At 51.1% G+C, this 142,573-nt stretch overlaps 4 protein-coding genes across 4 annotated transcripts; all 4 read right to left on the bottom strand.

Moving 5' to 3' along the window:
- Positions 1–61,832: 61,832 nt before the first annotated feature.
- Positions 61,833–63,721, bottom strand: ADRA2B (adrenoceptor alpha 2B). The gene has a single exon (XM_056122675.1). The coding sequence runs from the start codon at positions 63,295–63,297 to the stop codon at positions 61,924–61,926; it is 1,374 nt and encodes a 457-aa protein (XP_055978650.1). The 5' UTR covers positions 63,298–63,721; the 3' UTR covers positions 61,833–61,923.
- Positions 63,722–66,875: 3,154 nt separating this feature from the next.
- ASTL (astacin like metalloendopeptidase) lies at positions 66,876–78,099 on the bottom strand. The gene is made up of 10 exons (XM_056129094.1): positions 78,054–78,099; positions 77,125–77,250; positions 75,716–75,777; positions 74,226–74,316; positions 73,176–73,293; positions 72,049–72,230; positions 69,494–69,575; positions 69,280–69,419; positions 67,099–67,211; positions 66,876–66,908 (listed from the first exon to the last, which is right to left on the bottom strand). The coding sequence occupies exons 1-10, from the start codon at positions 78,097–78,099 to the stop codon at positions 66,876–66,878; spliced, it is 993 nt and encodes a 330-aa protein (XP_055985069.1).
- A 5,544-nt stretch (positions 78,100–83,643) lies between these two features.
- On the bottom strand, positions 83,644–85,025 carry DUSP2 (dual specificity phosphatase 2). Its single transcript, XM_056122767.1, has 4 exons — positions 84,638–85,025; positions 84,426–84,547; positions 84,041–84,257; positions 83,644–83,951 (listed from the first exon to the last, which is right to left on the bottom strand). Exons 1-4 carry the CDS (start codon positions 85,023–85,025, stop codon positions 83,737–83,739), a joined length of 942 nt encoding a protein of 313 aa, XP_055978742.1. The 3' UTR covers positions 83,644–83,736.
- A 26,204-nt stretch (positions 85,026–111,229) lies between these two features.
- Positions 111,230–133,088, bottom strand: STARD7 (StAR related lipid transfer domain containing 7). The gene is made up of 8 exons (XM_056122712.1): positions 132,769–133,088; positions 124,978–125,186; positions 124,470–124,519; positions 123,261–123,371; positions 123,099–123,181; positions 121,850–121,949; positions 115,176–115,260; positions 111,230–113,297 (listed from the first exon to the last, which is right to left on the bottom strand). The coding sequence occupies exons 1-8, from the start codon at positions 133,071–133,073 to the stop codon at positions 113,113–113,115; spliced, it is 1,128 nt and encodes a 375-aa protein (XP_055978687.1). The 5' UTR covers positions 133,074–133,088; the 3' UTR covers positions 111,230–113,112.
- Positions 133,089–142,573: the final 9,485 nt, after the last annotated feature.

The raw sequence follows: 142,573 nt of genomic DNA, 5'->3' as shown, positions 1-142,573 counted from the left end.
AGGTGAGCTGAGGACAGAGAAGGGTGCTGCTCTCTTTACACAAAACGTTTCTGGGCCAGCCTGAGAGTCTGGGGGATTCTCTGGCATGCAACCATCAGCCACTCTCTACCCTATTGGGCCCAAGAGCTATTGTTGGGTGGCGTGATCATTGACTTTAGGGACCCTAGAAGCAACGCTGGGCTGAAGAAGTTTATGGTCAGAAGTTCAAGAGGGTTCCAAGGATCAGGAATGGCCTTCCTTTATAACCCGTCACTCCAAACACTTCTCCCAAATGCCTAGGATTTTGAACAAATGTCTTGGTTTCTTTATGGCTCTGATGGGTAATGTTCTATAATGAACAGTCAGCTGCACAGCCGCTCTCCAGCTTTGTGGGCAAAGAACATGTAATCTCACTTTTACCCCAGGTGGTTTATTTAGTGCTGGTCTTTACCTGCCTCTGGAGTGTAAAATCAAGCAAGAGGCAAGTGCATGGATTTGAGTGCTTCCAGCTGCAAAAAAAAAAAAAAAAAAAAAAAAAAAAAAGGAGACCTAACTCAAAGGGGTTTAAAAAATAAGATGGTTTCACATACAAAGGAACCCCCCCCCCCCCCGGGGCCGGAGTGATAGTACAGCGGATAGGGTGTTTGCCTTGCACACAGCTGACTCTGGCTGACTCTCGTTCAATTCCCAGCATCTCATATGGTTCCCCGAGCACTGCCAGGAGTAATTCCTGAGTGCAAAGCCAGGAGTAACTCCGGTGTGACCCAAAACACACACACACACACACACACAAAAAAAAAAAAAACAGAAAGAAAAAAAAAAACAAAGGAACCCCCAAGCAGAACAGCCTCAGGGCTGGTTAGTGCTGCAGTGACATATACAGAGACCCAGTTTCCTTTCATCTTCCTATTCTGCCCTCTTCAGTGGGCCAGCTCAGCTCTTAGGCCAGCTTCCCTATGATGACATGAGGGCTGCCCAGTTCCAGGTATCATACCCACCAATGCGTGATAAAATGCAGCAGAAGATACCACTTCTTCTGGATACATTTTCTTGTTGAAGAGGATGTATCCCAGAGTCCCACTACTAGCCTTTCTATCATATTTTACTAGCCAGAGTTATATTATGCAAGCAATTTTTTAACCATAGTGCCAATATTATCATTTTGTACTTGCAGTGCTGCTTACACACTACTGCTGCCAGAATCCCAAGATTTCTTTACCGTTATCCCATGGTCCCTTTTCCCATCACCTTAGCATTCTTAGGTCATAGTTCTTTTGGACATAGCTCAGGCTTTTTTCACATTGGGGACTGCCAAATCCTTTCCTTTGTTTCTTTCCACTCTGCATATGAGCAAACAGGCTAGTGTTTGCCTTTTTCTTTCTAATACTTTTCACTTAGCATGTATCTCTCCATTTTCATTCAAGTTTCAGAAAACTGAAAATATTCATCTTTTCTCAGAGCTGAGTGGTTATGCATATGTATGCATTGTGGTCATGCGTTGTGCATATATAACACAATTTCTTTATCCACTCATATGTTGTTGGACACTTTAGTTGTTTCCCCATCTTGGCACTGTAAATAGGCTGCAATGAAGATACATATTCATGTGTTTTGGATTCATGTTTTTGTGTTCTAGGGGTAGATGCCCAGGACTGGAATCACAGGGCCACATGGCAACTATTATCAAACTTTTTAGATATTGACAAACAATTTTCCAACCAACCAGACTGAACCAACCAGCAGTTCTCCAAAATAGCAGTGAATGAGAGTTTTATTTCCAGCTCTTGGAGTTTCTGGACTTTTTGATATAGAACATTCTCACCAGTATGTGCCCTATCTCCATCAGTCTCCAGAAGGCCCCAAAAAAGCCAAGACTGGCCTGAGTGGCATGGATTATACTAGTGGCAAGGGTCCAGATGCTCCAGCAGATGGTTCTGTGGCATCTCCTGATTCAGCACACAGAAGTTCTTCCCATTCAGAGATGGGTGGAGAGAGGATGGAGTTATAATCCTGCTTTTCTCCAATCACTGTCTGACCCTGAGTGAGTAGGTCCTCTTGTCAGCCACCACCTGGCAGACATTTTCTCTAAATCTTGCAACACAACCTGGTTTGCCTTGTGGCAATGTACACAGTCTGAAAACAAAACATGGAGGCTGGAGCTATAGTACAGTGGGTAGGGCGTTTGCCTTGCACGCGGCCAACCAAGGTTCGATTCCCAGCATCCCATATGGTCCCCTGAGCACTGCCAGTAGTAATTCCTGAGTGCATGAGCCAGGAGTAACCCCTGTGCATCGCCGAGTGTGAGCCAAAAAGCCAAAAAAAAAAAAATGAAAAGGGATCATGACTGTACAACAGTTTTGGTAGCACCTCTGATCTCATTAAATGCTTCCACTATGATTAAGGGTAACTTTGTAACCTGTTCTCAGAAAAAAATGAGAAAGAAGGAAGATTCCATTGGTGTCCTTCTGGGAAAGAGTATTCTCTAGATGGTAAATCCTCTCCCATTTTATCTCAACTTTCTCCCCTCTTTCCATTCTGTTCCACTTGAGTATGTGATGGCTGGAGCTATAGTAGTCATTCTGCAACAATGAGGCAAATACAAAAAATGTGCCCAACTTCCCAATCTCACGTTTTAAGTTTATATGATTCTGTATCATTCCTGGGTTTATAATCTTTCCTGACTGTGCAACAAAACCACTTGCATTTGTAATGTGAGTGAAATAAACTCCTATTCTATAAAGCCCCCCCTTAGTTGACTTTACTTGCAATTGAACATATTCTTACACAAAAATTAGTGTCTTTATCGGTTAAGTATGACTATCAGTTACCATTAACCTGTGAGATCTCATCCTCTGTGTTGAGAGAAGCCACTAAGAATATCTACTGGCACACTGAGAAGGACCAGGTTCTGCTGAGCTCCCATCTGTTCTTGCAGACTGAAGAGGAAACTGAACACTGAGCAAAGTGTGAGAAAAGAGAGTCCCTGAACTTTTTCCTTTCATACCAGGAAATGGGCTGAAGCGGTAGCACAGCGGTAGGGTGTTTGCCTTGCACGTCGTGGCCAGCCGGCCAAACTGGGTTGATTCCTCTGCCACTCTCAGAGAGCCTGGCAAGCTACTGAGAGTATCTTGCCCGCACAGCAAAGCCTGGCAAGCTACCCATGACATATTTGATATGCCAAAAGCAGTAACAACAAGTCTCACAATGGAGACATTACTGGGCCCACTTGAGCAAATCGATGAACAACGGGAGAACAATGCAGTGCAGTGCTACCAGGAAACACTGTGACCAGACTGCCGTACGATGCAAGTGAGACATAACCATCACGTACAACAAAAACACAGAATAAGAACTGACAACAGTGTCTGAAGCAAACAAGGTCTTTCGTTCTCAAATAATGCAAAGTCAGAACACCATGGTGGTCAAACCTTTGGAGCTGAGGTTAGGTGATGAGGGACAGTGGTCCTTTCAGCTTTCTACTTTGCCAAGCTCAGCTGTTGCCTCTGCCCTCCTGGGTGATGGTTATGGGTCAGTAATGCTCCTGTGGATGGAACTTTGTGCCCAGAAGGAAGAAGGGAAGGTGAAGGGCAAAGGTGAAAGGAACCCAGGAAGTGTTTTGAGAAGAATCCAATCACTGATCATACCAGGTTATATGGCCCATGCTTGGTTTTGAAGAAGATGAAAGGGAGAATTACCATTGGGTAGACAAAAATCCACATGGGTCACCAAGTTTGGGTTAAGACTTTTTGTTGCCCTTTGTAACTTGACTATTCTGTTAATTCCTGGAGACTCATATGCCTGTCTTGAAGGGAGGAAAGAGTGCTTGGAGGTGTCCTCAGAAGATGGGGGTACTAGTTTGACCCCTAAAGTTGTTTTGGGGATGAGAAATGAAGCTTGTTCAAAGTTCTTTTAGTTTCAAGTGAGATTCATTCAGTTCATCTATGAGGAGAAAGGTGGTAGACCTTTAGCTTGAGGAAGTGCAGCACATCTCAGACCCAGTGGGCAGGAAAGGGGTGCTCCGACCTCAGGGAGGACTGAACTCCATGGTAAAGCCATTCAGAATTGAATGAGAAGCTCCATATTCTTATGTTAAAGTCCTTGGAGAGCATCTGATGTCCAGCTGATGCTCATGTCCATCTTTGGTCCCATCAGTTCAGTTAACAGATTAGAACAGTGCATGGAGAAGAGTAGTTGGTGGGCCTCACTAGCACACCTAAAACATCATCTCTAGAAGAGAGAAAATAATAGAGGCAGGAAGTTTCTCTTAGGTATCCAAGGGATAATGGTGCAGGGAACAGGGGGTGTTCTGTTGTGACCTTCTGCCTAAAAAAGTCTTGGCAGGAAGCTACTTGAGAGAGACTTTAGGTGTTTTATGCATCCTTATCATTCAACTACCACAGTCATCATTATTTTTTTATTAATTTTTTATTTTATAAAGCAGCTAACAATATTTGATTACATTTAATATTCAAACACCAATCCCACCACCATTATACCTTCCCACCACTATATTTCAGGTGTTTCCATCCTGAACCCCAATCCCTGCCCCAAAGCAGAATTGAAATAATATAATATTTCCCTCTAAGGTTGGTTGCCTCCTACTTTGAATCCCATCAAATGTGGTGTGGTACTCTTGGACTAAGGGTAGAGTATGTCTTATGAAGTGTCGTCTGGCCACAAATGCAACTGCATGGTCCAGGGAAAGGTTCACTCGTGGGTGAGGCTCATCCCAAGCATGTGGAGAGCAGCCGTGAGCAGGGTAGTGGTTGGGTTCTGGAGGTTTTCAGCTGCCAGGGCTGGGTCCCTTGGGGTGGGAAGGGACTCCTTGAGTGAAATAGCCTGGTGTGTGGTCCAACGGCATGATTATGGAGAGTATCATGTTGCTCCCTTCCGGGAGAGAGGACATTTGATCTTGATGGTGGCCGATGATGAAATTATCTGGCGCTAGTGAGAGGTGGTTTATGGGTGTGACTACTGAGTCTCTGGAGACAAGGCACAGGGGCAGGGAGGTGGGGGGAGGCGGACTATGGGCAGAGGATCTCTGTTCCCGGTCCCATTGAACCCAGAGTTCTCAGTCACAGAGTCCCATATACCTGGGTTTTCTGGGGATTCAGATTCCTCACTCCTGATCACTCCAAAATTTTGCTTTGTAAATAGTTGACATTTTCCATTTAAATAATTTGGCCAATAAAGGAAATTGGTTGACTCATGTAATTGAGAAGTCAGATCCTGAGAGGACCTCGGGTATGGTTTGATCCAGAGGTTCAAGATGGCACCATTTCCTTATCATTCTCTGCAAGCCAGTGTCATTTCAGGCTTCTGCTTCCCCCAGAGCAAAAGCAGCTGTAGCTGTTTCAACACTTATAGCTAGAATAAAGCTCTATCCCAAAGGGAGCTGTTTTACTATCTCAGTGAAGTCCTGAGATTTTTTTCTAATAGGCCTGACTTTTGTCACATGCATCCTCCTGAATCAATTCCCAGTGGGTATGGTGGTAAGGCAGGCAGAGCCAAGAGCAGTGTTGGCTCAGTCAAATAACTTCCTTCCTTCTCCCTTCAGAATGAAATCACCTTCCTTGGAGTCATTTAAACAACTATCAGGGCATTATATGGAAGGAAAGGGGCGGAGAATTGTTCATGTGTCCCCATGTTAGCCATCTCCAAAATCTGGCCAGTTTGAATAGTACCAGTTAACCAATATACTGTTATGTGGGAGGCAGAGGGACCGTACCCAAAGATGTGACTCTCCCAAACCTGAGACAATGTTAGGTTATGTGGCAAGGGGGTTATGGATTGCAAAGAAGTAAGGTTGCTAACTTACCTCCACTACCCAGCCGCCGCCACACTCCAGGACGCTTTCTGGATCCGCGTGGCAGCTCCGGCCGAGACTCACCCACGACTGAAGACCCACAGAACAAGATAAGCAGAACTCTCTGAGACCTTGGACTACAGGCTCAACGGACCAAGGGACAGAGATTCTCTGCTTGCTCCCACCAACCACAGATGACAAAGGGATTCTAATCAGGAGCCCCACCCTACCCTGCCCTGAGACCCAGGGATCGGATTGCGCACAGAAGACCCATCCTACCCCTACCGGGACCAGATAAATACCCCACTAGCAGACCTCCACTACCGACACTACTTCCACTACCCAGTCACCGCCACACTCCAGGATGCTTTCTGGACCTGCGTGGCCACTTTGTGGCCGCACGACACATCATAAGACACAAATACCCATCTTCCGGAATTGCCGTACCATATTTGATAGGGTTCAAATATGGTAACACCTACGAGGGCAATTAGAGGTCGCCCCAAAAGCCTCTATCCCTCTCGGAAAGACTGGCAAGCTACCGAGAGTATTCCACCCGCATGAAAGAGCCTGGCAAGCTATCCGTTGTGTATTCGATATGCCAAAACCAGTAACTACAATGGGTCTCGTTCACCTGACCCTGAAGGCTTCACGACATGGCAGCACTGAGAAGGATGAGAAAGGAGAGGCCGATAAAACCTCAAGGCCGAACTAGGCTGCCACAACGAAGGAAGACAAAAATGATCATCTGTACTTTCAATGCACGTACGCTAGCATCAGATGCATCCATCGAGGACCTGATGGTACAAGCGCAAATGATCAAGTACGACATCATTGGTCTGACCGAGACAAGAAGGCACGAATCTCACCATGCTGTTTTTGACACTGGAGAAGAATTGTTCCTCGGAACATGCGATAAAAGAGGTGTTGGAGGCGTCGGTGTCCTTGTCAACACAAACTTGGCCAAGAGCATTGATTCATTCGAATGCCTAACAACCCGAATCGGACGTTTACATTTGAATAGATGTGACTCACTGCCTGCAGTTTCTATCTTCGTTGTCTACGCACCAACATCTCATTATGATGAAAGAGAAATCGAGAAGTTCTACATGGAGCTGGAGAAGTTCTATAAAGAAGACCACACCTTCTACAAGATCATTGTGGGTGATTTTAATGCCAAGATAGGACCGAGAAGATCAGCTGAAGAACTTCACATTGGGACCCATGGCCTAGAATGGAATGAACAGGGTGAGAGACTGTCTGAGTTCATCATGTTGACCAAGACCATCCATGGTAACTCACAGTTCCAGAAGGCAGAATCTAAACGTTGGACATGGGAGTATCCCGGTGGACGATTCCACAACGAAATAGACCACATCATATTCAATCGACGGTTTTGCCTGACCGATGTTGCTGTTGTCCCAAAATTCCAAACGGGATCAAACCACCGTCTCCTTCGTGCAAAATTCTACTTCACAGAGCGGGGAGAAAGGGCTGCAAAATTTAAAAATAGAACTCCCAGAACGACCACCAACTGGGAGTTCTTTGGCACTATTGCGGCAACATGGGAAGATGCCATTGTTGACAACATTGACGAGGAATGCGATCGACTGGTTCAGCACCTCCATGATTGTGCAAGGAACGCCGAGAGAGAGATAGCCACAAAAAAACGCCTGTGTTCGAAAACTCTTGAGCTTATTCGCCAATGTGGTTTGGCGCATGCCTCAGGCAACCGCAAGCTAACATCCGAGCTCACAAAGCAGTGCAGAGATGCGATCAAGGAAGACCTCAAAGAGAGAAGAGCAGAAGTGCTGGTAGATGCGGCAGAAGCCAGGAAAAGCATTCGTAATGCCCACCTGTCCTTCGCCAACTACAAGACCAAGATGACTGCCCTCTGACATCCTGATGGATCCATCACATCCTCCAGAATGGCAATGGAGAAGATTATCCATGACTTCTACTCAAATCTCTTTGATAGCCATGTCCACTTGCCAACATACCAAATTCCACAGGATGGATATGTCGTTCCCAACATTCTCCCTTCCGAAATCCGACACGCCATTTCGTCAGTAAAGAAACGAACAGTACCCAGCCCAGACAAGGTCAGACCTGAACACCTGAAGAACCTGCCATCAGTACTCATCAATACACTGGCTCAGCTCTTCACACACTACCTGTCTGAATGCAAGGTTCCGTCCCAATGGAAAACCAGCAGGACCATACTACTGTTCAAGAAGGGAGACATCCATGACATTGGCAACTATCGCCCGATCTGCCTATTGTCTGTCATCTACAAGTTGTTCACTCGAGTCATCCTAAATAGGATTGGAAGAACACTAGATGAAGGACAACCATGCAAGCAAGCTGGGTTCCGCAAAGGATTCAGCACCATCGACCACATCCACACAATAACCAAGCTCATTGAGGTTTCTCGGGAGTTCAAGATGCCGCTCTGTTTAACGTTCATTGATTTAAAGAAGGCCTTTGATTCTGTTGAGACGGAAGCGGTCATTGAAGCCCTAGCCAATCAGGGCATTCAAGCCCAATACATCAAGATCCTCCCTGAGCTGTATTGCGGATTCACTACCAGGATCTCACCATTCTACAAAGAAGTGATCGTTGATGTCAAGAGAGGGGTGCGGCAGGGTGATACCATTTCACCGAAACTCTTCAGTGCCACCCTCGAGAACATCATTCGACGACTGGAATGGGAAGGAATGGGAGTGAAGATAGATGGCCGGCAACTACACCACCTCCGCTTTGCTGATGACATTGTTTTAATAACACCAAACATCAGCCAAGCGGCACAAATGCTGGCCGACTTTGACCGTGAGTGTGGAAAGGTAGGACTACAGCTGAATCTTACAAAGACAATGTTTATGAGAAACAGCCTTGTTCCTGATGCCCCATTCGCTCTCAATGGAACGACCATCTCCGAATACAATAGCTATGTGTACCTAGGTCGAGAAGTCAACATGACAAATGACCTGGCACCCGAGCTGCGCAGGAGGAAGAGAGCGGCTTGGAACGCCTTCAAGAACTTCGAAGAAATAGCTAAGAGGACAAAGAACCTCCGGCTCCGGGCACATCTCTTTGATTCCACTGTTCTTCCTGCATTAACATATGCCTCAGAGACCTGGGCCCTACACAAAATGGATGAGAATGCTATTCAGGTCTCCCAAAGAAGAATTGAAAGAGCTATGCTTGGAATATCACGTTTCACTCAAATGAGAGAAAGAATCCGGAGTTCCGACATCCATCGACGATCAAGAATCAGGGACGCTGTCTCGTTTGCCAAGGTCAAAAATCAGATGGGCTGGTCACGTAATGAGATTTAAAGACGACCACTAGACTAGAGCTGTTACCGACTGGATTCCACGGGATGTCAAAAGACTGCGTGGCCGCCCACCTACCAGATGGTCAGACTTCTTCATCAAGATCATGAATGATCGGTTTGAGGCTCTTCATGTTCCCAGAGTGAACAGATGCCATTGGGCTACACTAGCACGCGACGGGGACAAATGAAGATGTTACTGGCGCCCGCTCGAGCAAATCGATGACTAACGGGAAGTTAAGTGATTAAGTGATTAAGGTTGCTAATCAAATGAGTTTAAAATAAAAATATTTTTCTGATTGTTCAGGTGTGCTCAAGGTAATCACAAGTATCCCTAACATGTGGTAGAAGGATGCAGAAGACTTTGTAGCAAAGTAACATGATACAGGGCTCAGTGGGCCATTGTGGGTTTTGGAGATGGAGGAGGCCACAAGTAAAGAAATGCAGGCAGCTCATGTCAGCTGAGAAGGGTGGAACACACCACCTATCACCTCAAGAAAAGAATACATTCCTGATTTCAACCCAGCGACACTGTGCCAGACTTCTGACTTCCCAGACCTGAAAAATAATGAATTAGTATTGTTTTAAGTTATGGGTTCCATGAGCAAAAGGAAACTGGCATGAGACATTTCCAGGGACGCCTTCCACATGGCAGTTTTGATGAAGCACATAGCAGTGCCATACTTGGCACGGGAATACAATGTGAGATGGATGTGCAGAACTTACATTTTTAGAGACCACATAAAAATTAGGTTAAAAAGAGTGGTAAAATTAGTCTCAAGGGGCTGGAGTGGTAGTACAGTGGGTAGGGTGTTGCCTTATTCACAGCTGACATGGATTTGATCCCCAGCATCCCATATGGTCCCCCAAGTCCCATAAAAAGTAATTCCTGAATGCAGAGCTATGAGTGACCCTTGAGTATTGTGGCCCCAAAACAAAAAAAAACTTGTTTTAAAAGTATATTTAACCCAATATATGAAAATACTATACTTTCACTAGAACGATCAATTATTGTAAGTTATAAGATCGCTTAATAAACAATTCATAGAATTCATTGATAGAATTATCTCTCGATTTTTCCTCCTAAGCCTATATTTTTCACATTCCACCTGTGGCTAATGGCTGCTGTGGTGGACAGCACAGACCTCGTAGCTACCTCCAGCTGTTAGTGTAGCTGCAGAATGAGTGTAGCTAGATGAGAGGGATGATGACACCACCAGCCTTTGTGTCCTGTGACTGTCTGTGTGCTAGATGTGGAGAGTCACATTATTTCCTCGTCTGGGAGTCTCAGGGAACATGAGGTTACATGATCATCTCGATGCAAATCGGAGGCCAGAGAGGGGACCAGTTGCAGAAGGAGCAGATCCTTGAGAAAGCTGATATTTGCCAGCTTTATAGAGGGATAGGACAGTGTCTTGGGGGCAAGGCAGAGTCCCAAGGGAACATGCATCAGCAAGGAAGGCAAACATCAGAGCCTCTGTCCAAAACATGCTGTCTCTGAAAAACCAGGTGAGCCTGGAGCCCAGAGCCAACTTTAGAGACAGGGCAAGAGAGCTTTGTGTTTGGAAAGTGAACTGAATTGGTGGCTTGAACTTTGGATGAAAATAATCAGAAACTCCTGGACTAATGAGATGAGCTGCAAAAAATAAAATAAAATAAAATAAAATGGGGTTTGTCCAAACAGAGACAGTGGGAAACAGGCCAGACATGGTAAGCCTGCACTGCATCTATGCCGGACCATGGGCACAGCTCAGGGATGGACTGATGGTTAGGATTGAGAGGATGAGGCGAAGGGAGTCACCACCTTGTATAAAAGTAAAAAAAAATGCTGGAAGTAAGAGTCTCTCTGGCTGGGACTTCAAGAACCAAGGGAAGTTCCTTTGGGGAGCTTTCCAAAGCTCTGGGTGAGCCTTTCTGGCCAGGGTGAGGAGATCCTACATCATCGTGTAGACCCTGGATGCCCTAGAGGAAGGAGCTGACTGGCAGTCGGGTCAAGTGGGCACAGACCAGGCCTCCCAGAGCCCATGCCCTTGCCCACCCCCATGTGGACATAATTTTTGAACATTCACTCTCTCCTCTCTCCTCTCCCCACCCCACTCTCTCTCTTTCAAGACTTGCATTCTATCACATTCCTAGCCCCTAACCTTTAACTCTTTGCTCAGCCCTATACAAGTTCCAACCACTTACAGCAGCCAAGCAAATGTCGTTCACCTTGGCCCGTGGTGACATTCCTCTGTATGAGGAGTGCAAGATGCAAGAGATGCAGCTAAACCTTCCACCAACTTCTCTGATCTCTCAGTCAACCTCATGAGAATCACTTTGTGGCGCAGAGAAGCGAGGGACACCCCTGTGGTATAACAACCAGAACAGTGGTTTGGCTGCCATAACAACAAACAGCCCCACAATCTCACAACGTCACACAATCATTTCTTTCTTGCTCCCCTTAGGTGTCTCCTGAGTTGGCCGGGACTTTCCTCCCTCTCCCCATCTGTCACTCAGGGTTCAGACATCATTACGTCTCTGAGTTCTGGAGTATCCAAGATGGTCTCCAACTCCCTGCCACCCTGCCAGGCAGACAGCTGGATGGTGGCGGGGCGGGGGGCTGGCTCTTTTCTGCTTTGGTATTAAAATGCCCAACCAGAAAGGAGTGGAGATGTTGGGGGCACTTCTGGGGGAGCCATGCTATTAGGAAAAGGAAGCAAGATTTCCCACGGTAGTATCTAAGATGGCGTCCATGCTCTCACCTTGATATCTTGCAGGAAACCTGTGGGAGGTATGGAATGATATGCAAATTCAAGGAGTGTCAATTCCCTAATACCCAGAGTCTCATAAACGGCCTCCTTAGCCTGTCCTTGGGCACAACATGTTCTCAAACAAAGAGGCCTAGTCCAGGGGCGCTGACCCTGCCTTCCAGCCTTCCAACCTTCCAGTCTGCACTCTAGCATTTACTAACTCCACCAGCCTTCAGCCTCAACTTGGGCAGAATCTGGAGGCCAATCCTCCCTCTCCCCAGGAGCCTGCCCCAACCCTTGCTGGCAGCAGCTCAGTAGCAATCTTGCTTAATCCGTTAATTAGCTGCTGCTATCTGAGCAGTTTGTTAATTGAGCACTCAGCCCCCAACTTTAATTGCTTGCCTGCCTCTGCCTCCATTTCATCCAAGTTCCCTCCACATCCTGGGCCCTTAGTTCCCAGTCTCTGGGGTTCCAATTCCTGCCTGGTCAGTCAATTGATGTGCAGACTAAAGCTCTGCAGAGTTAGTCACGAAGACAGTCCCTGCAGGAGAGTTGGGGAGTTACCCCGCAGCCGGCAGGAGACACCTCACTCCACCCAGCCTCTGTGGGAGGCTGAAGGCTGTTAAAGAAATTGGCCCTAGAATTAATGGAGGGGAGCTGGGCCCGTGGGAGGACCGGCAGTGTGGGAAGCAGATTTCCCCTTCCACAAAAGCCCAATTCCTCATCCCTCCTCATGGCAGAGCCTCTCCAAGATGCTGGCTGCCTGTGACAGCCTGGGCAAGGCCTCAGGGGGGTCTGTGCCAGGTGGCTTGAAGGTCTCTGCCAAGGCTAACACCTTTTTTTTTTAATTGAATCACCATGGGATACAGTTACAAAGCTTTCATGTTTGAGTTTCAGCCACACAATGATCGAACACCCATCACTCCACCACTGCACATTTCTCACCACCAATGTTCCCAGTATCCTCCTGCCTACCCTACCCCACCCCACCCCCTGCCTCTATAGCAGACAATTTCCTTCTTTCTCTACTTTTGGGAATTATGGTTTAGAATACAGATACTGAGAGGCCATTGTGTTTGGTCCTTTATCTACTTTCTGCACACATCTCGAACATGAACAATCCCTCCAACCATCATTGACTTAGTGGTTTCTTCTCTATCCCAGCTGCCTTCTCCCCAGGTTTGTGAGGCAGGCTGCCAACCATGGAGCAATCTTTCTGGCCCTTGTCTCTATTGTCCTTGAGTGTTAGTCTCATATTATGTTACTTTATATTGCACAAATGAGTACTGTCATTCTATGCCTGTCCCTCTCCTTCTGACTCATTTCACTTAGCATGATACTCTCCATGTTCATCCACTTATAAGCAAATTTCATAACTTCATCTTTCCTAACAGCTGCATACTATTTCATTGTATAGATGTACCACAGTTTCTTTAACCAGTCATCTGTTCTTGGGCACTCAGGTTGTTTCCAGATTCTGGCTACTGTGAACAGTGCTGCAATGAACATACAGGTGCAGATAGAGATTGTATCAACGATCTTTTCAGACCCCGATGCACTGAAAGTAGAAGCGAATCAAACACACACAAGCAGAAATCAAATCAAACACCAGGAAATTAAACAGCTCACTACTGAACAACCAGTGGCTTAGAAAGGAAATCAAAGAGGAAATCAAAAGATTACTGAAACAAATGAGATTGAAGACATAAGTTACCAGAACTTATGGGACATGGAAAAATCTGTGTTAAGAGGAAATTTTATAGCTTTACAAGCATTCCTCAGGAAGGAAGAGCAAGCCCACATAAGTAACCTAACCTCACAGCTTAAGATCTTGGAAAATGACCAATAAAAGAAGCCCAAACCAGGCAGAAGGAAGGAAATAATAAAATTTAGAGCATAAGTTAACAAGATGGAAGCCCTGGCTAAACTTTTACAGAGATTTCTGGTCCCAGTCTGAGCCTGGAGCCCCCCGCATTCACCTCTCACTCCCTGGCATATCACCAGATTGGCAAGGTACGGAATTTGGATAGAGTATGACCTCAGAATAAAAAAGGCTAATTTCAGGGGGATGGGGGGAATGATCCCATTTTTCTAATGAACCTCAATAGGTGTGGTAGAGATCTCTAAATGTTTATAAAGAACATTTTTCACAGGACTGGTAAAATCTATGACTCCAATGGATAGTTATTTTTGGAGAAGGGGATTGAGAGAGTGAGAAGACATACATCTTATCTTGACCACGTGAGTTCTCCCGAGAAAGCGAGATAGGGAACATATACTCCTAGTGGCACCAGGAGGCCATATGAGATGCTGGGGATTGAACTCGGTCTAGCTGCGTGCTAGACCCACTGTACTATCTCTTTGGCCCCTATAGGGTATTTTCAAGCATGCAGATTTGGGGCAGGAAATCTCTCTCCATCTGCTTCTTCTCTACCTGTTATTCTGTCTCTTTACAAAAGTGGTTCTGCACTTTCATTCACCTATCATGGGTCCAACCCACTAACACCCATAATTCTAATTTCTGAGGGAACATTTTTATTAGCTTATTGGTCAGGACAGGACAGGTTACACTGTAGGTACACCAATAGGTACCAAATCTCAATGGCTTGAGAAATAAAATCTGTTTCTTGCACAGGTAATGTGTCTGTGCTCATCACAAAGCAACATCATCCAACCTAAGGGAACTCTATCTCCATAACAATGCCAAGGCCCTCACACACAAGGAAAGAGAGCATTGCCTCCACACAGGGGCTCTTATCACACACATCACCTGCACTCACACAAAGCAAGTCAATGGTCAGCCCTGGATGAAGTGGATGGAAAAGACACTCATCAAGAGTCTGGGGCAAAAGCAAATTGAATATCTGTGAGATGTCCACCCCTTCAATGGTCCCCAAGATCCTGGCTCACTCTCCTTTCTCCTGGCTCTTTCCTTAAGGAAGTCCCAGTAAACGGCTGCTGGTGGTTCACTTCCTTCCGCAGCAGCTGCCATTTCTAGCTGCTGGCAGCTGGGTCCTGTGTGGTTCGAGGGTAGAAAGCATTAAAACAGGGGGGGGGGGGCTGGAGTCCAACCAATTCCTGGACACTCCCTGGGAAACCCAGGCACTCCAGGCCACATCCCTAGGAGGTGGGGTCCATTAACACAAACTTCTCCTCAATCCCACTTTTCCACACCTTCTGAAGTAAGAGTGGGGTGATAGTAGGGCAGAAAGTGGAGTACCATTGGCGAATTCTGCTGTTTTATCCACTCCAATGGATAGTTATTTTTGAAGTTATTTTTGGAGTGGATTTTAAGGATAAAATTGCTGTTTGCCTAGTGGTCCCTCTTCAGCTCCTTCTTCAGAAACATCTCCACAGAGTCATCGGGAAATTCAGGAAGATTTGCAGGGCAGGTGTGAACTGGGGGTCCAGAGGCCCAGACTAGTCAGCCCCCACCCCACCTACCCCTGCCTCAGTTTCCTCATCTGAACTTAAAACAGAGTCTGCCCCAAACCATCCCTTTTGGTCCCTGTGAAGACTAGCTGTGGTGTCGTGAGCAGCTGCGACTTCCAGGAACTCCTCACTGTGGGGGGCTGCCCTGTCTGGTTCTCCCCTGAGGACCCCACAGCCCCCCCTCCCCGCTGTCTCCTGAGCTCTCTCCCAGACAAGCAGTCGTCACTCCGCCAGCTCCGAGAAGAGCTTGTCTTGGAAATTTTAGACAGAATAATTTCTGCTCCCTCTCATGCCTGCCCAGAAAAATCACACAACCCACTCAGCCCCCACAGCCATTGTTTTCCTCGTCAGCCAGGGGGAAAAAAGAAAAGAAGAAAAGCACTCCCAGTCTCTGCCAAGGAGAGGGGCGCATGGGGAGGAGAGGGGGACGCTGAGGAAAGGGAGGCTGACACCTCTAATCCTAGAGAGCTCTGACTGCCCCGCCAGCACCCGTGTCGGGGAAGGGTCAGACTCCCTTAGGAGGGTCAGTGCTCAGGGCTCACCCAATGCAGTTCTCAGGGCCGCTGAAGAGAGCATCAGAAGCCCAACACAGGGTGGGAGGGGGGCGGTGGGGGGGCAAAGGGCTGGTTCCCCATGGCAGTTAGCGGCAGAAACAGGAGGGCACCCAGGGGCTGGGTCTTCTCTGTAAGGCTTTTCTCACAGGACCACCCCGGACATGGGAGCATGCGTGCTGGCTGCCTGGGGGGGATAGTGGCCACCCTCTTCCCCACCCACATGGACTGCCTGTCTTGGAGCAGAGCCCTGCATATATCTGGGCCCTTCAGAGACATGCAGCAGCAGACACCTCGGAAGGCTCAAGCCCTCCAAGACAAGCTGCCCATGAGGGCCACACCCTGGCCACACAGCCAGGACCCAGTAAGGGCTGATTTCACCCTCTCCCCAACTGGGTGGGTGATGGTGGGTTCAGGCCCTCTGAGACTGAGGCAGCCCGGGTCAGAGACAGAGGTAGGGGCAGAGATGGAGCATGAGAGGGCTGGACAGAGACACAATCCTTTGGCTCCGAAGCAGTTTCCACGCCTCCTGTTTCTCCACAGATCTGGCCTCCTGTCAAGGGGTGCTGAGAAGGAAAACCCGAAGAAGCCCAAGAACCTTCCTCAGTGGCCCTTCCTACCTTGGGGACGTGGTTCTCAGAGTCCCGGATCTGCAAGGCATAGAGTGCTGATCCCAGAGGAGGCAGGGCCCAGATAGGGCCCAGGAAACATGGGGCCTGCCACCCCCCCCCCACGGCCTCCCCACCGGCACCCTTGGGCCATGCTTGGCCTGACCACCTGTATTTTGTACCCAATGGAAAGGGATTTCATCAACATTCCCTCAGAGACAAGCCACAGCACAGATATCAGTTAGCACCCCCTCTCCAGGGCCATAAATATGCCCTGTCCTTGCACCCCATCAACTCACTGTCCCAAAGACATCATCATCCAAGGAGAGAGCACTGAGCCTGCACAACGATTTATAGTCACACTATTTAAAATAGCGAAAACTGGAATCAGCCAAAATGCCCTGCAAGTTGCAGAGAGGAAGGAATGATGCATCCATAAAATTGGACTTTTTATCACCCAACCAAGAAAAAGGGCACACTCAGAAAATTCTTTCTGAAACGACGTTAAAAGACAAGGACACACACACATATTTGTGTTTATTCAGCGAGTGATGGTGACTGAACGCCTGCCTGGGCCATGAACTGTGCTGAGAGTGTTGGGACAGACCCAGGCCCTGCCCCCAGGGAGCCGTTGAAGTGGGCAGGCTGCATCAGCAGAGGGTATCTCCTCAGGCGGGGAGGGAGATGCAGGCCAGCCCTCTTCACCCTCTGTGTCCTGGGCTACCCACCATGGAGTGAGATGAACCCACAGGAGCCATGTCCCTGGCATACGGAAGCAAGTAGAAGCAGGGCTGAGCAAGGTACCCAGGTAGGGGGCGGCCAGCCTGACAGGATGGAACTCCATCCACTTGCAGGGAACCATGGGCTTGTGGATGAGCCTGGATCAGCAGCCCCTGGATGGAAGCTGGGGGTTGCCCCTAACCTGACCAAGGAGTACATTCAGCAGCGACCCTGTAGCAGAAGCAGAGGGTTGGGGTGGATCCTGCCCCCACATGGCCCTAGGTGCCCATAGTAAGTGCTCTGTGATAGAAAGAAGAGGGTGAAGGAGGTGTGGGCATGTCTTCTGAAGGTCGGTGGCTCCACCCTGCCACGCATAGGGGCAATAGATCCATGAGGCACTGGGGCTCCGAGGGGCCGAGGCTTCCAGGACCAGGAGGAAGATCTTTCCACTTCTGGAGCATGAGGGAGGGGGAGCTCCCAGGCCGGGAAGAGCCATACAGGACTCTGTGCTGGGCAAGGGCTAGGGCTACGGGGAGAGACCTTGGGCCGGGGGCTGGGCGTGGGGGAGCCCCTCTCAGAGACAACTCATCCCAGCCCTGCAGAAGCAAAGAGACTTGCAGCTTGGGGCCGTGGGAGGCACTCAGCAAACAGAGAAGTCGGCAAGCTAAACATATTATTAGCAGCGATGGAGAAGTGCCGATTATCCGCACGGCTGTCGGAGGCAGCTTCCGGCCTCCTCGTGCCATTCACCTGCTTCCTGACACCCCAGGAGGAGGCTGTGCCTCCCTGGCTGTGAGGGGATGTACATCTGCCCCTGCTCCTATGCCCCTGTGCCTGGGGCCTTCGATTTTCAGACTGGAAACCGGGGAGGATGCAACACTACCTCCCAGGTCTTCTGGGATGCTCAAGGTGATGTCTGAGTGATGGAGATGTTTGCCATGGTAAAAGGACTGCAAGATGGCTGCTTTTTGAGCTTCCATCAAAAGCCAAGTCTCAGGGCCCATGGGAGGCTATGCAGATTGGAGTGAGGCCTGGCTTGTGGGAGGCCCAGACAGGTCCCCAAACACCTCCAGAATGCACATACATACACACACACCATGGGGATCTTCATATCAGTTTTCTTCACAAAGTGGCAGGCAGGACAAGCAAGTCGAGCAAAGCTGCAAACAGAAGCCGCTGCTGGCTGTCGCCTTCAGAGCTGGGATGACAGGCCAGGGGGCAGCCAACTCACAGCCAGGGCCAGAGGAGTGGCCACAGGGCTGGGCAGAAGGCCAGCAGCTGGGCACGGGTGCCCTGTCTTGGGATCTGAGCCTCAGCAGGGCCGCAGAGAACCAAGAGGCACATACCAAGGATTCTCACAGAAGAGCCCCTCTCTGAGACCGCAACGGGGCCTGCAGCTCCACATTGGATTGGGGGGATGTGGCCTCTGGAGCCCCAAAAGAGGAGCCATGAGCAGCATGACCAGGGGACCCACTGACTCCCACTGGGGTGCAGCGTCTGCCCCACTTGCCCTGTGTCACTCCCGTGGGTGGAGAGAGCACCCCAGCCTAAGCCCAGAGGGAGGAGCGGGAGCCACGGCCCAGCCACCAACCAGCCTCGCCTCCACTCACGCTCCCAGGGTGACAATGGAAGCGTGTAGGTGGGACGTGTGACAGGGGGAGGTGACTCACAGGACAGTGCGGGGACAGGAGCCTCTCAGGAAGGCACGTGGCAGAGAAGTGCTGTGACTCAGGGATGGCTGGGATTGGGGGGTAGGGGGGTGGTAGGGGGAGGGTGTTCCTGCAAACCACACACTCTACTGCCCAACTCCATGCAGTGGCTGACGGGCCCCAGGGAGCTGCCCCAGGGCAGGTGGTGAGTGGTCTCCAGGATCCCCAGCCCCTGCCTGGATCTGAGGTCCTCAGTACCTGCCACAGGCTCACTGCCACTGCCTGGGAGAACAGCAGGTGGCCAGGCACCAGGCCACACTCTTCCAAATACTCCCAAGTGCCTCTCCCCTGGGGCCCCTTATTTACTGGCACCCCTTCTCCACGCCTGTACAGGTCATTCATCCTCACAGATACCCCGTTTCTCTGGAACACTACAACCTGGAGAGGCACCAGACACTGAACTTCAGACTATGAGAACACAGGATCCTGCCAGTCGTTCACTCTCCCCGCTGTAGGCTCAGCCCCACCACCCACACCTTCTGCCTAGGCTGCCCCTTTCTCTGACATCCAACCTGCCACCAAATTCCTCCCAGCCTTACTGTTGCCACCAACCCCACCCCACACCACCCCAGTTCAAACCCCAGTCCCTCCCCTCCTCATCTAGGAGGCCCAGTCAGCCAATCAGTTCTGCCTGAGATGGAAATCCATTCATAGTGAGTGAGCAGGGATTTGTGTTTCTTTTTCTTCCTATCTCTCCACTTATCCATTCAGCTGCTTATACAGCTCTCCAGCCAACCACCCATCCATCTCTCTCTCCATTTACCAATATGTCTGTCCATCCATCCACCTCTCCATCACCTCATCCATCCACTCATCCATCCATCTGTCCTTTCATCTACTCACCTGTCCATCCATTCACCAATTTTTTCATCCATCTCTCCACCCAGCCATTGTCTGTCCATCTACCATGATCTGTTCATTCATTAATCACTCTATCCATGTCTCTTTATTCATCCACACATCTCTCCATCCATCCACCCATCTGTATATGTCCACCCACCCATCCACCACCCACTGGTGGTGAGCAGGGACATTCATGACTCTGTATATAGGAGTGCAGAACGGGCAGTGGGAACCATATGTGGTGCCAGGGATCGAACCATGGGGTACCAACCTTGCCTTCCAGGGTTGGCCATATATAAAGCAAGCACCTCAACCTCTGTAGCATTCTTTCTAACCCCAGTCAGGCAATTCTTTTACCTGCAGCCCAAAGAGCACTGAAACCAAGGCTCTCCTCTGTCTGTTCAGATCTTTCTCAACCACTGCCCTCTACTGCATCCTAGGTGAAACTCATTTTTGCTTTCTCTTCAGACTGGGCCCCAAGGCCTCTCTGGTATTGTGATTGATGGACCCTGAACTATCCTTCTATCCCAGATCAAAGACTTCCCTTCTCCCCCAGGTAGATCTCATGCTTACCTGTGGCTCCATCCCTGTCAGCTGCAGCCCCTGGGTGGTGAGGCCCTTTCCCCTTCCTCTGAGGCTACCCCAGCATTGCCCCAGTCATCTGTGTGAGCACAGTTCCTGCAGAGCACTGAATGAATGAGAACCCTGCTTACTCCTCCTTCTCCAGCGCTCGGTTCATAATGTTCCTGCCTAGCATGGCAGGAAGGGGGCACCTCCCAGTACCCAGGAAAAGGATGATCAAGGTCATCCGGCTGGTTGGGGCAGAGAGAGAGCTCCAGGCTGGGATTTCTGGCTCCTCTCCAGGGCTCTTTCTTGATCTGAGTGGAGGGAACCGTGTGTATTTCAGAGCCAGCATGCCAGCTGTCCAAACTGACGTGACAATATAAGAGCAGGAGCCGAGGGAGGAGATCTGTCAGGTGTGGAACAATGCTGCCTGCCAGGCACTGAGGCACAAGGAGGGGTTGGGGAGGGCCGGGGGAAGGGAGCTTGAGCTGGGAAGGGTTACTCCAAGGATGCCTCCAGTCAGCACTAAGCCTCACACTGGGCAAAGGTATGGATCTTTGGCAAAGGCCCATAGGGGAACTCAACAGGAGGAGTTTGCAGGGCCTTAGAGACTGTAGAGGGATTTGGGATATCAGGGTAAGAGAGGGGGGTACAGAAAGCAGAAGCCCAACCATCATCTCTTTTGGGTGCACTGGACCGGGCCTCTGGGTTCAGTCTGGAGCTGACAGCAAGTTTACTAAGTGCATCCCCCAGAAGCCTGGGGGGCTAGCTACTGCCAAGGGTTTTCATTTTTATTTACCAGATTTTTAAGATGTTTGAAAAATTGCTCGAGAACGTCTCTTTGTAAAAAAGAAAAAAGTACAACTTTAAAATATTCCAGACAATGCTAATGCATCTCTTAACTACCGCCTCTTCTACTGAAGAGGTTTCTATTCCCAGAGGAAACTACTTCAGCTAGTTTTCTTTCTTTTTTTTTTTTATAAAAATAAGGCTTGCATATATATGTGTGTGTATAAATATATATTTATTTATTTACACTTATACATGTTCACAGTAAAAAAAATTCAAACAACGACAAATGTCTAGATGATAAGCATCCCTTCCCTCCATTAATCCTTAGTAACTGCCCTGAGCTCTCCTCTGGGTCGTTAAGATTCATGGACAGCCATAAGATATCCATTGTTTTCTTATAAAACAGAGATCCATTATTTTTCTACACAATTGTGTTTGGATTCTGCAGTTGGCCCTGCTTTTGGGGGGGTGGCCTGAAGTTTCTCAGAGGTTTCTCTGTGGGTACCCAAAGTGACCTCACCTTGCTTAACCCTTCCCCAGGGTGAGCTACCAGGGTATTTTCCCGGAAACAAGGGACCCTCATTCCCAGCATCCTATGGCGGATAGAGTCAGAACTCAAGTTCTCTACCACAGTCAGTCCCCAGCGAGTTGGGTAGCTACCAGAGTGGGGCAGCCCTGGATGGGTTCAGTTACAGCTAGTGCCTTCAGGCAGGCAGCAGCCCACAATGCAAACATCCTGCCTCTGTCTGCTTCATGCCAGATCTCCCTGGCCCGAATGCCAGAGAAGCACTGCCACACACCGTGCACCCAGCTCCCCTCACTCAGCCCCTCCGTTCACTCCACTACCCGTGCCTCAAGGCAGTGTCACTTACGTGGCCTCCTATGTGACCAACAAGACCCCACAAAGGAGGAATAGGTTTGCCCCTACGCTACCTCAGGCAAAGCTTCCAGCTGGCTCTGTGGTTGCTCCATGACTGCTGCTTTTGCTATTGATTTTAAAAAAATAAACATACTCCCCACCAGAAATACACCTGCACAGCAATAAAATATTCAATATTTCTGGAATGTAGGTCTTCTCTCCGTGAGTGGCAGAGGCAGGAGAGGGCTTCTTTCTCCTTTGTTCTCATGAGTATTTTCGTTTTGTTCCCAGGAGGGGCCTTCAGTTAAGATGCTTTCCTGGAATGTGCCCACCTGGTCTTCTGCTCAGCATTAATGATGTTGCTTGTGAGAGCGGCCCTAGCTGGGAGCTTGGTTGATTTGTTGGAAGTGAGCTGGGGGTTCTGAGTGATGGAACTCTTCCGTCACTCAGAGAACGGAGGTCGAGAGAGGGCTGTGTCCACCAGGTCACAGAAATCCGTCCACAGAACTGGGAGCCAAAAGTGTCCCTGGCTGAGGCAGATCACAGCCTCTAGGCTGCACTGGAGTGAACTCTCCTCTGTGCAGTGGAGGGGGACACAGATGACATGTTCACTCAGACCTTCCTCTCCTGCACTTTCTCCTAAGGAAGTACTGGGAAGTGGAGTTCCATCAAAGCAAGGCACTGGGACAGAGAGACAGCACTGGGATTAAGGCTCTTGCCTTGCCTTGCCCAGGTTCAATCACCAGCACTGCTTAGGGCTCCTGAGCTCCACCAGGAGTGATCCCTGAGCCAGGAGTAAGCCCTGAGTATCATTGGTGCAGCCCAAAAATTAATCAAAAACAAAACCAAAAGCAGAAGCAAGGCACAGTCCGTAACAGGGATGAGGGTCTTCTTCAGGCTCTATCTGGGCCTGACACTCGCCACTTTCCCAAAAGTTAAGCTGCTGCTTTCCCTCCCTCTCTGACCCTCAAGAAGGGCCTGACTGACTCGGCCAAGAGTAGCATTCAGCAGAGGCCGCTTTAGACACAGTTGCCCTGGGTTAGAAGGGTAACCCCGACATTGTCTCCACCTTCTGAGTCCAAAGCTCAGAGACACCCAGACCTGCTCCCTATTGCCATCACCCTCAGAATGGCATGGAGCTGCCTCTTGCTGACCACTCCAGTCCTGGACAGGAGACATGGAGCAAGATCCCTCAGGCCTTCCACCTCTTCTCCCTCTCTCTGTCTCTCAGCTCTGGGAGCACCAGAACTGCTCCCCTTTATAATGCCCAGCCACGAAACATGGGCCCAATGACTGTCAATGCACCCCAGACCTTTTCTGACTCAGCCAGTCTCCAGCTCCTGTCTCCACTCCCAATACACACACACACACAGACACACACACACACACACACACACACACACACACTTCCCCCCACAGGTGACCCGTGGCATCCTCCTAGGGTGTTTGAACATAAATCCTATTCAACTCCATACAGAGGGGCTGCCTTCCAGTTAGGGGACCCAAATGGGAGAAGCACCAATCTTAGTCACTTTTTGGGGTCTCTGAGCAGCGAGGAAGGACTCACGTGGGCAGGAGGTGGAGCCTGAAATTCGGGAGCTTCCTGGGTATGCCCACACATCCTGGGGCTTTTCAAGACTTGACGGCTCCACCCAGGCTCTCCACTTGACCAGAGGAACTGGGGCTCCGAGCGACAAAGCAGAATTGCAGGTCAGCTCCCATCTCCAGGGGTCCCATCACCCACAGAGCTGAGGAAACCATACAGGGTGCAAGGTCATGGTCCCCTCTCTCTGCCTAGGCCTGAGAGTGGCTACTGCCCAGTGCTAAGGGGCATCGATATTTTTCCCAGAAAAGTAAGGACAAGGGAGGAAGAAGAGGGAAAGGAAAGGGAGAGGATCACACTGTCCAAGTGATGATGCAGGTGATAGTGAAGAGGAATGCACTGGGGAATGGAGTCTGAGGGATGACTGCCACTCAGAGGCCAGCATGCATGGTGCTCTAGGTGTGACTGAATTCAGGTATTGTCTTTTGTTGAGGTCCGTCATGTGATGTCATTATTTATTTATTTATTTATTTTAGCACAGTGGGTAGGGCATTTGCCTTGCACGCAGCCAACATGGCCAACCCGAGTTCGATTCCTCCACCCCTCTCGGAGAGCCCGGCAAGCTACCGAGAGTATCTCGCCCGCACGGCAAACCTGGCAAGCTACCCATGACGTACTCGATTTGCCAAACACAGTAACAAGTTTCACAATGTTACTGGGCCCGCTTGAGCAAATCAATGAACAACGGGAGGATAGTGATAGTGATAGATTTATTTATTTATTTTATGTAGGAGTATTGCTATTTATTCAGCCATTGATTAGGCTGATTGAATTGGGTATGAATTCCATCTTACTTTTTTTTCCTTTTTTTATAATTTTATTTATTGAATCACCATGAGAGCAGTAACAAAGCTTTCAGGTTTAAGTCTCAGTCATACAATGAAACACCTGTACCTTCACCAGTGCCCATTTTCCACCACCAAAAACTCCAGTATATTCCCCATCCCACACCCTCCCCCTACCTGCGGGGCAGATGATTTCCACATTACTCTCTCTCTACTTTGATTACATTCAATATTTTGACACAAGACTCACCATTATTATTTGGGATTTTACCCCAACACTCAGATCTGCTGAAAAGGCAACAGTACACAATTTGTTTTCTAGTGCTCTTTATGAATAACATATGATGTCGCGTGGCTGCAGTAGTGACTGCACAATTTTGGAATTCCAAAATTTTAACAATTAGATCTGGAGGGATTTCTGCCAAAACCTGCTAGATTCTGAGATTTGTTCCTGAGTCTCTTGGATCATGTCCATTAAGCAGCTTGGTCAGGAGCCAGAGAGGCCATTTGTGGGTGGCAACTCAGGATCTCATTGGGGTGAGGAGGAAAGGGCCAGCTCCACCCCCATCCCTCGAGGCCTCACATGTCTCATCACTGAGGGCCCAAACCTGACTGTCCAATGGCCTCTGGAGGATGGTGGCCACTGAGCTGCCAAGGGGGAGCAGGCAGAGGGACAGCACCCTTTCCCCCGCGGTGGCCCCATGACAGTAACCTACTGCAGGGTCCGGATGCATTTCTGCCAAAAGTCGCTGGGTTTTGAGATTTGTTTCTGAGTCTCTGGGATCATGGCCGTTTAAGCAGCTTGATCAGGAGCCAGAGAGGCCGTTTGTGGGCGGTGACTCAGGGGGGTCTCATTGGGGTGGGGAGGAAAGGACTGGCTCCACCCACATCCAATGAGGCCCCTTGTGTCTCATCACTCTGGGCCCAAACCTGACTGTCCAGTGGCCTCTGGAGATGGCGACCACCAGGCTGCCAAGGGGGAGCAGGCAAAGGAAAAACACCCTTTCCCCACGGGGTGGTCCAGAGCTGGTAACCCATTGTGGGGACCGGGCGCATCTCTGCTAAAAGCCGCTATGCTTGGCTCAATGCTTGTACCTGCATATACCCCATGGTACAGGGTGTCTGGAGTTGGGGGTCATATAGTACCAGGGATGGTTACCAGTTGTTTGCATGTGTCAGAAACTCCTAGATACAGAAAACAGACTGATAGTTACTAGAGGGGAAGAGAGTCAGGATTGGTGAAAAGGTGAGGGATCAATTTTATGGTGGAGGTTAAAACTAGATGGTGATCATTGTTGAGTGTTGATAGATACAAAACTGTGCATCTAAATAGTGACATCGCGGGGATATGGTGCCGCCAGCAGGTCAATCTGTACCTGCGAGGCGAGTGCATCAGCAGCCTGATGGTGCCTTCAGACTTCCAAATACCCAAAAATTGCTGCTCTGTCTTTAGCCAGATGCCAAAAACTTAGGGCAAAGTTTACCAAGAAAGTAAACGCCCAAAAGTTAGGTATGTGGGAGACACACCCACAAACCACCTCCGGCTCAGCTATATAATTGGAGGGATGGCCTCTCGGTTCCTGATCGAACACACCACCCCACACCCTTTGCTTTGTTTCCTTATCATCTATCAATGAGGGAAATTGGATAGAATTTGTCTTTCTCCTCTTCACTTATCTCACTTTGCCATGAATCTGAGCTGCCCTGCCTGAGGCTCAACAGGAACAGATGCTGTGGGCATAGGAGTGGTTACAGGAAACCAAACCAGATAGACTCTTGATTGTGCCTGGCACACAGTCGCTGTTTCTCTGATCAGGCAGCGACTGCTTACAGAGGTAGCCACAGGCCACTCGAGACCACCTCACAGAAAGGTCTGGTAACCCCTGGGGTCTGCTCCTTTTTCCCTTTTTCCTGGAAACCCATTCCCTGGAGGAAAATCTGCAGCCCAGGGCAAGGAACCGGGTCAGCTGCCTTCCAGCTGCCTCCACTGTCCCCTCCCCTGCTGCTCCTCGGGGGAGTAGCAACCGTGACTGGATGACAGTCACCAGTGGCAGCTGTCAGAGCCATCAGCTCCTTCCTTGGCGAGGGAGCAAAAGCATGTGTTCATGAGAGCCCATTAGCCTCCTTTTATTGCCGCATAATCGTTGTCATTAGAGGGATTCTTCTCTCTATTTGGGAAATAAAAGTTTTCAGTCTCCAAAGCGAGAGAGGAGCAAGCACAAGACTCAGAACTCTTCTGGTGCAGAGCAGAAGCTCAGAGCTGGAGCTCCTACATCCCCAGGCTCTTCTGGCCTTGTCATTGGAGCACTGAGGGAAACAATGACTAGTACTTCCGGGGCAGAGGACAACAGCAGAACCTGCTCATATCCCCACCCTCATGGGAGTTCTGGAAAGTTTTGGGCCCCATCAGGCCCCCTCACTTTTTTCTGGTCCCTGCTACTGTCATCATCCATCCACATCTAATCTTCCCCTTGCCTAGGCAAAACTGTATTGGAACTTTATATCTAGATAGCGAAGGTTGTACTAACCATAAAAACTCATTCGTTGAGAGTTTTCCTTCAGATATGTCAAAATGCTTATCCATCATAAGGATGAGACAGAGGGACTTGCTCTCCTTTTAGGTGACAATCAGTGATCCCTGCACCCAGGGTCCCACACCCCTCCTAAACCAGCGCAAGCACCAATGATGACAGCAAGGCCAATCCTGTAGAGGAAAGAGGGTTGGAGAGGAAAGCTGTAGGTCCACCTAGCTGCTCTAACGCCCAAGTCTCACTTTACAAAGAAACAGGGAGGCGGTCTCTGGGATCAGAGACAAGAGTATGAATAGACTGGAGACAGAACCCCACCTTGTCCTACACCAGGCAGCCTCCAGATTAGCAATTTTTTCTTTGCCTTCTCCTGTCCCCAAATACTCCACCTTTGCCTGCCAAGCAATATAGGAATACCACATTAGGATGATTTCTGGGAGGCGTTAATATGACAGATTTTAAATGGGTTATAGTCACTCACACTGTAGTATGACTATGTCTTATTGGTTTGTTCCCTTAGAGCAAAAAAACAGCAAGGGCATGAATAGGATGAGAGTTTTTAAGAAAGAGCAGGGAAAGGAGTCACTGTGCATCTATTAGTTTTATTCAGGAGAACACAGTTACATGGGCCTGAGCCGGTTGCTAGTCTCAAATATAGACACCCCACCCCCACTCCACTGAGCTGCTTCTGCTCTCCAGTGCCATCTCTGTGAAACAGCAACAACTGACTCACAAGGCCCCCCCTGCTCCAGATTGACATTCAAGTTTTTCCCTCCCAGGGAGAATTCGGGTCTCAAGAAGGGGACGATGGTCCTCCAGACCCAAGACAGGAGGCCAGGCTTGCAGTCCTCCATCCCCTGGGCCATAAAGCCCCCAGTTTGGAGCCGGCTGTCCATAAAGGCCAGACAGGCTCCAGCAGGAGTCAATCACCAAGGGACATTCCTGTCGTGTCAGCCATGCAGGAAGTGGACAGAACAGGGCCCACTGCCATCCCCGCCCTCACAGAGCCTCTTCCAAAGAGCAGGACCCCACTGCCGGAGCAACATAAACACCCCCCTCCTGTGAGCCCTGCACAGTCTCCAGAGCTCACACCCCCCCCTCTCCCCCCCCCCCCCCCGCACCTCTCTGTTCCCACCCCCACATGAACAGGACATTAGGGAAGTTGGGTAAAATGAACCTAGAATGAAGTGCATGGATTCTTAAGCATCCAGCTCAATAAATCTCTATAAAAGTAATCACCCCACAGCTATCACTCACATCAAGTTTTAAAAAGTGCTTTGCCATTTTTTAGTGCTGAAATTCATCTCAGTCCTTTGTGCCAGGGTTACCTATATTTGATGACATTTTTATTATTTTAATTTCTTTTTTGGAGTAGGCAGCTGCTCCCAAGCCATGCAGGAGCCCTGGGGGACCATCCCCATGATGCTTGACCAGTGAAGTCTGTGGTTCAAAGCAAGAGCCTGAAGCACTGGAGGATACCCAGGCACTCCCCTCCACCGCTCCCCAGTGTTATTTGTGGACTCCAGGGCTGCTGAAGAGTGGACAAGGGTTGGCTATGGGCACTGAGTGTACCTTGATTCCCTAGCTCTAAAGGATTTTTTAGCACTGTAGCACTGTCCTCCCATTGTTCATCGATTTGCTCGAGTGGACCTAGTAACGTCTCCATTGTGAGACTTGTTGTTACTGTGTTTGCCATGTCAAATATGTCACAGGTAGCTTGCCAGGCTTTGCCGTGCAGATGAGATACTCTCAGTAGCTTGCCGGGCTCTCCGAGAGGGGCAGAGGAATCAAACCCGGGTGGAAAACCAAGAAAGAAAAATTAAAATTATCTGCTATATTTGTCTGCAGGTTTATAATTTTTGATGATCTCCACTTCCTCTGGTAATCCAGACTTCCATCTGGAATTCTTTCCCTTGGACCAAAGAATTTCCTTTAATATTTCTTGTGGAGTAGGTCTCCTAGCAATGAATTTTCCAAGCTATTTGTCTAAAAATGTCTTCATTTGACCTTTATTTTTGAGTGATGTTATTATTGGATGTAGATTTCTAAGTTCACAGACTTCTATCCATTAAGTCCTTCCACTATCCCCAGGCTTCCTTGGAAGTGCGCTATGATTCTTATTGTTTTTCCTCTGAATGCAATAGGACCGTATTTGGGGAATGATTTTCACTTTGATTTTCAAGTTTGGCTACAATGAACCATCTTCATTGTATTTATCTTGCTGGAGTTTGTCAGAATTCTTTTCATTAGTCTGTGTTTGTTTGACGGCCAGAGCTGGTGGTGTTCAGAGTTTATTCAGGGCTCGCAGCTCTGGGGGTCGCCCCAGCTGGGCTCAGAGGATCATGTGGTGCCGGGGATGGAAACCAGGGCTCCCTCGCGCAAAGCATAGACTTCAGCCCTCTCATCTATCTCCCGAAACTTTAACAGGGTTCTTAAGTCTGTAAGTGGATAGCTTTCATCAATTTTAGAACAATTCAGTCATCTGGCCTCAAATAATTATTTTGCCCACATTCCCTCTCTCCTTGACTCCTACATCCTCAGTTATACAGAGGTCATACTATTTAATCCTGTTTCATAAGTTTTTGTTGTTCATTCCAAGAATTGGCAAACTTTTTCTCTTATGGGCCAGGCCATAAATATTTAAGGCTCTGCAGACCATGTGGCATCTGTCATAATAACTCACCAAAGACTCAGAAACAGTCATAGTGAAGACTTAAATAAATAAGTATTAAACTCATATTAAACTTGATTTACAACAGCATACAGTACGTCCTATTGGCTCATGTGTCTCCAGTGTGTAGACCTTTACTGAGTTGCTCCCTTACTTGATCTCCTGTGACAGTTGACGTTTTTCTACGCTTCAGTTTTGATCATTTATTTTGACCTGCTCTTGAATTAATTATTTCTTTTGATGCATCCAATCTGCCTTTTAAATAAATATCATTTAAGATACTGTTTTCTTTTTTCAGTTCCAGAGTTCCAATTTAGTTTTAATGGACTTTATTTTTTACAGAGGATCCACAGCAAAATTCAGCAAGAAGTACAGAGTTCCCATTTACTAGTTTTCCTCTACCATCAATAAGCCTCACTTTTGGATGTCTAACTTCTCTCTGGGTTTTTAGAGGATTTTGTGTTTGGGGAATAACAACCCTTTACCAAATGTCTTTTGCAAATATTCTCTCCCACTCTGTAACTTATCTTTTTCTCTAAACTATGTCTTCATAGAGCATAATAATTTTATTTTAATTAAATTTAATTTATTAAATATTTCTTCCATGGACCATAATTTTGATGGCTTATCTAAAAGCTCATTGTACAGCAAGTAGAGCACTTATCTTGCATGAAGATAAACCAGACTGGATCCATGGAACCCCATTTTGTCCCTGAATCCGGCCCAGAATGGTCCCTGAGCTCAGTCAGACGCAGTAGTAAGCCCTGAGTACAACCAGATTGGTGCCACTTCTCCATCACACACACACACACACACACACACACACACACACACACACACACAGTCTTTGCTATACCAAGATCATCTAGATTTCCCCCTATTTTACATCCTGTGAGTTTTATCAGTTTATGGTTTACATGAATATTTGATGAGTTTTGGGATGTTTTTGTGGTCATGGTAACCACACCAGCAGTGCACGGAGTCATCTGGTATGAGGGAGCTAGACCAGGTCCTCACACATGCAGTCTTAAGACCTGTTGCTAGGTTATTTGAGCTTTTTCTTGGTGGGGGGGGCGTATATCTGTCCGGTTGTTGCAACAACATTCTTGAAACATCTTTTCTGCATTGTTTCATCTTCACTCCTTTGTTAAAGACCTATTGTCTATTTTTGTGCAGGTCTGATTCTGGACTTGCTATTCAGTTCCACTGATCTATTTGACCTTTCTTTTGCCAATACTGTTCTTTGATTTCTATAGATTTATAGTCAGTCTTAATATCAAGTGATAACAGTCTTCTGCTTTTGTACCCCCTTAAGTATTGTATTAGCTGCTCTTCTTCTCTATAGAAATTTTAGAACAGTTGATAAATATCCACAAATATCTTGCTGAGATTTTAATTGTGTTTGTGTTGAATCTACAAATCAAATTGGGAAGAACAGACATTTAAATTTTTTTTTTACTTTATTTGGTTTTTATTTTTGTTCTTTAGGGTTCGATTCCTCCGCCCCTCTCAGAGAGCCCGGCAAGCTACCGAGAGTATCTCACATGCACGGCAAAGCCTGGCAAGCTACCCATGATGTATTCGATATGCCAAACACAGTAACAAGTCTCACAACGGAGACATTACTGGGCCTGCACGAGCAAATCGATGAACAATGGGAGGACAGTGCTACAGTGATTTTTGTTCTTGATCCACACCCAACAGTGCTCAGAGCTTACTCCTGGCTCTGTGCTCAGGAATTACTCCTAGCAGTGCTTGGGGAACCATATGGGGTTCCCGAGAATTGACTCTGGGTCTGCTGTCTGCAAGGCAAACACCTTTCCACTGTGCCATCTCTCTGGCCCAAGAACTGACAGCTTGACAAATGTTGACAATATTGGTGAGCACAAACTGCCAATGCACCTATTTAGCTGCTCTTTGATTTCTTCCATCAGAGTTTTGTGATTTATCTCTATAGCTCTTTTATGCAGTTTGTTGAATTTATATCTATGTATTTTATTGAATTGGGGCTGCAATATAAATGATACTTTTTGTTGTTTTGGGGTTTGTGTTTGTTTGTTTTTATGCTACACCCAACAGTGCTGAGGGCTTACTCCTGACTCTGTGCTCAGGAATCACTCCTGGCAGGACTCAGATGACCAGAAATTGAACCTGGGTCAGCTGATATAAGGCAAGCACCCTACTGACTGTACTATTCCTCTTTTCCCAGTGTTTGTTTTTTCATTAATTTTGGAGGACCTCTCCCGCAGTGCTGAGGAATTCGAGGACTACTCCTAGTCATACTCAACCCAGAATTCTTATGATTTTTAAACTCAGTGATAAAATGCTATTCGAGTCTAGAGGCACCAAGAGCTTTAAGGCAGCACCACCCCCACTTGGGATCACTGGGGTTACATTCTGTGGTACCATTCATGTGGAAGGGTCATTTGGTGCCAGGGATGGAACTTAGGGTCTCTAGACCTTGAGCTCCACCTCTTTGAGCTACCTACTTGACCTGAAATCATATTTTTAATGTCAGTGTCTACTTGTTCATTGTTGGTGTATGGGAATGCAACTGAACTTTGCACAGTGACCTTGCAACGTGCAGTCTTGCTATGATCATCAGTTTCAGGAGCTTGTGCCTTGCTTTGCTTTGGTTGATCTTTTAAGACTCACATAAACAATCATGTGATCTATGACAGTTTTACTTCTTCCTTCCTTCCCTTTTCCTGTCTGATGGATTATCTAGGACTTCTAGCATCATATTTAAAAGGAGGGGCAGGAGCGATAGTACAGTGGGTAGGGCATTTGCCTTGGACGACCCGGATTCAATCCCTAGCACCTCGTATGGTCCCCCAAGCACCACTGGGACTAATTCCTGAGTGCACAGCCAGGAGTAACCCCTGAGCATTGCTGGGTGTGACACAAAAAGCAAAAATAAATAAATAAATAAATAACGCTCATTAAAAAAAGAAAGAAAAAGAAAAGGAGTGGTGAAAAAGACACTCCTGCCAACTTCTTTCTTGTCTTCGTGTGAAAAGCTTCCAGTTTCTCACCCTTAAGTAGGACATTAGTTGTGGGATGTTTCATAGATGTTCTTTATCAAATTGAGGCCATTGTCTTGTTCCTACTTTGCTGAGGGTTTTCTTTTTTTATTATTGTGAATGGGTGATAACTCTCACCAAAGCTCTTCCAGCTTTGATTGACATGATTATGTGGCTTTCTTCTTTAGCCTATTGATGTGATAGATTACTTTACTTAATTTTCTTCTGAATATTGAACTAGCTTTCACATCTGTGATACAATCTACACAATCATGGTGAATAATCTTTTATACATTTTTTTCCATTTGCTAATAGTTCATTTAAAACTCTTGCATTTGGGACCTGGGGGATAAAGCAGGTGTCAGATGCTTTTCATATGCAAGGTCCTGAGTATAAAAGACCATGTTAAAATGAAGAGACAGGGGCCAGAGATAAGGTAATAAGGCCAAGACAGAGAGTAAGGTGCTCGCCTTGCACATGGCCAACCTGGATTCGATCCCTGGCATCCCTTGTGGTCCCCCAAGCCAGAAATAAGCCCTAAACACAGCTGGGTGTGGTCCCAAAACCAAAAATTAAAACAAACAGAATGCTCTCGTGTGAGGGACTTTTTCTCTAACATTCTCTGAGATCGTGTGGGTAAATAGAGTTATCCTTAAGACTGGCTCATCCACAGGTTTTCTTGCTTAGATCTTTCCAGCAATTTATTCATCATAGTTCAAGTTTTCCCGCCCCAGTTCAGGCTCCTGCAGAGATTCCTGCTCGTGCATATTGTGATTTTCCATCTGTACCTGTGCCCACTGAATGGGCCCTTTGACCTGTGACCACATTTCTGTGCTCAATTGAGGAACTGTTGATTTTTTCCTTTGCTAATTTGTTTTGCTTATTAAAAATGAAATGACAGCTTCTAAACTCCTTATGGGCCAGACTGGAAGAGAGAAGTCCCATCTGCTTATTCTTTAACATTTGCATTTCTCTGCAGCTTCTTCACCTTATTTTTAATGACTTAACATTTATAATTGTTATCTTAATGTCCTCCTCTGATAATTGCAACTTCTAGGTCATTCGTGAATCTGCTTCTCCTGGTTGACTTTTACTTTTAATTATGAGCTAACATTTTCTCCCTTCCTTGTATGTCTCAGAATTTAGTGTTACTGCCAGACACTGTATACAAAAGAATAATAGAAAGTAAGAGAGTGTATCCCCCCCTTGCAGGAAAAAACAGCTTCTCCTTGATCAGACTGCTAGAATGATTGAGGGGCTATTCTCACTGATTATTTTTTTAATTAGGGAGGGAGGAAGGGTAAAGACCATAGAGCAAAGCAGTGAAGAAAGAAGAAACAGGGAAGGAAAAATAAAAGTGTGTTTTGGAAAAAGGGAACTACTAAACGATGACCAGGAAAGGGAGGTAGGAGGAGAGAGAGAGAGCAAAGGCAAGAGGGGGAGAAAGGAAGGGACACCACTTGAGAAGAAATAAAGCAGGAGAAAGGGAAGGGTGAGGAGGTGGGAGAAAGGTGTAGGGACTGGAAGGGAGGGAGAAGGGAAGGGGAAAGAGCTAAGGGCAAGAGAGCTAGTATAGTGGTTAGAGCTTTTGCCTTGCACACAGCAACCCTGGTTTGATTCTCACCACCACATCTGGTCCCTCGAGCACTGTCATGGCTCAGGGCTTTCTCCTGGCTCTGTGCTGGTCCCCATGGAATCGCCCCCCAGCCCTCTCCATGCAGCACTACACAGTTCACAGAGGGGGACTCTCCACCTGCTCTGAGGGATTCGCGCCTCAGAGCCGCCCGGGGCTTGAAGTCACAGCTCTGGTCAGGACAGGCCCCAGGACACTCTGGCTCTTGAGCTGCCCAGTGGACTTGGAGCCGGCAGGCACCGCAGTGGGACTTCCACAGGAGGCATCACTGCCAAAGGTGCCCTCACTTCTGCCCTGCAGGCCCCCTGCTCCAACCCAGCTGGCACTGAGACACAGGCCACCAGAGACACAGGCCTCGTGGGCTGGATGTCCGGAGGGAGAGGGCGGAAGAATTTAGACCTGACTCCAGGCTAGACAGCCAGAGGCCAGAGACAGCATTGCTGCTCACGTCCACACATTTTTGAGCCTCCAAATTTCTTGGCTGGCCTCCAGGGGCCAAGGCCCACACCTTCCACTGAGGCCGACCCACTGCCCTCTGCACTCAGACATAGGTGGCCCCAGAATTCTGTCTGACTCTGCCTGGCTGGGTTCAGCAGAGGCACGTAGAGGCTGTCTTCTCAGCCCTCCCACCCTTGGCCTATGATGGTCTGCAGAAAGACCCAGGAGGGTGGATCTCAACCGTCCAGGCGGCTTCCCATCACCACCACCACCAGGAGTAAGCCCTGAGCACCGCTGGGTATGCCACTCCCCAAAAAATGTGTTCTGCAGATCCTGTTGATAACCTTCCTCAGTGCAGCCTGCATCTCATTAGCACCCACTGCTGGTTGTTGTGGGGGTGGGGGGCTGTCGGGGTCTGTGGAAGGGTGCTGTGGGCTGGGCCCATGATTGTGTGGAAGCTAAGATGGGAAGGAGGAGGTCCCTGAGCTCCCCTTATTGAGGGGCTGGGGGTTTGTGGCCCTCTATGGCTGTAGAAAAGTGGCCTGGAAACTGGGGGGCTCTCTGGCAAGTGGGGGATTGATAAGGTCAAAATACGCACATGCACACATGCACAAATGACAAATGACCCCCTAGGAACCCTGAGACATAAGAGAAGCAGCCATGGTCATCAGTGCATATTCTAGGCTGATCATTGTAAACAATGCCCCTTCTCGGCTTCCCTTGGCTACCTCAAGGCCATTGACAAGTGTCACAAGGGGGTGTCCCACCCCCAGCTTCTTAGATCAGCCCTTCACTTTACTAATGGAGTCCTGTGAAGTACATTTTGTTTTTCATTTTAAGAAGTCTGGTTTATGTATCTTTTTCTTTGGCTGCACATTCTCTTGACATCCTCTCCAAAAAAACAGTTGCCTGATCCAAAGATTTGTGTTTGCTTTTTTTTTTCTTATGAGTGCTGGTTAGTTTTCATATTTATGTTTAAATGTTTAATCCCCTTTGAGTAAATATTTTCTATGGCATTAGGGAGACCCAAATTCACTCTTTTGCTTGTAGATACAGAGGACTGAACACTATTTGCTGAAAATCCGTATATAAAAGTCTTGGCTCCCCTGTCAGTAACTGATGGACCCTAAATGTTGGGGTCCATCTCTAGATTCTAAATTCTATTCTACTAATTGAAGAATATACCTATTAACTAAATACCTAAATTGGATACCTCAAATGTCCCCAGGAAGCTTTTTAGAATATATAAGCATACCTATGCCAGCCCTCAGTCTCGGTTCATGTAGTTTTTTGTATTGATTTGAATTCAGGAATCCTTCAAATTTTTTCTATATTGGTTTGGCTACTCTGGTGCCTTATATTTTCATATTAATATCAATATCAGTTTGTCAAATTTTCAGAAAGCCAGCTGGAATTTTGACAGAGATTGCATTGAACATGTCGATCAATATGAGGCAGTATTTCCATCTTAACATTAAGTCTTCTGAAGCATATACACTGAGAGTCTTCTTAGGTCTTGAATTTCTTTTAACAGTGCATTGTAGCTTTCAGAATATATATTTTTCATTTATTTTTGTTGCTTTCATTCCTAAATATTTTATTCTTTGATGTTAATATAAATAGGACTTTTCTGGTTTGGGGTGTATTAGGGGGGGACGGAGGGTTTGTTTTTGGGTCATAGCCAGCTATGTTTACTGTTTACTTCTGGCTCTGTGCTCAGGAACCACTCCTGGTGGGGCTCAGGGAACTGTGGATTCAAACTGGAGTTGACCACATGCAAAGCAAACGTCTTAACCTCTGCACGATCTCTCCAGCCCTGTTTCTTAATTTCAATGTCATGTTAATCATTGAAAGTATATAGATTCCCAAGGAGATTCCAGTGCCATCCTGCTCCCCTGTTCTTTAAATGTTCTTCTCTCTATGCTGTGATGTGAGTCATCTTGGTGCTTCCCAACATGGTCACCCTAAGAGGTCAGAGTTTGAGTCTGGACCTTTCGTCCCCATAGCAACTCCCAGGCCTTGTTCCAGCACAGGACCCAGCACACAGAGCCTGACCATCTAGGGATTGATAGGCACGTGAATGGTGAGAGATCAAGTGAATGGTGAGTCAGTGAGTGAGAGAGTGGGTGAGTGAGTGGGTGAGTGAGTGAAAGACTGAGTGAGTGAAAGGGTTGAATGAATGAGTGAATGAATGTGTATGAATGAGTTAGTGACTGCCCAAGTGAGTGAACAAGTGAGTGAGTGAATGAGTGAATAGGTGAGTGAATGGATGAGTGAGTGAGTGAGTGAGTGAGTGGGTGAATGATTGATTGAGTGAGTGAGTGAGTAAGTAAACAAGTGAATGAGTAAGTGGGTGAGTGAGTGACAGAGTCAATGAGCAGGTGAATGCAGTGAGTGAGTGAGTGAGTGAGTGAGTGAGTGAGTGAGTGAGTGAGTGAACAGAATGACAGTTGGACTCTAATGGGTGTTGGATTCCCAAGGCTCTGGGCAAGCTGCGATCTTTGACCTAGGAGACCTTAGCTGAGTCCCTACCTGTCCTCCAGCTGTGCTGAGTGATGACTCCTCAGTGTCCACTCTCATGCCAGCTGGCCAGCAGCCTCCTGGCCCTTCCCTTCAGATGGAGGAGGGGAGGGCTCAGTGTTTATGGTACTGAGAGAAGAGAGGAGACGGGTCGGCACCAGCAGAAAGGCCCCGCTGGGCTTGAGGTCTCCCTCTGCTCGGGGCTGCCAAAGAGCCTGGGCAGCCAAGTGCTTGTCAACGAGCCAGCGGATAGACAAACCAAGGCACAGCGAAGTCTGCCTGCTGAAGACAAGGCACGGGCTGCCATGGAGAGGAACAACCTGCTAAGTGAAAGGAGCCAGAGACCAAGGATGTGCTCCTCTGAGAGAGCCAGAAAAGCAAATCCAAGAGTGGGAGGGATAGTACAAGCAGGTACTGTTGCGCACTATTGACTCGGGTTCAATCCCCTGCATCCCATATGGTTCCCCCAAGCACAGCTAGTAATTTCTGAGTGCAGAGCCAGGAGTAACCTGAGTGGCCTTTAAATAAATAAATAAATAAATAAATAAATAAATAAAACAGGAAATCCAAGAGAGAGACAGAGAGGGAGACAGAGACAGAAGGAGAAACAGTCAGACAGAAAGAGACACAATCAAGGAGAGACAGAAACAGAGAGGCAGAGACGGGGGAGACAGAAACAGGAAGAGAGAGCTAGAAACAGACATGGAGGCAGAGACAGAGACAGACAGACAGACAGACAGACAGACAGGGCCCAGGACACTGCAGTGGTTGAAGGGCAAGGGATGAGGGCAAGGGTAAGGGAGGCAGAGAGCCAATGTGATCTGGGTCCAGAAATTCAGCCCAGTGTTAACTAAATGTGCTAGGGTTTGCTCCCATGCCCCAGAATTTGGAGGGCTGGGGGTACTCTTGTTTTGTTTCTCAGATTAGAAAACCAAGTCTTCTGTAACCAAGTTTGCCATTGTGGCTTTGTTAATCAGGACAAGCTAATGGCTATGACAAAGACCCCCAAACTCTGTGGTTTAACACAAATGGGTCTCTGCTTCCTGTGAGAGCCCCGAAAGAGTCAGACAGTCCCCCCCCAGCTCATAGTAACAGACCCCCAGGCTCCACACACACACACACACACACACACACCACTGCACGATCCTCAGCCGCAGTCCTGAGGGGTTGCACAGGAGGAACTGAGGAGAAGATTCCATGAGAGCCCTTCATGGCCCCGGAGGAAGTGGCAAGTGTCTTCTACTCCCATCGCCCCTACGTCTAGGGGTCTGGGAGATGCGGCCGGGCCGGTGCTGAGGGCCAAGGAGAGACCCAGATGGTGAGGAGCTGAAGATCTGGCCCCTCAGCTGCCCCCTGAGCTTACACACCTGCTTCCCACACACCCAAAGTAAGCAAGGGTGCCTCAGAGGAACAGCGGATTCCTGGAGTGGCTCATTTACAGGATGGGAAAGGACTAACCCCTGGGGTCATGGGCCAAATACAAAGATCTCCAGTACCAGCCAAGGAGTCTGGATTTTGTCCCTGAGCACTGAGGAGTCACTGACAGGAAGCAGGGAAGCGCAAAGGGCCAGGCTGGGTGCCCAAGAGATTCTGGGAGAGGGAGGATGTAGGCAGGACCCAGGAACCGCCCTTATGCCCCCAAGGTGACTCCCCGGACCCCCGCTCACAGCCATTAGCAGCTCCTCGGCGCCCCACTTCAGAGAAGAGTGAGGAGTCTGGCCTGCTCCAGGCCCACAGCAGAGACTAATTCTATTGGAGCGTCTGGAAGCCTCCAGCCAGGGCCAGACGATAAGGGCAGGCCCATCACTCAGTCCACACTGAGTGCCCGCGGGCCCACCTTCCCGGCAACCTCATTAGGGCAGGCCTGGGCACCGCTGCCATGGGGACACTGTTACTGACTCCAGCCTCAAAAGCCCCACCACACCCTCTTCCCCTCCACAGCACCTTTAGGTGCCTGCCGGACACCAGGAGGTAGGGGGGGAACCCCACAATCCAATGATTGATCATCCCCAGTCACCGCCTCTGCCCACAGCACCTGGCTCTCCCCTCCCCGTCCCTACTGCCCATCATGGCCTCCCTGCTAGAGCCTGGTCACTGGAACCTTCACTTGGCCCCACTGAGACCAGCTACCCCCAGGCCTGATCTCAGACTAGACTTGCATTATCATCCCACCTCGATTCACAAACAGGCCATGAGCACTGTGTGTCCTCAATTCACCAGGGCAGGGAACTCACCTGAGGTCACCCAGCAACAGGGAGAAGCAGAATAGCGACTGCTCCCCTCCTGCTCAGGCCACCTCGCCGTGGGTCCATCCATCCTCCCACTGGTCTTCCACTCCAGCCACCACCTCACCACACTCACACTTACCACACTCACACACACACACCACACCACACACATCAGACCACACACACCACATTCACACACGCTCACACACACCATACTCACACACTCATACACACCACACTTACACACCACACTTACACACTCACTCATACACTCATACACACCATACTCACACACACTCATACACACCACACTCACACACACCACACTTACGCACTCACACACACGCTTGTACACACCAAACTCACACACTCATACACATCACACTTACATACCACACTTACACACACACTCACACACACCTGTACACACCACACTCACACACACTCCTACACACCACACTTATATACCACACTTCCAAATGCACTTATACACACCACACTCAGACACACACTCAGCACTTACACATACTAACACATACCACATAAACATATATACCACACTCACACACACCATACTTACACACCACACTTACACACTCACTCACACACGCACTCATACACACCACACTCACATACACTCACACATACCATACTCACACATACTCATACATACCACACTCACACACCACACTTACACACACACTCACACACGCACTTGTACATACCACACTCACATACACAACTACATACCACACTTATATTCCACACTTCCAAATGCACTTATACACACCACACTCAGACACACATCAGCACTTACACATACTAACATATACCACATAAACATATATACCACACTCATACACACCATACTCATACATTCACAAATACCACATTCACACACACACTCACACATTCTCAAACACCACATTCACACACACACTCACACAAAGGCACTCACACACTCACAAACACACCACACACACCACACTCATATACACCACACACTCAATACACACACCACACACACACATACCTCCTGGTGCCACAGAGCTCCGAGAAGCCAGATATCTGCCTTGTAGGAGCAGAAGCCTCCAAAAGGACCCCGGGGCAGCAGGAAGGCTGGCACAGATACAACAGTTCTGGCAGCCCCGCCCATTGATGATGCAGCCTTCAAGGTACAGGGGCACCCCGAGGCTGGGGTGGGTGGGGAGCCCCTTTAGTGGTGGAGCATGTGCCTAGCATGTGCAAGACCCTGCCTGTGTTCATTCCTCTGAGGCCCTCTGGACTGGGCCTAGTGGCCCCCAGGTCCAAGCAGCACCACAGGCCTCAAACTCTGAACGGTCAGGCCTATACCACTAGGTCGGGCCCTAGTTCCCAGTAACCAGGACCAAGGACTCTGCCATCATGGAACCTATCAATCCACACACAATAGGTGCTATAAAGAAAATGAAACAGTAGTGACTAAAGAGATAGTACAGCAGGGAGGGCGCTTGTCTTGCATGCCAACCCGGATTCAATTTCCGCATTCCATATGGTCCTCTGAGCACTGCCAGAAGTAATTCCTGAACACAGAGCCAGGAGTAACTCTGAGCTTCACCGGGGGTGGCCCATAAACTAAAAATAAATAAATAAATGGAGAAGAAAAACGAACAGAAAACAGTATGTCACAAAGAGTAATACGGGTTGGCAGGCAAGGTAGATGAGGAATCTCTCAGAAAAAATTTCCAGATTTTGATGAGAAAAAGTAGTAATGGGGAGAAGGTTAAGTGCTGAGCACACGCTTTGCATGAAGAAGACCTCGTTTTGATCCTCAACACCGCATGGGTCCCCACCACTAGCACTACCAGGACTGACCCCCAAGCACTGATCTGGAACTAGACCCCAAGCACTGTTGGATGTAATCCAAAAACCAAAACCAAACAAATCTAAAAAAAGGAACCATGTGAAACTAAAGAGAACATTCTAGGCAAAGGGAACAGCAAGTGCAAAGAAGATAAAAACGTAGCTCCTTTGGAGAACAAAAATATATTTAAAATCCAAACAGACAGTCTATCCTGGCATAAGGATAGACATGCAAATTTATGGGATAGATCTGAGAGTCCAGAAATAAATCCACGTAATTGACTTCATCAAGGATGTCAAGACTATTTAGTGAGAATAGTTGGTTTTGTTTATGGGTTGTTTTGTTTTGGTTTTGAGAATAGTATTTTTGACCCACAGTCCTAGACTACTGGATATCCACATGTCAAAAAGTAAAGGTGGTTCTCTACCTCACAGCTTATGCAAAAATCAACTCAAAACTGAGCAAACATTCTAGAGTACGTGCTAAAACTCTTGGAAGAAAACATAGGAGTAAATCTTCATGACCTTGGATTTGGCAATAGTGTCATTCTTTAGTAATGACAACAAAGCACATGCCCAAAAAAGGGAAAAAATAGATAAATTTGACTTCACCAATATTGGAAAACTTTTGAGCATCAAAGGGCAACAAAGAAAGAAAAAAAGAAAATCCTCAGCACAGGGAAAATATTAGGGAATTAAAAATGTACAGATCTGATTAGAATCTAATTTCCAGAAGACAGAGCTTCCTCATCTTACCAAGGGCCCCATCCTGAAAAACCCCTTGGTAGCTGAAAATATCCTAAGTTAAAAAAAAATGTAGTGCATCCAACCCACAAAGTTTCATAGCTCAGACTAGCCTACCAGAAAAGTATTCAGATCACTTACTATAGTTGGGCAAAATGATAGAATAAACACAAAACCTCTTTGATAATAAAGTGTTGACTTACACAGCTTATTGAATACTGTACCAACAGTGAAAAATAGCATGCTGCATGGATTCTCATGATTAATGGAAAGGCAGCAATCCTCGCCACTATACCACTAATGCTCACCACTATACCACACTCATGACTAATGATGCAACAAGAGTACGTGGGCCTAAAGTATTGAACCAAAAATTCACTTCCGGGTGATAGGGCAGCTACAATTGCAGGGACACCAGTTTCTCTCCTGATGACACTTGAGAAGAGATGGAAGATTATTTCCCCTGAGATGGCCTGACTGAGCGAGAACTTAGACTCTGGCCCTGTTCAACCTCACAAGAGAGCACTGGGATGGGGAAAAGTCAAAGTTCAGAGCTGAAATCTCCAGACTTACACGGAGTTGGGAATGGGTGACCACCACACATCTCCCTTGCTTCCAGTAGCCTGGCAGTCGTATCCATGAACTGCTTCTGGCACCATGTAAGGTCATTAACGACCATGGTCCCGAGACTCAGAATTAAATCTCTGGGAAGAGAGCAACACAGAGCAATACACCATAAAGATGCCTCTGGACCCTGCTCCAGGCTGTCTCATCTGGGGCAACCCAGAGGTGTCGGGGGAGTTCCCCTCCCCACCCCAACAGAGCCCTGGAAGCAGAAAACATCCAGAATTCAATAGCTACCATGCTCACAGCTGATCTCCACAGACTCGGACGAGCCCCAACCATGAGTGAATCTGCTGAAAAACCCAGCTATGTGGGACTTGTGACTGAAATATCCAGACCCCCGTAGAGTTAGGCACGGGTGACCTCCCCCATCTCCCTGTTCTTTCAATAGCCTGGTAGTCATGCCCACGAACTGCCTCTGGCACCATATAAACTCATTAACAGCTATGATCTAGAGACCCACAAATAAATCTCTCAGAAGAGAGCAACACAGAGTGACACACCTCAGAGATGCCTCCAGACCCCAAAGTCACCATCCAGTTAAAAAAAAGATTTAATTAACCTCAGCTATACAACTGTATTGAAAATTTAAGAATTCCTGGAGCATTCACAGCCATGTGACATCTCATACTCTACACTACTGATGTACCAAGAATGGCTCACCACATTTGATAGGGTGTATAGTAGACGGCAACAAATCTTGGGGAGAAAAAATATATATCTATAAGCACACAAGGCTCAAACTTTAACAGTATGTTAGCAATCTCTTATACAAGGGCTTATTGGTTCCAGGGTGAAATACAACAATCTTCACACACTTTCTTCTAAGGAAATTTTTTGGATCAATTTTAGCTGATTATTCATAACAAGCAATATAAAATAAATGATTTAGGTTCTACTTGGGGGTATGGTTTGGGGGGCAGGGTGGAAACATTCAAAATATGGTAGTGGGAAGGGGTAATGGTAGTGGGATTGGTGTTATAATGTTAAATGTAATAAATTGTAAACAACTTCATAAAAATTAAATTGAAGAAAGGGTTCAGGACTCGAAGCACAGTTTCTTAGGACCATGTATCACTTTCATATCATCTCAAGTCATTCAATAGGTCAAACCACCATAAAGTTGAGAACCATCTGCAAGCAAAGAACACTTGCAACTCAAAAGTAAAAAAGAGAAATAGTTCAATGTTTTAAAAAAAAAAACTGGGCAAAAGATTTGAACAGGCATTTCTCCAAAGAACAAGCCAAAAATAAATGACCAAGAAGCACATGGAGAGATGCTCAACAGTGCTAGTCACCAGGGAAATGCAGATCCGAACTTTTGAGATCCCACTGCACATGCACTAGAAAAGCCAGAAGTGTTTTCAGAATAGAAGTGTGGAAAATTGGAACCCTCATCTATTTCTGGTCAGAATTTTTAACAGGATTGATCTAGAAAATAGGTTTGCAGTTCCTCAAAAACCTAAGTGTGTGAGGTCAGGGAATAGGATAGTATCCTATAGAATAGTAGTTGGGGCTCATTCCTAACATGCACCTGACCCTGGCTTGATCCCTGATCCTGTGTACTGGGAATTTCTGCATGCAGACTCAACGGCCCTCAAACACCCCTAGAGACCCCCTGCACCACCAAGGTGGCCCAGGTATTCCAGGCATCCAGGGCCTGAGCAACACAGAATCCTCCAACATTTGTGCTAAGCCAATGCCTGCCTGTCTGAGAACCACCCGTGGAGCCCCTGGACCATCTGAGTACCACATGGGAGGCCCCCAAAATAAAACAAAAAAACTTAAGTATGAAATTAGCATGTGAGCCGGCGAGTCCAAGCTGCTGGATATGAGATATTTCCTGGGAAATGTCCCCGTAGGTGACCTTGCCCTTGTGCTGACAACACAACGTGATGGCACCACCTTGTTCCATTGTCTGGGGGGCCACCGTTGTCACCTGAGTGCTCCTGTGGTAACAAAAACACTCAGAAGTAGCCCCTGGTTGCAGATTGAGCAAAGACCACCTGTGGTTTGAGGGTTCTTCCAGCTGTGCTCAGGGCCTGCAGCCACACCCTGAACTGCTCAGCCAGAGATGCATGCCTCGCAGAGCTGTGTTTAGTGGGCGCCAGGGACATCCCTACTGTGGGGTGCCCTGGATGCTAGGCCTGCTCTCCATCCCTTGGAGTGTTTTGATGAGAAAGTGCTAAAACTGACCAAACTCATCTATGCAGAGAGGAAAGGAAGAAGTTCTCTCTGAAGGTAACTCCTGGGAAGGGGGGCAGAGATTTTCCGAGGTGAAGACACTTGGAGAGGATTTCACACATGGGGGAAAGGGGGGCAATGTGCATTTCTGGGTGCCCCAGAGAATCCTCCTTTATGTATTTATTTTGGAGGGAACTTCCCAAGCAGTGCTCGGAAGGCCCAGGGAGACTTTGGGGAGAACTCCATCCTCTGGGGCCCGAGAGCTCAGACCTACAGCCCAGACTACAGCCCAGACCTATGCAGCCAGGCCAGTTCCGCAGCACTCAGCAGGGGCCTGCACAGGCCCCCTGGGTGATGTCCCAACTTGCAAGAGGTGGTGAAAAGAGGGACATGTGCTCAGCCTGAACCCAGAGCACAGTGGGCCTCCTACATGAAGGATGTTGGGACAGACACTCCACACCACTTGGCCAAGTGATGATGCCCTGGAGGAGGGACCAAGGCCAGGCCCCATCACCCCAGTCCTCTCCCCAAAACTGGACAGTGAACGGGGTGTGTCCAGGATATTGAAAGGACACATCACACCAGGATCCAGGAGAGGTGAAGAGGATTAAGCAGGAAACAGAAAAGCTCAGCACCCCAGTGGGGGGAGGGGGGAAGAAGTTCCCCCAACTTTCAGTGGTGTGAGCCACTTAGAAGGAGAAAAGAGTGGTCAAATTCAATAAATGAGGTACTACAGTGGAATACCATGGTACTATAAGAAATCCATAAGATACATGGATAGACATGGAGAGCATATGCTGAGTGAATGAGTCAAAGGGAGAGTAACAGACATGAATGATCACACTCAGAAAGACAGTTCACTTGATCACTTGACATCCCGTTACTCATTGATTTATGCGAGCGGGCGCCAGTAACCTCTCCATTCGTCTCTGTTGCATGCTAGTGTAGCCCAATGGCAACTGCTCGTTCTAGGAACATGAAGAGCTTCAAACCGATTATTCAGGGTCTTGACAAATAAGTCTGACCATCTTGTAGTTGGGCAGCCACGTGATCTTTTGACATCCCGTGGAATCCAGTCGATAATGGCTCTAGTCCAGCGGTCGTCTCCAAATCTCATTACGTGTCCAGCCCAACTGATTTTCGAAACATTGGCAAACGAGACAGCATCCCTGATTCTTGACCGCTGATGGAGGTCAGAACTCCAGATTCTTTCTCTCATTTGAATGAAGTGTGATACTCCAAGCATAGCTCTTTTGAGTCCTCTTTGGGAGACCCAAATAGTGTTCTCAGTTATGGATATTATAAACAGTGTAGCAATGAACATACAAGTGCAGGTGTCATTTCTACTATACTCTTGCCTCTCCAGGATATATTCCCAAAAGTGGTATCGCTGGGTCAAATGGGAGCTCAATTTCTAATTTTTTGAGAATTGTCCATACTGTTTTCCAAAAGGGCTGAACCAGTCAGTATTCCCACCAGCAGTGAAGGAGAATCCCTTTCTCCCCACATTCGTACCAACATCAATTGCTTTTGTTCTTTTGGATGTGGGTCAGTCTTTGTAGTGTAAGATGATATCTCATTGTTGTTTTGATCTGCATCTCCCTGCACTGTTTACAATAACCAAAATCTGAAAAAAAAATAAACCGAGTGCCCAAGAACAGATGACTGGTTTAAAGAAACTTTGGTACATCTACACAATGGAATACTATGCAGCTGTTAAAAAAGATGAAGTCATGAAATTTGCGTATAAATGGATCAACATGGAAAGTATCATGTCAAGTGAAATGAGTCAGAAAGAGAGGGAGAGACACAGAATGACTGCACTCATCTGTGGAATATAAAGTAACAGAAAGGGAGACTAACACCCAAGAATAGTAGAGACAAGGACCAGGAGGCTTAGTCTATGGCTTGGAAGTCGACCTCAAATGCTGGGGGAAAACGCAGCTCAGATAGAGAAGGGAACACCAAGTAAAGGGTATTTGGAGGACCAGCTCGGGTTGGGAGACGCGTGCCTAATGTAGACTATAGATCTAACACAATGGCCACTCAGTGCCTCTAGTGCAAACTACAACTTCCAAAAGGAAAGAGAGAACAAAAGAGAATGCCCTGCCACAGAGGCGGGGTGGGGTAGGGAAGGATATGGGGGGGAGGGATATTGGGACCTGTGGTGGTGGAGAATGGGCACTGGTGGAGGGATGGGTACTAGATCATTGTATGACTGAAACGCAAGCATGAAAGTTTCTAAGTCTGTAACTGTACCCCAAAATGATTCACTGATAAAAAAATAAATAAAATTAAAAAAAGAAAAACAGTAATGGAATAACTAATGCCCAAAGACAATAGAAACCAAGAGCAGGAGAGTGCATCCTTGGTAAGAAGTTTGCCACTGTGGGGGTAGGGTAGGAGCATGGAAAGGACCACTACGACAGCAGGAAGTGGTCACCCTGAACAGGACTGGATGCTGGAAGGAGGGAAAGGAGTACACATGACACGGTATTAGTAACATGACTGTAAACCAGTGCCTGAAAGGCAAAAGAACCTGCCACAGAGGCAGGCTGGGAGGGAAACTGGAGACATGGCTGGAGGGTAGTGAACACTGGTGAAGATTTTGGTGTTGTAACAATGCCTGCAACTCAACCATGAATAACCTCATAATTCATGGTGACTCAATACATTAATTTTATTTATTTATTTATTGCTTTTTGGGTCACATCCGGCGATGATCAGGGGTTACTCCTGGTTCTGCACTCAGGAATTACTCCTGGTGGTGCTCAGGGGACCATATGGGATGCTGGGAATCGAACTTGGGTTGGCCATGTGCAAGACAAATGCCGTACCCGCTGTGCTATCACTCCAGCCCCCAATACATTAATTTTTAAATAATAATAATAATAAGTGGAGTGTTAGGGGAGTAGGAGCAACGTGTCTGGGAGCTGACAACTGGTGAAGGCACTGTCCTGAAACCAGCGCACTTGGGTGCATACCCCCAGGTGGGTGGCACTCGAATGTGGCTTACCACAGATGGCAGCACTGCAGAATCAACGTGTGAAACTATAGGGTCCAGCTGAGGGTGAGAAGGTCCTGGGGCTGGAGACCAAGAGAGAAAAGGCCCCCGCCCACGCTGCTAGCTATATTCCCCCACCCCACCCCGCCCCGCATCTCCAAGAGGAAGGGCCAACCCTTCTTGGGGTTGGGCATCCCCTATGCCCTAGAGCCCCTCACCCCAGGGCCCGCACAGCATGACCTCGAGTGAAGGAGAGGAACGGTGAAAGGGCGGGCCGGGAGGGCGTGGAGGCTCCCTCCCAACCCTCTGCCTGTCTCTCCCCCAGGCCTGGAAGAAGTTCGGGCCATGAGTCCCGGCTGTTAAAAATAACCCGCCTCTCCATCATCCCGACAGCCCACTGGGACGCCGTGTTCCAGGCCGGCACAGCTCCCTGGGGACCCAGAAGCCAGCAAGATGGACTGTAGATGTTCCCGTTGACCCTAGCTAGGAGAGGGGGCCCCGAGGCCGATGGCTGGACTCAGGAGCCCAGCAACAGTGTTCAGGGGAAGCTCAGGGGTGTGTGGGGTGCTGGGGTTCTCCATGGGGGTGATGAGGCAGGGATAGAGTGTGCTGAGTTCACTGATGGCGTATGACTTCTCTGAAAACTCCCCCATGCCACCAAAGGTCATTTTGGGGGAGTCTGGAAGGAGGAGGAAGCTGGGTGCCGTGAGCCCGAGGCCTGTCGGTGACTGTGACTGCGACTGTCTGTGCAGGTGCCAGTGTGCTATCTCTGTAGCCCCCATTTCAGTCATGCCACCCACCTGGCAGACCTCATGCCAGGCAGGCATAAGGCCCCAGGCTGGACCCCAGCACCCCAGCACTGCTAGGGATGGCCCCTTAGCACCACTGTGGTTCTCCACTATAAAACCTAGACAGGGGCTTGGGGACTGTTCTAAGGAAGGAGCACAAGCCCGAGGTCCCTCCCAGCACCACATGCCCCCAATACTGCCAGGGGTGAGCTGGTGGCTCCCAACACCACTCAGCCTGAGCAGCATCACAGCACAACCCTGCCCAGCCCAGTTGGCTGAGTATTGCCAGAAGTCACTCTTAGCGCCCTGAGTGTTAATTGGGAGAGTATCTCCTCCCCAAATAGGAAGAAGGGAGGAAAGAAGGGAGGGAAGGAAGGAAGGGAGGGAGGGAGGGAGGGAAAGAGGGAGGGAGGGAGGGAGGGAGGGAAAGAGAGAGGGAGGGAGGGAGGGAGGGGCTAGGGAGGGAGGGAGGGAGGGAGGGAGAAACCAAAAGCAACCCCTTAAAAAGGAAGAACAGATCCCCCAGGGCTTTGGGGGTGGGGGTGGGGGGTTGCCTACCAACAGGCAGTTTTGGTAACACATCTCTGAAATATGCATGAACTTTGTCCTCAAACTGCCAGACATACACCTTCTTGTTACCACATCTGGGGTTCGAGTCTTCTTCAGGGGTCCCTGCCCAAGAACCTGGCTCCCTGCCCACTCTCTGCCCACTCCTAAGAGGGCCTCCTGCCACTCAGCGCCCTCCCTCCCCTCAAGCCTGGCAAGCTGCACTTTGCATTTCTGTAACCGACTTCCCGCCCCCCCCCCCCCGAGTACACATGTGTTGTCGTTACAGCATAACTGGCCTGAGTGGTACATGGAACCGCACCAAACAGGTGGGGCTCGGCACAGCAGGAGCCCAGTCCTGTCTGCGGTGGCCCTGCAGAGTGAAGCACCCAGGCCTGGCAGCAGGAAGACTGGGTTCATATCCTGGCACCCCGCTGACTGCAGGGAGATCTTGAGACAGGCCCTTCCCTCTCTGGGCCCTGATTCCCTCACTGATAAGACACAGGTTCACAGTTCCTATTTGTGGGGTTGCTGTTGGGGCTGAATCCCACACGTGAGCCATGCACAGCCCCCTGCGTATGCCAAGCCCTGGACAAGCACTATTACTGATGGAGCACCAGGCTTAAGAAAGAGCATGCCCTCACGGGGCCGGAGTGATAGCACAGCCGGTAGGGTGTTTGCCTTGCATGCGGCCGACCCGGGTTCAATTCCCAGCATCCCATATGTTCCCCCAAGCACCACCAGGAGTAATTCCTGAATGCATGAGCCAGGAGTAACCCCTGTGCAATGCCGGGTATGACCCAAAAACAAAAAAAAAAAAAAAAAAGCATGCCCTCTGCATGGCCTCTCCAGAAAATTCCCAGCCTGGACGGAGCCTGCTTGCCAGAAGGGATTTCTCCCCATCCCTGTGGAGAAGGGGCGGCCACAGCAGCTGGAGGAGGAAGAAGAGTTTCCTGTGCACCCCTTTCCTGTCGGTGGCTCCCAGAAAGAAACCCACTCCCACGGAAGGGGCCACCCCCTCCCCAGCTGCGCCTAACTGCACCCAGGCTCTGCAGCTCACGCAGGACTCTGTGAGTTTGCAGGGGTTCCCCAGAGCTTGGGCTCCCTGGTTAGGGTCTTGAGTCTGGTTTCACAGAGGGCGGCCCTGCCGCGTGCCTGCCCGTGCTGTCCACGGCTGCCCTTTCTCTTCCCTCTGCTGGCAACTGGCCCCACCCTCACCCAGCCTCAGACAGCTAATCAGACATCAGGTTGGCAGGCAGGGAGGGGTCATCAGCCCCAGAGCAGGCAGGCGCGGGAGTGCCGGCAGGCAGAGGAGCAGGAAGTGTGCTGGGCTGGGCAGGAAGCCAAGGTGTCCCCGATGCCTGCTCTGACCTTCACAGTCCTCCCCCAGCAGGAGGGTCTACTGAAATCTACTCAAATTCCAGGGGCCACCTCAGGGCTAAGAACCCCCCCCCACACACACACACACTCTGCCCTCCCTGAAACCACCAGTTGTGGGGAAATAAGGGCTTGGGGGCTTCCATCTTCTGATTGCCAGCTCCTGGGGGGCAGTGCTATGGCCGGTGTATGCAACGTGCTGTGTGTATGAATGTGTGTGTGGATATGCGCACACGTCATTGGCTCCTAGATGTGTGTGGGAGTGCATGTATGCGTATATGTGCTCATGTTGTTGTGTGATGTGTATGTTTGTGTATGTGTGTGATGCACAGGTCATGCTTGTAAATATGTGTGTGTGTGTGTGTGTGAGAGAGAGAGAGAGACAGAGACAGAGACAGAGGCAGAGACAGAGAGATGGGAAGAGAGAGAAGAGATCACTAATGGATTCAGGGCTCTTCTTGAGAATTTATCAGAGGAAAGGAGGGGAGGGGAAGGGAGGGTAGGAGAGGGGAGGGGAGGGGAGAGGGGAGGGGAGGGGAGAGAGGAGGGGAGGGGAGGAGAGAGAGGAGGGGAGGGGAGGGGAGAGGTGGAGCTTTAGGCCAGGCAGGAGGCCTACACACACTCCCATGTCCCCTGCACTCCCTCCCACACCCCCTGCAGGTACAGGGTGAGGGGGCCTGGGCAGGAAGCCTGGCTCCCTCTCCAGCTGCCCAGGCTGATGCTCTCCCCGGGGCCCAGAACAGAGCACCAGGCACTCCAGGGAGTGAAGGTCCACTCGCCAGCCACATCCCCAGGTCACGGACCCACCTCCCCTGCCGCTCTCCCCCAGCCCCTCCCCCACGCTGAATCCCAGAGGACCTTCAGGGACAGCCTGTCCTGCGTGTCAGGGGACCTGGGCCACCAGGGACACCTCCTCAAGGCGGGGACACAAGATCTGGAATGAGGTTTGGTTCCCCCTGGTAACCTGCTTTATCCTTCTCACTCACTCTGTCCTGCTCTCACAAAGGGGGTCCCAAAGCAGTGCACAGAAAATGGGTTGCTGGGTCTGTGGGGGTCTAGAGACAGCTGCAGGCCCACCGAGACCAGGGCCCCTCCCCCACTGAGAGGACAACAAAGCAGCCGGGACTGTCTCTTCTCCTGCATGCCCCCACCTAGCCCCCCACTTGTGATTCTGCCCCACTTCCTGGAGACTGGGGACCCTGACCTTTCATCTATCTTTAGCCTCTGGTGAAGGGCTGGAGCCCTGGGCCTCACCCTGCCTTTCCCTCCCCCAGGAGGGCAGCCCAAGGCCGGTGGAACTCACTATCCCCTGATAGGCCCTGCACACTATCCCCCCTGCCCACCCACCTCCCCTCCTGCTCCCCACTCTCCAGGAGCACCCCCACAGGCCTCCTTCCCTGATCCAGCCCTACCACACCCCCACCCCTGCCCTCTTATCCCTCAGTGCTCTGTGATCTTGGGGGACAGCCCCCTCACTCTGTGGGTACGGGGAGGTGAGGTCTCTTTTGAAGCAGATATCTGAGCAAGCCCACACGGGACCTTCAGACTGCCTTTCCCCATTGCCTGCCCTGGGATGACAGCTGAGCTTGACAGAGGGGTCTGCACAGAGGACATGGTGGTGTCAGGAGGCAGTAGTCTGGCTCTGAAGCCCAGAATAGCCCTCAGATTCCAACATGCACATGCCATCCAGATGTCTGTGAGGGACTCCCCCAAAGCAGAGGGCCACTACCAGCACCTGCTGTGTCCAACCCACCTCCCGAGACCCCCACATTCCCTGCTTCCACCCCACCCACCACCACTGTCTTCCCCAAGGGAGAAGTCACGTAACCATGTAAGTACCTTGTCCTGCTCTGCCCCACATTTCTGGGGCATCTCATACCCCGGATATGGGGTGGGTCGGCCAGCCAGGGCCCCTACAACTTCTCTTCTGGGCCTGGCACTGCCACGGTGCCCAGTGGGACAGATGGCGCCTGGCCCTGGCATGGCTGACACTTGAGCAGGGCACCCGCAGGCAGGGCCCGGGGGCCAAGCGGCAAGGAAGGGAGGTAGGAGAGCGGGTGTCCTCCACACACACAGGCAGGAGCCGCAGGGATGGAGCCAAAGGCTCAGATTCCACTGTGGAACCCAGGGACCAGTGACATCTATTCTCAAATTAGGAGACCAGACTCCCGGGCAGCCCTGACCAGCTGTTCAGCTGAGCAGGCCGGGGCTCTAGAACTTTCCATGCTGTGTCCTCGTACCCCCTCCCAGGCCCGCTGCACCTCTTTCTCACTCCTCCTGCCCTTTTCAGGCCAACAAGCCCCTTCTCAAAGTCCCCACCATACCATCTGCCTGACTTTCATCCTCTGCCCCCAACCCCTCCCTCGGGGATCCCACATGCAGTCATCTCAGAATCTCTGGGGTCCCTCAGGTTCCACTATCATTTGATTTCTGGGTACCCTCCCCACACACACACATACACAGCAGCAGCTTTGCAGAAATCCTTTAGATCTGCCAAGTTAGTCTGTCAGACTCCTTTTCCCGCCAACAGGGACAGGACAGAATCTCCTTCGCTCTGGCAGGTGAATGGGTTTCCTTCTGTACCTCAGTTGCAGCCACGCCCCACAGCATCATCCTCAGGGACAGAAGTTTGGGATCCATTACTCATGTCTGTCCTGGGCACTGCTCTCCCATGGTGGTAGGTGAGGTGTGTTTGACACACATGCCTGGGAGCCTCCTGTCTGCCCCGGAACCTTCTCTCCTGCTCTTCTCTGGAGAAAGACTGGCAGGAGGTCTGGACAGGAGAGTCTGGAATCTACAGAAGCTGAGGTGGAGAGGAAGCAGGTGAAATAAGTTTCACTGTAGGGTGGGACCACCTTCCAGTGCACAGTGGAGCAGTGATTCAGGAGACCACCCAAAGTGCCCTACCCTCTCACCTTAGAGAGGACCTGGTCTTCCAGAGGAAAGATCAGAACAGCACTGCCCTTGGCAGGGGCACCACTGCACTCGATGACTCACAGAATTTACTGTCATCACCCTTCATCTCGGGCTGGAGTGATAGCACAGTGAGTAGGGCGTTTGCGTTGCACAAGGCCAACTTGGCCGACTCCGGTTCGATTCCTCTGCCCCTCTCGGAAAGCTTGGCAAGCTACCAAGAGTGTCTCGCCCGCAGGGCAAAGCCTGGCAAGCTACCCATGACGTATTCGATATGCCAAACACAGTAACAACAAGTCTCACAATGGAGACGTTACTGGGCCCACTCAAGCAAATTGATGAACAACGGGAGGACTGTGACAGTGACAGTGACTCTTCATCTCAGCAGACCTCACCAATTTTAACACGGTGGCTATCCTGATTTAAAAGTGAGCCCATGGTTTGATCCCCGGCACCCCAAATGGTCCCCCACATTCTGCTAGGAGTGATTACAGAGCACAAAGTTAGGTGTAAGCCCTGAGCGCTGCTGGGAGTGACTCAAAAACAAAAAACTGTGAACCAAAAGCAGCTCAGAGAGGGTTCACAGCTGCTCTGCAGCCTCACAGCCTAGAGACCAGAGAGGCGGGCTCAAGCACCCAAAGGGCTGTTCATGCGGGCCATCAGGTGGCCTAGCTGTGCCCTCTCTCTGTCTGTGCCCTTGGGCCAGCCCATCTGTCCTTCTACTCTCCAGCCTCTCAGATGCCTGGTCCTGCCCTGACTCTGCGGGAACCATTTTTGTTTTGTTTTGTTTTGTTTTTCCTGCCTTGAGCTCAGCCCAGGCAGTGACAGAAACCTCCAGCAGAATTTCTCTAGGAAACGATGAGGGGGGAAAAAAAAACAGAAAAATTAAATACCAAATCAGAAATGCATTCCAGAAGAACAGGGTCCCCAACTGTGAGTGACGAATGCCAAAGCTGCCCCCAATTTGCAGGGAATGCTCAGCAATCGGCATGCACCGCCTGCATCCCTGCTCTGCGGGGCAGGAGGCTCGGGCTTCGAGGGCAGGACCTCTGCAGCCAGGGTGAGGCAGGGCACTCTCTGGAGCCACAGCTTCCCCCTCTGGCACCCTAGACCTAATCCCAGGAGCTTCTTTTCCCAGGATCTCCCACTCCCAGAGGGCCTCGTCCCTTGGCCTCCTCTGCTAACCGCCCCCCACCCCCTCCAACTAAAGTCTCCTGTCCAGCATCACACTGGATAAAAGGTGAAGCTCAAGGTCACTGCTGTTGCCCGCCAGGCGCATGCCCACTGCTCAGGTCCTGCCTGCCTTCAAGAAGCCCCTCAAAGGGGCTAGAGCGATAGCACAGCGGGTAGGGCATTTGCCTTGCACACTGCCGACCCAGGTTCAATTCCCAGCATCCCATCTGGTCCCCCAAGCACCACCAGGAATAATTCCTGAGTTCATGAGCCAGGAGTAACCCCTGTGCATTGCCAGGTGTGACCCAAAGCACAAAGTTAGGTGTAAGCCTCTCAAAGAAACACTCAAACCCCCAAGCTTCCCTGAGGTGCAGACTTCAGTGGAAGGACAGCAGGGGCTGGGAGGGAGGCCATGGCCGGAGCCTGGCCCGGTCCCCAAAATCAGAAGAGGGATTGCTGAGCTTAGGAGCCCGCAGGTCCTGTCCCTGCCCTTCCTGTTCAGGAGTTCCCGGGCAGCAGCCACACCTCCAGCACACTGAGAGGAGGGGAAGCCCAGAGAGGGAAGACACCTGTCCACAGCCACTCAACCATCAGGGAGCCACACTAGCCGGGACCCGAAGTGATGAAGCAAAGGAAGTCTGAAGGAGCAGTCAACTGTACCCACATTTCACTCCAGGTGCCAGGCGAGTTGAGGGTGGGGGTGAAGAACAGTGTCCCCATCTGCAGCTGTGTCAAAGAGAACCCTGACAAAGAGCATGTAGTGATTCAACACAGCCTGCTGCCTGCCCCCTCCCAAGGTACTCCCCTCCATCGCATGCAACCCCATTTCTCCCTGGAGCCCAGCCACTCAGGCAAAGGTTCAGACGGCTACAGCTGAGGGGACACCAGGAAACAGTACTCCTCTGCCACAAGGCAGCCCATGTCTCCCTGGGGTCCATCTGAGTCCCGGCTCTGAGACTGAGGCGCCACCCGTAGGATCCCAAGGCACGACAGCCTGCGGGAGGGGGAGGCCTCAGTGCCAGAGAGGGAAGCTGTTGTTTGGGCCTGGTCCCGTTGGAGCCACAACAATTCAGGCGCCTGCAAACCCCTCCCAAGGGGGAGGCAGAGGCTCAGGGAGTGGGGAGCAAGTCACTCAGGGCCCGGAACTGGGCGGGATGGGGGTGGGGGAGTAAAAGGTTGGCTGGGGAAGGCACAGAACCCCAGCGGTGCATGGTGGGTATTAAGGGAGGGGGGAAGCACATCTTCCTTTGAAACTTCTGCTAATGATTAGATGGCTGGGAGGCCAAGCCAAGGTCAAGAGCTTTGGCCCCGGCCCAGGCGAGGGCGTGAAAAGATCAGAGCAAGCCCAGGGGAGGCGCGAGCTGACATGCGGGCTCCTTCCAACTCAGGCTTCTGACAATCGCCTGCCCCACACTGGACGGAAGAAAGGACCGATGCGGACGGATGCTGGAGCTTCAAGAATCCCAGACTCTAATTTTAGCGCGAGTTCCCCGCCTCCCTGCTACCACAGCAGAGCCTGGAAGGATGGCAGCCTCCATCCGGCCCCCTCCCAGCTACACGGGCCCCAGATCTGTGGCATTGGGGGCGGGGGTCCTCAGGAGGCGAGATACTATGGCTTTCATAGGCAGGGCCTCTGCTGAGCTAGAGGGGGTTCCAGGACCTGCACCTAGAGGCAGACCCCGAAGTTGAGATTAGATCAGGCAGTTCACACCCTTCTGGCTCTGGATGGTGTCAAGCAAAGGCCCTCTGCCTACTCCAGCCAGATTCCTGGTCTGCAAAATGGGAACGAAATGGCCCCAGACTCGGCTGACGCCGGTGGCCCAGAGCTGCCCCGTGACGCAGAGCTGCCTTTGTTCCTCTCCTCACTGTCCACCTCCGAGGGCCCCCAACGGACGGGCCAGTCCACACCGCATCTGCTTCCACACTGAGATACCAAGGGGACCGAAGCTCAACCCTAATCTCTCCCCGGAACCTGCCTCGAAGGACCACTGAGAACCCCCAGGAGTTACCCCTCGTGTGCACCTGCCTGAGGGTCGGGCCAGCCAGGGCGGAGAGGGTCTCAAGATAGGGGGTGCCGAGGGACCACGCGGCAACCCCTCCCTCGTGGGCGGCAGGGACAGGCAGAGACAGAACAGGACCTAGCAGGACCCAGAGGCAAGGCCCGCCTCCCTCGCTCCACACGGGATTTCATTGGCAGATTTCACCCAGCCCCGCCCCCAAAGGCCACGCCCTCTGCTCTCTGCAGTTGGGAAAGCTGGACCATGCCGGCTGTCCACCACAGCTAGGCGGATGCCAGTCTCAGACCAGCAGCCCGCTGAGAGCAGGTGATAGCGCAGGTTCTACGCCCCCTCCCTGCTCGCCGGATATGCGATGGAGAGAAGGCAAAGGATGGGAAGGGCAAGGGCAAGTGCAAGGAGCCCACCAGTGTGCCTCTCCCCTTACACTTACTTGAGATCAATTCAATGGGACGCTCCTGTCACAGGTGCCTCTGAGCAGGCATCAGTTGCCTTCTGCAACCAGGATCCAAAGAGGAGTTCCCAGCCACCCCCAGTTTCCCAGCAGCTGTGCTGCCTCCCTCCCACCAAGTCTGGGTCTGACCCCGGTATTCCCTTTGATCAAAGGCCCAGACTTGCAGTGGGTGCAGTTTCATGGCACTGTGGCAGAAGCGATCTTTGTCTTCCCTGTAGATGCTACTCATTGGTCAGAGACACTTAACACAGGTCTTGCAGAAAGTCCACATCTGAGAGGCAGGAGCCATAGTCCAGCATCTGAGCTTCGCGGCCCCCTCCATGTGACTGGCAGACACCCATATTGCTGGGTCGAGGGACAGGGGAGAGGGTATGGTGAGAAGTGGACCTCCCCTCCCCATCTCTCTGCTGCACTGAGTACCATTCACTGACACACTGACCCTCAGTTGGGCTCAGGTGCTACTGACACAGGAGAGAGAAGGGTTGTAGGAGCAGCAGGGGGAAGCTGGGTGCTGGACTCAGCTTCCCTCACCAGCCCTTGGCAGCCTTGCAGCTCCTCCTCCCTCTCTTCCTCTGAGAGCTGGAACAGGGAGCACAGACCTGGCTCACAGTGTACGGTCAGAAGATGTTTCCCCTTGGCCCTGGAAGCAACCCCCCAGGAAGGCATGGGAGATGGGTTGCAGTGGTTGGGCTGGGCAAGCACCCAGGGCTCTGCCACTGTGTGGCTTATTGGTAGGTCTGAGTGGGGGAAGCAGAGGGTTGCTAACATAAGTCATCAGTGTGTGTGTGTGTGTGTGTGTGTGTGCGTGCGTGCGTGTGTGTGTGTGTGTGTTTTCTCATTAATGGCATTCGGGGTTTGGACTGAAAGCCCAGGGATCACTCAGCATCACTTCCACATCCCGTAGCACTGCTTCCTGGTGATGGAGGGATGCAATCTGGACCATGGAGTAAGGACTGGGTCCATAGCTCTGCCCCAGTCATTACCTTTGTGATTCAAAGACCCAGCCAGGTGACCTGAGCTTCAGTTTCCTCTTCTCTAAAAATGGTCAGACCCACAACTCCAGTGTGGAGCTCCTGGCTTGCCTGTGCAAGGCCCAGGGTTTGATCCCCAGTTCCCAAGCACCACTAGGCAGGGTCCAGTGTACTGCCACGGGGGGGGGGGGGGGGGGGGGAGGCTATGTCAATAAAAATAAGCAGATAAAAAATAAAATGTTTTTATTATTTCTGATTTTCTTATTCAATTCAATCTTATTTCATATTAATTTGGGGAAGATTGTTCTGCTTTGGTGTTGAGTCATACCCAGCAGTGCTCAGGGCTTACTCCTGGCTCTCTGCTCAGGGATCACTCCTGAAGGTGCCCAGGGGACCCTATATGGTGCCAGGGATCAAACCAGGGTTGCATATGCAAGGTGAGTGCTTTAACTTCTGTACTATCTCTCAGCTCCCCCACCACATACACACACACACACACACACACACACACACACACACAGTGAAATAGTTTTTAATGAGTAAACCCTGCAAGGTTGTGGAGATTAAATCTAGTAATGCCGCCAAGAAGCACTGAACATGTATTCTCACATTGACTGTTGGTCTGGTTGGCTGAATATCACTGAGACTGGCCCCAGGACTGAACACCACTTGGGAGACCCGCCACCCCCACCCCACAGCATCCAAAATAGGCTGCCAATAGTCCAGATCCAGAAGGTATAATATTTTTGTTCTGTTTTGGGGGCCACACTCAGTGGTACTCAGAGCTTATTCCTTGCTCTTCACTCAGGGATCACTCCTGGCATGTTTAGAGGACCATATGGGATAACAGGAATCAAACCCGAGTTGGCTGCATGCAAGTACATGCCCTACCTGATGTACTATTGCTCTGGTCCCTTCAGCAGAAATAATCTTCCAGTGCTCGCCTCTGATTCCTGGGTCTGCCCCTAGCCAATCTTCAGGCAGCATATGGGAAAGTAGATGAAACAGTGGACCCATGAAAAGAGTGGATCTAGGTGATTTTGAACAAGCCGTTACACCTTTCTGAGCCCCTGAATAAAATGAGCTGAAATCTAGCTTCCAGATGGGCACAGGAGCAAGTGGGTCAGAAAAGTAATAGGAAAAGGCTGGGGAACATAGCCAGCTCCAGGAGCCCTAAGCACCACCAGGTGTGGTTCCCAAAACCAAAATAAATAACTCAATAAAGAGAACTGGGGAGATAGATGAAAGGGTTAGTGAATGTGGCCCCAAAACAAAACAGACCTATCAAAAGAACAGAAAACAATTAGCTTAGTAATGAACCACTTGATCACCATGTCAGGTGTCCTGGGAGGCTGGGGCCAGGGAGGGCATCTCTGAGCAGAGTGGGGCTTTCCTCACCCTCAAGAAGGTCCCATTTGGGGCTGGAGCGATAGCACAGCGGGTAGGATGTTTGCCTTGCACACGGCCGACACGGATTCAATTACCAGCATCCCATCTGGTCCCCAGAGCACCACTAGGAGTAATTCCTGAATTCATGAACCAGGAGTAACCACTGTGCATTGCTGGGTGTGACCCAAAAAGCAAATAATAATAATAATAATAATAATAATAATAATAAAATAAAAAATAAAAAGAAGGTCCCATCCCTTGGGTCAAGGTAAAGAGGGGTGATCTCATACAGCAGACCCTGGGCTTCCTTCTCCCCCAGCCAACCCCCTCCCCTCCCTGCCATTGTCATCAGCCCCCCACCCCTGCTGCCTCACTAGCCCACTCCCAGTCTTAGCTGGGTGGCCGGGGGACTGGCTGTGGAAGGACAGACACTGGGACACTGGGAACTGAGAGGGGAATGTTTATATGGGTGAGCACTCAGGGAGCCACACAGCTCACCCGCCCTCAGGCCCCTCACTGAAGGCCACAGCTTCAACCTTCCAGAGTGACCCCCTCCCCAACAGATCTGCAGCCACGGGCACAGGGTCTGGCTGCCACCCTGGCACCACCCCGGCTAGCTGCCACCCTCCCACTGTGGGACAATCCTGCCACCCAACTTCCCTCACCGGTGCCCCAAACACCTTCCTATCTTTTATTATTTCTTTTGGGGGGGGTAGCACACACCTGGCACTGCTCAGGAGGTCACTTGGCAGTGCTCAGAAGATAACGCAGTGCCAGGCTTTGAACCTGGGCCTCCTGCTCTAAGATCACTCAGTCCACTGAGCCATCCCTCCAGCCCACCTTTCCCATTTTGTCACCTTGCTGCACTGTGATGCTTAAGACCCAGTCCAAAGGTCACCTCCTCGGGGAAGCCCTCCCTTCCCAGGCAGCCAGTCTCAGGCTTTTCTGGCCAATTTCCACCCCACTTCACCCCTTACTTCTAATGATGAGTGGGTGGGGAAGGTGGGCAGATGGGCAGGTGGGTACCAGACCATGGGGCCTGGGTCTGGCAGGCAGGAAGACACAGCTCACTTATTACAAAATATTCTTTATTGATAAAATAGCTCAGACTTTAGGAAAAAAAAACACCTGCATATCACAATAAGGGGCCACTGCCAACAATAGCAGGGTTCCTGGCACACTCATGAAACTATCAGCTGATGTTACAAGTCAGTCCCCCCAGCTCGTAGGGACACAGAGAACCAAGCTGGACAACCCCAGCCTCAGGAGTGACTCCCATCCGGCCTCTCCAGAACACCCCCTCGCACTCTTCCAGACCAGCCTGGTCCATCAGAGAAACATCAGTGTCCTTCATGGACTCCACCCCTGCTCCTGCCACCCATTCAGATGCCCCCAAGTCCACGTGGAAGCCGAGCTCTGTCCCCACCGCAGGCACTCCCCTGGTGAGGGTATTTTTAGCTATCTTGGGGACACCATTTGCCTGCTTGGTGACAAAAGACTTATTCCAGGGGAGCAGGAAGTGGAGGGGGGAGCAAAGCTACGGAAACCATCTTGGTGCTGCAGGTGAAACGCTGAGAAGCTGTCAAGCCACGCAGTAACTCAAACCTTTGCAGGCACAAGAACACGTTCCTATAACTGAAATGTGGGCTCTACCTCACCCCTCTTCCAGTCTGGGGCAGGAATGAGCACACCCCAAGCCCAGAACAAAGGTCTCCAGGAAGACAGATGGTGGTAAACACAGAGAAAGAAAATTTTTATTATCACCAAATAATCACATTTTCTGGTTCTCTAGCGTCCTCTCCTCCCCCCAACCCCCACTGAGCTCAAAGCTTTCTGCAAGTCCTTTCATCTCCTTGTGGAGAGTATGCAGCAGAGATTGTCCCCCTGGTTTGGGCAGGGGGGAATGCTAATGATTGGGGCTCTCTCCAGGCTGCCCACGCCCACAGAGGCATCCACACCTGCCCACCTTCAGAGGGATCCTGGGTGAGAAAAGAGTCAGGAAAACCCATCCCAGCTCCCATTTGAAAGGAACTAGGGATGCAGAAGGGGGCAAAGGGCCCTGAGACAGCCCTAAGAACCACAGGTGACCAGCTGGGAGGCACAGTCCTGGGTCTGCCCCTCCTTAGCAGCAGTCCCGTCTGGGAAAGGCAGAAGGGTGGTCAAAGGAAACAAAACCACAAGTGGCCTGCGAAGGAACACTGGGGGCCTTCCAGAAAGGGCCCTCCACCGCCTTGCCGGGGCCAGGGGTTCTGGGAGGGGCGCTCTAGGCTAGCCTGGCCTAGGCAATATTCCAGAAGCTTCTAGCCTCACCCACCTCTTGAACTCAGGCAGGGGGTGAAAAAGGTGCACCCCCACAGCCAAGGGGACACGGGGAGGTTTCCGTGGATCCCTGCGAGCACTGCCTGCATCTCCAGAGGGGTCCCACGATAAGGCCTATAGGCCCTGGGCAAGGACCAAAAAGACCCCGGATGTGGCCACCCAAAAGAAAAAACCAGGGTGGCCCCAATGCCGGCTGGCACCACCCCCACCTGCGCCGCGGGCTCACCAGGCCGTCTGGGTCCACTGGCGGCAGAGGAGCCTCCGGAAGGCGCGGCGGAAGTCCTGGTTGAAGATGGTGTAGATGACCGGGTTCAGCGAGCTGTTGCAGTAGCCAATCCAGAAGAAGAACTGGAAGAGCCCATGGGGCACCCGGCAGCGCTGCGGGCAGATGGCGCCCAGGCTGTAGCTGAAGAAGAAGGGGAACCAGCAGAGCACGAAGACCCCGATGACCACGGCCAGCACAAAGGTGAATCGCCTCTCCCGACTCAGTTGTGCGCGCCGCCGCCACCACTGCGCGCTCACTGCGCCCGCGCTCCTGCTCAGGAGCACCTGGCCCCGGAGGGTGGCCAGCACGCGCGCACCCTGGGGCTGCCGCAGCTGGGGGCTGTGAGCTGTCGTGGGGGGCGCAGGCAGGGTTTGGGGCCCGCCTTCCTCCTCTTCCTCCTCCTCCTCATATTCTTCCTCCTCCTCTTCCTCCTCTTCCGCTTCCTCCTCTGCAGGTGCCACACATGTACCTTTCTTCCGATCCTGACCGGAGTTAGGAAGGGCAGGCCAGCTTGGTGGCAAGGCAGGAGTCCCAGGATCTTCCGGTGTTCCCGTCTCCCTGTTCTCCCCGGGCGGCTTGGAGAGTCCAGGAGTCTCTCCAGCCACAACCAGAGGAGAAGCCAGGCTGGGCAGTTTGGTGGAGGCCGGGGTTCCCCTGGGGATCTGGCAGGTCTGCTGAGACATACCCTTTCCGGGTTCCCCCCTGGCCCTGGGCCCCCTGCGGTGGCTGCGTTTGGCAATCAGGTAGATGCGAAGGTACACGAGGATCATGATGAGACAGGGGGCGAAGAAGGAGCCGATGCTGGAAGCCAAGATGTACCAGGCCTCTTGGTTGAGTTTGCACTGTGGGCGCCCTCGAGGCTGCGGGCCCTGGTCGCCTTTGTAGATGAGGGGCGGCAGCGAGATGACAGCCGCGATGAGCCACACGGTGAGGATGATGCCCTTGATGCGGCGCGGGGTGCGTTTGGAGTTGTACTCCAGTGCACGACTCACGGCCCAGTAGCGGTCCAGGCTGATGGCGCACAGGTGCACGATGGACGAGGTACAGAAGAGCACGTCGAGAGCCAGGTACACCTCGCACCACGTGCGCCGGAAGTACCAGTAGCCCAGCAGCTCGTTGGCCAGAGAGAAAGGGATGATGAGCGTGGCCACCAGGATGTCGGCAGCCGCCAGCGACACCAGAAACAGATTCTGGGGCGCGCGCAGGGAGCGGCTTGTCAACACGGCCAAAATGACCAGCGCGTTCCCGAAGATGGTGAAGAGGATGAGGAAGGTGATGACCGCCGCGATGGCCGCGGTGGCCTGCACAGAGTAAGGCTCCTGGTGGTCCATGTCTGGGAAGAAGGCGTCCAGAGAGGGGCGCCACTCCCCGGGCCTGTGCACAGCTGGCGACCGCTCGGACGCTTGCCCACCTAGTTGGGCAAGACCAGAGAGTCGCCCCGCTGGCGGCGCTAAAGGCACCGGAGCCTCATTCCAGGCGGAACCGGACCCAGGAGAACCGGGGGACGCCCGTGGCCAGCCACCGCCCTTCTACATGCTTTCCCCTCCCCGCGCCCGGTGTCCCCGCCGTCGGCCGCCCGAGAAGTTTCCCAAGTTGTCCCTCTGCTGTCGCTGCCCTAAGTTGCGCGTCCCGCCGTGGCCGCAGGACGCTGGCTGGGGCGCGGGGCGGGGCGCGGCGCGGGGCGCCGCGGGGCTGGGAGGAGGCGCCGGGGCTGCAGCGGCCGCTCGCCCGAGCCTGGAGCCGCGCCTGCAGCAGGCAGCCCGCCGCGGCCGGGGACCGGGAGCGAGCGAGCGAGCGCGGCGGGCGGAGCGAGGAGACCGGGGCGGGAGCCGGGGCGGGGAGGGAGGCGGGGCGGCCGGCCCGGGGGTGCGCCAGGTGCGCCCCGGCGCGCCCCACCCTCCGGCTCCCTCTGCCGTGCGTCTCAGCCTAGGGGCACGAGGGCCAGGAGTCTGGGGTGCCGGGGGAGCTGGGGTCTTCGATTCTCTGGGAGGAGGAGGAGGGGGAGGAGGAGGGGCCGGCGCGCGCGAGGATCCGGGGTGCGGCGCTGGCGCATCCCCGCAACGAGACCAGACCAAGGGGCGGCAGCCGAGCCCTGGGACCCTGGACAGCGGCGAGCTGATCGCTACTTTTTGACCCCCCGCAAGAGGAGGGCAGGCGAGTATTTGGGGGCGCCAGAGCATAAACTAACACACCCATTACCCGATGCCGGGAGGAAAGCATTGGAGCCGAGGAGGCCGGGGAGGCAGGGGGGGAAACACTGCCCGAATCCCCCCTCTCCAAAATCTTTCCCGCCACCGCGAGAGGACCTCCGCTTCCTCGCGGAGCCCGTGGGACATGCGAGTCCAAAGAGGGGATTATCATTCCCCCCACCCCACCCCCAAACAGGCTCTCCCTCCTGCAGCCGCCTCAGTTTCTGCCGTTATGGGACTGAGGTAAGAGGGAAACCGGCTTGAACTCGGATGTCAGCAGCCACTGAGACTGAAACCCCCGGCACTGGCTGATTTGGGGGCGAACCAGCTCCTCGATCACCAGGGTGATGTCGTGTGCAGCGAAACAAAGGGGGCGGGGCAGGCTCGGAGGGCGGTGGACTGACTCGCGCGTGGAGACCAGAGCTTCCCCGGCTGACTTTTGAATGAGCCCGCCCCTGCCTCCCCCACATGCACCCTGGCAAGAAGTTGGGGTGTGGAAACAATTCTGGTCAACTCCACTCCCTCGCCCACCCCCGCGGCTCTCTGCAGCCGGTGCAGCGCGTTTGCAGCTTGCCCCGCCCCTCCTGCTCTGGGGCCAGGGTTAGAACACCAGCGTCTAGCCAGGCCCTGCAATCAGAGCCAAGCGCTGCCCCGTGGCGTGGCCTGGGTCAGTGAGCAGCAGGCCACATGGAAAGCTGGGCTCATAGTCCCGGTGCAAACAGGGTCTGTCTGTGTCTTTGTGCTGGTCTGTGGGGCCTGGGGTCTCCACCTAGGGGTCGTTTCCTCCTTGGCACCTCGTGTCTCCAGCCAGCCTTCCCAGAGATCCTGCTAGGGAAGAGTGCTGCCTGTCCAGAGATGTACCCTGGCTGGGTTCAGAGAAGGTGCCATCACCTTTATACTACTCCCCATCAGAAGCCCCCATCCTTTGTTGTTGGTTTTTGGCCACACTTCAAGATGTGGGTCATGGGATTAAACCCACGTCCCGAGCAAGGCAAGCACCCTACACACTATGTGCTCTTTCAAACCCTCCAGAAGCCTTTGCCACTGGTTTCTCCCCACCCCACCTCACCCCCGCCCTGGTGCCCCTGAACTGATCTTTGAAGTGAATGCACAAACTGTTGAACCTGGAACCAGCCTCTGAAGCAACCTCCTTCATGGCCCACCGGACCCCGATGAAGGTGCTCTGGTCTACGAGCACCAGGGAAGCTCCAATACGTGTTAGGAGGGATGTTCCCTGTTCAGTCACTAACAGGGAACTCGTGCACAGATGTGAAGGAAGGGGCAGCATCTCTCATGGAAACCTCCCAGGGTAGACCCTCCTGGCCCCAGACCAGACCCTGCACGATCTCCCTAGACTCACTCTGACACCTTTCTCCCAACCCCGGCACTTCCCCCCCCGCCCCAATCCATCCCTGCCGAGACCCAGACACCATCAGTCTCAGAACATTCTAGACTCCACACTGAATCCAGGCAGTGCCTGCCCTGCATCTGTGTCTCCAGCCCTGACAGCCCAGGGGTGTGGCTAATGCCAACCCTCCGCCAGGCCCAGTGACACTGTTGTGCATTGCACAGAGCACGCCTATCCGTTTCCCTAAGTAATTTTCCTCTGGGGTCCCACCCTGCCCCTTGCATGGGGCTGGATGACAGCCCCCCCCTCCTGAATTTGAGGTACTTTCCCACCTATGAGAGCAGCAGCTGACACAGGGATCACTTCCGAAGCAAGCACCTTTATTTCTGCTTCCACCCATCCCCATACATTCCAAGAGCCGGACCCCACACAGAGCTGGCTCCTGCTGGCAGGATGATTGACTGTCACTGACGGGGGTGGAAACGGGTGTCCTCCCAATCCAGCCCATTCCCTGGCCTCCTGGAACCACCTTCACAGGAGCTGAGAGAGAGGAGGTGAGGCTGGAGGACCAGCAGGGTAATTCTGGGAGTGGTGGAGACAGGCAGAGAGGCCTCAAAGCCGTGTTCAGGTCAGTCGCCCACAAAGCTGCCTGGAGACCCCAGCTCTTTATCCTCTCCGGGAGCAGCACCCTGAGTCTGGAGATTTCCATGCAGCAGGGAGGGAGGTGGGTGTCAAAGCCTTCAGGAGGGCTGAGCTGGAGGCGCGGCTGTAAAGCCATACTCCCAGCGTCCTGGCTTTGCGACCCAAATGCCCAGCCACGCTCTAGACAGGAGGGCAGAGGGATCCTTTGCTGGGACTTGCTCTTGCCCTCCAGAGTCTCATAGACTCCTTTCACTCTAAAGCAATATTGCAGGGGGAGCAGGGAGGTGCTTGTCTTGTATTCTGCCCCATCCCAGCTCCACAGAGGTCCCCTTAGCGCCACCAGGGGTCACTCCTGAGCACAGAGGCAGGGATAGCCCCTGAGCACCACCAGGTATAGTCCACACCCCCAGCCCAGAAACAGAAACCCCTCGCTGTCAGTGTTCTTCAGCATCAGGCAGAAGCAGAGAGCAGGCAGACCCCAGCCCTGACAGTCCCAGAAGAACCCCCCTACACACACATACACACAAAACCCTGGAGAAACTGATAGGGAAGTGAGAGCCAACTGCCCCTCAGACGAGGGGAACAAGCTGAGACTGGACACCAGGGGACTCACCCACGCCAGCCTGGGCAGAGGGGGCGCTCCTTACTTGGGGACAGATGCCACAGTCAGGACCTCTGGGCGTCCCCTGTAAGGAACCTCCCTGTGCAGAGACCCCTGGCAGAGCTGGCTTCAGGAGAACTGCCTCCATGGGTACTGGTGAGTCTGCATTCAGAGAACGCTCTGGAGGCACTGAGGGGCGAGGAGCCAGCCAGAACCACTCTGGGGCAGGTCTGAGACTTCCTGACCCCTGCCTCAGGCCTGAAGATGAAGATGAAGCTTGGGTCCCCTCCCCTGAGCTCCTCAGTGCAGGGGGCTCCTGCCCACTGGGGCTCTCTCCAGACACTGAAGCAACTGGTTGGCCATCCACCGTGGGGCCGCTGGGGTCAGGCCTGGGCTCTGCCAAGACCTTCAGAATCCACGGCAGGGATGCGGAGCCAGATGCAGGGGTCTTGTCTTGGCTGGACCCTGCAGCAGGAAAGAGTGTGTGGACCTCAGGGTCACAGAAGCAGGGCATGGGGCACGCTGCAAAGAACCACAAGTGATGCCACCTCACATCCCACCCACCTCTGCCAATACCCTTGAGAACCCACTTCCCAGCCTGCTTTAGGGACACAGCCCCCCAACCCTGCTTGAACTGCCCCAGAAAGTGCCCACTGGGATCATCTATAACCCTCCACGATGCCCCAGCCTACTCTGATGGTCAATCTACCTGATGGCCCTGCCCAGTCACAAGCTCTCCTGGGACCACTGCAGGCTATAGCACCCATGCCTAAGTCTTCCCCTTCCAGAACCTTCCTGCCCCTGCACCACAGCCCACCCAGGGCCCTTCCAGAACCTTCCTGCCCCCCTGCACCACAGCCTCACCAGGGCCTTGGGAAGACTGGCTAAGCACAGGCCTTCCTACTCTCCATACCCTGCCTATCACAACCAAGGCCCACTGCTTCATAAAAGTTTTCACTTTGTCCAAAAAGACCTGGGCCTTAAGGGGAAGGGGGTGGAAGGGGGACGGGGTACACAAGACCTTTATTTGCATAATAAAACAGACTCTGATCTGGGTGGAAAGGACACTCCAGGCTGCCCTCCCTCCCAGCAATTCTTCCCTGGTCAGAAGAATCTAAAAACCTCTGCTCTCCCCATCCTTGTAACTCTCTAAGCCCTAGTAAAGAAAAACTAGGACATAGAGCAGAAAGGCCTGTTCATTCTCTTGCCCCTGTTAAAATCTGCTGCACCAGTAGCCAGAAACTGGAAGAAACCTGAGTGCCCAAGAACAGATGACTGGTTAAAGAAACTTTGGTACATCTATACAATGGAGTACTATGTAGCTCTTAGAAAAGATGAAGTCATGAAATTTACATACAAGTGGTACAATATGGAAAGTATCATGCTAAGCGAATTGAGTCAGAAAGAGAGGGATAGACATAGAAAGATTGCATTCATCTGGGGGATACAAAACAAAATATGAGATTAATACCCAAGAATAGCTGAGATCAACACCAGGAGGATTACTCCATAGCTCAGAGGTCAGCCGGGTATTCTAGGGGAAAGGACAGTTCAGATAGAGAAGGGAGCACCAAATAAAGGGTGTTTGGAGGATCCTCCCAGGAGGGGAGATGCAGGTTGAAAGTAGACTGGACTGAACATGTTTGCCACTCAATGCCTCTTTTGCTGAACACAATACCCAAAAGGAGAGAGAGAACAAAAGGGAATGCCCTGCCACAGTGGCAGGGGGGGATGGGAGGGATGGGGGGAGGGATATTATCCTGGTGGTGGAAAATGGGCACTGGTGGAGGGATGGGTATTTGATCATGGTATGACCGAAATCCAAGCACAAAAATTTGTAAATCTACAACTGTACCTCATGGTGTTTCACTAATAAAAAATAAATTAAAAAATAAAATAAAATCTGCTGCACCAAGAAGAGTGGGACTCAGTGCCGCCTGGCCCTTCACTCTCATACCTGCAGCTGCCCTGCTTAGCCTCATCTTTCTCCCTGTACCGCCCTCCAGGTCCAGTGCCAGCTTCTGAGTCCCACCCCCAGCACATGTCCTCTGAGCTGGAGATCACCCAGCAGCACTGCCAGGCATGGTAACACACCCCCCCTAAAGTTTAAGATAAGTCATTACCCTTCATCCTCTCCGATCACACATACCTTCTGGGCTGAACCCCAGAGCCTTCTTAACCCACAGCCACCTCCTTTCCAAACCACCTATGCCCTGACGAGGCCTCCAAAATCACTCTCTTAAGACATCCAAACACTTCATCTGCTCCACACCAGCCCTCCAGAACCCAGACCCAGAGGCACCAGCTGCCTGGGCCTCAGCTCCCAGCACCATCTGTAGCCCTGCTGACTCTCCCGGCTTCCCTCTCCCGTGTTCCCACTGGTATCCAGGAGCCTGCCTGCCCAACCCCTCTCCCAGCTTCCTGCTGCTGGCCCCCAGCTGCCCGCCAGGCCTCAGCTCTCACCACATCACCCACATGCCTCCACCCCATCACCTCCCAGTTCCTTGTGCCCTCTTGGTCCTGCCACACGCACCTGTCCTGCCCGCATCACAGTCATAGAGCCTGAGGACTCGGGTGATGTCTGAGGAGCTCAGGTTCCAGCGTTGGCCGATGTGGATACTGGGATTCCAGAGAGGCACAATGGTGGGCTGCCCGCGGCGACTGAAGGCAAACCTGAAAGCCACCAGGCGGGGTCTTGAGTGCGGGCACAGTGGGAACAGCAGAGCTGGGGGGTGAGGGGGACTCACCTCCCGTAGTGCATGATGGATGAATAGTCGTAAGGCTCCATCATGTTGCTGCTTCGAGACTTCATGAAGTTGATCTCAAAGCCTGCAACAAGGGGTCGAGGGGCTGAGCTGAGCGGCTTTGCATGCGGGAGGCCTTAGGTTTCATTCCCTGCACCCATGATGCAGCCCGCCCCCCTCCCCGAGCACCACCTAAGCTCAGGGATGCAGAACTCCAGTTGCATGTTCCCCCTTGCTCTCCACGCCCTGCACTGCTCCCTGCCTACCTCCTCAGGCCCCTGCCCTGGGATAGTCCAGACCTGCACTCTCAGGTGGCCTGAGAGAGTGGGGACCTGTTGACCAGTGTCCCGTTGCCCTCTAGAGGAGCTGAGCTGATACAAAACCCAGCTTCCTCCAAGTGTTTTAGACGCCTCCTGGCGGCGAGATAGAGTAAGAACTGCTGCCCACCCCGCGGATTGACAGACCTGAGCCCTCCCAACTCTCATTCCTGGTGGTTACCCCAAGTCCAGAACCTCTGAAAGCCTTCGAACCCCACGTTCCCACTCTCACAGCCTCCCCACAGTGACCAGCAACCACCTGGTCCCCAATCAGTGGCATTTCAACATCTTGATCCGTCATCAGCCTGCACTCCCTGCCCCTGGAGAGCGCACTGGCTTTTAAAACCCCTCCAAAGTTAGACGCAATTTTGAACAAGCAGTATGTTCATCTGGCACAAAAACTTCAAAAATGTTAACAAGTCTCCCACTCCATCCCCCTTAACTCCCGCCTCCCACCACAGCTAATTACTGTTATTAGTTTGTATAATTCTAACAGTTTCCTACATTAAAAAAAAATTGTGTATACTCCAATTTCTCCCCATTATTAAGAAATTTTTTCCATTAGGATAGCTGGTGTTTTTTAACCTTTTTTTTTTAACCGCTAAGGAACTGGAGTTTATTAGTGCTCTTTGTAACTCACTTATCCTAGTATCATTAATTCCCTTCTGCTTTCTTTTATGTTCTTAATACAGATTGAAGTGCTTTGTTTTTTTTTTTAATCTATTGACATCTTTGTTAAACATTTTCTCTGAACATTGCTTTGTGAACCAATGATTCTTAAGCCTTTTTTCAGACTTCCTGCAATTTCCTTACCCCTGGAGCTAAAATACATATAAATTTGGGCTGGGGAGTGGGTACACCTGGCAATACTCAGGGGTTACTCCTAGCTCTGTGTTCAGGAATTGCTTGGGTACCATATGGGATGCTGAGGAGAGAGCTTCAGTCGGCCATCATCTGCGAGGCAAACAACCTACCAAGTACGATTGCTCCAGCCCTAAAATATATAGAATTTAACCTAAGTGAAAATTTTTTCCGCTGGGATTTGTGATTAGTTTCTGCTTTTCACATCATGATCAGAACATCTACACTAAACCTCCTTTGTGCCTGCAGTTTGCTGGCTTTCAAAGGCCAGTTCTGCTGAGCGTTGCACTGAAAGACCACAGCCGTGATCACTCTCCCCCATCCCTCCACCTCCCTAACTGAGACTAACCTGTCTCAGCCTCTCCCCCTCCCATTACGAGGCATTGCCCACCTTCCCGCAGAACGCCCCTGTCTCAGGAGCATTCCTGCTGCTGCCCTCTAACTCAGGCAGCTTTCCCCAGTTGATTCCCCTGGCAACCCCACTGTAGTGCCCACACGCCGGGAGCCCAAGACTGTGCAGAGCTTTCCCATACCTCGCCCTGTTCCCACACCCCAAAACCAGCTCTTTTCATGCGCCTCTGCTCCGCTCCCTCCTGCAGCCTCGGACTGTTCCTCTTACTTCCTGCATCAGGGCGCCCCCCATAAGGACAAACCCCCTTGGGCTCAGAGCCCCACAGTCAGCCGCAGCCTCTGGGGCTAAGACTATTCCTCAGACTGATGGGGCTGTGCCTACTGCTGCTTTCCATGACGCGGTATCTCTATGATTCCTCTGCCCACGTACCTATCAGTGCCCACCTCACATACTGAGCACCCGAGTGGCTGCCCTCAGCCCCCTCCCTCCCTGGCACTGAGCACCTGGACCTGCTACCTCCAAGGTTATCATCTAGACTCAGACCCCAGCCCCTGGGATACCTCCTCTGCCCACTGTCCACATGGGACGCCTGGCACCTGAGGTTGCAAAGACCCACACCAAACAAGACTCAGGAGGGTGCCACCAACCCTGTGCCCAGGGCAGCTTGGAGAAATGAGACTCACAGTAAACCAACTGGGGGCCAGAGAGACAGTACAGCACATAGGATAACTGCCTTGCACACAGTCAACCAGGCTCGATCCCCGATATACCCCATATGGTCCTCCAAACCCCACCAGGAGTGATCCCTCAAACCTCACCAGGAGTGATCCCTGAATGCAGAGCCAGAAGTAAGTCCTGAGCATCACCAGGTGTGGTTCAGAAAACAAATAAATGGAAAAAAATGCCAAAGCAAGCCAACTGAGGGTGGGCAAGGCTTGGGACCCAGAGAAGTGGGTACACCCCAGCTTCCCCATGAGATAGGCTGGCAGTGGGAAGGGGAGCTCCCCCTCTGGCTCCAGCAAACTCACCTGGCCGAATCTCATTCCAGTTGATCCGAACATAGCGGTCCCGGTCAGCCCTGGATTGCTCGTGCCAGAAGCCCAGCACGTGCATGAGCTCATGCAGAACGATGCCCTTACCCTTCCGCAAGCACGTGGGCGACAGGGACACCACCTGCATCCCTCCACTGCGGCCCACGCTGGAGAAGCACCTGCGGGGCCAGGACAGAGATGTTGGGTGGTGGACAGGGCAGGAGAGTCAGGCCTTTATAGTCGCCTCCCCCACGCTGGGATCAGGGAGAGCCCCTGGAGCTGGGCCCCACCCCAGGCTGCTTCCGGCCTGCTTGCCTTCCCTGCCAGTCCCTTCACAGCCTGACTTTCTGTGAAATGAAGGCCAAACCCCACCAGGAGTGAACCCTCAAACCTCACCAGGAGTGATCCCTAAGTGTAGAGCCAGAAGAGAGCCCTGAGCATCACCAGGTGTGGTCCAGAAGACAAATAAATTTTAAAATGCTGAATCAAACTAACTAAGGGTGGGCAAGACTTGGGACCCAGAGAAAGGGGTACGCCCCAGCTTCCCCCATAAGATAGGCTGGCAATGGGAATGGGAGCCCACTACTAGCACCCCACTACCAGCCTTCGCTGCAGGGAGGGGGAGCTGATGACAGGGCTGAAGGAAGCAGCTCGTTGGGTGACAGCAGCTGCATAATGACCCCCAAGCACTGAGCAGCTCCTGAGCACCCACCAGGCATGGCCCAAAGAACAAAACAAACAAAAAAGAGATTTTTCAAGGTTAAGGAACTTGCCCCAAGTCTCAGCCCCTGCACCATGGAGCCCAGACCAGAGGGTCCCTAAAGCCTGAACTCACCGTGCACCCGCCAGGTATCTCAGAGCAGAGGACACCTGCGTGCCCCCCCACCCCACCTTTTGCTCGTAGATCCAAATCTTGGTGTGCAAAGCCCTCAGGGGTGCCAAGGACTTCGAGGGGACGGGTCCACAGAAAAGTTCCCACCTATGACTTGGTTAATATAGCTGAACCCAGAAGCCAGCGGAGGAACCTGCTCTGCATACACACACACGTGCACACACATGAACATTCGTGCACACACGCACATGCACACACATGCACACACACGTACACACCCAGGTGTACATACCCGAACATGGGGACGATGGACACGAAGTCTCTCTGACCCTTGTAGCTGACAAACCTGATGCACGTGAGCCGCTCAAACTCGGCAATGGCCTCCAGGATAATCTGGCAACAGGCCTTGTCTGAGAGGAGAGATAAGACAAGCCCCCAGAGTCCTGGCGAATCTTCCTGGAGGGTAATAAACTCCCCCAGGAATGACCAACTCCCCCAGGAATGACCTGTCAAGAAACTTAGGCTCTGAAGGCTCGAGCCATAGCACAGCAGGTAGGGCGTTTGCCTTGCACGTGGCCAACCCAGGTTTGATTCCCAGCATCCCATATGGTCCCCTGAGCACCACCAAGGGTGATTCCTGAGTGCAAAGCCAGGAATAATCACTGTGCATTGCTGGGTGTGACCCAAAAAGAACAAAAAAATAAAAAACTCAGGCTCAGGGGCCAGAGCAAGAGGACAGCAGGTAGGATGTTTGCCTAGCTGGACAGCCCAGATTCAATCTCGGACACCCCAAATGGTCCCATGAGTTCAACCAGGAATGATCTCTGAGTGCAGAACCTGAGTACTCTGAGTACTGCAGGGTATGGCCAAAAAAAAAAAAAAAAAAAGATTGGGATCAGAGAGATCATACAGTGGGGGAAGGTGCTTGCCTTGCAAGTGTCCAACCCAGGTGCAATCCTAAGCACCACATAGGGGCCCCTGAGCCCTGCCAGGAGTGATCCCCAAGTGCTGAAACAGAAGTAAGACCTGAGTACCACCAGGTGTGGCCCAGAAACAACAAAACAGTTGGTAAGGAGGGTTGTTGGGAAGAAACTGCAGATAGCCTGGCTGGCCTGGGGTGAGATCTGTCTTCAGACATGCCAGAAAGGGCCCACTCTCTCTGGGACAGTTCTCAGCACCTGCTCTCCTAGCTCAGGACACATACTGCAGAGAGGGGTCTGGGAAGGTGATGGGACTGGGCCAGTGACGGAGAAGGAGAAGCCCAGGGAAGAACCATCCAGGATTCGAGGCTATACCGGAGTGGCCCCAAGATCCCCAGGACCACGGGCACATGCTCACTCACTGTACTTTTTGGAGAGCACAAAGGGGACCTCGACCACTCCTCCGTTCTTGGGCCACTTGTTGCTGGAAGCCGACAGTAGTTGGAAGGGACTCTGGGGAAAGAAGGCAGCCCTGGTACCCTTGGGGGGACAACCCTGGGCCCAGGCTTCCTTCCCCAGGCAGCTCCCAGACCACCAAAGCCTTGAAGAAACTAGAAGTATGAGCCTGTGATGCTGGCTGGGGAGGCCTTTAGAAACAAGGTACAAGTGGCAAGTTGGGGGCAGCCACAAAAAAACTTGCACACCCTTTGTTTTGCAGAAGGCAGGACTTGCAGCAGGTCAATTGGTCAGTAAAACCTGAGCCCTCTCCTGCAGAGTGTCCCTAAGAAGGCCCCTGCAGCACCCTAGGACTTAGCTCATGAGGGCCCAGCCCCAGGTACAGCTCCCCTCCCAGAGGCCCTCCTGGGACACAGCAGCGTCAAGCTTCCTGAGCAAGGCAGAGGAGTGAGGGGTTATCTCAGGCAGCTCCGGCTCAACTTCCTGCTGTTGATCTTGGTTGGGACACACCCCAACAACACTGTCGTCTCTAGCTCCGCTGATCAACGGTACAGGAATGAAGGCTCTTGCCTCTCATCCTGCAGACCCTGGTTAGAAACCCAGGTACCGCATACGTTTTCCTAGCACGGGCAGGGGTCGCCCCCAACAGCACAGAGCCAGGAAAAACCTCTGAGCACCAGTGTGTGTGGCCTCGAAACAAAAACCTTTTTGAACACAGGTTTCATAGTCTCACCAGCCTCCAGAGGGCTTCTGGGACTCCCCCAACCCCCAGTGTTCACAGGGGAACCTGGAGTAGGGCCTCACCTGCCCTGGGTTCCTGCCCAGATGCACCTGCGGCCCCTCAGTGTGCATATGCCAGTCACAACACAGGTGTTCCCTAGGTCCACGCTGCACTCCCCTCCCCTCTGCAAGGGCCCAAGTCACCGTCCAGCTCTTCCTGATGCACCCCCAACCCATCTCTTATCAACCCCCCATGTTCCCCTCCACCACCTGCACCTTCTCCAGCTCCATTGAACCCTCTGCCTCCTGTTCCCCATCTCCCATCTTCCTAGCTCCTGAATCTTCAGGCTCCCTCCTGAGCAGGCACCACGCTGAGTCTGAAAGGTTGAAGCCCCTCCTCCTTCAGGAAGCCGTCAGGGGCTGACAGTCCCTCCAGCCCTGATGCTGCCCACTCTCTCCCACCCCAGCTCCCACCCCCACCCCCACTGCCTGGCGTATTCCTAATAGACCACCCTGACTTGGGAAGACGAGGTATCTGTTACACTCAGAGCAACAAATACACAGAACACTCAAAGACCTCCCAGCCCATCTGAGATTATTCTCGTGTGTGTCTTTGCACACGTGCATGTGTGTGCGAGTGCATGTGTGTGTACAAGCTCAGGCATGTGTGCTATATGTGTGCGTGCAAGCACCAGCATGCATGTACCTGTCTGGACACATGCACAGTTCCACTCACCGGCCGCAGGATGTCCCCCTCGATGAGGAAGCTGTTTTCTGGGTTTTCCTCCGGGATGAGCCCTGGGAGCGAAGCAGGACTGTGTTGACCCTCAGACACAGACCCCCAGCCTGCTCCTGAGGAGCAAGCACTGTGTCCTGGGCTCAGTCAAAGCCCCCCCACCCCACTCACACCCCACCCGCTGCAAGGCCCGAGCCTTGATCAGGCCCTGTCTGATGAGGGAAAGGAAAAGCCTGAACCCCACGGAGTTCTGCACTCCAATGCCGCCTCAGACTGACCCACCTGAAAGAGGGGGTGTTACAACCCGTAGGAGAGAATGTTCCCCTCCCCCCTCCCTCCCTCCCCCACATGCTGCTTTTTTGGCCAAAGACCTACAGCTGTGAGACCTCATGCCACCACTCCCAGCAGCAGCTGGGTACGTCCACCAGGTCCCAGGATCCTGAGCAGAACGAGTCACTCCATTATTGTCAGCTCAGACAGGAGCTGCACCCCGGAACTCAGACTGAGGGTCTCCCAACTTCAGAAATTTGAGGCCCTGAAAACTCAGATTCTGGCCACAGTGCCATTCCCCACTGGCCCACTCCAGCCCATAAAGAGGGGCTGAGCACAGGATGGCTGGCTCCCTGCAGACGCCCACTCCTCTGGGTGCCCCCCCCGGCTCCCCCCAACCTGTGAGCTCTCACATCCTGCACCCCAGCTCTCCCCAGGATACTGTTTGGTCCCCCATTCTTCAGCTGAGAAGAGGCCTGGAGCCTGACTTGGTGGCCTTGCTCTCTCCCACACACAGCTGCAGACCATCCTGCAAGAGGCAGTTCATGTCTTTTCAACAAATACTGATGATTTGTGAATCACAGAGACCCATAGTTTGTCAGGTTATTTAGAAAAAAAAACACAGCGCGTGGCCAAAATATAGCACAGTGGATGGGTGCTTGCCTTGCATATGGCTGATCTTCAGCACCTCAAGTGGTTCCCCTGTGCCCTCCAGGAATGATAGCTGAGTGCAGAATCAGGAGTGGACCAAAGCAAAATACAAAAGCCCAACAGAAGACATGTTTTTCCTTGTAGACTAACTTTGGCCAGGGCTAGAGATCACGAGCCAAGGGTTGAGCACTCCCTCCTTTGCGTGTCAGGGGCCTGGAGTCTATCCCTGGCACCACTTGGTCCCCTGAACACCGCCAGCTCAGAGTGGCCCTCTGAGCACCACTGAATGTGCCTCAAGCACCACCTCCCCCTCAAAAAAAAACCCTTAATGGAGAAGATAAAGATTTTGAAGCTGCCCAGAACTACCTCTTCGCCTGGAGCCGCTGAGCACCCGAGTGGCCGGCCCTGCCTCCACACACCTGAGTATCCGGCCTGCTTCTCCCCAGGTAGTTCTGTGCCACAGGCCTGCTCCCAGGGTAGTGCCTCACCTTGGTTAATTGCAGGAATGTCCTTGTCTTCCGACTTCTGGGTCTCCTCAGTGGTGACATCTTCTAGGAAACTGGGCACACAGGCTCCCTGGCAGTTAGAGGCTAAGGGCACTCCTAGGATCAGTCCTGCCAGGCAAACGGGCACATTCATACCGATGCCCCAGGTGCTCCCCCTCTGGGGAGATGAGGTGCGAGCTGGTGCTCAGACTGGAACAGCCCTGCAAGGGGAGCCCCCGCCCCAACACAGCCTGGCCCCAGCTGGGTGTGCTGCAGGGAGGGAGAGGGGGAGGAGTGGCACAGCCTTGGGCACCAACACAGAAGGGGGAACAGGGCTCCAGGTGAGCCCAGGGTTCCAGCCCTGCCATCCAGGGACCGAAGAGATAGTGCAAGGGTTAAACAATTGCCTTGCATGCCCTGGGTTCAATATAAGCACACACATGGTCTCCTGGGCACCGCCAGCTGTAGTCCAACATCCTCCCCAGAAATAGGAGCATTTGGGGGTTTCTTTTCTAATGGCTCAATCCCAGGAGCTGGAGCAATAGTACAGCAGATAGGGTGTTTACATGCAGCCGGTCTGGTTCAATCCCCGGCACCCCATATGGTCTCTCAAGCCCACTAGGGGTGATTCCTGGGCACAGATCCAGCACTGCTGGGAGTGGCTCAAAAAAACAGATGATTCAGCCCCAGAAAAACCCGGTATGGCCAGGCTGGAGGACTGAGCCCACCGCTTCCCCCAGCACAGAGACCCTGAGCGTTGGAGACCACCCTTGTGCACCTCTCAGGGCTGACTCACAGACACACTCGTGGGGGCACCCATTTCCTGAGTCCCGTGGGTGCCTTTGGGCCCCTGCAGGGTGCAGGCACTGCCCACTGGCCTCTCAGGAGCACAGGTAGGCTGGAGGAGGGGGCGGGGTGGGGCAGCTGCTTACCTGGCAGAGAGAGCAGAGCCAGCGCCCAAGGCCAGAGGCTCCCCATGCTGATGCTCTGAGGGTCCCCCAGCTCCGCCGCACACACCCAAGCCCGCAGAGACAGGCAGCCTCACTGCAGGCCACGGCCCCCCATACATACCCCCTTTAAGTAGCAGCTACTCTAGCCCCCACCTGCAGGTCTGCGCCAACCCAGGGCACCTGTAGCATCCCCCCAGCCCCCACCCCTGCCAGGTGCTCCCGCTGCAGTCCCATCTGTGCGCCCCCACCCATAGCCTAACCCAGCCCTCTGCACCCTGAACGGGCCCTCCCTGGCCTGACCAAAGTGAGAGAAACAGGAAGAAGGGGTGGGGCCCACTGCAGGGGAAGGGGTCTCCCACTTGGAGGTGCTCCTAGGCTGAGATCCACTTCAACCACCAGGGGTCAGAGGAGCTTCACAGAAAGGAGTCACCACTCCTAGCGGCCAGCTGGAAGGGGTGTCACTGGCCAATCAAGAGGCTCCTTCCTGCCCGATCCCGGGACTCAGCCAGGGAAAGGCTGTCTGGGCAGAGGCACCTCTGTCCTCTCTACGAAAGGAAGAAATGGCCACTACATTGGAGGAAGAAGTACTGGGGCCACTCCTAGCAGTGCTCAGACCGTCTCCCAGCTGTGCTCAGGAACCTCCTGGCAACGCTCAGGGGAGCATGTGGTGACAGAGCTCAAACCTGAGTCTCTACCTGCAAAGCAGGCATCCAACCCTTTGCCCACAGCTCCAGACGAGCCACTACTCTTTTTTCTCTTATTTTGTGCTTGAGGAGCTACTCCAAGCTCTGTGCTCAGGAGTTGCTCCGGGTGGTGCCAGGGAACAAACCCAGGCCTCTTGCATGCAAAGCATGTGCCCAGACCATCGAGCTAGATCTCTCCAGCCCATTTGTAGATGCTTTTAATTTTAGTACACAAACATAAAACAGACCATCACAGTGTCTGAGCAGGGAAGACCCACAAATAGCATGCCCTGTGGGGTTAGAGCCATAGAGCAGCTGCTAGAGCACTTGCTCACTTGCCTTGCCTAAGTACCCCAGATGGTCTCCTGAGCCCTGCCAGGAATGATTCCTGAGCATAGAACCAGGACTCAGGCCTGAGCACCTTTGAGGCTGGCTCATCTGCCCCCACACACACACCCATGTGTAAAAGTAAAAGAATGCCCCATGTCAGAAGAGACCCCGACAAGCCTGCCCTGTGTGAGGAGGGGAGCTCAGGGTCCACACACACAGGGGTGCCAAGTCAGCCTCCATCCCCTCCGAGAGTCAGACACCAAAGCTTCTTGCCTGTGTCTCCCCTTGTGTCTCTCCGGGGGTTCCTGCCTCCGTTTCAACACCACAGGGGGAGATCGCACTACACTGGTGACAATGTGTGACAGTGCCCCAGTCCCTGACAATGCCCGGTGTTTCTGCCACTCCCACAGCCCAGTGACTCTCCAAAGTCCTGTGCTGGGTCCCCAGGGAGAAGGGGATAAAGGAGGAATTGCTAGAGACCCAACACATTCACACAGGTGGAAACAGGAAGCTCCTTCCACAAGGGCTCGGAAATGGTCATAATGATCGCCTGCTGGGGAGGAAAAGGATTCTTTATACTGCAAAGCAGCAGGAGCTGGCTCGGGGGCACTTGCCTAGCAGGCCCCAGGTCTCCCGTTCTATCCCAGGTCCCCTGGGCCCCCAGCACCGCTGTGTTGGCCTAAGCAGCACCACATCACCAGACCATTTTCACCATCCAGCCCAGTCAGCTGAGTATGGCAGGAGTGGCCTCAGACCCCCTTGAGCACTGCTTGGGAGTCCCCATCTGAAACAGCAGCTGGTGGCAGGGAAAAAGGGGCAGTATTAGATGGAGCACTTGATCACTTGATCACTTGACATCCCGTTACTCATCCCGTTACTCGCGCAGGCGCCAGTAATGTCTCCATTTGTCCCTGTGGCGTGCTAGTGTAACCCATGGCATCTGCTCAATGGAGATGGAGCACACACCTCCCAAACACGAGGTTCTGAGCCTGGCCTCAGTATCCTGTGGACCCCCAGCACCCCTGGACCTGGCATGGCCAGAATCACCCTTATGAGGAGAGACAGAGGAGAGTGGCAGGTCCTGACTCTGCTCTGTGGAATCGGCCAGTCCCAAAAGGCCCAGGTGGTGTGACCCATCATGTGGCGTTCCAGAGCCACCAAACTCAGACATAGAGTAGGACAGTGGAGCTGAGAGTGGGGACATGGAGCTCCTTAAAACAGGGTTCCCTGACCTTCGTACTTCTGTGGAATGGTGGTCCCCCGTGTCCGGACCACACCTCCCACCAATAAGGGAGGCCAGAGGTGTACAACCTTTCTTCACCACGAATGGGTGCTGGTCTGTGGACGGGTGGTTAAAGCCCCTGTCTGACAATCATGTTTCCTTGATCCCCTAGCCTTGGGCCATGGTGACCCATCAACATTTGCAGCCCCCTTGGAATATCCTGGGTGTCCACAGGGGCCCCTGCAGGTTTAGAGACTGTCCAGAGCTCCTCCTTTGAAAGATGGAAATGTTCTGGAGATTCACAGGGTACAGCAAGAATATACTTAACTGGTCATTGTAACGCTGTATCAGTTATAAATTATGTATAGTTTTTGCCACAATCAAAAATGTTAAAGTTGGGGCCAGAGAGACAGTACTGCAAGTAGGGTGTTTGCTTGCATGGGAGCGATCTGGGTTCAATCCCCGGCATCCCATATGGTCCCCCGAGTACTGCCAGGAGAAATTCCTCAGTGCAAAGACAGGAATAACCTGGGCATCACTCAAAGTGTGGCCCAAAGGAAAACCAAAAAGTCAAAGTAAATTAAAAGGAAGAAGAAAAAGGGTAGTAAATTGGGGCGAGGGGGGGGCAGAAAACAAGGAAGAAGAGACAGAGAAAGGGGAAGAGAGGGAGAACGGAAAGAAGGAAAGAAGAGAGGAAGAAGGAAAGGGAGGGAGGAGGAGAGGAAGAAGGGAAAGGGAGGAAAACAGTTAAAGTTTGGAAGACTAACTTTTCGCTGTGTTTATTTTTATTGCCTCCTTGCCCACTCCCTTCTCTGTTGTTGAGAATGTAGATGTCACTGATGATGCAGTGTCTGGTCGCACACACGCTGTGGTACTGAGGGTCACACATCAGGTTGCAGGGCTTGAACCCTCAGTCAAGGTGCTCACCGAGCTTTGTGCTCTCTTAGGTTCTTGTCAGGTAGCTCAGTGCTCACAGGCCTCCACCTGGCCACAGTGCCCGCCGTGTTTGCAGGGTTCCAGCCCTCTCTGTGGCACTGACACACACCTGACCGGTACAGCTGGAACTAGCGGGGATGACAGAGAGCAGAGCTGCCAGGGTCACTCTCAGCACCATGGCCACGCGCTGGATGAGAAATTCCTGGATGAGAAACTCTTAACCCTGCTCCTAGGGGGTCAGGCTGCCCGGCAGGAGACACACTTAACACTGGCTGAGGAGGAAGGGGAGAGGGGGAGGGGAAGTAGAGACAGGGCAAAGAGGACACAGAGCAGGTGGGCAGGAGCCTCAGTGGCAGGAGGCCCTGGCTGAATGTCCCCTGAGGCTGAGGGTGGGGATTGTGGGGGGGTCCAGACACAAGCCCACTCCAGGACCTGAAGATGCCCTGCCCACAAGTCAATATCCACTCAAGGGAACATGGTCCAACCCCATGAGCACCAGCCTGGTCACCCGGCACCCTGAAACCTTTGCCTCCAGCACCATCCCTGGCTGGCGAGTCCTGAGTCCCTACTGCAGGGCAGGCAGGGGCCAGGTTGAGTCTTTGGCATGGACTGACTTGTGTAATGCCCAGCATCACCCTCAGAGGTGGGGCAGTGGGTGCTAATGACAAGATCAATCTTAGAAAGAAATGGCTCTATGTTTTGTTTTGTTTTTGTTTTTGTTTTGCTTTTCGGGTCACACCCAGTGGTGCACAGGAGCCACTCTTGGCTCTGCACTCAGGAACTACTCCTGGCGGCGCTCAGAGGACCATATGGGATGCCGGGAATTGAACTTGGGTTGGTCACGAGCAAGGCAAACGCCCTACCCGCTATACTAATGCTCCAGCCCCGAAATGGCTCTATGTTGAGCCAGAGAATTGCCTTGCATGCAGCTGACCCCCAGCACCCCATAGTCTTCCAAGCCAAGCCAGGAACCCTGAGAACGATCAGGTGTGGCCCCCCAAAAATAAAAAGAAATAAATATATGAATCAGGACAAACTGCACTGCCCACCTGGAGTGCCCCCTGCCAGGCACTCAGGATGCCCTGAGAGATGAGGTGGCCCTTCGGTGGAGTGCAGAAGCTAGACAGCAGCTATTCTCAAGGGTCTCAATACCCCTGCAATCAGAAACCCCTGAGGAGCTTCAAGATACACCCCTACCACGACTAGCAGCTCTGAGCCTGCACCTTGTATGCCCCTAACAGCCTCATTCTGAGCTGCACCTGGAACCAGTGAAGCTCAAGGAAGCTTCCGGAATAAACGATGGATGGGTGTGAGGAGCAGGGGGGGTTCTCCAGACTGCAGGGGTCTCTGCTGCAAGGGCAAGGTTGCCGGAGTCCAGGCCCACTGAGCATCCTCAGGGGGTGTAGACTTGAGGGGTGTGCTACCCACGGTGGGCAATGGGGGCATGGCCTGGCACAGATCGTACTCAAGGACAAAAGAGCAGGGCCATGCCTACAGGACGTGCCTCAGGCGAACACATCCAGTGCAGGACCGAGAATCAAAGTGGGTCTGGGTAGGTGACGCTATTCCCCCACAGAACCAGAGCTGGTGGTGGGAGTGAAAGGCAGGCTCCCAGAAACCATTCTCCTGCCTCTGGGGACAGGGACCCTTGGGACGGGAGAATGGGGTCCACTGGAGTGCCTCCTGGGGGTGAGCAACACCCACACCCACCTTCCAGATCCCAGATGTCAGGCTGAAGGTGAAATCTGGTTGAGAAAAGGCTTTCCAGCATTTGCGCAGGCACTGACTTGAGAACAGACACTTGGGAAATTTTTTTCTTGTATTTATATATGTATATATATATGTGTGTATATATATATATATATGTTACAAAAACAACAGAAACGTTTTATTAACACATCCTCAATGTTCTGTATAAATATAAAGTGCAAAGTTTCCAAGCCCGGCCCACAGGGCTGGGAGGAAGTGGGGGAAGGAGTGTTAAATGTCGTAAGAACACAAGTAACTTTCCAATACCAATGGTGGGAAATGCTCACGGACATTTGATGTAAGCAAGAGGGGTCTGTACGGAACCTCATGCTCCCTGAGCCCTGTCCCCCCCAGGCTGGAGGGGCACAAGATTGTGGCTCCAAGTGTGGGGTGGTCAACCCCATCCCACCCCTAATGGGGGCTCCTGGCCGTCATGGTTTGTTCCTTGAGGATCCGAAGCTACCGAGACTTAAAACTGTGGTGGGACGGTGGAGGTGAGTCTGATTCGTTCCTGTCAGCAGCTGGGGGAAGTGGGGAGCATACGCACCCTTATTCTACACCTGGATGAGGGCCAGCCCTCAAGTCCCTAAGAAGAGTACCAGGTGAGAAAGTCCAGTCTTCCTGGTGCCCTGGGGGTGGGGGGCTGTGGAGGGGGGGGGCTGTCCAAGTCCCAGAACTAGCAGCTGTCCATGAGGTGAAGGGGCTCCGAGGCTCCCCTAATACGCTGGCGGAGATGGGCCGTGCCTCAGTGGCACAGCACCTGAGTCTCAAACTGCAGCAGCTGCCCCATGAAACTGAAGTTGGGCGAGATGACTCCCCGGCGCTGCTTCACAAAGTCGAAGGCCTCGTCCAGCCGCACGCGGTGGCTCTGGATCAGGTAAGCCAGGCAGATGGTGGCAGAGCGAGAGATGCCCGCCTGGCAATGGACCAGCACCCTTCCTCCACTGCTCTTCACCGAGTCTGCAAGGGAAGCAGGGGGACGGGGGTCTCAGTGGGCGGAGGCCACGGGACACAGGGGCCCGCCCATGCCTGCTCCCAGCACCCCTTACCGATGAAGCCAATGGCCTCCTGGAACCAGGCGCTGATCTCCACCACCTGGTTGTCCTCCACCGGGATGCGCTTGTAGTGGAAAAGGCCCTCGAAGGGGTTGGGGCAGCTGGAGACGTTGAGCACCGCAGTGATGCCGCAAGCCTGCAGCCCTTTCAGATCTGAAGCGTGGCTGCAGCTGCCCAGGTACAAGTAGGGCAAGATCTCCACGGGCCCCCCCTGGAGAGAGAGCAGCGGTGGCGGGATGAGGCCTCAGGAATACGCAGGGGCTCCCGCGCACAGACGCCACAAATGCAGAGCAGACAAACACGCCCAGCTCCGGGTGCAGGCCCTCCCACCAACAGACGGTCCCGGGGACACACATGGGTCTCCGAAAGCTCGGCTCACCTGGTCATAGAGGGGCGCTCTGGGTTCCGCGGGGCTATCTTCCATCCCTCCAGGTGGCATCGCCGGGGCGGGGGCCTCGGAGCACAATTCGGGCGAGCAGGCCTGGAAGGCTTCGAAGCCTCCTGCAGGGAGGGACGGGCAGGGTGAGCGGGAGGGCACGGGCCTGGGGCCAGGGCGGGGGGGAGTGCGGGGGGGGGGGGGCGTGCGCTCACCTCGCAGGAAGCACACGGCGGTGCGCGCCGCGCGGGTCTCGTGCAAAAGCGCGGAAAGCAGCACACGGGCGGGACCGTCGGGCGCCAGTGCGGCCACCGAGGCGCTGCCCTCGTCCAGCACCACTGCCCGCGCCAGCTCTCCGCGGGCCAGGCGCGCTCGCAGCGCGCGGTCGGGCAGCAGGCAGGCCAGGGCGGCGGCGGGCGGGCCCCGGGCGCGGCGCCGCAGCAGCGCGTTCCAGGGCACCGGCCGCGCCGAGCGCACGTGGCGCCGGCAGAAGGCCAGGAAGGGGCGGCAGTCGAGCAGCAGCGTCCGCTCGGCCTCCCGCGGGTCCCGCAGCAGCGCGCACAGCGCCGCGCACTCCAGCTCGCTCGCCGCCTCCAGCCCCATGCCCCGCCGCTGCCCCGCGCGCTCCGGGGCTCCCACACCGGCTCTGCTCCGGCGCCCTCTGCAGCGCGGCCCTTAAGTACCGCGGCGCGGCCTCCCGGGGCCCCAAACAAGGGCAGAGCAGGAAGGCGCCGGCGCCGCCCCCGCAGCCTCACGTGGGGCGCAGGCCGGCCCCCGAGGGGGTGCACGCTCGGGAGGAGGCGGGAACCGGTCTGGAGATGAACCCCGGGCCCCAACGCGCGCCCCGCCAGCCAGACGGGGTCTGGAAGAGCCGCCCACCCCACTGCACAGTCTCTGGGAACTGGGCTTCTCCAGCGCACACGCTCTGCTTGGGGGGGGGGGGGGGGCGGGGGGCTGTGCTGCCCCTGCCCGGCTCCCCCTCCTGTTTCCCCTTTCCTCTGGGTACTTCTCCGCCTGGGAATGCGGGACACTCAGAATTGGCAGAAGCAGATGCTTTGCGTGGAGGGAAGCCTGGGTTCCATCCCCAATACTGTATGGTTTGATCCCCTGGGCATGGTTTTGTTTGTTTTGTTTGGGGGTCATACCTAGTGACGCTCAGAGGTTACTGCAGGCTCTGCTCTCAGGGATCACTTCTGGCGGTGCTCAGGGAACTCTCAAGGATGCCCAGGATCGAACCCCGATGGGCCTTAACCACTGTACTATCACTCCAGGCCCCTGATGCCCTGGGTCTGATTTCCACTTTCCTCTGATTCCCAGAACACCTGCAGGCGCGACAGAATCACAGAACCACACACCCACCAGGTGTGGTCCAAAGCCCCCAAAATAGAAAAAAAAATGACAGGGATCTTCTGCTATTTGGCGCCTTCTAAACGGGAAGATAAGTGACCTGGCGCCCTATAGCTGTACCCCCACCCTCTGCAGACAGAGCCCAGAACCCGGACTCAGCAGTTCACAGACCATGATGGGAGCCACGTCATCGCCTGGACCCATCTGGTCCGTGACATGTGGGGGGAAGGGGGAAGAGGCTAGGAAAGAAAGGCAGAGGCAGTGATGCGTTTCCAGTTATGAGTGGGGCCAGGCTTATTCCCCAGGAGCCCAGGAAAACCCCAGGGCCCCGGCGGGGAAGCATTTGCCCAAGTCATAAACCGTTTCTGAAAGGGAACTCAGCTGACAGATGGACTCTCCCTGCCACCTTCTGGGAAATTCAGGAGCCTCCCAGAGGCAAAGAGGGAAAATTCCCCAAGTGCACCAGCCGCAGACCCCAACCTTCTCCTGGCACTGGGTATAATCCACAGTCTTTCTGCCCACCCTCCCTGCACTCAGCCCCAGAGCAGGATGTGGTAAGCCCTGAGGTGAGCTCTGAGGACATGGGCCCCTATGGGAGGGGGTTGGTGTTGAGGATCAACAAATGAACCAACTGAACTCGGAAGCGGAGACGTGCAGCTGGGTGGGGACGAGGCTCCAACCAGCCGCCCCACCTCCAGCCCTAACAGCAGGGCACTTCAGAAGCCACCCGAGACCCTTCCAGTCCTGCTCTGCACCCTTGTGTGTCACCTCCAGCTCCACGCGGGCCCCCAAGAGCAGGCTGGGTGGTTTCTTTGGGGGTCAGGGGAGGCTGCAGGAGCTTCTGTGTGGGCACCTGAGCCTTTGCATCTTGTAAATTCTGAACTCTCAATAGTGTGTCGCAGGCAGTAGTGGAGTGGGGAGGGCGCTTGCCTTGCACGTGGCTGACCTAGATTCGATCCTCAGCGTCCTGTATGATCTCCTGAGCACCACCAGGAATGATACTGAGCACAGAGCCAGGAGTAAGCCTTGAGCATTGCCACTTGTGCTACAAAAATCAAAAACAGCACAAAACTCAATCACAGATATCTCTGTAACTTCAAAATTTGTGATGATTCAATTAAAGAAAAAAAAAAGCTTTGTGTGCAGCCATTGTTCAATCCCCAGCACCACAGGGTCCCCCAAGCACCAAGCTGGGTGTAACTCCAGAGTACTACCAGTGCAGCCCAAAAACTGAATTTAAATTGTGGAAAAAAAAAAAAGAGGAACCATAAAGCTGTGTGTGTTTCAGGGGGTGAGTACTTGCAGAAGAAGGACACTCCAGCCATCCCTGGGAGTCACAGCACTCTATTGTGCCTCGGTGTTCCCATCTGTAAAATGGGTGAAGACCAACTCTTCACCTGCACAAGTCCCACGGCTGTGAGTGCTCCGGGCCTCCCTGCCAGGCCAGTATGGAGGCTGAGGTGGCAAAGCCCACAACAGAGCCGGGGAGTCTGGCCCACAGATGCCAGAGGCTGATACAGACCCTTATCTTTGGCATCAGCCTGGCAAATGACTTCATGGCTGATTCTGGGGACAAATTATAGAGCGCAAAAGGGATAATCAGGTGCAGTCTAGCTGGCCTGTGGGGCTGTGTCACCTGCTCTGCTAGGAGCCGAAGGTCTCCAGTTCCCAGAGGAGAGGGACAGACGAGTACAGGGGCTGCTCCAGCATGGCAGGGGTCAGGCGCTCCTTTGGCAGTGGGTGTGTTTCAGAGTCAGGGCTGGTGTGCCAGCCAAGACCGGTGCTTTCTGCCAAGGCTGGCCTCTGCGTCACCCCCTTAGCGCCACTTACTCTGGGGCCTTTTCAGCTCTTGAACACAGACTCTAGATGTCCAGGCTTAGCTCTGAGGCTGGGACTCCCCTCAGCTTCCTAACCCCAAACCTGGGAGCCCAGCCTCCCCCCCCCCCCACCATCCCCAGTCACTGAGTGAAAGCCTTCAGCTGGGCTCGGCAGAAAGAGGGACAAGGAGGCAAACCTCTGCCCCCCTCCCGTCACCAGATGCGATGGGCAGCGCTCTGGCAAGTTCAAGGGGGTGGTTTATCCTGGCCGCTGCAGAAGCGCAGACACTAGCAGTGAAATGTGGGGCCTGGTGTGTTCTTAACTGGCCTGCCCACATGGAGCAAATGATGCGTCTGTGCAGTGCTCCTGTGTAATCATCACGCAGGAAGGCTGCTGAGGGGCCCCTAGCCTCCCGCCTCAGGGGTTCCCAGGCTCTCTCTGCCCTGCCGCGCCCCAGCCCCCGCCACCTGGTCTCCCTGCCGTCACAGCACGTGCCGGGGGCTGCCAGGCTGGCGTTTCCCTTCCTCCCGTCAGCTAGCAGGCAGAGGGAGGAAGAAATGACAGCAGCCGCAGGCGGGTGCCTCGGGATAGGCCAGGGCTGAAGGGGAGAGTGACGCTGACGGCCACCCCCAGCCCTGCTTGAGGAGTGAGTCACGATGACATCAGGTTTCCTGTGCCAGGCCTGTGCCGCCGCCAGCCACCCCCACAGGCTCCTGCCCAGCCCTCAGTGACGCCACGCAGAAGGGCCCCCCAGAGGCTGTGTCTGAGGAGGGCTCTGGGTGGCTGCCCTCCCACTCCCCCCTACCCCCGTCACGTGTCACATGCGCGTGGGTGTAGGCATGTGTGCTTGGGACACAGGCACGATGGGGAAGTGACAGTGTCCCTCTGCCGGGTCTGAGACAGCACTCCCTCTGCATGGGGGAGACTGAGCTTCCAGCCTGGAGCCTCATAATCCTGGGCGCAAACCCCCAGCACCAGGCCCTGCACACCGTCAACTATGGCCCGCCACCCTGGAAAACGCTTTTATGTTTGTTTTAGGAGGACACCACTCCTGGTGGGGTTCAGGGAACCCTATATGGTGCCGGGAATCGAACCCAGATGGTCACGAGCAAGGCAAGCATCTGAACCGCTCTACTACCTCTCCAGAAAATACTTTTAATAAGAGAAACTCTTCACTGGAGGCTGGTGTCACTTGAGCACGAATCGAATACTTACTTTTGCCATTTTATCTAAGAAGTTCAGCACATTTCTTGGCATCCAGACCTTGGCATATAATCCTGGGTTTATGTACTTATTTAATCCCCCCATCAAAATATACCGGGGGGGTGGGGTAGAGTGATAATACAGTGGCAGGTGTTTGCCTTGCATACAGCTAATCTGGGTTCTATCCCCAGCATCTTATATGGTTACCAAGTCTGCCAAGAGTGATCCCTGAGCACAGAGCCAGGAGAAAGCCCTAAGCAACTGGGTGTTGCCCCTAAACTCATATGTATTTTTTCCATTTCCTGCCAAGTACCAAATACTCTTCTGGGTGCTGCGAGAGTTACAAACCACAGCCCTGAGCCAGCTGACCTCACTGTTCCGATATTTACTTTTGTGGTGATACCGTGTTCTTGGCCAGCAATACCAGTTATCCACCTAGAGTAATGATAGAGTTTACTTTTAAAATAAATCTTAGGGCCGGAGTGATAGTACAGTGGCTAGGGCATTTGCCTTGCATGTAGCCTACCTGGGTTTGGTCTCTGGCATCCCATAAGGTCCCCCGAGTACTCTCAGGAATAATTCCTGAGTGCAGAGTCAAGAGTAACCCCTGAGCATTGCTGGGTGTGGTCCAAAAAATAAATAAAATATAAAAAAAAATCTTTAAGGCCAGAGAGATAGCATAGCAGGTAGGTGCTTACCTTGTATGTAGACAGCCTGAGTTTAATCCCAGTATCCACAAGGTGCCAAGCCTCACCAGGAGGGATCCCTGAGCACAGAGCCATGAGTAAGCCCTGAGCACTGCCGTGTGTGGCACAAAAATAAATAAATAAATAAATAAATATAAATCAAGGGGGCTGGAGCAATAGCACAGCAGGTAGGACATTTGCCTTGCGCATGACTGACCCAGGTTCAATTCCTAGCATCTCACATGGTCCCCCGAGCACTGCCAAGAGTAATTCCTGAGTGCATGAGCCAGGAGTAACCCCTGTGCATCTCCGGGTGTGACCCAAAAAGCAATATATATATGTATATAAAATAAAATCAAATTTAGGTTTGTTAAAATCAAGTAGAGTGGTGCAGAAGGCTATCCAGAGAGTTGCAAATTGAGTGCAGGTAGGAGACACTAGGCTCCCAGAGAAGGTCCTGCAGCCCTGCCAGCTCCTTCCTGGCAGAAACCATTTCAGAGGGGCAGAGAGGCCACGACGGAGAGGGGTCCATCCCATGGCAAAGCCAGAGCCACTCTGCCCTGTCACAGTAACCTGGGTGTGGCTGCCCCCTGGAGGGGCCAGAGAATACCCCCTCCTCCGGAGCACCCAGGCTGAGAATCCCCATAGCAACATGCATGGTCCCATGCGCCCAGCAGGAAGCCAGAGGCCCTTCCTTGGGCCCAGGTAGCTGAGGAGTAAGGAAGTCTCTACGGAAGACCTCTGTCACCTGTGGGGAAGAGGTGGACTGCTCTAAAAAGGGGGCCACTCTCCCGAAGCTCCCCCATATCCATAGTGAGTGACGGTGAGACTTCAGTCACTCTCCTTCAGGCTTTCAGGGCTGGAGAGATAGTGTGGGGGCAGTCTTTCTGTTGTTTTTGGTTTTGTTTGGGGACCACACCCAGTGCTCAGAAGTTACTCCTGGCTCTGTGCTTAGGAATTACTCCTGGTAGGACTCAAGGGACCAGATGGGACGTGAGGATAAAACCCAGGTTGGCGCGTGCAAGGCAAATGCCCTACCCACTGTACTATCTACCACTCTGGCTCCACGATCCCCAGCACCACATATGGTCTCCCAAGCCCCAGCAGGAGTGACCTCTGAGCCCAGATTCAGGAGTAATCCCTGAGCAGGGGTCCAGAAAAACTCTTCCCCCAAAAAGCAAAGAAGACACTCTCCTTTTCCCTTGTCACCCCTATGCCTTCACCAGAACCAACGGCCTGGCTGACTCCTCCTCCTAAGACCAGTGGTAGTGATTGGGCTGGAGTGATAGCATTTGCCTTGCACGTGGCTGGCCCGGGCTTAATTCCAAGCATCCCATATGATCCCCCGAGCACTGCCAGTAGTAATTCCTGTGTGCATGAGCCAGGAATAACCCTGTGCAATGCCAGGTGTGACCCCCCCCCAAAAAAAAAAAGACCAGTGGTGGTGAGCTGGGAGCCTGGGAACCACAGTGCCTGGCCTGCTCGGCCACTGTGTGGCTAGATCCTGTGAGGCTTGCACAAGGATCTCCCTCCCGCCCTCACGAGATAGCAGTGACTGCTGGCACGGCTCCTGGTGCTTTATGAGCCTGGCTAAGGCATCAAAACTCAGGATCTGGGGGCAGCATCATAACCCTCACTGTGCTGCCGAAAGCAGTCCAGGACTGGCCCCCAGCACACGTTCTGTCGGGGCACAACTGGGTTTGGCCCCAGGTGCTTTTTTTTCTTTTTAATTGTTTATTATTTTGGGTTTGGGGGCCACACCCAGCGGTGGTTAAGACTTACTCCTAACTCTGCTCTCAGGGATCATTCCTGGCAGGGCTTGAGGGACCATATGGGTTGTGGGGATCGAAGCTCGGTCAACCACATGCAAGATACGCACCCTACTCACTCCCCAGCTCATTCAGGGGGTTTATTTTGGGGCCACACTGAGTGGTGCTGAGGGGTTACTCCTGGCTCTACACTCATAAGTCACTCCTAGTGGTGCTTCAGGGGCCAAATGGGATGCGGACAATTGAGCGCAAACTGACAACCTGCTAGGCAAGCACCCACTATACAGTGGCTCCAGCCCCTCCAGGGTTTTAAGCCGAGGCTGCCCTGTCTCTGGCAGCTTTGCCCGATGGCATGTGTCCTGCTTGCACCCTTTCACCTGCACGTACCCCTGCCGGGCCCCAACCCTTCATAAGGACACAGAGCACCGCAAACACTCACCAGCTCCTGCCATGTGCCTACCCTGATGTGAGACTTCAAAGGGCCCTGAGAGGTGTAAGAGACCAGGACCCCAACCTCAAACACCAGAGCTGAGGCACTGGGGGGCCAGGGACCATGCCGGCAGCCACGGCAGGGAGGTGGTGGCACAAGCACGGGAGATCTTGTGCCCTTCCATCCGGCCCCCAGAATCCCGGGCCCCATGCCCTGCGCCCCAGCGCCTCTCACACAGGAAGCTGATTACCTAGGCGGGGAAAGCCCACATCGTGGGCAGAAGTCAGACGGGGGCCCTGCACCCCAACCTGGTGCGTTCCCCAGAGGGCACAAGAGGCACACCCTGAAGCTGAGTGAAGGAGAGTACACACTGACCCATGGTCATCTGAGCCTCTCTGTCATTTACTGGGGGGCAGGGATCTAGATGTCCTGAATTCAAGTGCAAGCCCTGTCATGCCCAGCACAGAGGGCTTGGACTGACCCAAGGGGCTCCCGGTCTTCTGGGGCATTTCCCAGTGCTGGGACTAGGAATTTCCTGCCCAGGGCACCAAGCTGCAAGGAAGAAGACCAGAACATAACAAGTGAGACAGTGTCAAGCCAGGGAGGCCGTCAAGCTGACCTTTCAGATAAGGAGCTGATCTGAAGGCCAGAGGAGAGAGGCAGCCAGCCCGGATAAAGGCCCTGGGCAAGGACCGGCACCAGTAAGTGGGCTTGAGCCCTGGAGCCTCAGGGACATCATGCTAGGGCTGGTCCCCTGGTCCCCTGGTGTGGATTGGTGCTAAGGACACTGGGAATCCTGGGAAGGTCTTGCTAAGGGGAGGAAGCGTCTCTTCCAGAGAAGCCCTGGATCACAGGAGTGGGAGTCAGTCAGGACAGTCAGGCTGTGTCTGGGTGGGGGGCAAGGGCAGCGGGAACAGCTTCCTGGGTTGGGCGACCTCCCTCTTTGATTGCTGGTTGGCTCGGGGTGAGGCCACACAGCCGTGCTTAGAACTGACTTCTGGTTCTGCACGTGGGGACCACTACCAGCTGGCCCAGGGACCATTCTGTGGTGCTGGGGATCAAACCCAGGGTGGTCTCATGCCAGTAAAGTGCCCTGCCCACTGTCTGGTCACTCCAGTCCCCTCCGGCTCCCTAACCCCAGCCTGTTTGGGCACCAGGACCCGTGAGGGGCTGTGGGTGCACATGCTTGGCTCAGTCAGGAAGAGGGCACTTAGTGGGCACACGTGAGATCCCTGGGGCTGAGGGCAGGGCTGGGGCCACTGAGGGTTGGCACAGGTAGTTGGGGAAGGGAAAGTGAGGGGAGCCCAAACAGGATGGAGTTTCCCTCCCAGGTCACGACACCTGCCAATGCCGATGCCGCAGCTGATCTGGGGGAGGCCGGCTCACCTAGCACCCTGGGGACACTTGGTCACCCTACTGGGAGCGACCCGCCCCCCAGCTCCTAGATAGCCTCAGAGTCCCTTCGTGAGCAGCCCTAACCTGTAGCCCAGAGTCCTCCAGGGGTCGCTCCACAGACCCAGAGGCCTGGGGCCGCCAGGCTGAGGTGCTGCCAGCCGCCAGTCCCCATCACACAGTCAGGCTGGGCAGGCCTGTCCCACACTCGGGAGCCCAGCTGTGACCTCACCTGCCCTGTGTGTCCCCACAGAAGCCGCCTCAGCCTGCTGCTCCCAGGGGGACATGGCCCAGGACTGGGCCGAGGCAGCTTCTGGAGGTGACCACACAGCCCCTATGAACCTTGGAGAGTCAGTGCCCAGGGCCCAGGGCATCAAGCAGTGGCTGGACACATCACATGAGCTGATTTTGTTGTCACTTGCGATGACGCAGTCCCTCGCAGCCCCAGTGGAGAAACCCTCTGGCCTGGAGCAAGGGGGCCCAGAGGCTACCCTAGGGGCTGGACCTTGCACCCTCTCAGGACCCCCTGATCAAGTACCCCAACCCGCGCACCCCACTCCCTCTGGGGAGAGGGAGCCATCTGACCAAGGAAAGGGTTCCTGGGGTAACCCCAGGAGCAGCAGGAGGACAAACAGGCCTCATCCGGTGAACACCAGACAAAGCCCGGAGACGAATCTTTAGGCCAGAGGGCTGTGGCAGGGTGGGCCTTGGGTGGGAGGGTGGGTGGAGTGCTGAGATGCAGGAATGAGAGGGTGGGTGTGGGCTGAAGAGGGCTGGAGGGGCTCACACTCACTTCCTCCTTACAGCCCTGAAAGTGTCCCTCTTACAGAGCCCTGCCCCTTCTCCTCCTTCCCCATCCCTTCCCCTGCTTGGGGCTCCCTCAGGGCTGGCCCTGTGGAGCAGAACAAGAGCTGACCCCAGGACCCCCGGTCCCCGTGGGGAGGAGGGCAATCCCAGAAGAGCCAGCCCCTGCCCTTACCTCCTGCCTGGAGCCCAGATCTGAGAAAGGGTCCTGGGGACAATTGTGGAGGGAAGGGGTATTCAGGGTCCTGCCATGGGCATCCCCAAGCTGAGGGGGCAGCGGCCTGAGCGACAGGTCCCTGTCAGGGAAACAGAAACGGAAACGACTCTGCGCCTGCCCCTTCCCAGAGAGCCGTGGGTGACTCAGCGTCCCTGCCGCCGTGGGAACCGAGAGAGTCCCGTCCAGGAAGGCAGTGTGGAAACTGCCGGGCTGTCCCGGTGGAGACCCAGTCGGGAACAGAGGCTCACAAGAGGCTGGCGGTTGAGGCTGAGCCCCCCCACACACACCCCCCCCCCCCCGTGCCCTCCCAGGAAGGCCTCTCTCCCGCCCTCCTCCCTGAGTGGGCGGGGGCTGCATTCAGCGACCCTGGGCGAGCACCCAGCTCCCAGCCCCAGGTCCCTCCTGAAACTCTCAACCACCGGCCCCGCCCCTCGGGCCGAGGATAGCACAACAGGTAGGACGCTTGCCTTGCACGTGGCCGAGAGGGTTAGATCCCCAGCACTTGAGACACTCCTCCAAGCACCCCCAGGAGTGATCCCTGTACATCGCTGAGTGTGGCCCCCACCAAGAAAAGCCTCTGGGCCCTGCCTCCATCCTCCCCTTTGGAGGGATGGCAGGGGCTGGGCTACCCTCCTCTGGGACCGCTTCACCTGCCTGAGACTGAGACCAACCCAGGAGCCCCAGACTCCGCAGGTGAACACAGCGGAAAGGCTGAAAGTGGTGGAGCGTGTTTGTGGGTGACTTTCCTGTAGGGGATCACGTGTGTTCCGGGTCCCTGGTGCGGGGGACACCGTCAGCTGCTCCTTTCCAGGCCCTGTCCCTGCTCAGGGCTGGGCATGGGCTGCGTGGACCCTCCTACAGGCTGGACCAGGAGGCCCCAGGAGGGCAGAGGAGAGAGGAGTGCTCCTCCCCACGCATCCTGTGGTGGGTAGCTGGCTCCCTGCCCCCTCGCCTCTCTGCTCGCTCCAGCCAGGCACCCACCAGGCCACAGTGCCCGCACCGGGGCGCCCCTGCTTTTCCACGCCTGGTCTCAATGAGTCACCAGGACCGTCAGCTCCTGTCACACGCACCTCCACGCTGGCTGCTGAGAAACCCACGGCTTTCCCGGCCGCGTCCTTACTGCCTAAAGGAGCCAGTGCCCCTGTCCCTGTCCGTGAGTTACTAGCAGCCTCTGGCTGGACATCTGAAGCATGGGCAGGCCTCCCCCTCCCACAGGCTTCTGCCTGTTTGTCTCCTGGCCCCGCCCCACTCTGCCCCTGTCCCACAGAGCCAGAGTGGATTTTCCAGAATACAAGGCTGAGGGGCCGGGAGAGCTAGCACAGGGGGGACGGCACTCTGGACAACCACAATCGAGATTTAACTCCCCACACCATATATGGTCCCCAGGGCCTGGCCAGGGCACATTACTGAGCACAGAGTCAGGGGGACACTCTGAGTGCCACACGATGTGGCCCCAAAACCAATAAAGTAAATGAAAGGTGGAAACTCTGATGGATGGTCACAGCAGCGGGTGAGCACTGTGAACCCCAAGGAGCACTGGGAGTGCTGTGAATACTGTGAGCACTGGGAGCAGGGTGTGGCTGGGACTGGGAGTGACACTGCAAAAATGAAACCACAAGTTCTCCAGTCTCACTGCCCTGACCATCATCAGGGTTCCCTTGGCCTATTGTCTGTGAGCCCCAACACTGCAACCAGCCATCTCTTTACTGAGCCCCAACTAAGGCAGCATAATCCAGCCATCAGGGGTAAGACCCCCAGAGGGGAGAACAGCACAGGAAGGGCTGGAGCATTAGTACACCAGGGAGGGCATTTGCCTGGTACACGTCTGACCCGGGTTCAATTCCCAGAATCCCATATGGTCCCCCGAGCACTGCCAGGAGTAACCCCTGAGCACTGCGGAGTATGTCCCCTACCAAAAAAAAATTAAAAAGAAGAGAAGAGGAGAGAAAAATAAAGTCCGAGAAAATGCAAATTGGCGTCATTCCCTGGAGGAGGAAGAAAACGAATTCTGCAGTGCTGGCTGGGAGGGAGGAGGCAGGTACCCGGTGGCCACAGGCTCCTGGGGCCCGGGAACTCTGGCCTCTGACTCGGCCACATTTTCAGGTCACCTGATAGTTCAAGTTGGTTGTTTCAGCTCCAGCTTCTACATCCACCCTCTAGGTAAGAGGAAGGAAAGGTGGGGGAAGGACGTTGACCCCTTAAGACTCCATAGGGAGGCTGGAGCGATAGCACAGCGGGTAGGGCGTTTGCCTTGCACATGATCGACCTGGATTCGATCCCCAGCATCCCATATGGTCCCCTGAGCACCGCCAGGAGTAATTCCTGAGTGCAGAGCCAGGAGTAACTCCTGAACATCGCTGGGCATGACCCAAAAAGCTGAAAAAAAAGAAAAAGACCCCATAGGTCTGGACATAGATCTGGAGGACCAAGTCAGGCAGGTGCCTGGACCACGCACAGGGAGAACAGCACAACCACAACCCAGGTGTAGTTCCCAGCACCACATACAGTCCAAGAGTGCGGGAGCCCCAGCTTGGATCCCCAGTACCACAGGCAGCGACACCCAAGCCAGGAGCACCGCTGAGTGTGGTCAAAAGAGAGAAAAAAAAAAATAAAACTTGTTTTGGTTAAAAGGGAATCGAGGGAGTATGGTGCCGCCAGCAGGTCAATTTGTACCTGTGAGGTGAGTGCATCAGCAGCCTCATGGCACCGTCAGACTTCCAGATACCACAAAATTGCTGCTGTGCCTTTGGCCAGACCCCAAAAACTTGGGGCAAAGTTTACCAAGATAGCAAACAGCCAAAAGCTAGGTATGTGAGAAACACACCCACAAACCACCTTCGGCTCAGCTATATAATTGGAGGTATGGCCTCTCTGGTTCCTGATCGAACCGCTTAATGGCCATGATCCAAGAGACTCAGAAACGAATCTCGGAACCCTGTGGCTTTTGGCAAAAATGCGTCCGGTCCCTGCAGTAGGTTACTGGTGCTGGGCCAATCCAGGTAGGAATAGGTTTCATGCCTTGGTCTTTCCCCCTGGCGGCCCAGTGGCTGCCATCCTCCAGAGGCCACTGGACAGTCAGGTTTGGGCCCGTAGTGATGAGACACGCAGGGCCTCACGGGATGGGGGTGGAGCCAGTCCTGTCCTCCCCATCCCAACAAGACCCCAAGTCATTGCCCACAAACGGCCTCTCTGGCTCCTGATCAAGCTGCTTAATAGTCATGATCCCAGAGACTCAGAAACAACTCTCGAAACCCAGCAGCTTTTGGCAGAAATGAATCCGGACTCCGCAGTAGGTTACTGTCGCTGGGTCACCCCAGGGGGGAAAGGGTGTTGTCCCTCCACCTGTGTCCCCCTGGCGGCTTGGTGGCCGTCATCCTCCAGAGGCCATTGGACAGTCAGGTTTGGGCCCGCAGTGATGAGACATTTTGGGCCTCACGGGGTGGTGGTGGAGCCGGTCCTGTCCTCCCCACCCCAAGTCATCGCCCACGAATGGCCTTTCTGGCTCCTGATCAAGCTGCTTAACGGCCATGATCCCAGAGACTCAGGAGCAAACCTCAGAACACAGCAGGTTTTGGCAGAAATCCCTCCAGATTTAAGTGTTAAAATTTTGGAATTTCAAAATTGTGTGGCCACTACTGCAGCCATGTGACATCATATATTATTCATAACCAGCAATAGAAAACAAATTGTCTACTGTTGCCTTTTCAGCAGATCTGAGTGTTGGGGTAAAATCTCAAATAATAATGGTGGGTCGTGTCAAAATATTGAATGTAATCAAAGTAGAGATAGAGTAATGAGGAAATCATCTGCCCCACAGGTAAGGGGAGGGTATGGGATGAGGGTATACTGGGGTTGTTTGGGGGTGGAGAATGGGCACTAGTGAAGGTATGAGTGTTTCATTGTATGACCGAGACTTAGACCTGAAAGCTTTGTAACTGCTCTCACGGTGATTCAATAAATAAAATTATAAAAAAAAATGGGGGGAAAAAAATAAGGTGGAGTTCATGCACAATTCAATCAGCTATTCAGTGACTGAATAAATAGCAGCACTCCAACATTTAAAAAAAAGGGAATCGAGGGATACCACTCTATGTTTTTGTGTATAATTTTCTGAATACCTCTGCTTAGCATGTATTACTTTGACACACAGACAGTCTACATTCCTGGGGGGAAGAGCTTTAAGGACACTTTCAAGAAGTTGCACACTCACTTCTGCTTATGTCCTAAAGGCCAGAACAGATACCTGGTCACTCCTAACGGCTGGATAGCTATGTGCTCCCTAAGCTCCATACCACGGGTCACAGAGAGCACAGGGGGAAGCACATGCCTTGCATGCAGGTGGCCTGGGTTTGATCCCTGGCACCATAAATGGTCCTCCAAACGCCACCAGGAACGATGGCTAAGCACAGAGCCAGGAGTAAGACCCAAGAACAGCTGGCCGTGGCCTAAAACAAACAAACATACACCTCAGTCGCATCTTCCTAACAGAGAACCCTTGGGAGGAAGGGGTGGGAAGAAGCCTATGGGCTTCGTTTTTGCTGGGGAAAATCAGCACTTTCACATTCTCACATGGCCTTGGCTTGATTATGAGCTTACTCTTTTCACAGTGACTTGTCTATTCTGTTTGGAATTATTTTATTTTTCATTTTGGGCCACACCAGGTGTTGCTCAGGGTTTATTCCTGGCTAAGTGCTCAGGGATCACTCCTGGTGGTGTTCAGGGGACCACATGCGGTGCCAGAGATAGAATCTGAGTCAGCTGCAAGCCACGCAAGCATCCAGCCCACTGGACTATCACTTTGGCTCCAATTTGCCTATTCTAGACACTTTTCACATAAATCTGTGATCCCAAGGCCGGTTTTTCATTTAGCATATTTTCACAGTTCATTCACGCTGCACTCTTTTCCTTTTGAAGGAATATTTTATGTGTCATACTTTATATAAATTCATGTACATACATAGATATGCATATGTGCATGTATATATACGGGTATGTGTATATGAAACGGTGCAGTTCAAGAATCTCTGAATAGGGGGCTGGAGCAATAGTACAGTGGGTAGGGTGTTTGCCTTGCATGTGGCTGACCCGGGTTTGATTCCCAGAATCCCATATGGTCCCCACGAGCACTGCCAGGAGTGGTGCAAAGCCAGGAGTAACCCCTGAATATTGCCAGGTGTGACCCAAAAAGCCAAAAAAAAAAAAAAAAGAATCTCTGAATAGTCTTAAATTCTGAATTCTAATGTAACATTCACACGAGGGTTAGCGGAAACCAGACGTGGGCTGTAGAACAGGAAAGTTTGGCACAAATCAATGAGAATCAATTTGCTAGACCTGGAATTCAACCTTTTTTTAAGGTAAAATTCCTGTCCTCCTGCTGGCCTCTGTCCCCCTCACCCCTGTGCGGGTCAGGCTGTGCGGGGCTGAGGGAGCAGGGAGCGGATGTGGGTCTCTTTCCGGGGTTCAGAACACAGGCCCCAGGTGGCCCCCGCTATGGGGAGCCTCAGCTTCTCACAAACCCCCTCTTCTCACATCCTGTTTCCACTCCTCTGACCGCAGAGCCAGGGCCCACGCCCGCCTGGGTTTCCATATCACCTTCCCCAGGCTCAGCCCTCTGAGTGCCTAACTCCCGGGACCCCCGGGGGACTTTACGGGGCTCCCCTGGCAGTGCAGCCCCTAGGGGGGAGGTGGGGAACACGAAAAGGCCCAAGCGAAGCAGACCAGGCCCAACTCTGGCCCCCTGCCCTCGCACCCCACAGGAACCTCAGTGACCTGACCCCCTGTTTTTGTTTGGTCTTGGGTTTTGGGTTTGGGAGGTTATTTTGGCTACCAAGTAGGCATCCTAGAGGTGGTCTCTCCAGTGGGAGTCAGCCACAAGGACAAAGTCCAAGCCCAAGTCCAAGGTGACCTCTGAGACAGCAGGCCAGGGGCCTCCTTGGCCCGCCTCAGCCCATGCTCACAAGTCTGCCACTTCCCACAGTGTGGCAAAGGTGAAACATGCTCAGCGTCTACCTGCATTCATTCCCGGAGTCTCTTCCCCCTGCCTGAGACCCTGGGAGGACAGGAAGAAGAGTCCAGCGCTTCCAACAAAGGTGCCATGGACCCAACCCCCAGGCGGGGCGCTTGGTGGCTTGGCTGTGCAGGCCCCTCCACAGACCCAGGAGCTCTGTCAGGTCCCACAGACTCTCCCTGGAGGCAGCACCCCCGAGCCCAGGGCCCCCATCAATTAGGCAAGGCCAGAGGCAGGTCTGGAAGCCTGGGCAGGCCCAAAGGACCAGCCTGACATGGACCCCTGCTTCCCTCTCCTGGCCCTGGCCTCCACAGTCCCCTCTGGGCACATGGGGGCTGGAGCCCCGTGACTCCTTCCAGGAATGAAATGTCACTGAACATTTCATCAACATATAGGGTCTCCTAGGCGCTCTCTCTCCCTCCCTCCGTCCCTCCCTCTCCCTTCTCTCTCTCTCTCTCTCTCTCTCTCTCTCTCTCTCTCTCTCTCTCTCTCTCTCTCTCTCCCCTCTCTCCTCCCTCTTCCTCTCTCTTCTTCCTCTCTCCCCATGGATGCCTCCAGGGCCAGAGAGCACTACATTTGCTTCCACTCTGATCCTGCTCCCCTGCCTGCCCACGTCCCCCTCAGGTTTGTAAATCTCTCTGGTCTTTCTAAGTGCCTCGGCCTCCTACGACAGCTTTTCCTCAGCCCTGGGGCAGTGATACAGATTGTCTCCACCTCCCTTATGGACTCTAGCCTGTTTTCAGGTCTCAGGCACCTCCACTCAGGGACCAAAGACTGGCTATCCACAGCCCTGTCTGGAAAACGGCATTCCTTGCCCTTCCAACTCCCACACCCAGAGCAGCCCCTAACAATGGCACCACCCAGCACTGGCAGCTAAACACCATTGGAGGAAACTCTAACCAGGTCCAGTCTGGTCTCCCCGCTCAGGGTCCCTGCCTAATGCTTGGAGTATGTTTTGTACAGTGAGCTGTGCAAAACAGGACAGAAAAAGTTGAAAATTGTGGTTGTCCCAGGGATGTGGCTCAGTGGTGGAGCTCCTGTCTTGCATATGGGTGACATCTTGGGTTCAATGCCCAGCATGGGGAAAAGACAAAACTAATTGAAGAGTTTGAGAGATGCCCTGGGTGTCAGGGCACAAGCTCCATATGCAGGCGGCCTGGGTTCAGGCCCTGCCACCACATGGTCCCCTGAGCACAGCCAGGAGTGACCCCTAGCTCCCCAGCTAAAGTAGCGCCTAACCACTGGGGGTAATCCCAAACAAAGGCAAAAGAGAAAGACTCGGATCTCGGATCTCACCGTGATAAGACTCACCCAATGGTGGAAGTGAGAGGCTAGTCGGAGGGGCCCTTGTGAGAGGATCTTATTTTGATCTAAAGCAGCAAAGTGGTTTGGTTTGGTTTGGTTTGGTTTGGTTTGGTTTTTAACTGCGGTGACATTTGTTTACAAATGTACATGTGTTAGGGTACAACTTCACACCCTTTCAAATGAATGTTTCCACACCACACCCACCAGTCAAGTATTGATATTCCTCAGCCACCATCCCCAGGACCCCCTTGGCCCTTCTTAGCCTCTCCCACTCCCTTTAGTAACCTCTGTTGTCATCCTACATTGAGTCCACCGAACCTGGACGGCGAGACGGGGCGTCACGGGGTGGGGGTGGGGGGCTCTCCCTAGCCACCCCGTGATTAAACACTCTGTCAGAGGTCAGAGATGAGAAGGTTTTTGTTTGATTTTTTTAATCTGCTTCTTTGTTTGGTTTATTTTCCTTTGTTTGGTTTCTTTGTGACCCACGTGTGAATGAAATCATTTGGTATTTGTATCTCTCTCTCTTCCTGACTTATGTACCTTAACTCATGTTAACCCATCCCATCCCGTTCCAAATATATAGAAAAGTCCAGACTTTTCCCCCTTCCCTTTGAGTCCAGCCTCTGTGCTCAGGGATCTCTCCTTGAGGTGCTGGGGAAGGGGTGGGGGAGCCATATTCAGTGCTGGCCATAAAACCAAGGTCTGCCACATGCCAGGCAAGCACCTTACCCCTGGACCACCTCTCTGGTGCCCCAAGAAGCCAAATTTTCTTTTTTGTCATAGCTGAGTACTGTTCCATTGTGTCTGCAGACCACAACTTCTTTTTTTTTTTTTGAAATTGCACAGTTTTTATTTGGAGGTTTTGAAAAAAGGAGGGAGATAAAGTGAGAGAGTGGAGAGTAACGTGCTCAAGAGAGAACCCGGGCTTCTCCAAGGGTGGAGAGAGCCCTATACACATCCAGCATTAGACATGAAAGCATGAAAGCACAAGTATCAAGAGGGGAGATGCAGGCGACACATGTGCTAGGGTACCACATGTGCTTGGCCAAGTGGGCGCAAGCAGCACATGGGCTTGGGCAGCATATGCACCCCACAACCTCTTAATACACTTAAAATAGGTAGAAAAGTTGTGGATGCCTTAGCAATAAGTTCCAAAAGGCTATAAAAGCAAGATATGATCTGAAAAGGAGTTCCTGCGATCACCCCGCCCCCAAATAGCCAGGGAGGGGGATGGCAGGACTCTGTCTGTGCCCCCCTCTTCCCTCTCCGACTGCCTGGCCCCCTGCCAGCAGCACGCTCCTTCGCCACAGGGCTCATGGATGCTTCCAGATCTCAGCTCAGCGAACGTCAGCATGCATCAATCTTTATGAATTTATGTTCTTGGGATAGATGCCTAGAAGTGGAAATGCAGCATCTTATGGTAGCTCTATTTTTAATATTTTGAGTACATGGGGTTCCTTTTCTTCTGCATCCTGCCAAAACTAATAACAGGAATAATGATATTTTTTTCCCCTTCAAGTGCCTGTTAGACATCTGCATGTTTTTTCTGGTAAAGTGTCAGTTCAATTCTTCTCCCCACTTATGTGTGTGTGTGTGTGTGTGTGTGTGCGCGCGTGTGTATGTTGGTTTGGGGGTCCAGTGCTCAGGGCTAACTCCTTGCAGTGCTGGGGTCAAGTTGCATGGAAAGCAAGCACCTTAAGTCCTATGCTATTGTTCCAATCCCAGAAAGAGTCAATACCTTAGGAGCACAGGTTACAGGTCTTCTTTTCTGTTTTGGTTTTGTTTTGTTTTGGGGCCACACTCTGTGGTGCTCAGTGCTTACTCCTAGCTGTATGTTCAGGGATCATTCCTGGAGGTGTTCGGGACCATAAGGGGTGCCAGGGATCGAACCTAGGTCAGTCATACTCAAGGCAAACATCCTACCGTGCAACCTCTCTGGCACCATATATGGTTCCCTGAGCACTGAGCATAGAGCCAGGAGTAAGCCCTAAGCCAGGTGTGGCACCCCCCCAAAGAGAAATGAAAGTCATATTGTAAAAACGTACAGAGTGACAGGTATAACAAACCAACTTTTAAAAATTGGCAAAAGATTTCAAATGACACATCACAGATTTATGAATGACAATAAGCTCATAAAAAGATGCTAAACATCATTAGTCATTAGGAAAATGCAGATTAACTTCATAATGAGAAGACCAGTCATACTTTTTGGCAAGGACATGAAACAACTGGAACTCTCATACAGTGCTGGTGGACTATAAAATGTTACAACCACTTTGGAGAAGTACGGTGGGTGCTGAAAACTATTTAAGCATACACCTACAATGTGACTCAGGCATTCCTTGTAGGTGTTAACCTTAAAAAATAATTCTGTTCTTGAGAGATAGGTAAGGAGGTAAGGATCTTGCCTTGGACACAACAGACCCAGGTTCAATCCCTGGCACCACATACATTTCCCAGAACTGCCCGGAATGATTCCTGAGCACAGAGCCAGGAGTAAACCTGGAGCACCGCTGGATGTGGCCCAAAAACCAAAAAAGAAAAAAAATCTTAAAATCACATTCACACAAACACTTAAACACAATTGTTCACAGAAGCTATATTTGTAAGTCAAAACTGGAAACAACCCAAATGTCTCCCAGTAGGTGAATGAGTAAACTATGGAACAACCATTCAATGAGAAAATACTGACAATACAAAGGAATAAACTACTGGTAAGTGCAACATGGGCAAATCTCAGGATCTTTATGTTGAATGAGACAAGCCATGGGTATGGGGGGGAGGGGCAGAGAAGGAAAGTATATAAGAGATTCCATTTCTAGAAACCCTCAGAAAATGCTATTTTATGGAGACAGGAAGCTGACTGGAGCTTCCTGAGAGCGGGGCTAGGGTAGAATTACAAAGGAACAAAAGGAAATGTAGACAACTGAATGTTTATTGGGGACTGAGAGTACAGCAGGTTGGATGTTTGCCTTTCATGTAGATGACCTGGGTTCAATTCCCATAACCTCAGATGGTCCCCTGGAGTCCACTTGGAGTGATCCCTGAGTACAGATCCAGGAATAAGCCCTAAGCATAGTCACCTACAGCCCTAGAACTAAAAAAAAAAAACTGAAAAGAAACAAAAAAGAGCGGCAGGTAAAGGATCAGTCTATGGTAAAGGATCAGTCTTTGCAAATTTGACACCATGAATGAAATAAATCACAGGAGTGAGAAAAGTATATTCAATGTGATTGCATGTCTAGAGACCCCTAGGAAATGCAATTTTATGGAGAAAATACTGTTTGCAGTTGCAGGCCCACCACATGTGACAAGCATGATGCTGGCACCTCTGCAGTGTGTCCCCATGGTTCAAGGGTCTAAGGGTATTACCCACAGGAGTCCATGTGTGAGCCACAAAGTCGAGAGCAGGACCCCAGTGTGCTCCACATTGCAGCGCAGCAACTAGATGTGCAGATACAACAAGCCCACCACCATAAGATAACTTCAGCAGAGGGAAGAGAGGATAGAAGGGTTAAAGGAAAAACAAAAAACACAAGAGGTAGGACAAGTGTAGGTGACTGAATATCTGAATAACAAAAAGTCAAGAGAGAAGAGGGGAGATGAACGAATTCAAGAAAATCAACCAAGAGCTAGAAAAAAGTGAATTTACAAATAAGGATTCAAAGACAACACAATAAATGGTAAGAGAATTTAGCCACAGGGCTAGAGCGATAGGCCAGCAAAAGGGCGCTTGCCTTGCACACAGCCTACCAAGCTGAATCCTCAGCACCCCATATGGTTCCCTGAGCACTTCCAGGAATGATCCCTGAGCACAGAGACAGGAGTAAGCCCTGAGCACAGCCAGGTGTGGCCAAAAACAAACAAACAAGAAAGAGAACTCTGCCAGAATAGCAAGAAAGAAGAGAATACTTGACAGATTGGGAGAGGTTACATTTCAGATAAGGGGTGAGGAATCAAAGCAGCTTCAGATTTTGACAAAATTCTAAAGGAAAACCCTTCCCAACTGCTATTTTTGTCCTCAGTAAATTAGCCAACACATAAGGATCCGATACCTCCCATGCACCCCTGTTGCTTTGACAGTCAAGAAGGGAACAAACCAGAAAGAAGGGGATGCGGGGACCCTGGGATGGGCAGGGGAAGAGGGTCTTTAGACACCGAGATGAGCAGGGAAGGAAACAGGGAGGGAACTACAGGTCCTGATGCTGGCAGGGGCTGCCTGGCACAGCACCAGCTGCTCAGGGCTGAGAAATAACCACTACCTGAGGTGGCTGAATGTCGAGGTCACAAATGGGAGACCAACACAGTCTAGTGAAAGTCCAAGTAGTCACTCTAGGAAAAGAAAGTGTGCAAGACATCAATTCCATGCCCATAACATCAATGCTAATCAGAGTCTCCCTAAAGTTCCCATAATGCGGGAATGGGGCAGAGTCTGGGAGGAGAGGGGGAAGGCGAGGGTGTTCATGAGCACCTCCAGGAAGAAGGCAAGCAAGGAGATTGTGAGAATAAATACCAGAACATCCCCCCCACCCCCGAGAGTTGTGAAAGCTCCGTAGGGGAGTTTCAGGGTAAACTGCAAGGATTCCTTGGCTTTGTCAACTATAACTTCAAAAAAATGGTCATTACAGTTGTAAATACAGAAAAAGGTGAGGCTTATTGATATTCTTTTTGTGCTTTGTCTTTTCAAGTGTATGATTATTATTGTGCAGAACAAAAGCACATGAAAAGTCAGGTCCAAAGGGCTGTGAAGATGTTCTTCCATAGAATCGTGTGACCCTAGGTCAGACTTCCTGGGGTACCCCTCATATAGTCTGACTCAAACTTACCACAGAGCTGGCTCTGCTGGGCTCAGACCTAAGCTTTTCCATTCTGGATGCTTCCAGTCTCTATTGACCAGGGAAGGGGAGAGGGAAGGAAGGGGAGGGCTGAAAAGGAGGAAGGGAGGGAGGAAGGAAGGGGGTGGGAGGGAGGGAGGGAGAGAGAGAGAGAGAGAGAGAGAGAGAGCGCCCAAAAAAGGTTCTTCCTCAGTATCCCCACCCTGTTCCTTGGCACAGAGAGCCATCAAATAGGCCAAGGATACGTAGAGTACATGGGTTCCATCCCAACACACACACACACACACACACACACATTTCATCCTGAGGCACATGCACACACACATACAGACATGTGCACACAATGGGTTCTATCCCAGCCCTCTCCTGACACACACACCCCTGGGTTCCATCCTGGCCCTCTTCCCAATGTGCGTGCACACATGCCCAGAAATGCACCAGATAGATATGCATGGCAACAGACAGTACAGACATTAGTGTAGGAGAGTCAGAGTGTCAGACCACAGGGTCCCTGCTGGGCTGCATCTGGAGAAGCCCCTGCCTGCCCTAGATCTGGAACTGGATTGATCAGGAAGGACAGGCCAGGAAGGTGGCTAGAGAGGTGGCAGCAAACCAAAGCTCCTTCCTTTATTTTCCGCCTCGCCATCTCATGCCCTGGCTGGGGCATGTGAATCTCCCACTTCTTGCCCTCCTCTTCTCCCCTCCAGCCCACTGGACACCCACGCTGGCTGTGGTCGTCTGACCCACTTCCGCGCTTGTCTATTCATAGGTCACGGTGCCAGTCTCAAGGCTTGGAGGCGGGGGTGGTGGTGCCCAAGTAAACCCACAATGAACTGCTGGTTGATGAGCTGTAAAATCCATCCAAGGTACAAGGGCTGGTGGTGCAACCCTGCCCCCTGCTGCCACTGCACTGCAACTACCGGTCAGGGGCCTTGTGAGGCCCAGGCAGGATTCTGGTGCTTGCAGCAGTCCGGTCCTTTCCTTTGAAGATTTCCTTAATTCAGCACAGGAGGGCATTGGTGGAATATTTGGCAGTGCTCAGGGTTTACTCCTGGCTCTTTGCTCAGGGGATCATATGCGCTTCTGGGAATCAAATCAATCAGCCACAAGCAAAGTAAGCTCCTCAAGCCCTATATTGTGGGTGACTTGAGTGAAGAGGGCAGGGACGAGGAAGCCTGAGAAACCAGTGGTTAAAACCTTCTGCCCAACCCACCATGGGTGGTCACCGGGGAAATGCCTGGTACGACCAGGACTGATTGTCTGCTATGAGCACCTGCCTGGCAGCTGCCAAGGTGTGCTGTGGCAATGTGCAACCTGGATTTTCGGCAACCTGGATTTTCAGAATGGTGAAGTTTGTAGGAACGAACACATTTTTCACGGTGATCACTCCCACATGCTACAGTATGTTAAAGCATCTTCAAGTTTACTCAATAGGAAATCAAAGTTCTCAGCTTTTAGGAAGAGTATTTTCATTTTGAAAATAACTTCCAGATCTGCCTACCATAGGTATGACTGGCTACTTTGTAGCTAGTATTTTAAAGTTTTAGTCACCTTGATACACAATTCTATAGCACTGACAATAGTTTCACACATACAACATCCCACCACCACAACCCTCCACAGTGCCCGCCACCATTTTCCCATAATTTCCTTCCACCAAGTTTCAGGGATTCCCCCCCCCCCCCCCCACCATCCTCACCCCATTCGCCATCCCGCTGCCTTGGTATGCTGTTCTTGCTTTGGACAATTTGTGGTTCCCTCACTATGCGTTTTTATATCCCACATAAGGGAACAGTAATTCCTCCTCCCAGCTGAACATTTCCCTCCACCACAGACGGTGACCCCTCCCTGTCCTAGAACCCTAGCCCCCTTATGTGGCATGTTTCCTACTGATTATTCGTTCTCAGGCTGTTCCCGTTGTCTCTGGATATTCATATTTTACTGTTTCTTCATACCCCGAGTATGACAGTAATCACTGTCTGTCCCTCTCCCTCTAACTTAGCATGATACTCTCTAGGTCCCTCCAAGTGGCGGCAAGTTGCATAACTTTACCTTTCCTATAGCTTGGTAGTATTCCATTGTCTAGGGTCTTTACATACTCATCCTTTCTTGGGCATTTGGGGTGTTTCCAGATTTTTGGCTACTGTGAATACTGCAATGAACTTAGGAAAACACATCTTCTGAGTAGTTTTTGTTCTTGAGAAGAAATACCAGGAAGTGAGACTGCTGGGTCATGTAAACATTTCTAATATCAGCTCAAAACGTCCAAGAAAACTAGACCATCCATTCCTATTGTGCTGTGGTATTGGTGTAAATCCTAAACCTAGGGGCAAGGGGAAAGCTTCCAAAACTCAGAACGCCATTAAACTATTGACATTAGGGTGATGGAACTGGGAGAGGTGGGGGCTTAAACCACATAGAATTTAACAAAAACAGATAAAAGTCTACCGCCCAAACTTCAAAATAAGTCCTGGGCAAAGAATCTAGCATAGCAGCTTTAGAGGAAACAGGTTGTTTGGAGCCACAGTTCTTGAGGTGTCTTTGCAGAGTTCAAAAATCTGTGTCTAAAAGCCACAGTTAACCTTGGACCCACACATGGCTCAACAGACCGGGGTTAATGGGAGGGTGGTGGGTTGGCCTGGTGCCCACCCAAGCAGAGCTCCCGGGAGCCACTTGCTCCCACAATCCAAAATCACTGCCATATCCCGAGCCTGACTCCACCAAGATATAATCTGCTGAAAATTCTGGTATGCAGGTTTTGTGACTGAAATCTCCAGGCTTTTTCGGAGATGGGATGGGCTACCGCCCCCCACTTCCCAATAGTCCTGGAAGCAGACAGTCACCCCCACGAACCAACTCCAGCACCGCCATGTAAGCCCTACAACTGGCCTTGCTTCAGAGGCCCATAAACAAATCTCAAAGGAGATCAAAAGATGCAGTTAACATGGCTAAACAGACTGGGGTAAACCGGAGGGGGGATGGGTCAGCCTGCAGCCTGCCCATGCAGAGGCTCCAGCAGCTGCTTGCGTCCACAATCTAAAATTGCCGCCATACCCCCGGCCTGACTCCTCTGTTCCAGGACAGACCTCACCAAGACATAACCTGCTAAAAACTTTGGGTATGCGGATTTTGTGAATGAAATTTCCAAGCTTTCTTAGGGTCAGAGACAGGCTATCTTCCCCCACAACCCTGTACTTCCGGAAGCCTTGGCAGTCACGTTCACACCCCAAAGTGGCCACCCATTTGAAAAGCTACTCCAGCCTTACTCCGTCCTGATAAAAATACCAAATGCCCTGAACAAACACCATGACCTCTTAGCACCTGTATTGCAAACCATAATGCATAGAAGGAAAAGAAGAGAGCAGAGTGCCTCCCATAGAGGGAGACTGGGGGTGGGAGGTGTGGGGTGTTGGGGGATGGTAGTAGGGAAATAGGGACATTGGTGGCGGGAGATGTACACTGGTGGAGGGATGGGTGCTGTGAGCAAGGCAAACACCTTATCTGCTGGACTATTGCCCACAAAAAAATGACCAGCTTCCGAGCCACCTCTTCATACGTGTGGCTGACATCCTCAGCAATATTGTATGACTGAAACCCAATTACAAACAGCTTTGTAATGGTCTATCTCATATTCAACTGAAAAATTAAAAAAATAAAATCCGCGTCCTTCATTTTCTAAGCAGATTGTCTTCTTCATCAATGCTTTTTCTCCACTTTAGTTACTGACTCTGTAAACTCAGCCTGAGTCTCAGCCTCTTTTAGCTTGTTGGAAAGTCTTGATCTATTCCTTGTATTTGTCTTCCTTCTCCGAGTACTTGCCCTTGCTAGTCACTAAAGCTTTCAAGGTCGGATCAAGGTCTGATTCTTAGCTGCTCTTCCAGTTGTCCAACTTGGCCTTCTGAGATCTTGACCTGCTCCTATACATGCTCCAGGTCACTCTCAATGATGACCAGATGTGACCGGAGCAATAGTCCAGCGGATAAGGCGTTTGCCTTGCTCACAGCTGATCCAGGTTCAATCCCCGACATCCCATATGGTCCCTCCAAGCACCGCCAGGAGTAATTCCTCAGCACAGTGCCAGGAATAACCCCTGGGCTTCAATGGGTGTAACTTCCCCCACCCCCCAAAAAATGATGACCAACTTCCGAGCCACCTCTTCATACGTGCGGCTGACATCCTCGGCAATATGCTCGGCTTCTTTAAGTTGCATCTCTTGAATTTCCATTTTCTTAAGTGAAAAGAAAAATCTGCGTACTGGCTGCATCGCTTTCTTTGTGATTTGAGTTAACCAGATAAAATTTACTCGTCTATAAGATGTTGGGGGCAGGGGTACAGTGGGGGGTGAGCTAAGTCTTGTCACACCAGATCTTCGAGGAGGAGTATCTTGGCTGAGCCCAGGGAGCAGGAACGGAAAGAAGTGATGAGTGGGAAGAGCTGGGTCTGTCCCAGGAGAGGAGGCATCAGCATCTCATTACAGAGTCACCTTGGACACATCTGAATTCTTGCAGAACTGCAAGAGCGACTGATCTTACTTCCCATCCTGTGTGCATCTCAGCTCAAGAATTTCACCCCTCCTTTCCAGCCAGGGGCATTCTGGTTTGGGGGCCAAACCCAGCAATTCTGGGTGACCATGAATACTAATAAGGATAGAACCTGGGCATCCCACAGACCTGCCCCCCTCCCAAATTAAACTCTCAGCCATGCTCTTAACATTGTTTCTTAACAGTTTCTTCTATGCTGGTCCTTCCTTAAAAGCTAAGAGTATGGATTAGTGGATCAAGAGATTTAAGCTGTTAGATTTAAGCTGTTTTAAGCTGTTAGACTGGTCGCCTGGAAAGGTTCCAGGATGTAAACAGGTTAAGTTGCATGTCACAAACCCTGCTCCACAACCTCCCAGTGACACCCACCTTCAGATCAGACCTAGGAGTAGATAGGAAGGATAAGCCCAACACATATGTTCCCACCCACCATGTGCTCAATGACAAAACTCTTTTGTACCAATCTTTATTTATTCACACATTTGATAAAAATGTCACAGGAGTGAAAATCATTCAATGACAGAAGCAAATGAACAGACCGAGCCCCAAGTGTAAAGTCCAGTTGCCGAGAAATCAGATCCCGAGCAGCACACAGTCTCTTAGCACCTACGGACTCACACACTCGCACATGCCCAATACCCACAGGTGCCAAGTCAGACGCAGCCCGGGACTCTGCCCTGACCTCTCTCAGGTCCTGGAATGGGAGGAGAGCAACGACCAATGGAAATAGGCTCGACGCGCCTCCCTGCTCTGCCACTGACCAGGGAAGGCAAAGCATGAAAGCCGGGCAGTTGTTTTTCTTGGCACAAAACTTGACAGGCAACAAAGTGTCAACGGGCTTCAGTTAGTCTCAGGTTTAGATCCCTTTTTCAGTAACACAGAAAGGTAGCAAGCAGAGAGAGAAAGGACAAATCTAGCTGTTTAAATTCTAAGAAAGTGTGTGTGTGTGTGGGGGGGGGGGGGGGGGGAGTTTAAATTGTGATCCCTGTTCTCCTAATAGTAGCCAGGCCAATTCATACCGTCTGGATGTGAGTCCAACTGAATAGTCGAGTTTGCTTTTATTTTAGCTCAGAGGAGAGGAAAAGAACTTTCTCAGAGGAACTGACACAAACTGAATTCCCATTACAGCAGCATGTGGGGTGGAACTGTGAGTTTTCATTTACACAGCCTTGGAGAGCTTCCAGGGAGAAGGCCGACCCCCATTCTCTGCCTCAGCCTCCTTGGCGTCCAGTCTAGCCTTAAGTGTGAAAAATGCCTGAATCAAAATTGGTTTTCCAAGCAGACTCTGAAGAAATCCCATTTACATCCACAATTACTACTTTTTGACATAAATTTATCTAAAAATTAAAAAAAATGAAAAAAAAAAAACTTTTTTGAACTGAAATTAATGTATTTTGAATAAGATCTCCACTGACCCTTTTATTGTAACACTGCTGACAAAGAAAGCCACTATTTTTTTTTTCTTTTTTGGGTCACACCTGGCAGTGCACAAGGGTTACTCCTGGCTCCGCACTTAGGAGTTAACTCCTGGCGGTGCTCAGAGGATGCTGGGAATCGAACCCAGGTCAGCCACGTGCAAGGCAAACGTCCTACCCGCTGTGCTATCTCTCCAGCCCCGTTCTTTTTTCAATTTTTAATTTTTTTCTTTTCAGAAAGCCACTTTCTAGAAGAAAGTATTTACTTCCCCAGGCTCTTGATAAATGTGGACTAATGTTTTAGAAGATGAACCAAAAGAATATGATGCATGCATACAGAAGAAATAGTCAATTCAGAGGAAGCTGCTTTGGACTGGGTAAGTCAATGGGGCTGAGAGAGACATTTCTTGACACAAACCTGATGTCCCTAAAGAGAAGCAAGGCAAAGAAAAGGCACTTACACTGCCAAGCAACAGTTCATATCTATTCAACACCAGAAACGTTACCAAGAGCTTTCCATGACCCCTCCTGAAAGACTCAACCAGACCTTCATACTTTCCAACTGGGCCTTCCAAACTGAAGAAAACCCAATACTGCTGAAGATGTGATGGTAGGAACTGGAATGTTGGCAGAGAAAACTACTCAGGAAGCACATATACAAGCTGCCCCCTTCTGGACCAAGGAAGAAGGCTTGTTCCAGATTAGCTCAGTAAAATACTGAATTTAAAATGCCTGCCCTGAGACTCTGACAGTGCCCCCAGGGATGTCTCTTTCTCTCCGTTTTGATCAAGAACAATAAAGGTTCTGAATAAAATCAGAAGCCAGCTACTGAATTATCTTGCATGGATGGTTACAGCCAACGCCCTGATCTGTAGCAGAGCGACAAGTTGGGCTAGAAGCCCAGTCCTCCTTCTCCCAAGTCCTTCAAGCATACTCAATCCGGGCAGGGCCACAGCTACCCTCGTTCTTCCGCTCAGATGAGGTGGTGGTGGTCTTGGCTTCACTACCCATTTCTAGAGACTTAGCAGAGATATAGTCCTTCACTTTGATCTCCATGTTCTTGGCTTTTAAAGTGGCTGTATGCAGCTTCTCCAGGAAATCTGGCATACCTATTGGGAGAGAGAAAAATTACACAGGCTGACATACAATCTAGTAGGAGGCTCAAAACTAAAAGGCCAGGTATCTGTGAGAAAGGGCACAGGTTGTTCCTTAAAGAGGGTCCAGAAAGACAGTACAGTGAATAGGGTGCTTGCCTTGCACGTGCTCAACCCAGGTTCAATCCCCAGTGTCCCATATGGTTGCCTTAAAAGGAGGGGAGATGAGGGGAGAGGGGGAAGGGAAGGGGGAGGGGACACGGAGAGGAGGACGGAGGGAGAGAGAGAGGCCTGATTTCAACTTTTGAAGTGGCATCTGAGTCCCTAAATGTATAGAGTGAAAATAACCCATGACCACTGACCCTTTGATCAGGTCACATACATTCCCAAAGACTCTCCTTCAGGTGATTAAATATCACACAGTGCTACAGCCTTTTTAAGCATCTACCAACTTTAGACAAATGCCAAATAGGAACAACTAATCCTTTGTTCATTCTCCTCTAGTGCGAGAAGTTGCCTACATTGAAAGAAAACTCAAATGATACTTTTCAAGGCAAAAAATGAGGAGAGGGGAGCTGGAGAGATGGTACAGCGGGTAGGGCATTTGCACTACACAGAGCTGACCAAGGTTCAATCCCTGGCACCATATGTGATCCCCTGAGCACTGCCAAGTGTGATTCCTGAGTGCAGAGCTGGGAGTAACTCCTGAACACTGCTGGGTGTGGCCAAAAAGAAAAAAGAGAGAAAGGTGTAGTAAGAGCCGTGAATACAGTCTGTCATAGAGGGAGTGCTCTGTTCCCATGCTAGGTGGCTGTGCCACGTTTTCTTTTTGGTTTTGGGCCACATCCAGCAGAGCTCTTGGGGCAAATGCAGGGGATCAAACCCAGGCAAGCGCCCTACCTGCTCTGTTCCTCTACAGCCCCTACAACCACATTTTCTACATCCGCATTTCTTATGGCCTCCACCACCACTAACTAAAAAGAAAAATACTAAATGCACGAATGTCCATCCTTGAAGAATTAAATATTCTTAAAACTTGCTATGTTTGAGACTCTGGAATTCTGAGTTCTCCAAACCGGAGGTGAAGGCTCTGACATCTACCCAGTGTTCCCTAAGGAGGTGCCAGTTAGACAAGCACTCATCTTTTTTCTTTTCCCCTTGAGGGAAGATCTGGGCCACACCCAGCAGTGCTCCTTGGGGTTGTGCTCAGGGTTGCTTCCAGTGGTGCTGGGCTGGGAGGGAAAAGGGGGGCAGCCTACGGTGCCGAAGACACAATCAGAATCGGCCACATGCAAGGCAAACACTTTCACTCCTGTATTACCCAGATCATCAGTACTAAAATCTGTCTGCCACTAAGAAGCTAAAGAGGGGCCAGGACTAGAACTCAGTGTAGAGCACGTGCCTTTCCCATGAAGCCCTGGGTTAGATCCCCCACACCTGGGGACAGGGGAAGGTAGAGAAAAAGAAGTCTGACCCAGGGGACAGAGAGAGTGCGGCAGGTAAGGCGCTTTGTCTTGCACTCAGCTGGGCCAGGATTGATTCCTGGCATCCCATGTGGTTCCCGTAGCAACATCAGGTGTGGTTCCTGAGTGTAGAGCCAGGAGTTAACCCTGCCCATTGCCAGGTGTAGCCCCCCCCAACCCCAAAAAGTCTGATCCAGGTCCCAGGCCCAACATACAAGTACCCTTTCAAAGACAGTCAGTGGGCTAAGTGCATGCACCGCATAGAGGAAGACAGAAGGACCAGGTCTGACCACTCCCGCCAGCCCCAAACCATGTGCTGCCCCCCCGCCAAAAACAGCTAGAAGGACAACCAAGCACAGAGTTGGGCATAGCCCCTGACATCCACCAGGCGTGGCACAAAAAAAAAAACAAAAACCCAGTACCCACTTACCACTGGAAACCATCCAACTGACGCAGTATCGAGGAAACACAGTCTGGGGGTTGTCACTGTATGTCAATAAGTAGTCAAAACCGTTCTGGAAAAGAAAAGTGTGGAACTATTATGTATGATATTATAATGGTGGCTACATGATGTTAGACAATTTTTAATCCTTACAGTACTATAACCTATTAAGAGTGCATCTTAATGCAATCTGTAAACTTTACTTGATAATACTGCTTTACTATTTAGAGTAAGAATGCCAGATTAATAAAATGAGGCTAATAATTGGGGGGAAAAAAAAGACAAAGCTATATTAATGACACACCACAACCTTCATATCCAGAACCACAGACTAACCCTGACCTGATTTGGGACAAAGTATCTTTTTTTTTTTCAGAGTACCATTTCTTTTTTTTTACCTTATGCAAGAGTAAATACTAACGATCCAAGAGACTGCAATCCATAGTAAGGCTCACGTGCACACTGCTCCTCAAAACGGGTCTGGGCATTGGCTCCTAGCGTCCCAGTCCAGAGATACTGCTAAGTGTGGCACCCCAAGTTTCCTCCGCGTGCAAAGTACATGATTTACGCTGAACACCTGCTTTCCTTCCCGGGCCCCGGAACTGGAGCTCGTGCAAGGCAGAGGGGATCTATGGCACCAGCCCCTGCTAACAACCGTGGGCTCTGACTCGAACAATCTCAGCTGCTGCAGTTCTTCCCCTGCCGGAGGACTGTACTCTGTGTGAAGCTTCCTCAGAGGAGGGCAGCACTCTGACTGCAAGGTTCATGCTCCCTCTCATTCTCTGGTTCAGCCCTGTCACTGAAGGGCCGGGCATTCAAGAGACTTATAGGTGTTCTGATCCTAGGAGCTGCCTGAAACAATGATGGTTCCCCCAAAGAGCTAAGAAATAACCATTTTGGGGGCCAGAGAGATACTACAGTGGATAGGGTGCTCGCTTCGCACATCATCGTGTTCGATCCTCAGTACCCCTATAGTCCCCCAGCACTGCCAAGAGGGATACCTCAGTGTGGAGCCAGGAGTAAGCCCTGAGCACCACTGGGTGTGGCCCAAATCTCCCCCCTCCGCCCCCCACCCCCAACACACACATAAAAAAGAGAAAACTACGGGGGGAGAGGGGGTCACAGCTGGTAATGCTCAGGAGTTACTCCTGGTTCTACACTCAGAAATTAAACTCCTGGCACTGCTTAGGGGACAACATGGGACGCTGGGAATCAAACCCAGGTTGGCCGCATGCAAGGCAAACACCCTACCCACTACACTATATATAGCTCCGGCCCCAGAAAACCACTTTTTTTTTTTTTGAGACTGGGCTTGGTTTGGGGAACTTATCCAGCAGTGCTTGGTGATCATACAGCTTCTGGGCCCCTTGGATTCAAAGCATGAGCTATCTCTCTGGCCCCAGAAATAACCACTTTTATGTCCTCACTTTAAGCAAACTCAGTGGCAGAGGTGTGACTATACTGTTGGGCCTCTACATCCAAGTCTCTTTCCTCTGAATAAACTGCTTAATCTCGAGTCACTTTAGTCAAAACATAGTCAATTTCTTGGGACCAAAAGATAGTACAGCTGGGAGGATACTTGCCTAGCCTGTGTGTACAGGCCAAGCCAGGCTCAACCCCCAGCACTACATCTGACCCCCCAAGCCCTGCAAGGAATGAGCCTTGAGCACAGAGACTGAGCACCACTGGGTGTGACCGTAAAACAACAATAACAGGTGCATAAGGCTGGAATGTGGCTCAGCAGCAGTGTTCCCAGCACCACACACACACACACACACACACACACACACACCCTGCAGTAATATACACTCACTGCATATTAATGAAGTTATTAGGAAGGAAGGGTAAAGTATGTCCAGTAGGAATAGTACTCACCACAAGGACAGTTATTAAAACCTTAAAAAAAAGATCCTGGAGAGAAGTATTTTTGGTCACCCAATTAAAAATTTCAAGAACAGAATCTAAAAATCTCAAGAACAGAATCTAAAAATCAAAACTTTCAAGAAAAATTTCAAAATCAAAAATAACGTGAGAACAAGGAACCTAACTATGGCAATAAAAACTCAAGAGACGACCTATTTCAAGTGACTTTAAAATTTTAGAAGCCAGAGAGAAACTGCAAGAGGCAAGGCACTTGCTTAGCATGCAGCCATGTCACCAATGACCTGGTTGTAATTCCTAGCATCACATATGGTCCCTGGAGTGGCCCAACAAAAATAGGGCTGTAAAGATAGTACACTGACGGGGTAGAGCACTTGCCTTTCCCACTACAAGGTGCGGCACAAAAGCCTTCTCCCCAAAAAATTTATCAAGCTTGTAACTATGCTACCTAAAAAACAACTCAAGGGGGCTGGAAAGATAGCACAGCGGCCGACCCGGGTTCGATTTCCAGCATCCCATATGGTCCCCTGAGCACCGCCAGGAGTAACTCCTGAGTGCAGAGCCAGGAGTAACCCCTGTGCCCTGTGCAGAGCCAGGTGTGACCCAAAAAGCAAAAAAAATAAAAATAATACATTTTTAAAAAAGTCCATTATTTTGGAAATTAGGAAATATTAAGGACACAAACCAGGCATCTCCCTTCTCTACTTATCTATAGGAATTTATTAATTAAAACAACTTTCCATTAAGGCATTCCACCTTGTAATTGAAAAAATTAATTCTATAATCCAGCATCAGAGAGAGTTCAGAAGCTAAGGTGCTTGCCTTACGCACGTGTTTTGATCCCTGGCACCACACTGACTGCCCAACACACTGCAGAGGTTGAGCTCCGAGCACACTGGATACCAACTGACTCAATCTGCTTTTCGTACACCTTAATGAAATAATGGATCTGAGCTACTATGAACCACTTCTAAATTCACAAAGACAATGAAGACATTACTTGCCCTCTAATATCTTGCCCCAAACAAATGAGTAAGATTATAGCAGCCAAAGGAAATAACAAGAAACACAATCAACAAGAGTAAGGACAAAGGGTAAGGAGATAGTAAAACAGTTAAGGCACAAGCCCACATGTGCCCATCCTGGTTCATTCATCACCGTCACTACATGGTCCCCCCCACCACCTTGGCAGGGAACAGCCCTAGAGGCCTCAGCACCACTGGGTGTAGGTCTAAGGTTGGGGGGGTGGGGAGGTTGTCCCCAGTAGCACAGCATTTGGGCCCTTGTACTGCACCACTGGCCTGGTTAGCCAAGAATCAGCAGTGGGGCCACCAGGCTTCTCAAGGACAAACGGAAGAGTACAAAGAACCCTGACTTCCTAATTTTCTATCTTTATTGATTTTAAACCAGGAAACTAGGGGCAGAACATCTGCATGACCCATCCTTGGAGCAGGGCAGAAACAAACGAGTATAAATCACAAAGTTATGGCAAGAACAGAGCAAGAGGGGCTGGAGTGATAGCTCAGTAGGTAGGGTTTTTGCCTTGCACGCAGCCGACCCGGGTTCGATTCCCAGCATTCCATATGGTCCCCCAGGCACTGCCAGGGGTAATTCCTGAGTGCATGAGCCAGGAGTAACCCCTGTGCATCGCTGAGTGTGACCCAAAAAGTGGATAAAAAAAAAAAAGAGAGAGAACAGAGCAAGAGCAAGAGAGTAAGGCTGGGATCACATTAATAAATGTATAGTAAATGTATGGAGTTCAAAGCAAACTATTAATCACTGATTGTACCAATTATCGTGCATGTTAGCAACCACTGAATAAACACATTTCTCCTAGAAACATGTCTGGCCTATAAAAGCTCTTTGTGAACTGCATTCAGGGCTTGGCCTTTCTTGGTGGTAGCCAGGTTGAGTTCCCAAACATAAATAAAACTGGCCCTCCCTCGTATCTCTCCAGTGACAAGGTCTCTTGGTCAAACTGCTACAGCAATTACAAGCAACTCAGAAGTGTTCTAATTTGCTTCCAAAGAATGGGGGCGGGGGGGGGGGGGCAGGGATAGGAAAGGGTAGAGAAAAACAACTCTGGCCATGAGTTTATTATCACTGGAGCTAGGGATAGAGATATACTATTCATTATACTATCCCCCAAATGCATTTTTTAAATACATTTCAAATTTCAGTAATTAAAAACAAAATTAAAAAGTAAAATAAGGGGCCGTAGCAATAGTACAGAGGGCAGGGAATTTGTCCTGTATGCAGCCAAACTGGGTTCAATCCCTGAGGGACCTCTATGGTCCCCTGAACACTGCCAGGAGTGATTTCTGAGCACAGAGCCAGGAGTAACCCCTGAGTATCACCGGGTGTGACCCAAAAGGGGGAAGAAAAAAAAAGTAAAACAAAACATCATATTTAGCTGAAGGAGCTACTTTCCACTGGACCAATCCAAACTCAGCTGCTTGGTTTTCAAATCTCCTCTGCGCAGGGTCAGTGAAACGTATCACTCCTCCCTCCCTAATCTAATGTACCTCTGAACACATGCTCATCATGGACCAACTTCCTGTTTTCCTCTACCCACGAGAACCAACCCAAGTCCAACCTTTTTATTTACAACATGTCACAAACATATGTCACTGTCACTGTCTTCCCGTTGTTCATCGATTTGCTTGAGCGGGCCCAGTAACATTGTGAGACTTGTTACTGTGTTTTGGCATATCGAATACGTCACGGGGAGCTTGTCAGGCTTTGCAGTGCAAACCAGATACTCTCGATAGCTTGCTGGGCTCTCCAAGAGGGGCGGAGGAATCGAAGGCAGAGGAATTAAACTCGGGCCAGCCGACCCGGCCGCATGCAAGGCAAACGCCCTACCCACTGTGCTATGTCACTCCAGCCCAAATATATGAGAGGAATTAATTCTATCAGATGGGGATGCAGCTCAGCATTAGAGTACCTTTTTTGCATAGGTGAGGCCCTAGGTTCAATTCCTCACACCAAAATAATGAATGCTCTTGACTCATAAGCCTTAAAAAAGGTGGAAAGGTTCATGCAGATCATTTCTATTATTCTGCACCTTAGCTGAAAGAAATTCGCTGAGTGCTGCCAGATGCAAGACCCTTGGAGGTGCCAGCCCAATTATACCTCAATTGTTTCACAATCATAGTTTCAAAAAGCACATCTTGGGGCCAGAGCGATGGTACAACAGGTAGGGCGTTTGCCTTGCACCCGGTCGACCCGGGTTCAGTCCCCAGCATCCTATATGGTCCCCCAAGCACCGCCAGGAGTAATTCCTGAGTGCAGAGCCAGAACTAATCCCTGAGCATTGCTGGGTGTGACCCAAAGAGCAAAAGCAAAAACAAAAAAAACAAAAAAACAAAAAAACACCTTTTTCTTTTTTTCTAGATGGGCAATACATAGACATGGTTCAAATTTCAAAAGTAATACAAGTGAAGAAAGTAAGGCCTAAGCTGGCCACCACACTCCTTCCCTTATCACAGCCCCCATCTTCCTCAGGCTAAGGGGTCAGCAAGCAGCAGCTGCAGTCATCCTCCTTTGCTATGCCTAAAGCAAGCGTTGGCAAACTGTTTACAACACACCACAAATGATCCTTTTGTCCTTTCTCATATACATCCATACATATTTATGTGACCGAACAAGTCTCACGAAACATATCTGCAATTCAATTTTCATTCTATCTTTAAAAAAAAAGGAAAGGAAAAAACATCAGGGGTCAGAAAGATAGTACAGCGGGCCCAATCCCTGACATTCCATAGGATCCCTGGAGCAGGGCCAAAAATGATTCTTCATTTCACAACGCTGTTTCAGCATGTCTGATTGGGGGGGGGGTGGGTCGTAAACTCTAAACAATAATTGTGCATCTTCTATCGAAATAATCTATCTAGTCAAAGTAGATAGAATATTAACTAGAACTCATCTGCCTCACAAAGAATTGGAAGGGGTGGGAGGTAGGGGTCTATTGGGGTTCGGGGTTAAAAATGAGTATTGGTAAAGGGAAATGTGTTTGGTATCTACATGACTGAGACCTAAACCCGAAAGCTCTGTAACTTTTCCCACAGTGATTCAATAAATAAATAAATTATAAAAAAAAAAAAAAAATGATTCTTAAGTGCAGAGTTGGGAGTGACCCTTGAACATCGACAGGTGTGCCACCGCCCCCAAAAAACTGTCAGCCATGGGGCCAGAGATAGTACAGGGGTAAGGCACATGCCTTACACATGACTGACAATGCCCAGCACCACATGGTCCGCCCGCAGGGCTTCCAAGTACTGAGGCAGTGTGGACCACCCTGCAAAAGCTAGTCATCATGAATTACATTAATTATATCATTCAGTTATGGACAGCAATTCGTGGTTTGAAAAATACTTCTTTGAATACAGTACAGAAGTTGGCGCCGAAGGTATAGTACAGTGGGTAGGGCGTTTGCCTTGCATGCGGTCAACCTGGATTCAATCCCTGACACCCCACATGGTTCCCCGAGCACTGCCAGGAATGATTCCTGAGTGCAGAGCCCTAAGCACCACCGAGTGTGCCTCCTTCCAAGAAGGGTTCCCAAAGCCTGGTTCCCAGGACATTAGCATTAGATTCACTTGGCAACTTCCCCAAAATGCCAACTTGCAGACCATATCTCAGCTCTTTTAACGAGCTCTAATGGAGTCTGAAAAATACCAACTTTCAGAAAAGTTGTCCTGTAACTCCCTAGCTCAAAGATATTCCTTGAGACAATTCCAAAATCGTAGGTATCACCTCTTAGGTCCTGTAAAACTCACCTCATCAAATGACTTGTGAGGACGGATAACCATCTGGGATTCATATGACCTGACCCGCACAAATTCTGGAGACTCTGGCACACTAGGATGCTCCACCGCACTGGGAAAGAGGAAAATTAAGAAAACTCTTAATAATATCTACATACAAGTCATCATTTAAAAAAGAAATCAGCATTAGGAGGAAAACGTAAAAGTTGGTCCCTAATTTCTAAAATAGCAGCGTCACCAAGATTAATAAATACAAAGAAAGTTAAAAAAAACAAAATAGGTTTGAGCTCCGCTGGTGAGTCGTGGCTCATTTTGTACTGAAGAAAGCGCTTCTTGGGGCCAGAGAGATAATACAGCTGGTTTAAGATGCTTGCCTTGTTGAGGCCAGAGAAACAGTACAGTGGGTAAGAGCGTTTGTCTTGCACACAGCCGACCCGGGTTCGATTCCTGGTATCCCATAGGTCTCACCAGGAGTAATTCCTTGGTGCAAGTCAGGAGAAACCCCTGAGCATTGCTAGGTGTGACCAAAAAGACGAAATAAATTTTATTTTATTTTTCAAAAACGATGCTTGCCTTGCACACAGCCAACCCAGGTTCAACGTTACATATGTTCCCCTGAGTATGCCAAACTGACCCGATTGCAGAGCCAGGAGAAAGCCCTGAGTACAGCCAATTGTGACCCTCCCACCACACCCCCCAAAAAACAACAACAAAAAAGCAATTCTTTTAAAATTACCAAATTAGGAGCTAGAGTGACAGTGACAGTACAGTGGGTAAAGCATTTGCCTTGTATACAGCCAACTTGGGTTTGACCCCAACATACCAGATGGTCCCCAGAGCCAGAGCTAGTAGTAAGTCTGACCCTGCTCAGTGTCACCCAAACAACAACAAAAAACTACCAACATTAAGGAACCGAAGAAAAGGTTAAACAAAAAGGCAACGCCCCCTTCCACCTTTTTAGACACCACCAGTTCCAGCCCACACATATTCTAAGTGGGATGCCTGGGTTCTTAGTCCTATGTGAACTTCCAACACAAACATCGATGAAGGACACAGTCATCGGACAGTGGGGAAGGCGCTGGCTTTCCATGACCTAGATTCAATCCCCGGCACCAGTAGAAATGATCCCAAAGTACAAAGCCAGAAATAAGCCCTGAGCACTGCCGAATGTGGCCCAAATCCCACCCCACCCCATACCCCCCAAAAAAACAAGAAAAACTGAAAGCACTCAGCAGGACCCACAGGGAAACAACAGACATACCGCGACACCAACACCATCACGTTGTTTTCCTGATCCACACTATACCGCCGAACATAAACATAATCCCGTGAGTACATAGGATACTAAAGAAACAGAGGGGCAGGATTAGTATTATGCTCAGGTGATCATCGTAACAGTGAAACCAGAAGTGAAAATACTCACAGGGAAGTGAGTTACCCAGTGAAGAACCTCAGAACCACTAATCACGTCCCTCTCAATCACTTCCAGCTTGATGACCAGCGCATCCCACTTTTTTCTATATTCTGTATCCAGCTGCAGAAAGAGAACACCATGAAGAGTTGAGAGAGGTCACGAATGCAGCACACTACAGAGTGCATACTGTATGCTTGAAGCCCTGAGTTTGAACCTTGGCACTCTCCCCCCTCACAAAAAGAAAACAAGTCTTTGAACAGATACTCTTTACTTTTATTCATTAAGTACCTGTACTGAGAAAGTATAGATGCTTCAATGCTATCAAGGACACTGCTACACCAACAAAGAAAACTGGAATACAAACATGAGCACCACCTCACTGCTAAATTTTCTGCGGTGGTGCGTCATCGGGTAAAACAATAGGCCCTGGAGCCTAGTGGGAAGGGCACTTGTTTTGCATACAGATGACCCAGCTTTGATCCCTGGCACCCCATCTGGTCTTTCAAGAAAGCCAGGGGTGATCCCTGAGCTCAAAACCAGGAGTTAGCCCTGATTACTGCTGGCTATGGCCCCAAAACAAATCAAAACAAGAATAGGTCTAGTTGTTTTTTTGTTTTTTGGGTCACACCCGGCAAGGCACAGGGGTTACTTCCTGGCTCTGCACTCAGGAATTACTCCTGGCGGTGCTCAGGGAACCATATGGGATGCTGGGAATCGAACCCGGGTCGGCCGCATGCAAGGCAAACGCCCTACCCGCTGTGCTATCTAACTCCAGCCCCAAGAATAGGTCTAGTTTTAGGAAATACACACTGAAGGGTTTAAGAATAAAAGGCCATGATGTACACAACTTCCAAGATGTTTAGGAAAAACTAAAAAGCAAGGGTCCAGAGATGTAACTCAATGGTAGAGTGCTTGCCTTACCTGTGTGAGAGGTCTATGCTCAATCCCTAGCATCACCAAAAATGAACGATAAACCGAAATATAAAGCCTTATAAAGTATACCAAAGTATTCAAATCTATTTCTCGATCGGATCTCCCTAAGAGCCTATGAAAGGGCGGCAACCTATTTCTACTGAAAAAATAATTATAGGTCAAATGTTTGCCAGTTGCTATCTGACACTGGATGATGTATCTGAGTCAGAGGAATTAGTTCTGGGTGATGATGAAAGGATTCCTAGGCTTAGAGGGTCCAAATTTAGGAAGAAAAAGTAGCCTTACCTGAACATTGAAGAACTGCCGGGGTGTCACATCTGTGTAGGTTCCAAATACTAGAAAGACAAGAAAGAGAAAGGTATGTGGGGGGGTGATTTTCTGCCATATCCAACAGCACCTGGGAGAACATGTGATGCCATGGGCTGAACACAGGGTTTCCACAATAAAAGCTTGCACTCCAGTCCTCCAAGCAATCTCCCCTACCCGGAAAGGGGACTTTTGTCTCGCTAATGATCCACCTTATCCTTAGGACTAAGCTGCATTTCATTTGTAGAATATTAGGCAAGATTTTAGTGGTAGATTCAAAAACTAGAAATCCCACTGGAACAGGAAAGTAAAAGAACCCAGGAGAGCCAAGAAGACAGTGAGCCCCATGTCATAGGAGAGAGAAAAATGGAAATTAACAATCATTCTGAATGGTTCTAACAATCAACAGAACACTTCAGACAAGCAACAGCAGTCCTGCACAGCGGGCGAACCCTGGCGCCAATGACCAGCACTCAGGCTGGCTCACCTCTGTACTGGTAAAGATGGGAGCCTGTAATTGGGCGCCGCCACAGCTTGAAGTGTTTCTTTTCCATCACCATTTCCCATGGCTGTTCTTTGGCCCCCGAGTCTTCATTTCCTTCCGTTTGAGATTTTGGTTCTGGAGGGTGGCGTCCAACTCCAGGGCTCTCAAACACATATGACATTTCCTCCAACCGTTTCATCTCATCAATGGACCTGGAAAGAGAGCAACAGGCACGTGTGCCGGAGTCAATCCTACAAAATGAAGCGCTCACACACAAACTTTCATGAGAACAGTGCATGTGTAGACCTTGGTATGACTTAGTGGTAGGACCAAGTTCTTCATAGTGAACTAAGGCCTATCCTGCAGGCACGAGGTTACATTCAGCTTGATCCATGGCACTCCCCACCCCACCAAGTACTATCCTGGGGCTGTTGGTGAGCTCCCTGGTGCATAACCAAGCGTGTCAGACTCGGAGTCATCTTAACAACAAATGGAATGGGAAATAAACAAAAATCCTCATTTAAATAAAAAAACAAGAGTCAGAGCCATAGTACAATGAACGGGTAGAACTTTTGCCTTGCACGCACCCAATACAGTTTCAATCCCCAGCATCCCAGACGGTCCCTTGAACACCACCAAGAGTGATCCCTGAGCACAGAGCCAGGAGCAAGCTCTGAGCATGGCCGGATTTGGCCCCAAAACAAAGAAGAAAAATAAAGAACAGGGGGGCCGGAGAGATAGCACAGCGGGTAGGGCATTTGCCTTGCATGCGGCCGACCCGGGTTCGATCCCTGGTGTCCCATACGGTCCCCTCAGCACCACCAGGAGTGGTTCCTGAGTGCACAGCCAGGAGTGACCCCTGAACATCGCTGGGTGTGACCCAAAAGGCAAAAAAAAAAAAAGAACAAAATAATGACATGTGTTTATAAAAAGATCAAATGTAATAAAAATCTGAGTTCTTGTGTTTGAATTCCAGTCTAACATTTACTAGAATACTAAATTACTTAGACCAGACCCAATTTATGAACCCATAAAATGGGTAATAATAGTTACGACTCAAGTGATACTATAGTACTTGATTATAAAAACTAAATTTTATGTGCTTAATACCTGGCATATAAATAGCCCTCAGAAGTTAACGATTACATTTATGACTCTAAAATGCCACTGATACCCTCTGACCATTTTTTATTGAGTTGTTTGTCTCTCTAATAACATTGTAAAAGTATGTATATGCTTTCCTTCTTTTAAAAAACAAATACAATTCACATACCTCCATACCCCCTCACAGAATACAATTCAGTACTTTTTCACTAAAGTCAAAAAGATTATACTTGTGGCCAGAGCGAGGGTACACAAGTATGACCTGCCTGTTCTGGGCGCTTCATATATATACATGACCCAAATCTTATTTATTTATTTTTGGGGGCAGGGTGCATATCAGACAGTACTCGGGGCCTACCCATGTCTGCGTTCAAGGATCACTCTTGGCAATGCTGCTCAAAGAACCATGTGATGCTGGAAATCAAGCCCAGGTCAGCAGTGTGCAAGAGAAGTAACTTACCTACTGCTCTATCACTCTGGCCCCTCATTTTGCATTATTTTCAAGGCCCATTAATGTCGCACTTTATTTGTGTTTTGTTGAGGAATAGTTTGTAAACTATGGTGAAGGGAAGGTAACCCTGGTAATGGTAATGGGTAAGAGTGTGGTTGGAACAGGCAGAGTGCCTGCCTGAAATTCAACTATGAATAACTTTGTAAATCACAGTGCCTTAATGAAAAGTAAAAAATCACTGAAAGACAAAATACCTAGACAAGACTCTTGAAGGGTCTCAATTTCTAAAGTCTGACATGGTAGGCATGTGAAGGAAGGAAAACCTCTGAATCATGTAACTCTGAAATGCATATGTCAAATCTGCTCAGATTTGGTGTCAAATGGGCATCTAAACCTTGTTATTCAAAAGGACTTAAAACAGAGAGGACAAAAAGATTATTCCCAAAATAGCAGAATCAGATTATTAAAAAGATCAAGAAAGTTAATCAATGCTTTCCTTTTCCCAAAACTAAAGTCATTTTAATTATTTGAGAAAGGCAGAGAGACATAAAAACTGAAGGTACGAAAATAAAACAAGCACAACCGTGTCGAGTTTATCTAAGAGAATCCTGCCCCCACTAGAGCTTACTAAAAGGTCCAGAATGATCCAAATAAAGCCATCACTGAAACCAGAAATTTCAGTTAAGACCCAGATCACATGATCCCCTCACCTCAGATCTCAATTTTGGGGGGGGGTGTCACACTCCACAGTGCTTGGGGGTAACTCCTGGCTCTGCACTCAGGAATTACTCCTAGCGGTGCTCGGGGGACCATATGGGATGCTGGGAATGGAACCCGGGTCGGCCGCGTGCAAGGCAAATGCCCTTCCCGCTGTACTATCACTCCCGCCCCAGGTCTCAATTTTTTTCAGTGGGGACGGACACACAGATACACACATGGACTATTCAAAACAAATGTTACTAGGGAAAAAAAAACTAATAGCAAAAGGATATTAGCTAACTCTTTGCTAACTGCTTAATAGTGAAATAATGAAAACAAGTCCCCAAAATTTAGGTTAGCTTAATGTAACACTGATGATCAGTATCAGTAAAATATCCTAAAGTGTTGTCACCAAAAAAAGGCCAAGTTAAAGACTTTTTTTTATTTGCTCATTTATCTAGCATACCACAATGTTCAAATTATTCTAAATGCCCTGTAAATGGGAAAACAGTCCATTTTCTTTAAGAACTTTGCTGACAATCAAATTCTTAGAGCAAGTGCCTCACACATGGCCAACCAGGTTCATTCCCTGGTACCCAAGATGATCCTCCGAACCCTGCCAAGAATGGTCCCTCAACAGAGAGCTAAGAATAAGCCCCAAATACAGTTGGGAGTGGCACAAAAAAAAGGGAGTTAATATAATATTTCCCCCTTAGCTGTTCACATTTCTTAACTTCCTTCCTCTTTTTGTTCTGGTAGATTTTAATGTTCCAAAACAATAAAAGTACTATTGTGTTTTTCTGTAAAACACATGAATACCAGCTTGTACTAAAAATGGTGACTGCAAGTTATTTTGTTTCACAGTTTAATAAGCTTATTTTTTGTTTGTTTTTGAGCCATGTTCTGGCAGTTACTCCTGGATCTGTGCTCAGGGATCACTCTTGGTGGGCTAACAAACACCTTACCTACTGTACTATCTCTCTAGCTCTACTTAATGTTTAATAGAAGCCAACTGAGTGAGAATACCAGCACAAGATCGGGGGGTGGGGGGGAGTGCAAAGGTTTCTCTCCTGCCTCTGTGAGCAGGGACAGTATGTGGTGCGCAGGGGACCATTTCTGGTGCTAGAGATAGAACTGGGGCCAGTCTATGCAAGGTAAGTGCCTTAACCTATTTTATCTGTCTAGCCCCATATTGATTCAAGATTTAAAAGACATTTTTATTCCCAGAATAGGTCCCATCAATGAAGTCAGTTTATGCAAAGTACTTCTGTTCTCAAATTAGTTTGCTATTGCTAGGCTTATGAGTTCCTTATTTTTTGCTTTAGTTTTTTGGGTCACACCTGGCGACGCTCAGGACTTACTCCTGGTTCTGCACTCAGGAATTACTCTTAGTGGTGTTCAGGGGACCATACTGGATGCCGGGGATTCCCAGGTTGGCCTCATGCAAGGCAAATGCCCTCCCCGCTATACTACTGCTCCAGTTCCTCAGTTCCTCTTAACATGTTCCTCAGCAAAAAGAGAAGCTAAATTATTCTTTTTTCTGTTGTACAGAAACTCGTAAGTAGAAACTCATTTAAAAAAACAAACATAAGCTTTAAAACACATTCAAAGTAATATCCTACATACCCCTATATCCAATACCAATGAATAAAAACAGTAGTATAAAATTAGTTTGCCCCAGGCTCAACGGAGCTGGAAATGGGTGACCTCCCCCCACGTCCCTCTGCTTCTGGCAACTTGGCAGTCACGTCCGCAAACTGACCCTGGTGCCATATAATCTCATTAACAGCCACGATCCAGAGACTCAACAATAAATCTCTCAGAAGAGAGCACAGAACGATATGCCATAGAGATGCCTCTAGATCACATACCAGGCTGTGTCTTTTGGGGCCAACTCAAACGGGGCTGGTGAGTTCCTCTCCCTACCCCAACAGCGTCAGCCCTGGCAGCTGAAAACCTCCAGAACTCAATCACTGCCATGCTCACGGCCGCTCTCCACACACTTGGAAAGGCCTCACCCACAAGTGAATTTACTCCATTTGCGGCCTCGAGACATCTCATGCTTTACACCACTGTTATACCAAGAGTAGCACACCACATCTGATGGGGCTTAAAGCAGAAGGCAACCAATATTACGGGCAAATTTATAAACACACATATATAAATAAGTACACAAGGCTCAAGTTTTAACAACATGTTAGTAATCTCTTATAGAAGGGTTTAATGGCTCATGGGTGAAATACAAAATCTTCACACACTTTCCTGTAAGAAAATTTTTTACATCATTTTTAGTGGATTATTTGTAACAAGCAATACAAAATAAATTACTTCTGCTTTGGGGGCAGGGTTTGGGGTTCCAGATGGAAACATTTTAAATGTGGTGGTGGCGGGGTTGGAGTGATAGTATAGCGGGTAGGGTGTTCGCCTTGCACAGGGCCAACCCAGGTTCAATTCCCAGCATCCCATATGTTCCCCTGAGCACCACCAAGAGTAATTCCTGAGTGCAGAGCCAGGAGTAACCCTGGTACATCGCCAGGTGTGACACAAAAAGAATATATATACGCACACACACATATATATACATAACTCAAACCAATATATAGTTGGATATTATTTTATTTGCATATCAAAGTAACAAATCTCAAGACAAACAACTTGATGAATTTTTGTTGTTTTGTTTTGGGGCCACAGCAATGTTCAGGGGTTACTACTCCTGGTGGTGTTCAGGGGACTATATGGGATGCCAAGGATCAAACTACGGTTGGCCACGTGCAAGGCAAACACCCTATCTGCTCTACTATCATTCCAGCCCATATTTAATGAAAATTTAAGTGTCTGAGTCAATTCAACCATGAACTCATTAAAGTGTTGTTAAATGAAGGATCATGCTATATAAAATTCCCATAGTGAAGTGGCTTTCACCTAATTTCTTGAAGTTTCAAGATTGTTTAATACAAGGCTTGTAACTGTTTATTTACTAGATTAGAACCAAAAGTGTTTCAACTGCTCCCTAAGTTTCAGAGTCTGAAAAGAAAGGAAAATAGAAACAGTGGGCCTGTCCATCTCTTGGCTGAACTCTTTCTGCCATAGTGACTGACTCAAACAAATGTTTACCTCATCCATTTCCTATCTTCTCCCCTATGGAGTTCCCATAAGTGGGAGACTGAATGAACACAAATTCCAGGACATATCCACAATAAAAATACATGAAATAAGTTCTTCCCACAGCAAACTTAGGTGATCACAAAATACTCTTCTGTTCATTTGACTCCGAAAACCCTACCAAATAATGAAAACCAAAAGGTTCAAATCTTCATGCTCATTGTGAAATCTTCATGCTCATTGTGAAAACAATCAAAATTGCCCATCAAGGTCACATCACCTGGGCCCAGAGTGATAGTACAGCAGGTAGGGCATTTGCCTTGGCATGCAGCTCACCTGGGTTCGATCCCCAGCACCCCATTATTGCCCCACAAGCATTGCCAAAAGCAACTCCTGAACTGAGAGCCAGGCGTAATCCCTGAGCACTACTGGGTGTTGATCCAAAACAAGGAAAAAAGGCCACGTCATCAAGTGTTGAAGGCTGTCACACTTCAGGAGCAATGTATGCCATCTGGATATCTGGATGGCCCTTATCATTGCGTTGGTAGGTGTGCCCATCCAAACTGTGGCACTGGTGGCCCAGAGAGTGAATCTGTATGGTACATGCCTAAAAAACCTAGCTAAACAAAAGGGGTTAGAAATAGATCTCTGGTCATTGAACATATCTAGGCAACTGAACCCCATGAACAAACCTAAGAACTCTCCCTGTCACTGACTTAAGATTTACTATGGAGAAGTCAGAATGTTGCTAAACAAAAATTTCTCACACCTTTACTTCATTAAACAGGTAAGCAATAAAAAAAATACTAGCAGAAAATTGGCAAACTCCCTACCAGGCTTAAAAAGTTTACATCTTTTGTGAATAAAGCTTTTTGTGATTATGATTTAAAATGATCTGAAAATTATTATTTTCAAAATAGTCATCCAGAGGCTAGACGGGTAATACCGTGGGTAAGGGTTGCCTTGCATGCAACCAACCCAAGTTCCACCCCAGGTAGCACATACAGCTCTCTTGAACCTTGCCAGGAGTGACCCCTGAACACTGCCCCCCCCCCCAAAGCCATCCATCCTGCTAGGAAAAGAAACGCAAGTTCTAAAAATAGACTTGTATTTTCCCACATGGTGTTGCACAAATAGCTGTCTGGCATCTTGGCTATTCCACCGCCAAGGAGCAGAGTGCTAACTTTATTAAGCTTATTTCCATTTTTAACTTAGCCCAGAATGTGGACTACCAGAAGCACCGTCTAGAATAAATAGACTTGTGTGGGATTTATCCGGAGAGAGGATTGTGCTAAATCCCTCAAGTCAGTTTCACAGTTTTAGAGGGTGGAGTGTGGGGGGGAAAAGGAAACAGATTCACACCGTTATAAAAAGAAAATAACCAAAAAAAAAAAAAAACCCCAAAACGGAAAATACCGGACAAGAAGGGTACCTCAAGGCGCTCTGCATGCTTTGCAGGGGCTCTGATCTTGCTCCCTGGGAGCTCGCGACCTCATAAACCAGCTCGGAGCAGCCCCTAAGGCTCACAGGCAGTGCCCATCACCACCAAAAAAGAAAGAGAAACAATGTAACAACATTGAAAGCAAGGCTTTGGGACAGGTGCCAGGGACGGTGTCACCCTCCCTATCCCAAGCTTCCAGGAAAACTAAGGGGTCTCAGACTTAGAAGCAGAGATCGTCAACCCAAGGCACAACTCTACAATTTCCCACGAGGCCCGTGACATTCGCAGCTGAGGAAGGGGTCGCCCGCACAGCTCTCCTTAAGCTCTGTATTAGGACAACAACAATGACCTAATTCTTAGGCTGGGTTATCCCCGAGGGCTAAGGCCCGTCTAGCCTCCCCTAAATCGGCCACAAACGATCAAGGAGCTCGCCGGACATTTCTCACCGAATTGCACACGGAATCACGGGGGCCGAGGAGCCGCATAACTATGCACCGAGCCCACGTCCGAAAAGGCTGGTTCGCAGGTGCACCTTTCTGGACAAGTTTGTTTTTTAAAGGTTACACCTCGCGGGGCTGGAGCGATAGCACAGCTGGTAGGGCGTTTGCCTTGCACGCGGCCGACCCAGGTTCGATCGCTAGCATCCCATATGGTCCCCCGAGCACCACCAGGAGGAATTCCTGAGTGCATGAGCCGGGAGTAACCCCTGTGCATCGCCGGGTGTGACCCAAAAAGCATAAAAAAGGTTACGCCTCCTTTGGCCCTCAGCTGGAACGTCCCGATTCAAAGACGTCCTGCGACACCTGGTCATTCCTAATCCCACTCCTGCAGTGAACGGAGAGGCGAAAGGGAACAGGTCCTGGCTCCAACAGCGACAGCATCGCCACCTGCCAAGCCCCCCCACCCCCGTGGGGAGCGCAGAGCGGAGCCGGCGCGCGGCGCAAGAACGAGCCCCACGAGTGCCCGCCCACGCGAGCCCCGCAACCCCCGCGCCCACCTCTGCAGCTCCTCCTCCTGGATCCTCTCCTCGTCCCACACGAAGACTCCGGCGAGGGCCGACATCAGGGCAGTGGCATGGCCCGGGCGGCCCCGGAGCCGACGCCACAGGCGGCCGAGGAGGACGCGGCGCGCGCTCTCCGAGTACAGGCGCCCGTAGAGCTGCGCGATCTGCTGCGCGCGCCGCACGCGCAGGCCCGTGACGAAGCTGCACTGATTGGCCAGCAGGCCCAGCAGGCCCCCGCCCCGCGCCCCCGCGCCCCCCAGCCAGGCGGCCAGCGCGGCCGGCGGCCTCCGCGGAAACATGCCGAGCCGCGAGCGCCCCCAACACACACACGCACGCACACACGCGCGCGCACACGCACACTCTCACGCACACGCACAGACCCGCCGCGCGCCTGCAAGCGAGCGCGGCCTCCCGGAGATCGCTGCCCTCCGCCGAGTCTCCCTAAAGGGCCGGCGCGGAGCTCAGCTCACGGCCCAACAGGCCCTTCTTCATCTCTCTGCAGCAAGCCACTCAGAGTCCCCTCCGGGGGGAAGAGTCCGCAACGGGGGTGGCCCCGCAACCGTTGCACCACAGGCACCTCCACGGCTCCGGCCACGAACCGGGGAAGGCCGGCGGCCGGTCAAGCCCTGTCGGTCAGCCCTGCCTTCCGGGCGTCCTCAAGTCGGCGGCCAGAGCCGCGGTGCAAGCGCGCGCGGGAAAGCGAGGCCGGCGCCGAAGACCCCAGGAGCACGGCAAAGTCCCAGCCGTTCCGTGTCTTGCCACATGCGCGGCCGCCCCACTACGTACCCTCGTCTCCGCCGCCTGGGTCCTGATTGGACGCCCTCCGCTCTCTCGGCGGTGATTGGCGCTGCCAAGTGCTCGTCAAGCGCCTCTTCCCGCCCCCTGGCGCCGCGCGCCGGAACCCTAGCGCTAGCAAGATAGGTGGCGCGGCGGCGAGCTGGCTAGTCAAGGGCGCCTCGGAGAGTGACCGTCGGACCCTCCGCCGCCCGCACCGCCGCCATCTTCCCGACCCCGCCCCCGCCGAGGGGGCGCGGCCAGGGGCCTGTTAGAACCCGGCGCGGTGCTCGGTGCATCCTGAGAGGCGGCGGGCGCGGGGGGGTAAGGGGGGTGGTCGCTTCATTCTCGAATTGGAGACCGCGGAGCTCCGGAGGGGTGTCCCAGCTTTGGGGGGGGGGGGTAGTGCCCGTAGTGAACCCTGGGGCTGCCCTCCCCGAGCACCCCAAGACAAGAGTGGACCGGTTGATGTCAGAGTCCAGGACCCTGTCCCCGGAGCAATGTGGGCAGAGCAACGGAGAACTGCAGTGGCGCTTTGGTAGAAAGGGCTGCAGAATAGGGGTGCGGGATGGCCAGTTCCCCAAATGGGGGAGGAACTTCACTTCCCTCCACCTTTGTTTGACTCGAAGGTGACTGCGTTGACGGGAAAGAAAGGCATTTCCTAAAACGCTGCCTTGTACCACCAGGGACGCCCTTGGGCGCTCAGTTACCGCTTCATGCCCACCCCTTGTAATGAAGCTCCTTGAGGGACACTAGGTATCCCCCCCACACACACACACACACACAACACGTGCTTTACTGACCAACCCCAAAATGCTGCAAGCATATCTCAGTGCGTTCAGAAAATTGACTCTCTGTACAGTGGGGAAGGCACTTGCCTTGCACAAGGAAAACAGCATGCCAGGAGTGATCCCTGAGTACCACTGGGTGTGGCCCCAAACACAATAGAAAACTGACTCATTGCATCTATTCATCCACTTTTAGATAATTTCAAATAAAAAAATGTTTCCCCAAAGGGAGAGTGAAAAGCTATGCTTCACTGCAAGCCAAAATTTTAATTCAATCCAATCGTGAACAACTTTGTAACTGTATTTCATGGTGAGTCAACAAATAAAGATGTGATAGGTAAGGGCAAAACATTTTTTTCTTTAATCCATTCTGTTTACACCCTCTGATAGCTGGTTTTGATGGTGGTTCCCCCCTGAGAGCTGGTAAGGAGAAAAGGGTCATTAACACCAGACTTTTCTCCAGAAATGGTAGAATCACAGAATGTGGGTGAGGGAAGAGTTAGAACTTTTCAACTTCCCTTGCTTAAAATCAGCATTTCTGCATGATCCTTTTTCTGTGTATGATCAAAACTGTTCTCAGAACACTGCCTCTCCATCTCTAGGGTGCCTTTCCCTCAGGACATAATACATAGCAAAAGACTCATTGTACCACAGAGGAGGTTTAACAGTGGCACCTGACCTGTAATCCACTGGCTCAATCACATTTTGTGCCATCTAGAAGATGCCAGACTAAACAGAAGAAATGGCCCATGATCATAGTTGAGGTTTCCATGTTTCTCTTACCCACTAAAAGAGTTTCCTACTCGTGGTCACACCTCCCTCTCTGGGAACAGAAAGCATCCAATGACAAGCAAAAGCAGATGTATAATGGCTTAGTCCCCTGCCCCAATTCAAGATAACACAAAACACTAATAGTTTCAGAACCCTATGTGGGTCTTCTGAGAACTTTATTTTGGCAAAAACGCCCCCTCTGACAGACACAGAAGGACTGCACTCATTAGTGGAATATAAAGTAACAGAATGGGAGACTAACACCCAAGGATAGTAGAGATAAGGATGAGAAGGATTGTTCCACGGCTTGGAAGCTGACCTCACAAGCTGGGGGAATAGGCAGCTCAGACACAGAAGGGACCACCAAGTAAAGGATGCTTGGAGGGCCCGCTTGGGATGGGAGATGTGTGCTGAAAATAAACTACAGCCTGAACATGATGGCCATTTAATACTGTATTGCAAACCACAACACCTGAAAGGAGAGAAAGCAAAAGGGAATGTGCCTGACACAGAGGCGAGATACTGGGAATATTGGTGGTGGTAAAGGAGCACAGATGGAGGGATGGGTGCTCGATTGTTGTATGACTGAAATGTAAGCACGAAAGTTTGTAAGTCTGTAATTGTACCTCATGGTGATTCATTAATAAATAAGTAGGGGCTGGAGCGATAGCACAGTGGTTAGGGCATTTGCCTTACACGCAGCTGACCCAGGTTCGATTCCAAGCATCCCATATGGTCCCCCAAGCACCGCCAGGAGTAATTCCTGAGTGCAGAGCCAGGAGTAACCCCTGAGCATCGCCAGGTGAGACCCAAAAAGAAAAAAAATTAAAAATAAAAAAATTTTTTTAAAAGTTCCCTCTGATCAAGGCTCCTTCCTTCCCTATTTCCACAGGTCTGGAACTTAGAGCATCTCCAGCAGCTCATGCTAATTCCCCCCTCAGAGTCTGCTGCCAAGGGAACATACCTGAAGCAAGCTGGTGCTGAACACGTGTCCCTTTGTTGAGAATCCATAAACAGAAGGTCATAGGCTTGCTCTCTGCTAGGACACCACAGTGCCCCTCACCAGCCATCTTCTGGTGTCCCTTGCCTTCTGTTCTGCCATTCCTCATGGCCTGCAGTTCAGATCCCAGACTGAACTGAGATGATAATGAGGTGATAACTAAGATAATAATCTCTCCCATTTTAGGGATCTAGCAGAGCACCTGTTTATTATCTCAGCAGTACCTGTGTAGAATCTCCCAGACATTGCCCTTAAGAATAGGCATTCCCCTGCCCAGAGGGGGAAGGGCGATGACCGGCCCGCCCGCTCCTCTCTGGAAAGAAAGATGGCGGCCGCACGGGAGCCTTGTGGAAAGCGGGTTTGAGCTGGGCTCGGGGAAGCGGCGGGGACCTCATGGGAAGGGGGGCTTTGTGGGCCGTCCCCCACGCCCCACCGAGGTCGCCAGCTGCCCCCCACGAGCGGCTCTCCGGCACGGCCACGGCCCCGGAGGCACAAGGACTTAGCACAGAGAACCAGCCGCTTGGAGCAGAAAAGCAAATGGACTTGTGTTGATCCGCGCCACCAAGCCTGCCCAGAGGGGGAAGGGCGATGACCGGCCCGCCCGCTCCTCTCTGGAAAGAAAGATGGCGGCCGCACGGGAGCCTTGTGGAAAGCGGGTTTGAGCCGGGCTCGGGGAAGCGGCAGGGACCTCATGGGAAGGGGGGCTTTGTGGGCCGTCCCCCACGCCCCACCGAGGTCGCCAGCTGCCCCCCACGAGCGGCTCTCCGGCACGGCCACGGCCCCGGAGGCACAAGGACTTAGCACAGAGAACCAGCCGCTTGGAGCAGAAAAGCAAATGGACTTGTGTTGATCCGCGCCACCAAGCCTGCCCAGAGGGGGAAGGGCGATGACCGGCCCGCCCGCTCCTCTCTGGAAAGAAAGATGGCGGCCGCACGGGAGCCTTGTGGAAAGCGGGTTTGAGCCGGGCTCGGGGAAGCGGCAGGGACCTCATGGGAAGGGGGGCTTTGTGGGCCGTCCCCCACGCCCCACCGAGGTCGCCAGCTGCCCCCCACGAGCGGCTCTCCGGCACGGCCACGACTCCAGGGCACAGAAATCAATCTCTTAACTAGCTAACTTTTAATAGAAATTCTTCCAGGGTCAATAAGTAAAATAGCAGAAATTCAAAACCGCGCGGCCGCTATCGCAGCCGCGCGACATCATTTTATTCTTAAACCAAGTTGTAGAAAGCAAATCATTTCACAACGCTGTTTCAGCATGTCTGATTGGGGGGGGGGGGTCGTAAACTCTAAACAATAATTGTGCATCTTCTATCGAAATAATCTATCTAGTCAAAGTAGATAGAGTATTAACTAGAACTCATCTGCCTCATAAGAATTGGGAGGGGTGGGAGGTGGGGGTCTATTGGGGTTCGGGGTTAAAAATGAGTATTGGTAAAGGGAAATGTGTTCGGTATCTACATGACTGAGACCTAAACCCAAAAGCTCTGTAACTTTTCCCACAGTGATTCAATAAATAAATAAATTATAAAAAAAAAAAAAAAAAAAAAAAAAAAAAGAATAGGCATTCCCAGAGGGTTAGATGAATCAAATAGACAGGGCTACCATGATAGCACACCAGTATCTGAATGGTATCACTTTCACTTCTTCTTCTTTTTTTTTTCTTTTTTTTGCTCATGGCAGACGCAGGTTTGATCTCTGGTATGCCATAAGGTCTTCTGAAGGCAGAACCAGCCCTGAGCACTACCTGGTGTAGCCCCAAAATACACAAAAAGGACCAAATAAAAATTGGGATTAGGGGCTGGAGAGATAGCACAGAGGGTAGGGTGTTTGCCTTGCACGCGGTCGACCTGGGTTCGATTCCCAGCATCCCATCTGGTCCCCTGATCACCGCCAGGAGTAACTCCTGAGTGCAGAGCCAGGAGTAACCCTTGTGCATCGCCAGGTGTGAAAAAAGCCAAAAAGCAAAAAAAAAAAAAAAAAAAAAAAAATTGGGATTAGCCTTGATACCCAGGCTTTTTTGCCTTTTCCCTAAGTATTTGGAAAGTAAGTTGTGTCTGGTGTAGTTCCTTTGCTCCATCTGTTAAGCTAAAACCAGCAGTAAATGCTCTGCTTTAAAAAAAAAAAAAAAAGTGAATGTAATCCAGAGCACTATTCATCTGTTATTCAGAATAGAAAGTGGTTACAATATTCATTCACTTACTCATTAGTATGTGAAATCTCTATAGCAAGCAATTTCCCCTAATTCACAACCTGCAAACAATTTGATGGAGGCAGGTAGATAGGGAAAGGAGGCCCTTGGCAATGAAACTTAGGTCAACAAAGTTTCTGGGAAGGAGAATTTTAGGACTGATCCACCTTGCAGATACAGAAAACAAAGACCTGATAAGACCCTGAGGATACTGGACCCCTTCCTATGAAGTTCCTCTTCTCGAAAATCCTCGGACCTCTCCTTTAATACAATTAACTTCAGTGATCCTGCCCCAAGGAGACTCCAGAACATTCCGGATCGAGACTACCCTTGAAGAACCTATAAAAGCCAGCCCAACAGCCCATTCAAAGCTCTCTCCACCCTTGGAGAAGCCCACATTCTCTCTTGAGCATGTTACTCTGTCTTACTCTCCACTCTCCGGCTTATCCCTTCCTCCTTGCCCCCAAAAACCTCCAAATAAAATCCGTTTACTTCACTGCTTGTCTACTCCTGAAATTCTTTTCTGCGAGTGAGACAAGAACCCTAGAAACCCTGGATAAGGCCTGGGACTGGTGTCTCCTTTCCAGCAAAGAGCAAATCCTCTCTCCAGCCTGAGTCCATGGCTCCCCGAGAAATCGGGTGGCGGGGATTGACTCCAGTGCCGAGAAGACCAAGCAAACCAAGCGAACTTCAGGTGTAGGCCGATGGTCACCTTGTGGGGCTGGTGGGGCTCAGGCCCATGCCAAGCAGGGGCTCATTGCAGACTCTACTGGTCCTAGTCTTCTCAGCGGGTTCCGGGTGGCAGAGGCAGAGTGAGAGAAGGTGACTGTCTTTGTCTCCTCCTGACTTGTGTGGGCCAACATCAAATTGATGAAAGCATCAAATTGATGAAAGCATCTGGTGTCATAAAGGAAGGAGCTGAAAGTCCAAAGAGAGCTCAGGTCAACTCTTCTCTGAACCAGGTTAGAATCTTTGGTGAGGGCTGGAGCAGTTATACAATGGGTAGGGCATTTTCCTTGAAGGTGGCTGACCCATGTTAGATGCTGGCACTACATATGGTCCCGAGACCGACCAGGAGTGATCCCTGAGCACAGAGTCTTGTGGTAAGTCCTAAGTATCACTGGGTGTGGCCCCAAAACAAAGAATTTCTGACTAGAGTCCTCTTCAGGCAGCTCCCACCAATACCCCATTACAGGGGCAAAGCTTCCCTGCCGCATGCAGATATAAGTTGCCCTGTCTTCATACCAGGATGTTGTCGCTCTGGAACCCAGAAAGTGAAGTGAAGTACATACCTTTGATGTAGGCAGGAGGGGGAAGGCACCCCACCCAAGGCAATGGCAAAAGCCAACCATGCAGAAAACAGGAAAAACAGGAACTAAGAAGGCCTGATGAAACTTTGAGCAGCAAGGGACCCTGAGGAGATTGGAACCCTCTCCATGAAGGAAATTCCTCGAATACCCTAACTTTAGTGATTCAGAAAAGGACCATCACCACTCCCAACCTCCCTGGTAACCTCCTTAGCAACGGACTTTTACCTAAGAAGAAGCCCCACATGGGGGCAGGTTGGAGAAACCCCATAAAAGCCACCTTCAACAAAGGAAGTGTACAGATATACTGCCCGAGCCCATGTGCTTCTTGTGCCTATGTGGCCAAGCACATGTGGCGCCTGAGCACATATGTCTCCCGCATCTTCCCCTCTTGAGATGTGTACTTTCATGCTTTCATGTCTACTGCTAGGATGTGTGTAGGGGCTCTCTCCACCCTTGGAGAAGCCCGTGTTCTCTCTTGAGCGTGACTCTCTCTCTCTTTCACCCTCTCTCTCTCCACATCTTAAAACCCTCTAAATAAAAAATCCATTTTACTTCACTGCTTGTCTACTCCTGAAATTCTTTTCTGCAAGTAAGACAAGAACCCCAAAAACCCTGGGTAAGGCCTGGGACTGGCTTCTCCTTTCCTGTAAAGAGCAAATCCTCGCCCCAGCCTGAGTTCGTGGCTCCCTGAGAAATCAGGTGGTGGGGATCAACTCTTCTGCCTGGCTGACCAAGTGGATTTCAGGTGTGGCCACCTGGTGGGGCTGGCAGGGCTCAGGCCCATGCCAAGCAGGGGCTCATTGCAGACTTTACCAGTCATAGTCTTCCCAGCGGCACCCGGGTAGCAGATGCAGAGTAGGAGAAGGTGACCATCTTTCTCTCCTCATGACTCAAGTGAGCCACCTGTGGGGTACACTCACATCACCTCCTACTGCTACCTCCCCTGGGGGCAGTGATTTTCTGCCTCAGTTTAGGGGAATATTATCTCTTCAGCTTCACCCAGTTCACAAAGGGAGACAGCCGACAGCAGAGGCTTACTCAAAATAGATCTTGTTGCAATGTAGCAGGTGCAAAAGAACCAACTGAGCTGCAATTTGGAGTATGTCAGTAAGAGATGCACAACTGTGTTTGAGCAAATCCAAACCCAAATCCCAAAGTCTAAAGACTCACTACAGCACCCCAGGTCAGAAGGTAATTGAGGCAGTTGATGGACTGCCTCAAGGCATGGGGATGGACCACACTGGCAGGGAGATGAAAAGAAGCTGCATCATTCCCTCTCTACAATACCTGTATCAGTTTCTAGGGAGAGGGTGGTGGGTGGTTTGGACCACCCAGCTGTGCTCAGGACTTCCTCTGTGCAGGTTTGGTGCTTGGGAGCCAGTTTTGGTAAAGCTTGGGGACCATATGTGGGATTGGATATTGAACCCAGGTGAGCTTCACTCAAGACAAGCTCCCTACCTGCTATACTTTCTGGCCCCAGGAAGATGCATCTAAAGTGTTGCTCTTTGGTTCCTTCTGCTGAGGACCTAGACATACCCATCTGACAGGTTACTTCCTCCACAAGCCTTTAGAATCCTTACCTTTCCCTTTCCAGGGAGCCCTACTAGGGGCTCACAGCTGTTTATTTACTTTGTCTCAGGGAAAGTAAGAGAGGACTACTATAATAGGAAGGGGAGGGGGAAACATCATGTGGTACTCAGGAATCTATCTTGGCAGGGCTGGGAGGACCATATGGTTGTTGAGGATTGAGCCCAGATGGCTGCATGCAAGCCAAGTGCCCTACCCGCTGTATGCCCCCCCTTCATCTCTGGAGTCAGTTGCCTGCAGGGTGCAGATCTACTGCTCTTGCTGTAGGCGCTACCTGACAGGGACCAAGTGACTGGAGACTTTGAGCTAGTGCTGTCTGACCAGGTTGGCTAGCGAACCTCATTAAGGGATTCGTATCAGCAGTCCACTTAGCAGATCAAACACTATCCTTCACCGAGACTCTATCAGTAATAAAGGGGGCTCCCTTGGCCTATGGCTTCTAGCTCTTTCTTTCTCAGGGCCCTCACCGAGCTGATCAAATACCTTTCCTGCCTCTGGCTGTTCTCTTTTATTTTAGTTTGCATGGCATTTGGGGGGGTATATCTCTACATTTGTGGAATGTGTTCACATTCATTATGTAGGCAACAGCCTTATTTCTTTACTAGCTGGTATCTAAGAGAAGAGTCAACTAGATAGACAAAGAAGAATGAAGGGAGTAACTTTCGAAGGACCAGGAAGCAGTGACAGTGCCCAGTGATGAGTGTGTTAATGGGGTTGGGGGAAAAAATGGCTCAGTCAAAAGCACCAGAGAGACAAGCCGGACTGCAGGGCAGCTGAGAGCTCAGCTTTACATTCCCACTGTCCTCTACACTGCCAGGAGACATTTGCGTTTCAGCTCTCCAATATCCGTTCCCACTTTTTTTTTTCTCTTTTTGCTAACAATACTTTGATTTTCCTTTTCCTGGAACCATCTCTCTTCCCTTTCGTCCATGTGATTCTAGTCCCAGCATCAGGGCAGATAACCCAGCCTGGCCAATTAGAGCTTTGAATCTTCCTGGTCGCCGGACTCATTTCAGAACAAGATCAGTTCAATTCGCTCTAATCAGAGTGAACCCTGGGTCGTTTGTAAACTGCCAGAGACAATTCAACAAAATATTTTTTATTTGTGCTCTGGAAGAAGCCTGAAGCTTAACAGTCCCCTAACCACCACAGGGAAACACTTGGCTGAGAAATGGAGCCAGAATCTGTAATGGAGCTGGGGGACAAAGAGCAGCGTTTCTCAGTAGCAGCCTGGTGTTTTCCTACCCGAGCCCCTTCTGACCCTGTTTCCTTCCAGTGCTCCCCTTCATCCTACTGGGTGGCTCCCTAGCCTTAGGCTAGTTTCTCATTATGGGATTTTTCACCTGCAGCCTTGTTGGAACACCCCGGCAGTCCTCAGGGAC

This window comes from Sorex fumeus, unplaced genomic scaffold, assembly GCF_029834395.1.
Source record: "Sorex fumeus unplaced genomic scaffold, SorFum_2.1 ptg000006l, whole genome shotgun sequence".
Classification (NCBI taxonomy): domain Eukaryota; kingdom Metazoa; phylum Chordata; class Mammalia; order Eulipotyphla; family Soricidae; genus Sorex; species Sorex fumeus.
The sequence above is the reverse complement of the archived record's forward strand: the minus strand, read 5'-3'. Positions and strand labels throughout refer to the sequence as shown.

Excerpts from the sequence above, each read along its gene's own strand:
- ASTL (XM_056129094.1), bottom strand. The coding sequence starts at position 78,099 with ATGGGGAGCCTCTGGCCTTGGGCGCTGGCTCTGCTCTCTCTGCCAG. Across the intron at positions 69,420-69,493 it reads TCCATCATGCACTACGGGAG|GTTTGCCTTCAGTCGCCGCG; the intron begins GTGAGTCCCCCT and ends GGTGGCTTTCAG. Across the intron at positions 66,909-67,098 it reads CCACGGTGGATGGCCAACCA|ACTCACCAGTACCCATGGAG; the intron begins GTTGCTTCAGTG and ends CTCTGAATGCAG.
- STARD7 (XM_056122712.1), bottom strand. The coding sequence starts at position 133,073 with ATGTTTCCGCGGAGGCCGCCGGCCGCGCTGGCCGCCTGGCTGGGGGGC. Across the intron at positions 123,372-124,469 it reads GGCAGTTCTTCAATGTTCAG|CTGGATACAGAATATAGAAA; the intron begins GTAAGGCTACTT and ends CTCTTTCTGCAG. Across the intron at positions 121,950-123,098 it reads GTGATGGTGTTGGTGTCGCG|TGCGGTGGAGCATCCTAGTG; the intron begins GTATGTCTGTTG and ends CCTCTTTCCCAG.
- ADRA2B (XM_056122675.1), bottom strand. The coding sequence starts at position 63,297 with ATGGACCACCAGGAGCCTTACTCTGTGCAGGCCACCGCGGCCATCGCG.
- DUSP2 (XM_056122767.1), bottom strand. The coding sequence starts at position 85,025 with ATGGGGCTGGAGGCGGCGAGCGAGCTGGAGTGCGCGGCGCTGTGCGCG. Across the intron at positions 84,258-84,425 it reads GAGCGCCCCTCTATGACCAG|GGGGGGCCCGTGGAGATCTT; the intron begins GTGAGCCGAGCT and ends CTCTCTCTCCAG. Across the intron at positions 83,952-84,040 it reads GGAGGCCATTGGCTTCATCG|ACTCGGTGAAGAGCAGTGGA; the intron begins GTAAGGGGTGCT and ends CTTCCCTTGCAG.